Genomic DNA, 116,086 nt, shown 5'->3' with positions numbered 1-116,086 from the left:
CTGGTATGCTAAAAGTGGGAGTTTGATGAGGCTTGTCTCCTTTAGAAAGTGAGTCATTAAGCAGCTCAGAAGTACCATAAAAGCTCACCTTTAGAGAACACTTATTGTAATAAAAGGAGGAAATGGTATGTTCTGTAGCTGAAAATGGACTGTGTGGTTTTGTTAATGTGGCTGGCCTCGAAGATTGCTGCTTTTTCTGCTTTTGAGAAGAGGCTGTGGTGCATTTAAAATGTATTTTGGAATAATAGCTAGAAATAATTTAGGGAGCTCTCTGGTGAGCTAAGCCCAAGGCAAGATAGTAAATCTAATTGGATTAATCTAGGTAATGGTTTGTGTTATCCACAATTTACTGGAAGCTCCTGTCTTCAAACCATTCTAGTGTTCAGTACAGAACGTGCTTCTTAATGGTGATGCCTAGTAGTCATTCCTGCAGTTAAGCCTTTAACAGAGATGCTTCATAAGCACATGCTCTTCAAGCTCAGAACTGCTTAGTCCTCCAACAAGATGGAAAATGTGGTAAGCTCTGCATCTGCTGTATATGGCTTGGTGCATGTGCAAATAACCTTCATTAATTCCATGGCTGGTGATGTCTGTGTGGCTGAGTGTACATACACAATCACATCATTAAGATACACATTCAGACATGACGGTAAGAACAAGTTAAACCTTTTGGCAGGCATTGGGATAGCCATCAGTGTCTGGGGAATATGATGAGATGATGGCTGCCTAGAGGCTTTAGGAGAAAAATGTAGATGCTTTTATGGTCACAACTGTTGGACGTGTAACTAAATGTACAGCAAGGCTTATTCTGAGTCTTGTTAAAAAAAGTGTAAGAGTAAGGATAACAGTGATAGTTTTATTCCTAGTCTATATTCCTGGCAAATCAAAGTAGAAGTTTTAGAAGTACTGAAGAAAGTCAATTACTTAACTTCCTGAACATTTGGAACATCCAAAGAAAATCAGAAGCCTGAATCGCTTAATGCTTGTTTGGATATGCTGCCCATGATATCAGATTATGCTAGATCATGGCATCTTGTAGCCAGACTCTGTCGGAAGAAAAGAATAGTCTGTAGTGTTCCTTTATGGTTTATTAGCAATGGTTTCTGATAGTGTGTTTTAAAAAATGTCCATTGTATAACAGAAAATCACTTATGCTGAAATCAGATTTTTTTAAGAAGTTAAAATTTCAAAGTGCTTTCATCTGCTATGAGAAAATTCTCACAAAGGATTTAGAAAAGTGCTGGCACTTTCCTTCTGTATTGGACCTTGATGTTTACTGCTTTCTCATGCTGAAAAGGTTTAATTATCAAATACAAACCACTACTCAACTGATTCCACACCATCACTTTGAACTTGCGGGGGAACAGAATAACAGCAAAACAAAGAACAAACCCAGGCTCTTGAGTAAGCAGTCATCTGTTCTCAGGTTTTTTATCGTGCTTTTTGTCTGACAATTAGAGAATGAGTTTCATGGAATGTAATCGATTCCACTTAAAAGCTCAGATCTTGACCATTCCTATAAAGGGAATTTAAGCATAGTGTTTTATTGTTCTGGATTAATTGTGCTACTTTTATCCCAGATAATAATCTGAAAAAGATGTATATGTAGTTTGTATTTCTAGGTCAGGAGCACATAAAGTTATTAAAATATTCTCTTGTCAATTGATAACTATACATGTCTTTCAGCCATTTTTCTTAAAAGTAGGCTAATATCTACTTAAGAAAACTAATTACTATCATTATGAAAAAAAAAAAAAAAATCAGCGTGATGAGACTCTACAGTGGCCCTTCGTTTGTCCTGTAAAGTAAGGTCTGGATCCTCGTTCTTCCAGGTACATTGGAGCAGCTGGCAGTGTCTGTTATTAGAGCACTGGGGGAAGGGGTCCTGTGTGCTGGGGATACTTAACTGTAGGTATGTTAGACGTGCAAAATGTTTCTCTACAGATGCACGCAATATGTGTCCATAGACAGATTTCATTGTGCTTCTACAATCTGTTTTCTGACAACCTCATGATACTGTCAGATTTTGTCTTCTGGAGTAATTGTTGGGAGATGGCAACATTTCTGTTCTTACTTTATCTTGACCTTTTCTCACAAAAGGATTTTTTTCATGTGCAATTTTTATATATAAAGTTACAAATTGGAGGCAATTAAATTTGATTTTTTTTAAACTGCTTTCAAATACCTTCTTCCATCTCCCAAGGAAGTAGTAAAAGAGAGAAAGATCACAGAGGAATAGTAATAAATATATCTATGTAGTTATTCTAAATCAGTAGGATATTAGTCCATAAAGCAGACTAAATCCTTTGAAGAGGAAAATAAATGTTTTGTGTTCTTACCTTAATCACACAATTGGAATACTAATGCAGAGCCAAGAATAGGTAATGCTTCTGGTTTAATTTATCTGTCTGGTGGCAAAAAAATAGAATGGCTTTTTGCAGTTTTTTAATGGAGTTTGTAGCAGTTAACACAGATTTATTTTTTCTCTTTCTAAAATTTAGCTAGAAGGCAGGTGATGCTTTGGTCTTTTAAAACTGTAGTGTTGACCATGAGATAGCATTTGTTAACAAAGCTGTTACTAAATCTGCTGTTTGGTATTACTAAAATTCATCAAGTACAGGATGCAGTTCTTGAGTAAAATGTTAAATTCTAAAGCAAATTCTGTTTAGACCAGTTTGCAGAATTTCCCTGTGATCTGTAAGCTTGTATATACTGAAGTGCGAAAACTGTATTTATTCTACTATCATTGCCTTTTAGAAGGAAATGGATATTAAGGAGTAGTTATACTTAAGATGACAAGGCTTTCACTTACGATTTTTTTTTTTGTATTTTGCGCATTGCTTTATGAAACCAGGTGAGTTGGTATTTTTTTTTCTAGCTGCTGCAGAACAATGTATTAATTTCCAAACCTGGTTATCTTTATAGTAAGTGAATAATACTTGTGTCACTGGTTTCAGATTCTGTGTGGTAGTGGACTTGGTTTTGGTGGTCCGTTCTGTTCTGGTCATGTGGGAAGATGGAAGTTTACATGAAAACCCCAGCCAGTAGAGTTCAGTAGCCTTCTCACAAAGGCATGTAACTTCTTTCCCTCTGAATAGGGATGTATTCCAATCCTCCTCTTTTGATACAGTTTTTAACATCTGACAGGAATGTAGAAGCTGCTAGTACAAGTGGGGAAAATTATCTTGGCATACTTCTGCAAAGCTGCCAAGGATGTGTTTCCTTATCTAAAGAATTTTCTGTTTCTAAAAGAAAAAAAAAGTTCTAGCAAAGCTGGGCTTAAGTGAAGCTCTAGCTAGCAGTGTAACTTGGGCGCTGTTCAACAAGTTCAACCTTGATAATTTTCAATATAGCTGACATAATTCAGATCTTGCTGTCTTTCTCTACTGGTCTCGGGGGAACCGTCTCCTCCCAAGTTTGCTTCTGTGCTCATGTCCTGGTCTGCTGAGTTTGACGGCTGATCCCCAAAGAGGATTAGAGTCGTTATTAGAGTTTGGCCGGCGTCGCGGTGTTACTCTTCGCACGGCTGAGGTATTCGAAGACCGTGATTAACTTTGATGTTGTTGAATCCAGGTTGTGGAACCGCCCGAGGCCGCGGTCCTCCGAGGATGAAGCGGGCAGCTGGGGACGAGGTGAGGCCTGACGCTTGCTGCCGCTGCTTGCTCCGTCTCCTGCCGCCCGTCAGGGCCCCGCAGCGCTCTGCCCGACCCCACGGGATGCGTGCACGCTTGGCTCCCGCCACGGAGGCCGAGGCCGCGGGGGGCACCCACCGGCGGGAGGCCCTGCTGGGCGAAGTCAGTACACTTTGTTTTGAAATGATGTCACGGGCCTCGGTGCGTGACGCCAGGCCCGTGCCGGTGAGGTAACCCTGCCTCCAGCCAATCGGGGCGGGGAAGGCTGGGACGGTGACGTGAACGACCCTAGCAACAGGCCCCCTCGGAGCCGCCCAATTAGAAAATAGCTGGGGGCGGCGAGGAGCCAATGGGAGTCGGCGACGGAGGAAGGCGGCAGGAAGGCCGGTCTCCGTCAGCCTCCCTCCGCTAAGATGGCGGCGGAGCTTGCGATGGTGGCAATAGGGGCTTTGTCTCCTTTCAGCGCCTGAGCCCGGTTCCGGCCCGGCCGGCCGCACCGAGCAGCGGCGGCGGAGACATGACCGCAGAGCCCGTGAGGTACGGCCCGGAGCCCGCCCCTGCCGGGCGGCGGGGGGACCGGCGGCGGCTGCTGGCGGGCGGCCTCCGCGGCTGCACGGCCCGGCCCGGCCCGCGGCCCCGCGGCGGGGGTGGGGCGGGGACGGGGACGGGCCCGGGGCGGCGGCGGGCGCCGGCGGAGGTCGGCCAGGAGGCGGGATGGCGGCGAGAGGGCCGGCCGGCCGGCTGGCTGGGGAGCGCCGGGGGAGGGGACGGCGGCGGAGGCGGCCGAGCGCAGCCGGGCGGCGGGCGCTCGGTTCGGTTCGGCTCGGCTCGGCTCGCCGCGGGCCGGCGCTTGGCGGGCGGCGGCGCCTGTCTTCCCCGGTCACGGCGGGCCCGGGCCCCGGGAGGGCTGGGTTGGGTTGGGCCGTCCCGTCCCGTCCCGTCCCGTCCCGGCGGGAAGGCCTGGAGGGGCGGGGCCGGCATCGCCCCCCGCCATCGCCCGCCGTGCCCCCGCCGCTGGCTGCCGCGGGATGTGCCCTCCGCTTGTCCGCCCCCGCCCCACGTGTTTGTGCCGTAGTAAAGTCCTTCGTCTCCCGCTGATCCCCCCGCGGAGGATCTGTTTTCATGCTGGTTTACAAACATCTCCCTCTACCCTTGAAGAGCTGACTCCTACCGCCTGAATGGTTACGAGCGGCTCCTGGTTTTGCTGCGTAAAGTAAGCGGGCTGACGAAAACCCGAGTAAAGTCAGTGTTAAGAAAGGCGCCATGTTAAACTACTAATAAATAGGTGGCTTTGTGTGCTTTCAGTTTACCCGTGCTCAAGGGCTCCAACCAACGCAGTCCCATCACCCACAAATACTCCAAACGCCTAAGGCACTGTATAAAGTATTGTCACTTGACCCTCACGAATGTTGTGCCTGTCTTCAAAATCAGTGTTAAACAAGCATCGCGCTATCTTAAGTACTGAGCCCTGAATAAAGTTTTTTCTGGGGTCATATTTGTGTATCTTCACCGCCCAGTTTTAAGACTTATTTTGAGTAGTTCGTAACTGGGATGGCAGTTTTCCTCCTGCTGTGCATTGCTTGATTTCAAAGCCTTAACGTTTCTGAGTAAGTAATGCATGTGTAATCTACTCCTAACAAAAAGAGATTTTTTTAAAAGATTATCATAATTATTGATGTAGATCACATGCTGGCTGTAAGTCATGAGCATTGCACATATATGTTGGTGCATGACTTTCAAACAGTTAGCAGTCTCTTCTGCATGTGTTTTCCTTATTTTGTAAGATGGGGCTTGTCCATCTCTTACCCTCTTCTCCCCTCAGTGTTCTTAAAGTACTTTGACACCTTAAACCACTTCTGTGTCAGATCGATTATTTCATATGTAGACTGAAATACTAATTAAGGGGCTTTCTCCTTTCTCTTTCCCAATCCCTGAAAATCAAGAGTAGAGTTTGATTTTTGTATAGCAAAAGGACCTGTGTTACTAATATTTATTGACTGTTTTATGGTCGTAATTACTATTACATATTCTGAAAAATGCTCTTCCATTTGGACAGCTTTGCTTGTTATTTTACTGTGACTGTTGTATTTTGTTCCCTGTTCTCCCATATTCTGCTTTGTCTTTTTTTGAACCACTTGTTCCTAGTCTACGTTATGAAGGTTTTGTACTTAATCCCTTCCATATTCTTTTGTCGTTAGTGCAACAATTAGTGTTACTATTAAGGGGCTGCTTGAATTTGTGTTTCAGTGGAAGAGGATACAGAAGCTCACACGTTTTCCATGCAGTTTTTCAGATTACCTACAGACAGAAGGGTGAATTGGATTATTTCAGATTATTTGTAATCTTGAAGATCAAAAAGTATGTACAAAACAGATTTGAGATTGCATGTAGTCTTTGGGTTGGATCTGTCCCACATAAGCAGGCCCTGTGACAAACTACTTCTAAGTAGATGGACATAGTATTTTTTTTTATTTTTTTTTTTTGGTGCTCCAAACTTTTCTTCTGTGCATGAAGTCAGTTCTCATTCAGGCTAAATGTTTTTTATAATTCTTACACCATATAGAGCTCGTCTTGAACAGTGTTTTTATTTTACAAGAAGAGTTCCATGCCAGGAACTAGGCGTGACGTTGTAGGGTATCTTGGTTTCAGGGTTATAAACTAATGAACACATTGCATGGGCTTTTTCTTACTTTCTGTCAATTCAAGTTCTACTTAAAATTGGAGTTGGAGAGAATGAGAGGGAAAAGAAACACTCCCCCCCCCCCCCCCCCCCCATTTATCTCTCTTTCTCGTTCCCATTTCCTACAAGTCCTGTTGGCCTGTCAGCTGCCTGCATTTCTGTCACCCTGCACAGTCACCCTACACGTTCATTTCATCTTCTGCTATCTGCAGTTTTGCTCATGTAAGACGTGTATAGAAATACAGCTAGGAGGTTGTTGTTAGAATTCTTTGAAAGGTATGCAAACAATAGAATTTTGATGGAAGATCTTTTTCCCAGCACTTCTGGAAGATAGACTTACGGTGTTTAAAAGGAAAATAATCAATACTAGTCTTCCAGCTATAAAGTTTTAAACTTTTTTTTTGTAGGCAATACTTTTTTGTTTTAATATTAAGCACCTAGAAGTCTCCCATGTCAAGGGTGACAAGTTTGGAATGCTGAAAAAAAATGGTGAAAACTGGATTAACTTGCTAAGAAACTTTTTTTAAAAAAATGCTACCTCTGTAAATGGTTATAAAGATTTCTCTACAACTTGTGTCCAAAAAATTGTTTTTGTTTTTGTTTTTTTTTTTAAGTAGAGGAATCTTTGTCATAGTGACCTAACCTGTTCCTACCAATCAGTTTGTGCATTGTACAAATAAGCACAGCAGTAGAAAAAGAAGACAAGTTTTGAATCTTACCCACTTGAACCATCCAGTATTCAGTGTAGTGATACTAGATTTTTTTACGTTGGCAAAATAAACTTTGGGTTTTTTATGATGAAGAATTTTCAACTTTGAGTATGATACTTTGGTAGCTTAGTCTTAACATTTTTGTTAAATTTTCTGCATTTTTTTAGTCACTTGAATTTCTTTGTTCTGAGGGATATTACAGGGTTGTTTAAGGCATGTTATTTAATGCCACAGTAATCTAATTGGAAATAAGTCAATAGCAAGCTTCCATATTCTCTGAAGGTACAGTGTAAGTTAGCCATCTTTCATACAATCATGTAGAATGGGCATAAGCAGATTCTTTGACTCTTCCCCCAAGAAGAGCAAAACTTTAGGCTGGCTGTTGTCTTCTGTACCAGGTATGCCTCAGAGCCAATGTGTTTGCACTACTTAAATGCAATTCTCTAAGAGAGGAACTTACTGCAGTGACTTCATTATTTCTGGTTTAGTACAATATCGTCTCTGTTAGGGTTTTGTAAATGTTGTGTCATGGTGTCTATAGGGCTTAACTGAAGGTATCTTCATCTATGAAATAATTTGATGTGACAAAGGGGTGTATAATACGTATTCTGTAGTAGGGTGGCCTTAACATTGTGGAAACTTGAAATTCCCAGTTCCGCTATAGATGAACACTTGTACCCTCTGCTTGAAGGGAGGAAGAGCTAGTGCTTTCTATGTGGATATGCCTCACCAAAAGAAAAATATAAAAAATAATACTAAAATGTGCTGTGTTCACCATAAAAACAAATGCCTGCAGTCTATGACAAAGTATGGCTTTAGATTGGATCACTAGATGTGTCTTTAATAAACAGGAAAGCCTAAGGATACTGCTGAACCTCATGAAATCACATTTTGTATCACTGGAGCTCAGCTTGTGCCTGCAGGTGATTTGGAAACACGAATCACTTCACGGATAGGTCAGTGGCAAGTTGTTCCAGTGGTGAGTCAGGAGGAGAAGGAAGAAATTGTAGAAATTAAGTGGCAAATATAATGGAGGTTTTATATTGACTATAAAAGATGGTAGGTAAAGTGCCCTGATTCACTACAGGAAGAGTATAAAGCTTTCATAATTTGCTGTAACATCTAGCCACCAGGCAGTTGTCATTCAAGATGGATGATGGATTGATGGTTTTTTGTTTTGTTTTGGTTTTTTTAGAAGAAGAGTGAAACCTTGAAAAAATCAAGAACTTGGTTCACAGGTTGTTGACCAGTGTCAACTTCAGTGCTGCTTAGGCAGTTTATTTGCAAGTCTGAAGGCTGCACACAGTTTTAGAAATTTCTATCTTAGTAGGTCCAACTGTAGGTCTTAATAGGTTCAATTGTGGAAGCCTTGTTGGGCAAATACATCTATTACGTAAAGCAAAACCAAAAAAATTAGGCAATAAATTCAGGACTGACAGTGGGGCAAACTGAGATGACTTTTATCGTGTAAAATAAGAAAATACGCTTCAGATGGGCTTACAACCCTTAAAACCTGTAGCAAACCTCACTGGGAATATCTGGGAGACTTGAAGGGACACACTTTAATTGTTAGAGTTTGTAATGATGTCTTGTTGAGAATCTGTGGTAAACTCCAGGAAGCAGAGGGCTGATGAAGCAAAAGAGAAGGCAGTTTTAAAGTTAGAGGGGCAAGATGCTGTTGGATGTGCAGTTCTTTCCCTTTAAACACAGCATGTTTAAGCTTTTAAATATAACTTTCTATTTCTTACATTATATATACTAGTTTGAGCTTCCTTTCCTGAATTAACATAGTAAGGTATTCAGTTTGCCATGATTTGTCTCTCATAAAGGTGAAAATGCTGTATTTAGATTTTCAAGTGGTTGACTTCAGTCAGTCTTTTTCAGCTTGCAGATTATTTCGCCATCGAAGTTATAGACTTCTGCATGGCATTCAAGCCAACCTAACAATGAGTTTGTTTGTCTTAGCTGGTTTTTTCCCTTTCTTTTTTTTTTTTTTTAAATTTTTTTTATTTTTTAGCTCCCATTAAAGAAACAGGTTAAAAAACAAATAATTTTTCACTTTTTAGTGAAGCATGGTAACTCTCAGCCAATCCTGATACAGTTGTTTGGATACCATCTCAACAAAAAGAAATTGTGTAATCTTCCTTGAACAGAAAAAAGGGTCTCTTAGTGACTTTGAACCATTGCTTTCTCATTCCCCTTGTGTGTCTGGAGAAAAATAATTCTGTTTACTTGTCTGAACCTGTTAGGCTGTACTTAAGGTCCAAAGTTACTTCATCCACATCATTGAGTGTCTTCAACTGTACTAGGTATCACTTGATTAAGCCCTTGTGGATTTAAAGTCAGTTCTAAACAAAGTAAAAGAGTAAAGCTGTGTTAATGAAGTCTTAAGCGTAGACTGTCCAAGTTTGATGAAATGCTAGATGCCTGCATCTCTTCAGTCAGAGCTTCGGTATTCAGGTATTTTCCGGCTGTATCTGATTTAGTAAGTTTAATGTGGTACAATTCCATCTAAACACAGAACTCTTTTTATGGTGAGAGTGGTCAAACGCTGGAACAGGTCACCCAGAGAGGTGGTGGAGCGTCCATCTGTGGAGGTACTTAGAATCTGACTGGAGATTTTTCTGGGTGACCTCCTGTAGCTGTCTCTGCTTGTGTTGGGGGGTTGGACTAAGTGTTCTCCAGAGGTCCCTTCCAACCTAAATGATTCTGTGATTCTTCGCATCATTTACCTGACCAACTCTAATTTTGCTGCTGCATGATAGTTCAAGCTCACATAGCATATTGCTGCCTCTGAAGTTAAGTTCCTTCCTCCCCAGCTCGTTCTGTCATCATCTCTGCTTGCGGGAACATGCATATCAATGAGTGGTGAGCTGGATTAGGGAGATTGCCTAGATTCAGTGGAAGAAATGGCTACTTCTGATATGGATGAGCTTCTGTGCATTGGTCACAACAAATACTTGAACTGAAGCGGAGGAGAAAGGAGAGAACTGAGAGTGTGAGTGGCATCAGGTGTGTGTGTCAGGGCATGAGGGTTTGTGTCCTTTGGCAGTAGAGCTGGTTCATGCCAACCTAAACAGATTGTGTGAATCTTGATTGTAAAGCCTCACTTGTTTTGGTGTAGTTGGTATATCAGTATAAATAAGTTACAAAATAATAATCTGATTTAGGCTATACAATATCATGTCGCTTTGCCCTTGGGAAACCATTGCTGAGTTAAAAAAACAACCTCTCAGACAGAAATGCTTTGTTTCCCCACCCTTTATAAAACCATATTCTTTACTTGTTCAACTGATACAATGGTAGGCTGATTTTATTTTCTGGTTATGGGTTTTTTTTTTTCTGAGAGAAATAGGCTTCTTAGGATATTGCAGGTGTATTCACTCCTTTTTTTGGTTAGGGATGAGAAAATAAACAACTTCTATTGTAGGTTTTATCATCTTTCACTCTTTCCAACAGTCTTAAGCTATTTCTTTCATTTGTGTTCAGCCACAATATTGATACGTTTCATATGAAATGACTGTGTAGGCTCTGCCCTTGTAACTTAAATATTTGAATAGGAGTAAGTCTAACACTTTTCCGTCTCATCAGGAAAAACTTTTATGAAGATTTGCAGGTGACAGAATATTGGCCTGATTATAGCAAGGCTTAGGTAGTAGGAAAGGCAATTATACCTTGTGGGGATGGGGGGGGGGTGCTTAGTACCAGTTTTGAAATTGTTTGTTTAATTAAATTACATCAATTTCAGCTTTATTTACTATAAAACTAATTTTAAAAGATGGTCATGTTTGTAACACATTAGATGTAGAAATGCTTTGGAAAAATATGTTCTGATCTCCTTCAGAACTTTGGGTGCATCCATACGAGCATCTGAATTAGGAAGTGCATTTTTGAAAAAAGTCTCCAGATTGTCCTTGCTTATTCAGTTTTGTTGATAATGCAGGGGGTGCTTAGAATGCACAAACTGGATTCCTTCTGGGTGGAACTAAGCTGAAAGATGTGCTCCAGCATTCTTGGTGTGTTCCAACTGCTAGTGCTTGTTCAGTCTGCAGAGGCAGAAAAAACTACACCTAGTTTGAATTACTTAAATGTATGAAGCATGGGTATTGGGTCTTCAGCACCAAACCTTCCAGTGTTTTAATGTAGACATAGTCAGTTCTTTCCCTTCTTCCCACTGTCTTAATTAAAATATTTAGCCTTTGCTGTGTGTTGTCAGATTTCTGTCATTCACATAGGGATACAGTCTGAAGCAGAGGATGGCAGTCTACAGACTGGCAGTTTAAAAGCACATCTGGTTTTGTTTTTCTTTAATTTTTTTTTCTAAGGATTGTTTAATTTTGTCTGCTTAATACTTGTTGCTCTGCAGTATTTCATTTTGACTTCAAAAGTGAAAAATGACTGGGACTTAACTTGAAGCAACTGTAAAGATGAATTTTAAAAACTTGTGCCCTTGAACTATTTTAAAAGTTTAAACATGGAAAAGTTTTAGACAAGTGTTGAACTCAAGGAAGGTGAGTACTTAAGATAGGAAAAATTTTGCAAAAGTGTATTTGTCAGCAATGAGATAGATGAAAGGCTGGAAAGCACTCCTGTTCCACTGACTTTCAGGAGCCACTGAAATTCAGATGAGGGGCACTTATTTAGACTAAAAGTTGGTAGGATCCTGTGGAAGAATGAGAAATTCATTTATCTAAAGAAAATAAAGTTTTAAAACTTCTTCCAGACGTTGACAATAACTGGGACATTCCCCACCTACATTTTTGAAGTGTCTGAAGAAAATACGTAGAAGCTGAGTGCAATAACAAGGGTTTTCCAGTGCAGTTTCACAGTGTAATCCAATGTGACCTGGGTTTGCTTCTGAAATGGGTAGTCCTGCTCTTTCCCCTGCCCTGGCTATGAATTTTCAGCACCTTACCTGCCATCAGAGAGGATGATCCCATGAATGTATGGCAAGGTGGATCCAAGCGAAAACTGTCTCTTAATATTTTTATTTGTCTGAAGGTGATTTGACTCACTTTGCAGAAGTGTGATCATTAGCTAACACAGGGGATGAAGTAAGGTGGTGGATTGACTGTGGCTGGATGCCAGGTGCCCACCAAAGCTGCTCTATCATTCCCCCTCCTCAGCTGGACAGGGGAGAGAAAATATACCAAAGGGCTCCTGGCTTGAGATACAGACAGGGAGAGATCACTCACCAATTACTGTCACAGGCAAAACAGACTTGACTTGGGGAAAATCAGTACCAATCAAATCAGAGTAGGATAATGAGAAATAAAACCCAATCTTAAAAACACCTTCACCCCACCCCTTCCTTCTTGCCAGGCTCAACTCCACTCCCAATTTTTCTCCCTCCTCCCTGCCAGCGGCACAGGGGGATGGAGAATGAGGGTTGTGGTCAGTTCATCACACCTTGTCTCCGCCGTTCCTTCCTCCTCACACTCTTCCCCTGCTCCAGCGTGGGGTCCCTCCCACAGGAGACAGTCCTCAATGAACTTCTCCAACGTGGGTCCTTCCCATGGGCCTCTGTTCTTCACAAACTGCTCCAGCATGGGTCCCTTCCCCGGGCTGCAGTCCTTCAGGCACAGACTGCTCCAGCGTGAGTCCCCCACGGGGTCACAAGTCCTGCCAGCAAACCCGCTCCAGCGTGGGCTCCTCTCTCCACGGATCCACAGGTCCTGCCAGGAGCCTGCTCCAGCGTGGGCTTCCCACGGGGTCATAGCCTCCCTCGGGCATCCACGGGCTGCAGGGGAATCTCCGCTCCAGTGCCTGGAGCGCCTCCTCCCCTCCTTCTGCACTGACCTGGGGGTCTGCAGAGTTGTTTCTCTTGCATATTCTCACTTGCCCAGCTGCTGTTTTGCAGCTGTTTTTTTTCTCCTCCTTAAATACGTTATCCCAGAGGCACTACCACGGTCGCTGATGGGCTCAGCCTTGGCCAGCAGTGGGTCCGTCTTGGAGCCGGCTGGCGTTGGCTCTGTCGGACATGGGGGAATTCTCACAGAAGCCACCCCTGTAGCGACCCTGCTACCAAAACCTTGCCATGCAAACCCAATACAGGTAAGCACATACAGTTGTGACAGTAGTCAACACCCAGGTTGAATTAAGTATGCTGTGTCTAGGTTAGGGCACTACCTGTCCCTTCATTTTCTCCTTATATATTCTATTCATTTGTAGAGTCATTTAGCCTAGTAAGTGGCTTGCCTAATGCGTACTTTTCTTATAGCAGTCAGGGCCAGGCGTTTACCGTTTATGATTACGGCACTTGCTCTGAATTTAGGTAAGAAATGGTATTCTTAAAAGAGAGTTTCCCAAGGTCACAAATCAGGTTCATGGCCAAACCAGTAATAGTAGGACACCTTTCCTTTCATTCCTGTTTTAATTAGGCTAAGCTGTTGAAATAGCTCTAGACTGATTGTGAAGCCATTTGCTTAGAACATGCAACCCTAAAAACACTAGTAAATAGTGTAGGGACTGTTGCTATATGGTAGAGGGAGGCTGCTTGCTTCGCTTAGTGCTTCTGAGGTGGTTCTAAATTTTTAGGCTATGTTTTTTTAAAAAATACACATTTTATAGGTTGTGATCAATTTAATAGTGGATGGGTCTATTAATATATTACAAAGAACAAGGATTTTGCAGTAGAAGCTTTAAAAAAGATTATAGATAATATATTCTCAACTATAAATACATGACATAAAATCACTTCTGTACAAAACCAGGTAAAGCATTGCCCTAAATTAAAATTTCTGTGTAGTGAAGTATAGTAAGTGTAACACCTTTACTTACATTTGACCTGGTATTCCTTAATACAGGGTTATGGTACAAAATGCTGAATAATCAAGAGGAAAACCAAGCTGAGAAGACTTTTTAGTATTTGTAGGGTTTTTTAAATTTTTTGGTTCTTGTTTGTCAACATGAACATTTTGCTCTGAAAACGATGATTTTGGGCTAGTTAGGGTAACAGTTAATAAATGGTAGTAGATAATGTCCCAAGTGCTAGTCACAAAGACACATGCATACTATTCTGAATTTGTTTTGTATTGAGAACAATGATATTATAACTCATTTATAGTTCCCATTTTCTTTTCTAAAATGCTGTTACCAAACCAAGTTATTTATAAACTAAATGAGCAGAATTCCACATGCGGGGTTTTGGGGTGGGTTGTTTTTTGGTTTGTTTTTTTTTTTTACTACCAAAAATGTACTTTTTTGTGGCCTTTCTGAATGTGCATTAGTTCTTCAGCCCATCTGGAATGGATATAAAATCTTTTTATGTACTTATACTATCAAATAATTCTGAACAACTCTTTAATTTTTTTCAAGTTAATGTGAATAAATTGTCATTAAATCTCCTTTCTAAAGTAGAGCATGCAATCTGTTAAAACCAAAGTGTACCATTATCATCTTCTGTAGTGTTTTCAAAGTATGCCCTCCATCCATGACAAAAAGGGAGACCCAAGTTTAGGGACTGGCAGTAATGTAGCAGCATGAGTCCAGGAATTAGAGGGAAAGACTTTTAGACAGATTGAGAGAAAAATTTTATGATACACTTGAGAATAAAACAGGTTTTGTTACACTCTTTCAAAGTTGCTCAAGTGATTGACGGTATGTAGTCTCAAAAGAAAGTGTCTTTTACTCATGCAGAAAATCTTTCCATTACAAAGTGCTATTTTGTTTTATTTTGAGTACTTCAGAAGATTTAAAGGAATTACAGATTTTTTTTTTAAATGGATGTTTCATGCTGTTTTATGTGTGGTTATTTTCACTGGTTTAAATAGTCATTTGTACTAATGTGATGATACCCTTTCACTCACTGCTTAAGAGAGTGCTCACCTGCATGTCCTTAAAACAAGTGATTTTTTTAAATTTTTTTTTAGCAATAACAGTTAAATTGAAAGTCAGAAGTTAATAATTTGATGTGTTCAGAGAAATAGTAGTGATGGTAAAGGTGAGTGGATTGAGCTTCTGATAAACATTCAGAAGTTCCTGCAACCTGTAAAACAGGGACAGAAAGCTTACTTCTTGCTGTCAGAAGACCATTTTGAAAGTAAGGGGGAGATGAAAAGGATGGAAGGCTGTATCCTCTAACTGGGTTAGGTTTTGAAGGGGGTAGTGTAGTTCAGCAGTTTGAAAACTGGTATCCAGTAGCAGATAAGGTATGATGACTCAGACATATCAGCTGGCAGATTTTGGAGGACTGATAGTGTCCTGGAGGGAAGCGGTGACAAACAGCTGAGAGTGGAAACTTCTGATACAGGGGGGGCTGAAAGGGTGACTGCCCTTGGTCTCAGTCAGTGTGCTTGCAGCTAGAAAAAGGCACTTGTCTCGGGAAATTGTAGAAGCTTTGGGAGGAGAAAATGGGAAATAACAACATAAAAGGAGAGGGAATAACATGTAGATTATGAAGTGGTATAGCTTTTTAACAAAAGCATAGGATAACGGTGTTGCCTTTTTATTGTAATGAGTACATATATGTAAGACTAACAGTTCCTGGTGTCTAAAACTGCCTAGTGAAAATTCCCAGGGTAATGTTTTTATAAATTAATTATGAATACTCATACAAAGAGATCAAGAAATGATCTGATCTTACATGGTTGTTTTTTGACAGAATTAATACAGGATATACAGTATATATGTACATGGCTGATTGAATAAAAGCTTTGCATAAGCACGTAGATCCGCATATTCAATGGACCTGTTTGTTTCTAAGGTTGTAAGTGAAATTTTGCTATTATTTCTGGTGTTTTATATCCCTAAAGGTTACACTTTTGGTACTAAAATAAAGATTTTATTAATTTTACCTGTTCAGCTTCTGACAAAATAGAATCTTAACTTCATTTTTTGCTACCTTCATGTCATAGCAGCATTACCACCCAGACTTTCTTGAATTTTTGTCAGTAATTTTAAGCAGTAAAACCAGTTTAAAATAGGCTTTTTATTATTACTGTTAAAAGAATCCTTAGTGCTTTTTGTCAATAAGGCTGCACCTGTTGTTTTACTCAGAGTTTAACAAAATTGTGGTTTTTTATTTAGTTTGATATTCTCTTGCAGAAACAAATGTTTAAATAATAACTGAGTTTCTTTTGTAGGTGTGTATTAATTGCGATTAAACATAATTTCTTTCAAGCTTGCTTAATTAGTGAGATACATAGGTAACTTCAAGTTTTACTTGTATTTTAACAGTGAAAGCAAGTTGAATACATTGGTGCAGAAGCTTCATGACTTCTTGGCTCACTCATCGGAAGAATCTGAGGACGCAAACTCTCCTCCAGCATTATCTAAAAACAAAACCATAGGTAAAAAGACATTTTATGTTGTTTTTTTTTCAATGTATATGTGATTCTAAAGTCAAATAACTTTGTATTTTTATTTCACTGTATTGCACTTCACTGGGGCAGTTTTGCAAAGTCCTAATGTGATTTAAGTGGTGATATCTTAATAAATATACAACAGACCTTGGATACAATATTTCTTTCAGTTCTGAATCTTTTCTAAATGTGAAAAGAAGCTAATCCTACTGGCAGATTATCTTCTATGAAACATGAGATGGCAAACGTGTATTTGCTGTGCTAGGGGTTCCTTGTTCAGTTTTCCTGAATGTGTAAGTGCAGTATCTTGTTTTTTCTGCTGAAGTAAAGTTTTTGCAGTCCTTCTAATTGTGGAAGAAGTTCTGGAGATTATGTTTCCGTAATTATTTGAAAAAGATTTCTACATGTAATCTGGAAACATTTGGAAACAAAATAATACTTCTGAAAAACCTTGAGTCCTATGCTAGGTCAAATTTGGTATTAGAAATTTTTACTTACAAGTTAAAAATAGGTAACGAATTTGAAACACTTTGTTTTGATTACAGTCATAAAAAGTGAAATTACTTCATAACAGTACTGAATAAAATTTGTTTGCAAATTTAACTAGGTTTCCTGGTTTGACTGGGACTGGGTACCGGTGCAAAACCTTTCAATCTATTGTTTAATGAGCTAAAAGTTGTGCTGAAGTGATAAGAGTACAGGAGAACAAGAATGTGTTGGCTGTGTTATGGAGTTTATTTTCAAACTCCTGTTGTCCTAAGTAATAAACTTATGGGGGTTTTCTGATGTTTAGTTACTATCTTTCAATGTTTTGTCTTGAGATAGAGTCTGCTGCCATGTGGTGCTAACCTCCTTGTGTCAGCATCAAACTGAACCGTTAGCATAGGAAAAAGAAATTATTCATGTGATACTTCAGCAGAATAGTAAACTAAACTGTGATGTTGATGCATTCAAATTGAATTTTTGCTGAGGAGCATACTGGGAAAAAGAAATCTTTTCCCTTTATCTTGTGTAGTTAGAAGTAGAATTTGGGTCCTTGCCTTAAAATACAGATTTACTTCAAAAGAGAGGTACACTTAAATAATTAACAGCAGACATGTTTCAGTGTTGTTTTTGAGATCTCAGATTTTATTTCTAAAAAAGAACATACTAAAGTTGATAAGTCAAGGATTAAATACTTAAATATTAGGAAATGCCAGAACTAACTGCAAATTTACTTCCCCTCCCAACTTTCTGTGTATAATACTAGTGTCTCTAGCAACTATGTTTTGGTTTTGTGTGTGTGTTTTTGTTTTGGTTTGGTTTTTTTGGTTTTTTGTAATCCACAGGATGATAAGTCAGTGTACAAGTGATAGACATGATGGGGGCTAAATCATGTTTATATAGTAATGGAACTCATTTTGTTCCAGCATTTGGAGGATATGTGAACTACTAGGTAGAGCGTTGTGAGGAGGGAGGTGATGATGAAGATGGTTAAGTGTGGCTCGAGAGATGGAACATGTCCCTGCCATACACACAGGTCAATTAAAATACGAAGCGGTTGCTCGCTGAGCACTTCCATCTTGTGCACTGCTGTGGAGCTGAACTGTATCATAATGCTTATGTGCTAGAAATGATAAGTAAAGTGAAATTGCACCAGTAACTTTCATTCTGGCTATTCTTAATTTTTGAGTACTTGATCTTACCGCCTTAATAATGTTTCTTTATCCTCTCTGCATTCGAATTGGATGTCTCCCTCCTCTACATTGCGTGGGTGCCAGCAGGAGAATCACTGAGAGCGTAGGAGAGACTCAGTTCCTGCGCTTGTTTCCAGTGACCAGCCCCTGCCCTGGAGCAGCAGTCACAGGGGAAATCCTGCGCTCTCATAGCCCTGAAGTGGATGGAGCATGTGCAGTTGGGTCAGCACTAGGAGCTGTGTGGGGATGCAGCATGCTCGGTCATTCTATGGGGATGGCGCATGTACAGCCCAGTCACACGTAGAAACTGACAATGGAGCATGTTCAGTCGCTTTTGGGAGTAGCGCATGTGCAGTCTGGTTAGCAATCTGAATGCAGAATCTACAGAGATTGTAGCTGCCAGAATCAAGGAAACCTCTACTGAGCATGTGCAAACTGGTATTTTCTGTGGATTTAGCAAAATTGGTCAAGAGTAGAACATGGGCAGCATCTAGTCTCCAGAAGAAATGTCACTCTTCTTCCAAATTTCAGGTTCTTCCCTCAGAATAGGGGAATGCCTGTAATATTCCAGAGAAGAAATTTCAGGTACTTAAAAGGGCCAAAGACTTCGTCTGTTTCCACTTCTTATTCCCCCCTACCTTAACTTCACATGCAGAAATGGCTGGATAATTTTGGCTGAAATTTACCCAAACAATTCAGCCTAGGTCAAATACCCAGCATTAAATTTTCTAATCAAAGTGATCTAATTTTTTTTGAAGTGTAAAAGAAAATTGTTTAATTTACCCAAAACTGAAGTTTAAGGATATATAAGTTGCAGTGCTAGCAGTCTTATGTTAAAATCAGAAATGGTCATGATACGTATCCTGTAATTATACTACCACTTTACTTGCATGTTTCTCAGTAGTGCATCTATTAAAATACTGCTATTACTAAGCCTTTTGAGCAACTTCATACAAGTATCATTGAATCACTGAGCTTGAAACTCTCCTTTCCATTACCTGGACTGGTGGATGGAACAGATAGTAATAGGTTGCATGTCTTTAGGTTTTATATTCCACAGTTCCCAAAATCGAGAAATGGGAATCCTCTATCATATCCTGTGTCAAACAGGATTTTTGTCAGGGGTTCCATGATCCCAGATTTAATATTGTGGTTTTAATGTCAAGATGTGTAAGAAAAAATACTACTTAGAATAACTTCTTAGAGATTAAAAAAATGCACAAACTGTGTTATTTCTGCATATACAATTGCACTTTCATTTCTTCAATATTTCTTCATGAATGGGAAGGCAGTCTTTCAGCCTATCAGCAACTTAACTGAAAGTAATTTCTAAATTATTTCGGTGAAATTTATGCCATTCAGTGGACTGTGTTTTGTGCAACAGTTTGTCTCTGAAAGTCACACAGTCATCTTTATTCATGCTGGTGAAATGTAAACAGTGCTACGATGTACAATGTGAAGAACTTCCAATATTTCTTGCATTTCAGTGGCTTCCTTTAATTTCTCTCCATAGGTAAAAGTAGAGAACCTAAAAGTAGTCCAGCTTCAATGGAGAACAACAGAGAAGAGGTAGGAGTAAAAATGCCTTTGAATTTTAGTTGCATAACTACTGCAGACTGGCTAGTATAGGAAATGCTCAGTTGACTTTGTTGCTTTTACAATAAATATTTGAAGAATATTGTCAGAACCATGCAGTAAATGTCATCATATCTGCTGAATAGAAACATTAGCTGTAAAATAATATGAAATTAATTAGAAATTAAATTTTAAATTTTGAATGATACTTGCTTTGATTTAGGCATATGCAAGCAATCCTGTTTCTCCTGTCCCCCCTTCTTTATTTCTAAATTATTGAAATAATACAAATTTACTTGGACAACTTCATTGTCTCTCTGATGCACAATAATTCCTGGGAAAAATGTCTTTAACACAGTTTAGAGAGTTAGGTTTTACTTACCTGAGGTATGCAGTTGCATTTTTGTGAAGAAATGCAAGCTGTTGTTAATTGATTCAGATTGAGTATATTGCAAAGTGAGTTTTTCTTTTTAAAGAAATACTGTTAATATTCTTTTATCGTTATTCTTTTCTTTGGCTTTTGTGTAAACAGGCTCTTACTTATTTTCGGTTTAAAAGAATTGGTCTCTACCTTGTATTTACACTTGCACCCTGTTACTCAGGTAACAGTAGGTACTTAGTTGTCCTTTTAGGCAAATATGCTTCCTTTTTTTAAAAAAGGAAAAAAATGGTATACAGGGTCTTCATTAAACATAAGCAGATTTCTTCTATATGGTGTGTTATATACATTAAAGACATTTTTCATGTGATAGGTCTTACTAATACCTACTCTCCTGTTGGAAACATTCTGGTTGACAGTATGTTAATATGTAGCGAAAGCATAAGTGCCAGTGTCCTGCCTTAGTTTGCCTTTATTGCAGTAAATTCAGGTATTTATTTGATACTGCCCAAACCTAGTTATGATATGCATGCACAAACGTCTGAAAAACCAGTTTTCCTGTAAAGACAGCCAGCCCTTTCTGGCATAAGAGCCAGATAACAAGTGTCTGCATTCTGCTGGCAATTCTTGGGTGCTTATTAGTGATAGCTCCCTAGTGCCAGCCTTCAAGAACCCTCTGTATCTGTATGTCAGGAAGGAGGATGGTTTCTTCAAATAGTGTGAAAAACATTCATAAACCTGCATAAGCTACTGCAGCACTAAGTGCTGTGAGGAATCCCAGTGAATTGTAAAAAAGTGAAAATGCACAGCAGTGTGGAGGCAGGGGGGAATTGGGCCATTCTTCCATGTGCTAATCATGCAAGTTAACATTGCAGTGAAGATAACACAGAGCAGGAGGCCCCAGAACTGTTCGTGATTAAGACTGACAGTGATGATGAGCCATTCTCAGTCCTTTCTCCAGAAAGCTGAGAGAACTTCCAGCAGGTAGTGCAAGTTGAGAATTGCAAGGAGAGAATTTCCTCAATTTCATGAAGACTCAGTGCTTGAGATGTGTGCAGTGTTTCTCTCCGAGTGTCTCAACTTATAACAGTGCCCTCTCTTAATTTCTTTTAAGATGTATGCGTAGGGAGGTTAGTGAGCATTAGTGACTTAGGTTAGAGTTTGGTGACACTTATTCACTTATTTTTAAATCTGTTTTTAAAACAATAATGACTTCTTAGAGTCTTACTACTGATCTGAAACTCCATAGATTTAGTTTAACTGAACTGGCATGACTACTGAAATTGTGTGTCACTTTTTGTTAATGCTTTTCCTGCCCCTTTTTTTTGTTTTGTGGGTTTTTTTTTTGTTGTGTTTATTTTTTTTGTTTGGCGTTTTTTTTGGTGGGGTCTTTTTTTGTGGTTTTTTTGGGGGGTTTTGGGTTTTTTTGTAAGAGCACTGGTGACTTCTGAGATGTGTTCTAGTTAATGTAAGAAACTGGTTTTGTTGACAGGTCACTTGGTCACAAATGTGTTGACTTTTAAATTTTTTTTCTTGTTTTTAGGGCAGTAGTTCTTCAGAAAGAACCAAATCCTTAGGATCATCACGTTCAAAAAGGTTGGTTTGGAAAATAAAAATAAATAACTTTTTGGCATGTGAAACTATAGAAGAGTCCATGCAGTATGCCAGACGCTTTTAGTATACACCAGTACAAATCCATAAAGTTAGCAGAGTGCTGGTAAAACAAATGCCTCATGGTGCACTTAAAATTCAAACCATCTTTCAGGGTCAAAGGTTAAGATCATAAAGCTTGATTTTTATTAACAAAGACAACAAGATTATCCTGTATTTTCAGGACAAAAGTGTTTATACAATTGTTCCTTCACTCTTGCTACTTCTACATGCAGGATTCTTCCAAAAATGTAAATTGGGTCATATGGAAAAAAGGCTTTATGTACCTTACTGTTGGGAGATGGTGGAATCAAAACGTGCTATTAAGTTGTCCTGTGCAGAAACTGCTATTTGCTCTATCTCTGCTTAATCCTGTTTTGCTTTTTGATTTAAATAAGTATGGAGATAATTGCTTACCGACCAGTTTCAACCTACAGGAGACAAATTATTTGTGACCTATGTAACAGCAGACTTATTCTGGTAAAACTCCTCATCTTTTGCTCTCAGCTGATGCTCATTCAGGTTATGTCCTTCATGATTTTTTTTAAATCCTAGTATACTGAATAGATAGGTGAGCTCTTCTAAATGCACCATTTCAACAGCTGCCTTTTTTACTGCTCTTTAAAAGTGTGCATCTCTTTTCATGTTCCTTTTTATCCAGGTTTGTTTATTTTATCATGTCTGCTGGAATTAAATAATATTCTTCATTCTCCCTTTTCTGTTTGTCTTGATTCCATATTTGCAGGTGTGGTTTTATATTTGGCTTTAATTTCTCCATCTTCTGAATCCAATGTCCTGCTGAACTCTTTCATCTATATAATTTTTACAGTTTGGGTTTTTTGCTTCCTGTCTATCACTAGGGGTATTTTCACTCATACTTTCATCGTACTGTGCCTGATACTGACAAAAACAGTATCCTGCAGTAGTTCATGTATAACCTTCAGACTACTGAAAATTATGCTCAAGGTTTTTTTTCTTCTTTTTTCTCCCTGCCCTGACATAGTAAATTAATTCATTTTAGTGGATTCAGTTCTAAATTAATTTTGTGTGAAATTCTGGCAACTGGTCCTTTTATTCAACAGTCAGCTTTTTCATTTCTTTCTGCATTTCCTTTATTTCCTTGCAAGCATCTTTTCTGCCAAGCTGCTTTTTGTCATTTGCTAATATCTGTGTGTTCTCCTTGCGCTGCCTGTTAAACTTGGAATGATGTATAAAATTTCTGAGCAGACATTCACCTGTGTTTCATTTAGGCTTTTTTTCCTAGAAGTGTGACGTTCCTGCATACCTTCTTAAAAACACATCAAACCTTGATTTTACAAAAAAAAAAAAATACAGCAAGCCTGTGAAACAAAAATATTTTATGTCTTTCTATTTCACATAGGAGGGGAGAATTCCTGCTTCTAACAAGAAAATTAGCCTACAACTTATTTATTGTAATAACTCAGCATCCCACCTTGTAATGTCTTAAATGAATTTAAAAAGAACATAGGTTTCCCCAATTAGTACGGTGTTTTGCTTGCAAAGCGCCAGGCTTATCTGTATTGCAATATGTAATATTTGTCATGGTATGGGGTTTTTTTCTGTCTACGCAGGAAACCTACAGTTGTAACAAAATATGTTGGATCAGATGATGAACAAATCTTAGATGAAACTGTGAATGAAGATATTTCAAATGAAAACTCAGAAAATGATGTTGATATGCAAAGCTTGCCTAAAGGTAGTTCATATCTTTCTTTGTTTCTGAGTTCAGCAAATTAGCCAAGATTACGATGCAGCATAAATAATTAACTAGAATGCACATGTATTAGTAAAATGCCTGTCTTAGGTCGTGTTGGCTTTTATATATAAACATATATGCTTGTGCACAAACACACACACACACCCCCTGTGCATGCGCATTTAAAAGAGGAAGCCAAGCACCTTTAGTTTTGAACCCAGCATACTTTAATCTGCGTACACCAGGTTGTGCTGGTGGCTTAATTTCAAATGTCTACTGACATCTGTATAAAACCAACATGAAACGGGAAATAATTTATTTCTGTTTTTTTGTAGAAGTCTTAAACTCTGTCACTTTCAAGTCTTATTTATTTTATTGTTCTGTCTTTGAGGTTATTAACAATTAGATCAACAAAAGCAAAACTAAATCTGGGGGGGAAAAGTCATTATTGGATCTATTTTTAAGCACCCTTTTAAAACAGTTAATACTATAAGCCTACATCCCGGTCTTCTTAACTATAGTGTGAGTTTGATTAATCTCTGCCATTTGTTACCAATGAAAGTTACAGGAAAAATTGGAGGGACCACTACTGTTTACGGCATGAGTAGCAGTATTTAAAGCAGTCACTTTTAAAAAAATACTTTTTCAGAATGTTAGATTATTTCCAGTGTCCTCAGAACAAAAGTTTTAAAACTGAGCTTTTGAGTAGGAAAGATAGTTTTTCATTGTCTAAGTAAAAAGGTGAATTTCTGAATTTTGTTAAACATAAACCAGGTTTTATTCTACTGCCTTCTCATTACTTCATGCTGAAATAAATTGAAATGAGGGAAACTGGTTAGAAGGGGGAAAAGAGAGAGAAGAGAGTAGTTACTTTAAGGCTTTTGACAGATTTAAGTGACCTAACCAAAGTCCTTTATTTGTCGCATTGCACTGCAAATTCCTGTTTACACACACCTAGCAGTATGACAGTCCTGTTCTGCACGTACCACATCAGGGCACAGAGAGCAGAATTTACTCCTCATAGCCCATTCAGTCTTTGGCTTTTGTCCTACAACTGCAAAATGGACATAGTTTGAAGTGTGTGATGGAGTGGTTTTTGGTTTTGTTTTTTTTTCTGTGAACATCTGTGCATTCAAAACTTCATTGAGTTTTAGTCAACAGATTGCACTTATTTTTTAAGGTACTGTGTTGGCTTTTATTTAAACAGGACTTTTGCACTTCATTTGGATGTGTAATGGTTTCCAATTTCTACATAAAATTATTCTAGGTACAGTGGTTGTACAGCCTGAGCCAGTGCTGAATGAAGACAAAGATGATTTTAAAGGGCCTGAATTTAGAAGCAGAAATACCGTTAAAATGAAACCTGAAGCTCCCAAAAAGCGTGGAGGTAAATACAATTTAAAACATTTATTAAAACGGGTTTAAATTGTTGCTTATGACCACATTTGGTACATCTGAAAATTGTTCATATTTCTAATAAATTATCCTAAAAATACCTCCACTCTTCTGGCTTTTTGTATATTAAGGATTCTAGCTGGCTGAAATTAGCCTCCATTGCTGCCCCTGCAATGCAGCAGTGAAAGCTAAGATTAGTTCTCATTAAACTTCCTATTTCAGTAGATAGGATGCATCATTAGGTATTCCATATGGACCCTTCTTTGTATTCAGAACAGTTGCTTGGTTGCGATCAGGTGTTACAGGTATTCCTTTTTTTAAGGAATTATATTGGAACACCATTGATATAGGAACAATCACTGACTCACCAGGAAAGCAACAGAATTTGAGCAGGGGTGTGTATAGACATACTATCAATCAGTGAGCTAACAAGAAACCTAAAACCTCTAACAATTCAAAGACTTTCTTGTTTTGTTTTTAAATTGTGTGAAGTTCCCTACCAGTGGGCCCTTCTAAGGATTATCTTTGAAAAGCTGCTGTGCCAGCTGGCTTTCCATAGCCATTGCTAAAACTGGGGAGAAGTTAGGTAGATTACAGTGATAACAAATTAATCTCTCTCATTTTTTTTCCAAAAAGTAAAGGAGAGGGAGGATTATGTATAAAGTAACCAATAAGAAGGCAGGTATTTCCTTAATACTACTAGCAATATCTTAGTTCACACACCTACAGCAGTACCCCAGATATTCAGACGAACAGCTCTTGTACACACTATTCGTTCTTTCCATTGTATCATTTGAGATACTTGCTCTCTTTTAAAGTCTTATTATAATTTAATAAGTGCTATTTCTCCGTCTGTGGCTGAAGAGGAGTATAATGTGACTGTGTGGAGATGTGCTTGTGCATACATATGGGTTCATGCATGATTTTAATCGCATTTTGAGCATTGATGTTTTCTCTAAATTATTAATCTTTGAAAGTCAGTTCCATTCTATTCATGCAAGATGTCCTATTCAGCATATAAGAATGTTTTTTCCATTTGTGTTTATAACAATTTTACAAGAGGCCCAATAGAAATCTTAAGGGGCACAGTGTTAAAAAGATAGGACTCTTCTGCTTGAGCTTTGTGACCTCTGTCTGCACCCCCAGGACAATTCATACTACCTGCCCTTCCAGCTTTTTTTCTCCATCCGTAGAGAATTTGCAGGCCTTCCTTTGTGTATCTGGACTTGTTACTTATGTACTGGTGCCTGACATAAGATAGTAGTTTTGGAAGGGACATCAAGAGTTTATTTAAGCCATACCTTTATCCAGGGCAAGCTCGGCTATATTTGTGTCACTACTGATAATCTTTGACTTGATTTTAAAGCTATCCAGTACATGTGTTAAGCTCTTATCAACTTTCAGGGAAATAGAATTAGGTACTGCCTGCTCCTGTGTTGTCCCCATTTCCAGACCAGGAAAGGTAGCCAGGTGAGAGACATGACTGCAGCCTACCTCAAGAGCTGCTGGATTAGGAATGTATCAAAACAGTTTTATTTTGTGACATGCACAAAAGAGGTAGTGCAGATCCATTTATTCTGTACCTTCATGCAGCAAGTCTAGTTACATGAAATGGCACTTACCTTTCTCTTGCTGCTAGAATGAGGTGCCTAGCCTGTGCACATACAAAGTTATGTATTACTGGTTTAAGCAGGTAAGCGTGTAGTTCCAACTACTTGAGATCCTGAATTCTACGCACAGTGCAAGTAAATAAATAGTAACAGTAAAATAAAAAATGCCCATCCATCTTGTTCTTTGGGGAGTGCATCTTTGCATTTGTATTATATATCCTGTTTATATTAGAAATATTAGTAGTAATAGAACTCTTGTCTTTCTAGCATCCAAATGCTCTTATCCAAGACTGTAAGGGGCATTGTGTCAGTCCATATTTTCAAGTTTTGTGTCTGCAGAATGGTTATGGGTGTATTTTTGCTAATAAATTCATAAGGAATGTTTTTTAAGCAAGTATTCTCTCAGTATTAATGAATTAGTATAATTTCTTTGGATCATCATCATTTGTAGTAGTAACATGGTTTACAAAGCTTTGCCTCATAAACTGTCCTCTTTTTTTTTTTTTTTTTTTTTTTTTTTTTTTCCCTGGTGCCAACTTGCAGATTTTGGGAAAGATGCAGTAGTCCTTCCCCTTAAAGTTGTAGAGAAGGGGGAAGTGGCTTGGGACTTGACAGTGAATAGCTTGTTCTCCCGCACTTGGCTGTTACCCGTTGTGATTCTTAACACCCATTTAAGGACTGTGATGTTTGACAAAGCCTGGGTAGGCTTCTATGCTGCTTGGTATAATAGAATGTGGTATTCTTTTCCAGGTAGTACGGTATGATGGATGTGTTTATTTGAGGTTTACCAGCAGCATTTGAAACAGGCGTTTGAGCTGGTTTTGAGGTCGTAATAGGTGCTTTGCAAGTCCACAAGCTCTGCAATACATGCAATTGTGCGTGCATTGAAGTTGAAACCAAGAAATCTTGTATTCAGGATTTCAGACCTGCTATTTTCACTGAATTGTAAGGGTGTATTAGTTGTTCTTACTGGCCTGTAAGCTATGTGAGACTGTGCTTCAATAGCAATTTGGTAGTAGCTTGTATTGTGTCTTGAGAATGTTCATTTAAGTTTCTTAACATTATGGTGTTGGTGTTTGGTTCTAATTCTGTGGAAGTGATTAAAAAAAAAAGTATACTCAGACTGTAACCATTAAGTTAACCATTTGAGTTAATTTCCTTATACTACTTACTGAACACGACAGCAAAGGACAAGTCACAGTTAAGTGATCCCATATCAAACTTCTATCTGCTTGATTCCAAATCAAGTCTTTGCAAGTGTATGAACTGAGTATATGAGCTTTCAGAAATTATTTTCCTTTTTCTTGAAAGCATCACTGCTGTTGAAAACCAAACAGTCTCATACTATTAATTAGTTGGTTTAACAGCCTGGCATGTAGCAAGCCTCCCAACCCCAAGTTTACCACCTTTAAAAGTGAATTGGGGGATTGATGTTAAAGAAGCGCTTTCTTGACCAAATGTAGATACAGCAGCAGGGTGGTACACAAACTGTGGGAGCAGTCAGCAAGATGGGGAGAACGTATGTATTATAGCAAAATTGTAGTTTAAAAAAAAACCAAAACCATCATCAAGAAGGGAACAAAAAGTGAGAAAAGATTTTTCAGGCACTATTATAAGGATTTCATGTGTCTTCTGTAATGGTTTCCCGTATTTTTCTTTGAGAAACTAAAACTGTATGTGAAAGGAATACCATAATACAAACATGCATTAAAATGGTATTTTATGAACAAAGATTAAATAAGGAAGCTTGTACAGGATATCAGGACTGCTTTGAAAGAGTTTCAGTGATGACTCTTATTTAGGTGTGTTCTCATGAGGTGACCAGTTAATGCAAACTAAATTTCTCAAAGGAAATAAACTGTATCTTGGCCCCAAGTAGAGTATAGAAATTAGAGGAAAATTCTTTCAGTCTTTAAATGGCGAGGGGTTAGAGAAGGATTTCTCTAATGCTGGGTGGTAAAGAAATAGAGGCATATGAAAAACCTAACAGGCCAAAATATTGTGAGGAAATGAAATAGGTATATACAGATTTCTTAAAATATAAAAATGAAAACAACGTGTGGTTTATAATCCTCTCTGTAGAAGAAGGACTACATGGAATTGTAAGCTGTACAGCTTGTGGGCAACAGGTGAACCATTTTCAAAAGGATTCAATCTATAGACATCCTACACTGAAAGTTCTTATTTGTAAGGTATGTGGTAAACAGTTCTACAGTTTGTACTGTTTGGGTTTTTTTTTTTTTGTTTGAAATGTCACATTAGTTGATTTGGGTGGGATTTTTGTGGGAGTAGTTCTTGTTTGTTAGCCAGTAAACTTTTCAGTTGCTAACTGTTACAGTTAAGGAAACTAAAAGCAGAAAACAAAACCACAAATACAGCTTACAAATTTATATTCCTCTTTTTCTTATACCCCAGTAAAACTAATTGTGGTTTCTTTGTAATTTGTTTTTATAGTTTTAAGGCTATAATTGTAGTGAATTTTTTATGTTGAATGATCTGTCTGAAATTTTTGCCTGCTCATAATGTATTATAAGAGTAGATTCAAGTCCGGATCTCCTGGTAAAGCATTGTATGTAGAACAACGTCAGAATGAGAAGCAGAAAAGTAGCTTCAAAGCCATCTTGGTTTTATTTGTGTACAGCTCGTGGACTGTTCTAATTTATGACAGCCTCTGCCATAAATGATGGTCCAGTCCGTAACCCAAAACTGGCATCTGGGTCTTCAGCTACATGGTTTCATGGTGGCTTCAGTTAGGCCCTAAGTTGCCTGCAATGGGAAGAGGTGGGGAACAGGGGAGGAAGGAAACATCCCTTACCTCCTGTTGTGGAGACATCTCTTAATTTTCAAAGAGATACCTCTCTTGCATGATCTCTATAGTTGTAGAGATTCTGTATTTATAAAGGTATCCCTAAAGATAGGTACAGATCTGTGTTACAATGCACTTTTAACATTCCACTTCTCTTCCCTCCTTCTGCTTCTCCCCCAATTCCCAATTAATATTACACATTCAGCTGACATACTATCTCAGGCATGTCCATCTAGTCTAATGTTCTGGCTCATTTATTCTATTCATTCTGGCTGGTATCTTTTAGCAAATATGCTTTAGAAAAATCAGCTTACAAGATGACTGTTTTCAATTTTGATTGGAGTCCTAACTCTTGTTCCTAGACTTGAAAATCCTTAACACGTAGCTGTACGTAACTTGCATGCATCACAAGAACATCTGGTTCATTTTTGAAACTTGTTTAGGGTGTTGGGTTCAATAGCAGCTCTTGACAGTGAGCTCTGCTAGATAATTATATCACGTGTTGTTTCCCATAAATTTTCTGTATCTTTACTTAATTGAACATGGCCTTATGTTAATTTGAGAGAGAGGAATGGAAGTCCCTGATCTGCATACTCCATGTATTCCATTACTTTCCATACCTAGTTCTTCCCTTATTTTTCTCTTGCTTAGGTAAACAGTCCCAGACTTGAGAAGCTGTTTCCTTTGACTATAAATGTTCTGTCAAGTGTCTAAACATCAGCTTTTACTGGTTGTTTTTTTGTTGTTGGTTGGTTGGTCGTTTAGTTTAATTGAAAAGTTGTATAGCTCTGTTCCAGATAAAGGGGCATCATCACTTTAAATTCAGGTGCTGAAGCCTCTTCTGGATTTTGGATTCACTGGATAAAAGGACAGAATTTGGCTAACAGCTTGTATTAATCCCTGTTCAAAGTACAGCTTCAAGTCTGGGAGAACCTTCTTTACTAGCAACTGGAAAAAAACCCCACACACTTTCAAAATTTGGTTTAAAGAATTCAGCAACTGAAGCCACTGCTACTATGAGCTGAATTGTGTGTAATTTTTTTCCTTACTATTACCAATTTTTCAATGAAAATGCTTAGTTTGTACCTGGAAATTGAAGCCTTGGATGTTAACATCAGGATAAACACTGAAGACCTTTCTATTTAAAGCCTTGTGGGATCAATTGCTAACATAAGGAGCATACAGCTGAAAATAGTAATTTATGTAGGATTAATTGTGTCAGAGAAGATGTGGTGTTGATTTACCTGGGAAATAGATGTAAAAAACTTGGAGTTTTGAAGAGAAACATTTAGTTGATGTTCTAAAATATACAAATACATGGCCATCAAACAAAAGCTTATTTAATTTTCAAGTAAACCTTGAGCCATCTAAAGAAGTCATGGTTTGGGACCTGTTGTATCTATGGAAGGTATTTCTTAGATTAACACAAATGTAAAAGGGTTAGAATGCTGAAGACCTTGCAGCTGCTGCTTTGAATGGCTTGCTTCTAATACATGCTGAAATCATATGAATTACTGAAGTCCGGTTGAGATTTAATAAAAAATTCCTTGTCCTATCTCTTTCTTTACAGACTTGTTACAAGTATTACATGAGCGATGACATTAGCCGTGATTCAGATGGAATGGATGAACAGTGTAGGTAAGTGTACGAAAACTGAAATAACACCCACAGCTCTTATGTTTTGGTTTGGTTCTTTTTTTTTCCTTGCAATAATGAAATTACTGACAGATAAAGACCAGTACATAAGAGCTTAATCAACAGTTGTTTCTCAGCAAGAAATGCTCAACTCCAAGGTTTTTGTAAATATTTGATTGTTATTTTAATAATTAACAGGAAAACATTTTATAAAGAAATCCAATAGCAAACACTTGTAAAACATCACATTTTTAACTAAATAGAATGCCACCTTACAAAGACTTTGAAGGCGGGGATAGAATCTGACATTCTAAACCTTGTGAACCACAGAAACTTACCTTTCCAGAAATATCTCCCACTTTTGAAATACTAAAGTACTTCTCTGTCCTTATGTCATATATCTAAATACGTAATCCAGTCAAAATTGTGTGGTCTGTGATGCCTTTGAACTTACTTGTCAGCCACTTTTCAGGTCTTCATCAAAGAACATGCAATCTAGACATAGATCAAAAAACTTTTTTTTTTTTTTTTTTCCATACATGCCTGCAGTAATAATATACCATTTAAGGCTAGAAAGACTTAGACTAATTTGTTTTGCTGTAAAATAAAAGAAATCACCTTTTTTTTTTTTTTTTTTTAAATTCTCAGAAGGAACATGGAAAATAAAATGTAATTATTTTTTTCACTTATTTAAAATTGGTGCTGAAATTATGTTTGGATATTACTGACCATTTCAGCTTTGTGAACTGTTAATCTAATATATTAATTTTCTGACTTTCCAATTTGCAACTGCGTGCTTTTCAGTCATGCTTTTAATAATGTTTTCAGTTAATGGATATCTGTCTATCACCTGAAATTTAAAAATGCAGATTCTTTATCAAATAGTGAAAAATATGCAAAATTTTCAAATTTGTCACCTTGTTGATATGGAGGTAAAACTCTTATATTTCTTATGTCTCTTTTCAGGTGGTGTGCTGAAGGTGGAAATTTGATTTGCTGTGACTTCTGCCATAATGCCTTCTGTAAAAAGTGCATTTTGCGCAACCTGGGTCGAAAGGAGCTATCGACTATACTGGATGAAAATAACCAGTGGCACTGCTATATTTGCCATCCAGAGCCTTTGTTGGACTTGGTCACTGCATGTGACAGTGTCTTTGAAAATTTAGAACAATTACTGCAACAAAACAAAAAAAAGATCAGAGTTGAAAGTGAAAAAAGTAAAATATATGACCATACAGTCAAGTTTTCTCCAAAGAGAAATAATTCAAGTTGTAATGGTGAAGAAAAAAAACTAGATGATTCATATTCAGGTTCACTAACGTATTCTTATAAAGCACTAATGGTGCCAAAAGACTTGCTTAAGAAAACAAAAAAGCTGGTTGAAACTACAGCAAATCTGAATTCTAGCTTTGTAAGCTTTTTGAAAAATGCTGCAGAAAACGTAGAAATAAGCCCAACTGTGCAACTTTGTCAGCTAAAAGCTTTTAAATCTGTGTTGAGTGACATGAAAAAAGCTCATCTGGCACTAGAAGAAGGTCTGAACCTGGAGATTCAAGCTTTGAATGTTAAAATCAAAGATAAAAATACCAAAGAGAAAAAAACTGATGTTAGATCAGAAAAAAATGAGGTGAAAAAAGATGAAGGAAAGGAACATGTGGCATTAAAAGAGGATGGCACTGTAAAGACACAGAAAAAAGTTGTGTCAGAACAGCCTGACAGCGAGCCCATGGATCAAAGTGTTCCAACAATGGAACAAACAGATAACAAGCGTACTTCTGGTGAAGATAAAAGGTCTGGCAGAAATGAAGAACCTCAGTATGAACCTAATAGTACAGAGGCTTTAGACATGGATATAGTGTCCATTCCCTCATCTGTTCCTGAAGATATTTTTGAGACTCTAGAATCTGCTATGGAGATTCAGATTACATCAGATGAGCAAGACAATGGAAATACAGGAACAGATCATGAGACTCTAAATTCAAATACAAAATTGAACACTCCTATGAAAGATACCAAAGGTGGTACTAAGTTAAAATCATCGGCTAAAGGAACAAAAGAATTGATTGTAAAATTGACCCCTGTTTCCCTTTCAGAGTCTACAGTTAAAGCTGAAGATCAAGACAGCAATCTAGAAAAGGGAAGTAAGGATGTTGATGTAATACCTAGAGCAGAAAACTGTGATTCTGTAAAACAAAATCATAATGCTGGCAGTGAACCTTCCACGGAGAACGAAACTGTCTCACTTGTAGAGGAATCTGATCTCAGGAGATCACCGCGTGTGAAGACCACACCTCTGAGGCGCCAAACAGACATCAGTCCTTTAACATCAAATTCAGAAGAAGATAGCAATGACACGTGTAATGAAAAAAGTAAGAGAAAATCATCAAAACAACCAAGGAGGAAGAAGGATAAAAGAAATTCTTCTGACAGTACGGTTGATGGTCCTAGCCCTAATAAACTTTCTAAATCAAAAAAGCCATATGTATTAGATCATAGCTCAGATTCTGATGAGATGCCAGCTGTTCTTAAAGAAGTAGCTATGATGAGTCACAGTTCTTCAGATATTGATAGCAATAGCGAAGCACCAACAAATGATCAGAAGACTTCAAATTTTCTAAAGGATCAATCAGTAAAGGATGAAAATGGAAAACGAAAAAGAAAAAGTTCCACTTCTGGTTCAGATTTAGATGCTAAAAGAGGCAAATCAGCTAAAAATTCTGCTGCTGCTAAAAAGAAACGACAAAACTATTCAGATTCTTCAAACTATGATTCTGAGTTAGAAAAAGAAATAAAAATTTTGAGTAAAATTGAGTCTGCAAAAAAAGCCAAGAAAAAATACTCACAAAAAGAAGATAGTTATGATTCCTCTGAAGAAGAGCAGAGGAAAAAAGTAAGTAGTAAGAGAAAGGTAAATTTGGAGAAACAGAGAGAGAAATCTTCTGAAGATGATGATGCTGAAAAGTCTTCCCCGGAGAAGGAGATTAATCATTCTTCTGAAGATAAAAAAATCACTAAGGGGTCAGCTGCTAAGGAAAAGATAAACAGAGACTTAAAAGAAAAAACTGCAAAGGGAAAGCACGATGAGTCTTCTGACGTTGAGAAGTCTTTACTGGAGAAAGAGGAGAGCTGTCCTAAAGGTGTAAAGCTAAGTGAAGTTAAGAGCAAAGATTTGAAAAAGAAAAAGGCACAGGAAGATTCTTCTTCGGAGAGTACTGAGAAATCTGCAAAGAAAGAGCATAATTTTGATTCTTCAAAAGACAGATTCAAGAATAAAAAAGGACCAGAAAGCAAAGTGAAGAAAACTGAAAAACTGAAAAAGAAAAATTACAAGAAAGAGCAAGATGATTCCTCTTCTGATGTTGAAAAGCCATCTCCAGGGAAAGGCAGTTGCAATTCTTCTGAAAATGACAAAACTAAAAATGAACCAGTGTTTAAGGAAAAGAAAAGGAGGAATTTGAGAGAGAGAGTACCTAAAAGAGTACGGATTGATTTATCCTCTGATGCTGAGAAGTCTCCCCTAAAAGAGGAGAGTTCTTCAGAAGATGCTGTGCGGCGTAAAAAGCAAACTGAAACTAAAGAGAAGAAAAAAATAAGTCACAAAAAGAAAATTTCCAAGAAAGAACAGAATGACTCATTGTCCTCTTCTGATGAGGAATCTTATGAAGAAAGTAAGAAAAAGATTAGAAGAGGGTCAATGAAAGAAAGTAAAAAGAGTAACTTAAAAAAGAAAGTGTCAAAAAAGAAGGTGGTTGTCACTTCATCTTCCTCATCTGATAAGGAAGAAAATGATGAACAGAATTCAACAGGTGATGGAAGCAGCGATGAGCAGAAAATTATGCCAGTGACTGAAAACTTAATGCTGTCTGCTGGTACAGGATTTTGTCAGTCATCAGGTGTGCAAAAGATGTTCATCTACACGTATTATTAATATAGAGGAAATTCGTAAAATTTGGGTAACATTTAATAATCCGGAAGTGAAGATATTCATAAATAGGTAATTGTACGTTTAAAGATTTGCAACCAGTTAGGTTTTCTGATACTGATTTGGAAGCACCCATTCCAATTTGTGCAGCTTGTCACTCGTGGAAGAAAGGATGTCACTGTAAATGGAGAAGCTTGAGAAGCTATAGTCCGTAATGCCAGCAGGTATTTCTTTGCAGCACAGCTTTCAAAAGCTTGTTCTTCTCTTTCGCTGCCCAGGTGCTATTTAGCAGAAACTGGTTTTAAGCACTAAGTGTCTAGTGAACTCAAATTTGTGTGCCCATGGTTACGCACTAGAGATGACTCTGAAGACTTGCAGCATTGCAGTATACGTTTTTAAAATCAAACAGGTGATCTTTGCAAATCACAAGACATGTAGCCTTAGAGCAGCTGGTGTCAGTTAACAGAAATCTGTCATTGCTTACTGTTTTCATAGCAGGTTTAATAGTAATAATTCTTTTTCTTGCCAAGGTAGAACTACTTAATTAGTGTCTTATATCTTTAGGAAATTAGAAAGAAATTCAGAACTGCTGAACTTGAACACTTGGTTTTAAAGAACTTAAAAAGGAAGGGTAATTTTCACATCACATGGACAATACACATGTTTTTAATACATGAATTTTCAGATAGAAAAAGTAAAACGTATTTACTGTTTTAATTACCATGACAGGTAAATTGTTTCCTATTTGTTTGCTTCTGATGATGTTTCATAGAACTTTCTATACGTTACTGTGTTTGAGCCAACATTTACAGTACTTTGTGAAGCTGGAACTAAACAAAAATTGAATAAAACAGCAATATGTTCATGAAGATAGCAGAAGGGACATAGTTGCATTTTGGCTTTCCTGAAAAGCCCTTGTAGGCAGACCCCAAATGCAAAATGAGGTGGTTGTTGTTTGTAGTTTCTTAAAACAACAAAACAAAAAAAACCAACCAAACAGACAAACAAAAAACCCCACCCACCCCCAAACAAAACACCCAGATTTTAAATGAAACATAAAGTTCTTCCTTTCTCCCACCAACTTGATGCTGACCCACATCCCTAAGTTTTCCTGCAGTTTAGTTTCTGGAGGGTTGTTAACCTTAACCTGCAGATGCAAAGGTTGCTTTTTACAGGTGCTATGCTGCTTTGGATTTAAAGCACTGTAAGAAAGCAAAGTTTGATTAATGGTGTTTTGTGTCGTTGTAGAGTAACAGTTGGAAATTAAGTTTCTTATTCTGCATATTATACAGCCCTGTAATGTTTGTTTTTCAAGGTCCTCTGATGAAGTAAGTTTAGTTGTGTCTCTGTGCACATAATACTGGGACTTTTAGGGCTTTTCCTTGATGGCTGCCAAAACAATGTTTTCTCCAGTGATGCCACTACTGGGAGAGATTGCAAATAATAAATGGTTTGCATAGTAATGAACTAGCATCTGGCATGTGGTAGCTGCCACGGCTGTTAAAACGCTCCCCATAGATAGACAATTGATGGTACTCGGTGACAGTGACCCATAGGCAACAGTTCTCAGCATCGCTGGACCATCAAAGAAAAATATTTCAAGAATAAAATTGCTCACATACAGTATATGTTCATAGACTTGGTATTGAAATGGCCCAGGAGGAAAAACTTGGTCATAATGTATCAGAAGGTATCTGAGGCAGTGAGAGTGATTTGTTTTATTTGCAAGTCACAAGTGGAAAGATCAGAGAACTATTGGATGGGAAAGACAAATCTAACAGTGTACAAATTGGAAAAATGAGACAGTGATGTGGGATGATTCATGGTAGAGTTAGACTGAGTGAGACGTGGGTCGGTTTAGCCTGGAGAGAGGATGCTAAAAATGGGGAGTCTTAATTGCTGTGTTCTAATCACCTAATGGGTAGTTATAGAGAATGCTGAGCCTGATGCATGACAAAAGGATGAGAGGCTGTGGGTACAAGTTTTGGCAAAGAAAACTGATTAGCTACTAGGAAAAAATTCTTTACATTCAGGATGGTCAAAGCCTGAAACTGGTTGCCCTGTCAAATTTTGGAATCCCTGTCCTTGGAAATACTCAAAACTTGACTGGACAAGGCCCCGAGAAAACTGACCTCACTGGAGTTAGCTCTGCTTTGAGGATGCAGTTTCAGTAGATTATGTGCAGAGGTCTCTTCCAACCTTATTGTGTGATTCTGTGAGAATCTGCCTGTGTTATATTAAGGAGGCAAACTTGCCCTTTCTCTTCAGTTTGCTTTTGGCTTAATAGGTGAATAAATGAAGGAGTGTTTTCTGTGTCTGACCAAGCTACGTAAGTTGGTGGTTGAATGAGACTTAGAATCTGGTTTAAGCAACAGGATACTTCTATTTATCTAAGCCCAAGAGTGAGGGACTTTCTGTGATCAGCTCTTACACAGTCCTGTCGAACATCTGGCTAGTGGTAATTCCAGGACAAGTGGACATTAAAACAACTTGGAGCAGGCCTCTCGCAGTCTAGTTTTAGTCCACTCCCCACAGGTGGAAAATAAACAGTAGAACTTATGAATGAGGGGGATCTCAGTTCATTAGGGTTTTGAGGTCTCTTTTCCTAAGCTTAATTTTACTAACTAGCAGATTTGACTTACTTATATGCAAGTCAGAAGAACGAGAGAAAAGAAAGGGGAAAGGCCTGGGAGTGTGCTAGAAATAATCTGAATTCCTCTAGTTCAGCCAGGAGAGTGCATAGGAGCTTAAAGGCAGGTATCATACTGTGCTATTCTTTCTCTATTGCATGTCCCATGCTGTTGGTTTTGATGTGCTTTCCATGAGACTGTATCCATGTAGTGCAGCTGAGTCTGATATTTGCATTAAGGATAGCAGGTGTAATTTTCAAAACTTAAGTCTTCACACATACATGACAAATGCATGCATTGTATTTGATACTCCGAAGGCAAAAATAGTCAAGGATTATTGTTTGCGAGTACTTAATGGCAGCAGGGTAGCTCATAAGTTTGGTAAGTGATTCTGTAACGTATTTGGGCCTTCTTTTCAATTTACACAAATTCAGTAGTGGAGCTTCTGAAATGGAGCTAATAACTTCTTGGGAAACTTAATTTTTGAATCCTAAGTGAAGTATTCAGTCTGTGTATGTTTTGGTGTAAAACAACTAATTTCGCAGTATGTATTAACGAAAAAAATGCAAGTTGTGTGTAGTAGCAAGTATAATGCAGATGAAAGTACTGCTTGAAAAACTAGATACTTTTATTAATAAAAATATTTATTTTTATATGTTAAGATAGGTAACTGGCTTTTTTGTTTGCTGGTAGAAAAGTGGTGGTGTTATGAAGCTATTTGTATATGGAGATTCTTGACGGAGACAGTAGTTCATGTGCTGTGTTGTTCATTGCTGTTTATTGCTGATTTTATATGTATTAAGTGTTCATGTTTTCTGGTTTTTTGTTTCCCCTTCCTCCCCCAGGAGATGAGGGTGAGACTAAATCAAGGGCTGTTCCAATGGAGGAGGAGGAAGATGATGATGATGACGATCCTGAGAATAGGTATGATACCATCCGTAAGGACTTAAAAAAGATTATAACACACCCTAGGCGTGGGCGCAAACCGGCGCAACGGAAGAGCAAGCAGGTTGTAAAAACCACGACTGCCTGCCTTGTAAAGACTCACTCACGGGCTTCCCGCAAGTTTGAACAAGGGGCCAGAAAACAGAGGCCAAAATCCAGAAATGCAAAGAAAGTACTTAGAAGTGTTAGCTAACACACCTTGCATAGGGTGTGTTATAAATGCACTGCAGCACTGTCCATTTTATGTTCCCATTGAAATTGTGAGGTTTGTGAGAAGTATTTCATTCAGGCAGGTAAAAACCTACTTCTTCTGATAAATGTGACTTTGAGCTAGCTATATGAATAGAGGGTAAAAATTTGCATCTGTGCAATATGCAGTGCTAAAATATTTTCAGATATGTTACATAATTTGCTTTTTTAATTGAAACACCGTTTCTCAATAAAGAGAAAACACAAATGTGGAGAAAAGAGTATTACATATTTTCAGTTGTTAATTAAACTGAGTTTTAATCCACTAAAGAATACCTGAAGTGACTAATGTGATAGTTAAGGCCCTGATTCTACAAGCACTGTGCATAGGCTCAACTGGTATCAAAGAGACTAATTATACATACACGTTTTAAGTCTTTGCATAGATATTTTCAGAATTGTGGCTTATATGTATTGCTTCAGTTTCAAGTTCAATAAAAATGAATCTATGTAAGATATAGTTAGTTAAGACATGTCATATTTTACCAGTACCATTGTAGGTATCAAAATTAGCCTGGCTAGAAAATGTAAAAGCTTTGTTTCCTAATAAGTGAATGCAACATGAAGTATTGCTCAATTATGAGCCACAGTTCCTTTTTGGAAGTTATTATAGTTAGACTAAAGAGTTGTTCAACAAATTTTTATACAGTATTTCAGAAACTGATTTTTTTTTTTTGCTATATAGCATGTATGGGACCAGCTTCATAGCTTTGCACAGTTGCTGATGGAGTCTTTTTCTGCTTCTGAGCCTTACTATTTTAGGATATGGTATCTTTTGTTTCACAGAGTTGTATGTTTTGATCTGTGGCTGAAGTAAATTTTTAAAACACTGTTTTATATCCTTTACGGACCTCAGTTTGGCATCAAAATGTTGCTGCTGATGTAGTTCTTGATTGTTTTCAGTCATCAAATTTAATCAGATAATTCAGCTTCTAAAGAAAGATGCTCCTTAGGGACTTGACAGCACAGGGTCATAAGCAGAACATGTAAACATTGGTAATAGAAGATTTTTTTAAGTGATGCTTTAATTCCAGTCCTGTTCTGATTATTTTTTTTCCTTCTTTTTTCTTTTTTTGTTTGTTTCTTAAGTGTTTCTGGTTGATAACTAAGCCAGTACACTTTTGTCAAAGTTCAGTGTTTACCATACAAATGTTACTGAGAGATCTTAATTACTAGTTTAAGAGCTATATTCGGAAATGAGTTAACCCAATTGGTAACAAACAAATCAGTAATATGAATTTGGGGTTTAAAAATCAGTTTCTGTACTTTGTTTTTAAGCTGAATCTTTGTTGAAGTTTTTACTTAGGGAATATTTTGAATATATATTGATGAGATGGGGAGGTATTTTGTCAATAAACAGTTTTGTCAACCTTCAGACATGTTAACTGGTAACTGCAGTCTAATTTTACATTCATCACGCATTGTACTTGGCACCAAGATCAGATATATAAAATGTAAAAAGGTGGAACAAATTTCAAGAATTTAAAAGCTTGTTCTTCTGTTTACTCAACACAAAGTGTTTAAATAGTTTACCTACTATTCAGATAAGTTGCCTATTTTCTTCCAGGCCAAAGAGGGTATGTAGTACCTACCAGGTATTTGTAGTGTGGGAACTCTGATGTTTGCAAGTCTCTAGTTTAGATGTTCTGTTATTTGCATACCTTTGGATGTGCATGACATGAATATTAATAGTCTTGAAATCATCTTTGCCAAAATGCAATATCCAAGTGGGTCATAATATGACATACAGTGCTGTATGCTTTCATCTTATGTTGTGTAATTATCTATTACTGGTCCTTCTGATCTTTTAAATGGTACTGTTTAATATGTTTGCAGTAGTTTTGTTTATTAAGAAGTTAATAGTGTATTTCATGCAGAATGCCTTTAAGTATTTGATGGTTGCAATAAATTTTTGTAAAACGTTTTTCTTGTCCAAGCATTTAATTTAATAAAACTCTGATAGCTTGAAAATCGGACTGTTTCAACAAAGACAGTACAGTATTTAGAACAAGGTGTTTGGCAGTTTTCACTTTTTTTTTTTAGATATGTATGACATTTCATTCAAATATTCATTTGAATTCACTTAAAATATATTTTAAATGGTTCTAAATTTCTTAGTAATATACAAAAGGCCCATTTAATTCAGTAGTGCTCTAGCTGAAAGAATGGTGGCTTTTATTAGCCACCTTAAAATCTCCTCCCCATTCCCCCAATCCTCCCCCACCCCCAGCTTGTTTTCGGCAACCTTATTTCTATATATAGTTAGTAGGTATTTATGAACACTACGTGTGAGTTGATACAATCTAATTGGTAATAATATGTCATGATAATTAACTAATGTTTAAAATTATGACTTTTTAAGAAGAAGAATTATTTGTACAGTGGTAGCATTGTCTCACCAAGATTTTTCACAATCTATAAATGGGTCCGTCATATTGGCACTCTGAAATTCACGAACAAGAATGGTGCAAATTATCATTTGGAGTTAAGTCCACATCACGAGAGGCTGCACCTACTAATCCAATTTTGCTGAAATGTCTGAAGGATAATTTAAAGTAGTCCTATACTGTGACTAAGCAACTCCTGGGTAACTTCCAGTTTGCCTATCTCGTTTTAAAAATGTTTTCTTTTAGCATAAGTTAAAAAATACATAGTAACCAATTCATTATTTATAAATCTATATTGTTGGTGTCGTTCTTCCAAAGGCGGAATATATTTAAATCCTGGTTTATATAAAATGATACATACATACTGTTATTTTATTCTGTAGTTGGTTTTATGTCTTGGTTGAGATTACAGTCCCATTCTGTAAGGCACTATATAAATATGTGTTGGGAAAATGTCCTTTATACAAATCTCATGATATGTTCAGGTAAGATGGAGTGGGGCTAGGCAATGTGGCATGCTCAAGGTCACAGCAGATCAGTGGCAGAAATGAATGAAATGCAGGGGGGATTGTTTGGGGTTTTTTTATTTATTTTTTATTTTTATTGCTACCTGAAGTCTTGTGCTGGAGGTCATGCAGCTTTTCGTGCTTCTCAATTACATTTGTTTATAGTGTTCAACTGTTAAATCTGGTTGGCCAAGAACATCTTTTGTGTCCTTGACTCGTAAATATTGCGGTATCTTTTGATTTTCATGAGTTTCTCTGGAAGAATGTGAGCGGGGGGAGTTTTCATGCTATCATAGCTTGTTTTTCTTGGTACTTGCAGTTTGATATTAATGCAAATATTAAAATGTTAAAGCTAGCATATTAAGTTTCTTAGCTTAGAAACCTAGTCACTTTAAATGGGTTTGTGTCTTAAAATAGAAGTGTGATATATTATCCTGAGCCACATATAATTTAATTTAAAACCAGTTTCAAGAGTCCAGTACTCAATTTATTCTAATTCATATAAGCCATTTGTTACATCAGTTGCTTGTCAGGTGCATTTACAAGACTTAATCTGTTTGGTTCTAATATTGCTTACACTTTTAATTCCTATCAGATATGTAGTTACATTAAAAATAGGAATCTTTAAATTCTGAGCATCTCAGCAATGTCTTAACACCATACCAGTAGAACACATTGAAGAGAATGTAGCTTTTTTCACTAAGCAAACAGTTCCATCTCAGTTGGATTCAAAGTGGTTGAATCTTTATTCTAGCTAAAAAATATCTCTAATTTTCTATCTCAGAGTATAAAAGCAGTAACTTACTGATCAATATTATTATAACTAATTAGAAACTAATAAGTTTGCCCAATCTGATTGGTGGTTATGATGATGATTAGTAGGAAAATAACAGCATCTTCTGTTTATGGACAGTAGATTTTGTGCATGGTATTTTTAGGTGAATGCCACATTTGTTCCCCATCTCCCCAAAATATATTTCATAAAAGAACAAATAAAAATGTATGTATTCTTTCGTTAAGAATGAAAGTTAACCTTTGTTTACAAATATATAAGTAAATTTTTAAAGGTGACTTGTATGAAAGGTAAGTATTGTTATCCATGTACAATTTGTGTTAATTTTGCTAATGCAGTTGAGGACAATCCAAAATAAGTGAAAGGCAGTATTACTAGGCAGTACTTTCAGGACCGAATTTTAAAATTTTGCAGTTCTTTTTAGTGTTTCTACTTCTTTTTCTCTTCTGAAGCAGAACTTTGCTGATAATATTGTAAATTTTTTAAATAAGAAAAGTAGCCAAACTGCTGCTGTCTTTATTTCCTGGAGTAGAATTCAAGGTTAATAATTCATGTTAAAAGCTTTTAAAGAGAAGCCAACCTGTGATATTCCAATCAGTTGGATTTTGAAGAAAAAGTTCTGACCATTAAGAGATGGAAGAAATATAGTCTTAATTTCTTATATAAGGAGCTATTAATTTCTGTTGCTGTTACACATGATGTGGTGGGTTTTAAAACAACAAACAAACAAACAAAACCAACAAAAAAACCTAAGCCCCTTTTCCAAATCCTCTGGAAGGACCTAATCTAGAAATCATTTGGAAGAGGATGTTACTTATCTATGGACTTTTAGTAAGTTTTCATTGGGTTCACACTGTGATCTATTGATATATATGGAATTAAAGCTTACCAAGAGTACTGCATTTTAAAGTTTTAATCAGCTATTTCTTTGCAAGCTATTTCTCAAGGCGGGGTGGAGGGGGTGTTTTGGATGCTGAGGGATAGTCTGTGACTCACTGAGCAATCTTAGATGTTTACTAAACCATTTTATTTCCGCCTTTTAATAATAATTGAATATACATTAGCATTAGAATCTTTTTGGAAAATATACTACCACTCAAAAAATAGAAAATACTGTATGAAATGTTAGGAAAGTTGCCTTGGGAAGATTCCCTTTGAAAAGTTCCTTTGTTTTAGGGACACGTTACATGCTGAAAAATGAAATACAGATTCTTTAAAACCTATTTTATAGTGCTACATAAAAGTAACAATTTAATTTTCTAATCTATTAGAAGCTGTACTTAAGAGATCACTGTTCCTTTGCCATTTCCAAGTGAAGCCTAGATTGTTGGTTGAGTTTCATGGTTTTTGACCTATTGTTTTGACTGGTATAAAAGCTTTCCCATTCTGAACTGTGTGCATACAGTATACATTAATTCTCCTGAAAAGCAAGACAGACCAGATTTGACGTAGCAAAAAGGTCTTTCATTTAAAATTGATGGATGGAATGAAAACCACAGTATTTCTGATATTTGTATGGGGAAGGCCTGGTTTCATTCTTTCAGGATTTTTTTTCCCCTGGAAGTACGAGTTCTCAGATAAGTCCACTATTCCTCTGCTTTTGACATACCATTTTATATTTGCCTTGGAGAGATTCACGTAAGATTTTTTTTTTTTTTTATGTTGCAACAGCATGTAAAGAAATAATTTTTCCATAGTAACTTCTTGTATGTTAGCTGAAAACATTGTGCTGAATTGAAACTGTGAGAAGCTGAGCAAACAGCTTGTGGAACAGGAAATAAGATCATAATTTTTCTTTGAATTTCAGGTCCTGTAGTGTTTGATAAAACTTTTTTGTGTGTATGTGTATATATACATATATTTTTTTTGCTATAGTTGCTATAAGGCAAGTGCTCGTAGTGATATGTGGGATTCAGTGTGGGGTTTTTTTTCCTGAGGCACTTGATATCAGTTTGTCTTGAGACATCATGAGTTACTTCAATTACTACAGCATCTCTTTTGCAGTAGGGTGGGCTCAGGCAATTAGAATGGTAATGTAGCTGAAGGCAGACTATGTAGAGGCAGGGTAATAAATTCTTTTTTTTTTTTTTTTTTTTTAACCTGTGAGTTAATGCATATTGCAGTAATCTTCTCCCTGATTAAAACATGCATTCAGTGATACACTTTTTTAAAAACTGTGTTTATATATACACTAGTCAAGTAGATTCAGTGCCTCAGGAAATAAATCTCATTGATTTAAATCAAGTAAGCATGATAACCATTAGGGGGGGAATAATTTGAGTATTAGAATTTGGTCTGCAGCATCTTCACATTCTTGTTACAGTTCGAATTCATATAGGTACCTATCCCAGAAGTGACAAGAGTCTGTCCAAATAGACCATGAATAAAATGAAATGTTTAAGTTGGTACATTTTATAGCTATCTCCAGTCTTGCTGTAAAGCATGAGACTTCTTTAAAAAGCATTATATGGATTTGCTTTCTAAAAGCAAGTTAACATGTTACATCTAACATATTTTTGCTGATATATACTCTGCTACCACAGTGACTTTTCATCATGTGTCTTTTTTTTTTGTTCAGCTTTCAACCCTTTTTTTTGAAGTTCTGAATGGTATAGGATTACACTTATCATTCATAGATTTACTTGAACAATGGAATAAATAGTTTTTTCTGTTTTACTTCAAAGAATTGCCAAGAAAATGCTTTTAGAAGAAATCAAAGCCAATCTTTCCTCTGATGAGGATGCATCTTCAGATGATGAATCGGATGAAGGAAAAAAGAAAACTGGAAAGCAAAATGAAAACACAGGAGATGATGGTGAGCACCAAAAAGCATCTGGAAAAAAGAGGTGCTGTAGCACCTGTCATAATTTCAAAGGTCACTTGGGAAAATTATGATTATTGAAGTTTCTTCAGTTTTCAGTAAAAAAATGTCATTGATAGGTAGTTGCCAAATAGATGCTGATATACATGATCATGAGGATTATCATCTCTTTTACTCTTCTGTGAGTGTATTTTTTTGTTAATAATAGTCTGATTTTTGTAACCAGTTCAGAAGTCCTAAGGATTTGTGAGGAATAATCTATCCAGAACTGTAAGACATGCAAATACATGTGAGAGATTTGACTAACATATACAGTCATTGGAACAGACGTGCCAAGTGTTCAGGCAGCGTAAAATACTTAAAATTTAAGGGAACAATGGTATGTTGTTGCCCATACTTTCCTGAAAAGCACAGAATTTAGCCTAAATTAATTTAGATTTTAATTCTTGCCAAATTTAAGTAAGAAAAAAATGACCACTGTGCATGTTGTACTGACTTATCTCTGACAGAAGAAAATGATAAGGAGGATAATTCTGAATCGGATTCAGAAGAAGAAGAATCAAAGAAGCCTAGATACAGACACAGACTGCTGAGGCACAAGCTGACAGTGAGTGATGGAGAATCTGGTGAAGAAAAAAAGGTGAAACCAAAAGACAAAAAAGAAGGGAAGCGCAGAAATAGAAGGAAAGGTACGTAATCAAAATATTTTTTTGTCACAAAAAGTACTTGCTTCTATAAAGGAAGTCCAAAGCATGTCAGAATGGAGATCTGAAATTCTGTAATTTTAAAATCTCTGTATAAACTTCCTTGTGTATTAAATCTAGAATTTTCTTATCTGCGTTTGGTAAATAGTGTTATTTAAAATGTTGAATACAAATGCAGCTCTCTCCACTTATGTGTCCTCTGAATTGGATTAATCTTGTTGACTCTTAGAATATTAATCTTAAATAACAGAGGCAAGCCCAGTATGTCTAATTTGTGAAAATCAGTCTTGTCCTTTATGTAATTTCTGTCTTTAACTTGGACTGTTAGTAGGCCCTGTGCATCAGAAATTTCTCCATCCTAGTATTTAAATGTTGCAAACTTTAGTTGAACACCAGATGGCACTGTGAAATGATGCTTGACTTTGATTTTTCATTGTTGCATGCAAGAACAAAGAATCTGTCAGCCCCTTGCACTTAATCATTTTGAGCAGAGGAGGGGAGCGGTAGTAAAGATAAATGCTTACTGCCACGTTGGTCGCTGTAGATGTTGGTAGTGTTTTGTGGCCAGTGGGAGTAAGGGTCCACAGTGCTTTCCTGTTCTTAGTTTTGCACTAATGCTAGCCATCTTTTGCGGTGTTTCACAGACTAAAAGATGCAGTGCATTTGTTTATTGTTTTCTTTCATGAAAACTCTCATTTTTATCTGAGTGTATATTCATGCTTTTCCTCCCTTATGGAATTGCAACTCTACCAAAAATATTTCTTTCAAGAAAAGTAATTGTAAATTACAGTGGCAATGTGCAAATAAGATTCAGCCAGACTAATTCTCAGGATTCTGTCGTGTAAGTCTTTTAAGTTCACTAGTCTCAAGTAGAACGCTATACTTTATTTCAGCTCACCGGTTCTTAGCCCTATGGGCTAAATACTACGTTTCCCCATGTATGTAAAACAATCTTTGTTTTAAGCCTTGTTCTTCATAAAACAGTTAAGCTTTCCACTGTGTTCAAGGTCAAACTGAAATTATAAAGGTGCTAAATGGCATGCTGGTCTTACTTACCTATAAATGCCAGTGATGGCTCCTAAAAGTAGTTATGGAAGTATTACCTAATGCTGCTAGTTTAGGTGTATTTTTAATTGTCTTTTGAGTCAGTTTTAAACTGGCATTACCTGAAGAAACTTCAAGCCATAAATACAGTAATATAATTGCATATGTTGTTAGTAGATAAGGGTTGTTTGCATGAATTGTGAAGTATGATTATAAAACTACATCTGAAACATTTGAAACAAAAGCTTCTGTTTAACTAAAAATCATCTTCTGTTTTCTGAAGTTCTGTACTGTTTCCCATTGTGTTCTCTCCTCCTCACCCACTGTCTTTGAAATGTGATGCTTCCTAATATAATGCTTTCTGTCATTTGCTTGTAAACTACACTTAGGTATATTCATACATAAAGACCTCAAGTCTTGTTGGCATAATATGGTACCTGTTAGGACTCAGCTAGTGCTTACCTGTTAAGCTTTTCTACTCTGTACTCCTTATATTCCTGTTGCTTCTTACTAGTATGTTTAATGTGTCCCATACTGTCTGAAATGAATTTTTACAGTGCTTGTTGATCTTAAACAGTTTGTTGTATAATTAGAAGATATGTAATGGTGCTAACTTTGCAATAATATTCAACTTGAAATCATACTTTATTTTTAAAGTCAGCAGCGATGATTCAAATGACTCCGAGTTTCATGAATCTGCAGTTAGTGAAGAAGTCAGTGAATCTGAAGATGACCAACGACCAAGAACAAGGTATAAATAAAACTTAACTATGCTTATCCCGTGTTTGGTTTTTGGTTTTTAATAGTGCAGTTTAGGCAGTGAGACGGTAAAAGTTAATGACTTTGGACCAGTCCTTAACAACCTTTGATGATACTTGTGTATAATTTGATATCTGCGAATTAACTTCGTAGCAAATGTGAGAATTTTGAATTTTTATCACAGTGTGTGGTACGCAGCAATTGGATGAGCCAGTATGAAAGAAAGATTAACAAAAAATGAGCATTTTTATGCCAAATATGTCAATGTCAATTGAGGAATGGTGGATTGCAGTAGAAAACTAATACTTAACAATTCTGAGATTCTTCAGAGTTGTCTGGAATAGACTGTTGCTATGTGTGTCCAGTGAGTTGAGGGAAAGGAAGGAATTTGGAAGTAAACCCCTGATTGCACAGAAGGAGTATATATGCTGTTAATCAGCAATGTAGTTCATGTACTTTTTTTATCATTGTTTTTCAGTGAGGCAATTAATTATTACTGTTAAGCAGTAATACTGCCTTTTTTTTTTCCTAGATCTGCCAAGAAAGCTGAGGCAGAAGAAAACCAGCGGAGTTACAAACAGAAAAAGAAACGAAGACGAATAAAGGTTCAAGAGGATTCTTCGAGTGAAAACAACAATAAGGTACTATATTGTGTTTTGAATTAATAAATGGGAAAAGGAGTTCCTGTCTCTTCTGCCAACTGCTCAGGGACTTGGGTATCTCAAACAGCTTTGTACAAAGTACGGTACAAAATTATAGCTTTTCTCAGTGTTAGTTCAGTGCTAAAATTTGTAAAACCACCACCACCATTAACCGCCACCCTCCTTCCAATCATTTGATACATTACACAGATAATCATTCTCTTAGTCTATGGACCACCCCTATAAAATGTCTTTAAAATGTCCACAAAATGCCCATTGAGTTAATTTAGTCCATGACTAACAGACTCCTGCTATAGTAATTCTTACAACATGCAACTCAAATCATGGGTTACAACAATTTAAAGGTAGATCCATTACAGTCTCCACCCCAGTCCTTTTGGGCCAGATTATAGAGTTTAACATTGCAATGAACTCCCCTTGCCCCTGCTCTGGCTTGGACTTATCCACAGACTGCAGTCCCTTAGGGTTCTACCTGCTCCAAGTGGAGCCTTATCTATGTGCCACAGTCTCTTCAGGGGTATACCTGCTGCGGCACAGGCTTATCCACAGCCACAGATGCTTCGAGGTGTACCTTCTCCAGCATGGACTTATGCTTGGGTCACAATCCCTTCAAAGGTATACCTGCTGTGGCAGAGACATAACTACGGCCACAGACACTTCGAGATGTACCTGCTGTGGCATGGGCTTATCCAGGGCTGCCGATGCTTCGGGGTGTCCTGCTCCCGTGTGGGCTCATCCACAGGTCACAGTGTCTTCGACTCGAGTTCACACTGGAGTTCCATCCTGTCCAGTACAGCAGCACAGAAACAGCAGTGATACCCTGGCCATCTGCCAGCCCAGGCGTATCGGCATTGCTGTTATCAAAATGTTCCCAGGCACAGCAGAGTAAGATGATAAGAACTACAGCAACCAGCAAAAGCAAAAAGGATCCACTAATGAGCACTAGACTCTAATATATGGTGAGGCAAGCACAGGAGCCTGTCAGTTAATAGCTAAACAGCAATAACAGCTATAAATTCAATCTAGCAAATTCCAATCAAATCGGTCGTTATTTTGAACTCTTCGAGCCCCACGTTGGGTGCCAAGAAGGACTGTCATAGTTTAACCCTAGCCAGCAACTAAGCACCGCACAGCCGCTCACTCACTTTCCCTGCTGGTGGGATGGGGGAGAGAATCAGAAGAGTAAAAGTGAGAAAACTCGTGGGTTGAGATAAAGACAGTTTAACAGGTAAGGCAAAAGCCGCATGCACAGCCGCAAAGCAAAGCAAACCAAGGAATTCATTCCCTACTTCCCATCGGCAGGCAGGTGTTCAGCCATCTCCCCAAAAGCAGGGCTCCATCACACCTCACGGTTACGTGGGAAGACAAAACGCTATCACTCCGAATGTCCCGTTTCCTCCTCCTTCCCTCAGCTTTATATGCTGAGCATCGCATCGTATGGTCTGGAATATCCCTTTGATCAGTTGGGGTCAGCTGTCCTGGCTGTGTCCCCTCCCAGCTCCTTGTGCACCCCCAGTCTCCTTGCTGGTGGAACAGGGTGATAAGCAGAAAAGGGCTTGACTCTGTGTAAGCACTGCTCAGCAATAACTACAACATCTCTGCATTATCAACACTGTTTTCAGCACAAATCCAAAACATAGGCCCATACCAGGTACTGTGAAGAAAATTATCTCTATCCCAGCCAAAATCTGCACAGTCATGTTGGCTAATTTGTTTTCTAAAAAAAAGTATCTTTTTCCTTACGAGCTAAACTCCACCTGAGTATATAAAAGTTTTTGGGAGCTTATCTAAAAATAAAGGATTTGATGGTCTGTGCCATAATTTTCCTGCTAATACTTGATTTATTTAATTTGTAATAGAGTAATTCTGAGGATGAGGACAATGATGATTCAAAATCTCCTGGAAAAGGCAGGAAGAAAATAAGGAAAATTATTAAAGATGATAAGCTTAGAACGGAAACACAAAATGCACTTAAAGAAGAAGAAGAAAGAAGAAAACGTATAGCAGAAAGAGAACGGGAGAGAGAGAAATTGAGAGAGGTATGTTCTGTTTTCTCTGCAGAATGCTAGGAAGTTGAGTAGTTGATGATATTTAAGATGACATAGTTCTACCTCAATTTAATTTGATAAGTAATTTTAAAAGTACTTACGTAGCTTTGTAAGCCACAAGTTTTATTTGTAGTTTCCTGTTAGTTAACACTGATAAGTTTTATTTAAGACTCCTGAGATCTTTAGAAAGCTGTTTCAGTTGCCTACTGCTTTACTTTCCACGGGGAAAAGCACTCTCCCAAAGTAAGTTGTGATGCATAGGAAAGAATTTAAGGTTTCTCTTACTTCCAATTTTGCTAAAGCTAGTGTCTGTCAAATGCTTGCTATTATTCACATGTGGAGTATTCCTGTGATGCCCTGTTTCTGCTTATAGGTGATAGAGATAGAAGATGCTTCGCCTCTGAAATGTCCCATTACAACTAAGCTGGTTTTAGATGAAGATGAAGAAACCAAAGAACCGTTAGTTCAGGTTCACAGGAATATAGTTACCAGACTGAAACCACACCAAGTGGATGGTAAGGAAAGAGAGTCTTAAATTTCACTTTTTTTTTTTCTTTTTTTCCCCCCCTCCACTGGGGCACAGCACCTTATGCAGCCTGAAATAGAATAATAAGAAAAATTCCTTGGCAGGCAAATGCCAGAATGCCAGATTTAATGCTTTATTTTTGGAACATCTGAACAAAAGTAAATGAGATCAGCAATACATAAGTTAGTTTTACAAGCAAAGAACCTTAGAAATGTAAAGTTGGAAGGGTCCTCAAAATTATCTAATTCTCCACACAGAGGCTGAATCAAATATATGTTTACCCATTCGATTGAGGAATTAGTATATTCACTTTTTACAGTTTTCGGTGAAGATTTAAAAACCTTGCAGTATTTTCCTGTTTTTCTCAACAGAATTTTTTTTTTCTGATACCTGTCGTGACTGCAAATCAAGCCATCTTCTTTCCTATTCTGTTTCTAGTGAAGAAGGAGAAAAGGAGAATAACCAATCATAATTTTCTTCACAGCTCATTCTGTTACTTTAAATTTTCCTCAAAGTTCACAATCTACAACCTTTCCATTTTAGTAAGAAACTTCTGGACTTGCTTCAACTCTTAATGGGAGGTGCCCTGAACCAGGCACAGCAGTCAAGTTGAAGCCTCATCTGTGCTGAGTATAGCATGGTAGAATACAACTCCCCAGTAAATATTGCAAAGAACAAAAAAAATCACCCAGCAGACCCTCATGTTGTTAATGTGTTCTGTTATGTATCATATATTTCCTTTGCTCTCTCAGCTGTCACAGTTCTTACTTGATTTTTTTCCCTCTTCAGGCATAGAACTTCACATCTGATCTGTCTTGGCAGAATTTCTTCTAGTTGGTTTCAGATAATTTTGCTAATTTACCAAGATCATTTTAGTCTTTTCATGAATTCCTTGCCACTTTTTGTTCTGTCTCCTCTTTTCTTCCTATCCCCAAGATTGCAGTCATCTGCAGTCTGCACAGTAATATTTTCTAACCCAGTTGCCACATCTTCAGTGAAAACTGTGAATATAATTAAGTTCAAGACAAAGATCATACCACGTACAACCCATTGGAGAGAAATGAATCACTAATTATCCTGAGCACTGCTTTTCTAAGAGTTATAATGATCTTACAGTGATCACACCTATCTTTTATCAGGTGAACTTTAATAAAATGAATGTTTAATAAGAAAATTTTAAATAATTTTCTTCAGGTGTTCAGTTCATGTGGGATTGCTGTTGTGAATCTGTAAAAAAAACAAAGACATCTCCTGGTTCTGGATGCATTCTTGCTCACTGTATGGGTCTGGGGAAAACGTTACAGGTAAGAAACAAAAGTCATCTTGTTTTCTGGTCTGTAGCTTGCTCCCAAAAGCTGATCCAGCAAAAGTCCATTTTAATGTCTTTCAGAACATAGTAAAACTTACTGTTTCCTAGGCAGTGACTCGATGAGGGTTGCTGGAGGAAAACATTTTGTAAAGAGGTCTTGAGAAAGAAGTTGTGTTTCATAGTGTACAGCCGTGAAAATTCTGATACACGCTTGTGCTTTCTCTGCTTTTAAAATGCCTAAATTTAAATTAGGTAATCATTGATACTCATGTGAAAAGGTCATAGCTAATTGTAAATGATATGTAGCTCCCTTGCAACTCAGAACAAGAAAATACAGCCAGTAGCAGACATGCTTCAGGAACCTATGTTTCTAAGACAGTTTAATAATCTTAAGCAGGTTTTGTTTTTTACTGTCTTCCTCGTTCATATGTTGCTCCTTAAGCTGTTTATTTTCCTCAATGGTTTATCAATTTATTTGTTGCACTGATAAAGTAGAGGTTTATCAAGGGTTTGGTTTTTGTTTTGTTTTTTTTATGCCAGACTTCTAGTGTCTAAAGTCAGACACTTTGTGTTTTAGTATAAACAATATTTTGCTACAGTTTAGACTCTTCCAGGTTGAGGGACAAGGGACATTTGTTTTCTATTTCAGTAATTGACTGTAAGTACATTCATATTTTTGGGCTGTTGTGCATCACAAATGGTTAAGACCAGAAACTTTCATTGCCTTGGCAGTTAACTATAGGACATACTTTCAACCCCTTTTTCACTTCTTTATTTCTTTTCTTTGGCTTCACAATTCTTTGCTTCCTGAGATCTTCAGGTTCAAGCCTTCGTTGTCACTTCAGCGCATGTTCCTTCTCCTTTACACTGCTGAAGACTGCTTTGTAAAAATCTTTAAAACAGAATATTGTAGCATTTCTTAAAAAAAGATTTCATGTTTCTTGGTTTGATACAAGTGGCTCTTCTGCCATGTTAAAAGTTGCATAGTGAACGACTTAACATTTCTATTAGTCTCTAAAACCTGAAGCTCAATTGCCATTTTAAAATGTTTCTTCTGAAACTGATCATCCAAGCAGTTGCTTTAAAGCAGTGCTCATAGCTCTTTTTCTTGGGCCTCTTCTAATCATTGCAGGCCTCAAGAGAAGCTTATGCCCTTGACCTTCAAAAGAGGTGAGAAGATCAAAAACAATTTTCTTGAATTCCCTGCCTCTCAGTATTCGTGCTAGAACCTTTTCAGGGTAGTCAGGAGTGTTGAATTTCTTTCGTGTTCACTTGTTTCCAAGTATCTATCTGTCTTTATAAATTTTGGTTTTGCATATAGCCAGATGTAGCATTACCACAAATGCTACGAGCAAAGAACTGGGGTGAGTTGCCCATCTTGTGGCTCTGCTGCCTGCTCTTTTCCCAAGAATTCCTTTAGCAGAAGTCATTTGACAGAAGAACCTTTCCCTCTGATTCTGGGAAGGAGAAAGGGAAATTCTTGAGAACTCTTTAAGAAGAAAGGAGGATAACAACCTTATCTGTGCTTGAAAAGGCCCTCAGAAAAGCAGAGCCGCTTTGGTCTCCCTGTCGTTGGCCTTCGTTGATGCTATGTTTCCTCATGTCTGGAGGAGGGAGATACTCCTGTATCTTTATCAGGACAACTGGCTAGTGAAATGAATTACTGTGAACCTTTTTGATCTCTGACTCGAGCTGAATCATTAGAAATCAACTTGCAGCTTCTGCAGACATCAGAATTTACTAGAACTGATTTCAACTCGGGATCAGTCAGGGCCTTGCTGTGCCGAGTCACTTGACAGGAGATCTGCCTAGTGCTCTGGTGAGTTAGTGACTGGGAAGTCTAGATCACGTTAGCAGCCAGCATTTGTGCAACACTTCGTTCTCAATTCTTTCTTCACATGCTCCAAATATGGATGCACTTTACTCATTCCCTGGAGTGCAGTCTCTGTAGCGTGGTGATGATGGTTCTCAAAGAGGTTATTTTCTTCCTACAGTGAGGATGGGATCCTCAAAGCGTCTGTGAGGAAATGCCATTTCACCATCCTCTCCCATCTTGGTCAGTTGTGGTAGAAGCTTCCCCATTGGATTGGGAAGCCCTATCACTTGACCTGAAGGCTCGAGATCTGTTCATTCGTAGAGAGGTCAGTATATCAACACAGTGAAATTCCAACCTGTATGAAAGATGTCTCAACGTTTTTGTGCCGTAGCTAGATGCATAGTCTGCAAGTGACACCAGTCAGCTTTTATGACCTTGTTAGTCACTTAGCAAAGAGAATGCTGTAAGATCCTGTTGACAAGCAGTTAGTCTTTGACACCTGTGTGTTTGGAATGAGGTCTCTCCGTAGTTTTTACTCTCTGTGGTGCTCACATCTGCTTTGCCATAGTCAGCACACCTGGACGCTGCTAGATAGCAGACTTGGCTTGGCTTGAAGTCTTCCGTTATTATTTTTAGGGACTTGAAATACGCTCCAAGAGAAAATCTGCAGAGACGTTGTAGCAGGAGGTATCTGTTACTCTTTGCTAGCATTAGCTGTGCCTTACTGGGTCAGATGGCTTCCTTATTCTTGTGTCTTCCCTCTAAACCATTGCTACCCAGCGTTCTTCAAAAAGTGAAGTTACATGAGAAATACCTAATCCTGCCCTCCTCTGACCTAATTCAGACAAATTTTATTTAGGACTTTCTGATCCTGAAAATCTTCCTTCCTGACCTGCGAATTGCAGGATACAGTCATGGAGAGCTTAGGCTGATATAACATCTTCAGATTCTTTAGATCCCCTAGATTCCTCTGCAAACAACAGGCTCAAGGGACTCAAGGGAAGCTTGTTTTTTGTGGTTTTCTGATTTTGGGGATTTTCATGGGTTTACGGGGGGGTTTTGAGTAACACAGAGCTGTGGATGATCAGAGGGACCGCGGTCATTCACTGTATGTACTGTTCACGTAAAACAAGCTGCAATCTTGGTTGTTTGCAGTCCACAGTATGTGGACAGTACATTTTTAAGAACTTCAGCTGCAGCGTATATAGCTTTGCTTTGCTTATGGAAGTTGGGGTGACAGGCACAATATTTTGATGATCTACAGTCCTATAGAAGAGGACTTCCATACATGCTTTGAAAATCACCTTTGAAGAGAACATTTTTACATGCTTAGTTCTAGCTTAGGTGTTACGGTACTTCAGGAGTTAATTGTACCTTTTACTGAAAATTTGCAATGTTTTGCAGAACTGTTGCGGTTTAACTAGCAATGCAGTCTAGGTGACTTTGTATACTTACACTTTATACACTATATACTTTGGTGAAATACTTTGCAGCAGAAGGTATTTTTGTATGTGATCCAGATGTGTTTGTGACATTGGTTTTGGCTGTAACTTCTTGATAATCAAAGAAAGCCACAGTTACAAATATGTATCAAGTATTTTTACCACCAGTGTTTGTAGCTTAGGTAGTTGTTTTTTTCCGTATGTGGTCATTTGCCAGTCCTTCTATTGTAATCTGTAATGCCATTTGTTGTTTAGCTCTTACAAGAGCTAAATCAGCGATAAGTTTTAGCAGACTTTGCAAACTGCAGAGAAGAATGTCATTAAAGTATCAGGGAAATAAGGCAATTAGGGACTCGCTGGCTGTCTAGGACATAGGACTTTTGTGATTAGTCTTCATGGGTAGTTTTTGCATGAACGTGAGATGCTTTTGTCTTGTTCACAAAACCACTAGTAATTCCTTTTGTATTGCAGTATCTGAAAGCAGTGTGTTGCCCAGTGTTGCAAGCATAGTTATGCACTTTGAAATTACTTTAAACAGTGTATTAAATCAGAGTTGCCAGATACCAGGATTTGATCTGGAAAGAACTTTCCGGATGTTGCAGTTACATGGATTAGAGGGCAGTCTTCGCCATTAAAAGTCTGGTGTGAGAGCTGGAGCTGCCATGGGATCACTAATTCTTCTGCTCCTGGGTTTTTACAGGTTACTTCTAGTCCTGTGTTTATTTGCTCCTGCTCAAAAGCAGGCAGCCCAGCAGAGAAACACTGAGTGACACCAAAAGATTTAAGTTTTTTTTCCCAGGCCTCAAGGAGGTGTTACCATCTGCAACATATAGCCAGTCTGGCTACAGGGTGAATACTTGGAAAGCATTTCAATAACCTGCTTTAGAGCTCTTTTGAGAGAATTTGCCAATATGTTGAAGAAATGTGGAAAACCTTGATTTAAGACTGAAGTTCACTTTCAAGAAACTTGATACCTTTATGAAGTCCAAAGAGGTGAACTTGCTTAAAGTTTGGGGCGAGTATTGGGAGAAAGCTTAAAAATGACCCAACAGAAATTTTTAGTTTATGAAAATGATTGGTGAAATGTAAAGGGAGAGTTCCTTATGTATGAAATTGTTCAGCTATCTGGCGCAATTCAAAACTGCCTGTATCTCAGAATATGAAGGATGTATGCAGCCATGTAACACAGAGTAGTAAGTGTATGACTTCAAAATACATGTGTATCAATTTTTAAGCAGGGAGTTGTTTAACAAACAGAAAAAGAATGTTTGAGCAAGACTGTTGTTGGTAAGTTCTAGATGTGAACATATATTTGTATGTTTCTTTCCTAGTGTTTAATGCTCAGTGTTTTATTTGGCATTTTGTCTGTTTTTCCCTCTTGCAGGTAGTAAGTTTTCTTCACACAGTCTTGCTGTGTGACAAGCTGGATTTTCGGACAGCTCTGGTAGTGTGTCCACTGAACACTGCCTTGAACTGGCTGAATGAGTTTGAAAAATGGCAAGAAGGTTTAGAAGATGACGAGAAACTAGAGGTATAAGGCTTAAAAAGAGTTCTTAAAACTGAAATAACGGTTTACATAGCTGGGAAGCTCCACCACTCAAAATGTAGGCTAAGGAGTGCACTTTAAGTATGTGAAAAATCTACTCACATTAATAAGTTTTAGGTATTTAAAAGTTATGCTCATGCTTCAGTATTTTAAGAGAAATTCAAGCATATTTTTCCCCCTTTGAAAGGTCTGTGAACTAGCAACTGTGAAACGTCCTCAAGAGAGAAGCTATATGCTCCAGCGTTGGCAAGATGAAGGAGGTGTGATGATAATAGGCTATGAGATGTATCGTAATCTTGCACAAGGCAGGAATGTGAAGAGTAGAAAACTTAAAGAAATATTTAATAAAGCTTTAGTTGATCCAGGTAAGTGAAAATTAATACAAGTATGCATTATATATATTGTACTTCCGGGTTTACGTATATAAGCTAAGTAGTCTTGCAAACAGAAATCTGTTGGGCAAATAATTTTAAATAATAAAGTTAGTAAGACTTACCAGATTTTCTTGGTTGGGTTTTGCTGAGTTACAGAAATGGTTGTTCAGAAGCTACCCCATCTGCTTTTGTAAATAGACTTTTCTACAGCAGTCTTTTCTATTAGATCAAATACAGAAATGACTGCCAGAATATATGCTGGAAACTTTTCCTAATAGGTACCTTGTTTGCTAGCATTGCTTTCTTTGCAAGGTAATTTGAAGTGACTCTGTTGAGAACCTAAGGTTATTTTAATCTGCTGATTTGTTACAACCACGGGCTGCTTTATCCTTGATAGAAATCTACTGTTACGGGAGCAACTACAGAGGAAAATTAGTTGAGAATGTACCATAGAAGTGTGAACAAACAAATGTTAATTAAGTGCTAATTAAATGATTGCAGATAAAGCACATGATTCATTTTTTCAGTGAAAGAAATGAATGTCTGATTTAAGCTCAGCTGAACTGAGCAAACTTATGTGAGCACTTGAAAATATTCCAAGTTGGTATAAGCAATTTATCAGGTGGTCGCCAAAAAGAACTAAACATTTTAGGATTAGCAAGTTTCACCAAAATAGCAAAATTTTCCTACAAGTTCTGAACTAGCAACTGATATCTGAAAACAACTTATGGTTATGCAGGTTGCAGTATACCTTAAAACCCGTTTTTAAAAGGTACCTTTGCCGTAACTTTGATATTTCTCTTTAAATAGAGAATGCTTATATGGTAGGTAGGGTAAATGGTTTCTTTGTTTCTGGAGGTAGGTTTTCTTGGGTTTTAATTAATCTGGCCGGACTTTAGGTTCCTTGACAGTGTGGCTGATTTTCTTTTCTTTTCTTTTTTTTTTTTTTCTTTCCTTATTGATGAAATACAGCATTGGTCTGGTTTATAATTGTATTTGTTGAGCTTGATTTTGTGAAGTTTCAAATAATAGTAGGGCTGTGAATTTTGTTATAACAGACAAAGGGATTCTTCTAATGCGAAAAATAACTTTGTGATTATCGGTATTGGCCAATTGGAATTGGCATCTCCAGCTCTGCAGAAAGCCTGTTTGAGCAGCTAAAACATTAATTAATTTTCTGCCAGTTCAACTCACTAAATCACGTAATTGCTGTGGAGTCAGGGAAGCTCCAGTACAGTAGCTGATGAACTCTTTTTGTGACCATGTTGAATCCCCATGCGTTATTTAAGCAATGAAGGAAATGCACTTCTTGCTGGTGGGTTTTCTGACTCCTATTAATGCTGCAGTTACTAAAAACAAAACAAAGGGGGGTGGGGAGGCAACCCTGTGCTGTCAGTCTTACTCTGTATCTGATTTGCTCAGGATATTGCATTTGTTGAGAATGTTGCCAGGAAAGTCAAAGCTAGAGAAGAGAAGGTGTGAACTGCTGTCTTGAAGTAGTGACAGGACAGTAGCCTGGCAAACAGTAGCTTTGTGTTCAGTGGATCTTGTTCTGGTGCAGTGCTGAAATGAAATGTTATACACTCTTACAGTGATTGATGTTTGTGGGTTTTTTTCCTTATGGAAAGTGTAAAGGAGGCTAAACATAGGGGTTGTTACCATGTGTCTTTATAGTAATATTGTCCCTTCCTTCATGGATTTGTATTTACGTAACTTCAAAAATAATGGACTGTGGAGTGAGGTGGCATGTTGGGCATGCAGTTTTGTGGAGGAGACAGTGTCTTGTGTAACCTTCCCTGTCCCATCTCTTGTGAATCTCTTGGTTTTTACATCCTGCTTACAGGTGTGGTTCTGTTCTACTTCTAAACCTCTTCAGACAGCTTAGGACAACCTGACAGAGTAGTGTTTGTGATTAGGTTATTGATTTCTGTAGATTTAATCAAGTTCAGAAACTGCAACACATTGAGCCTTGTAGGTTTTGAATAATTTTGTATGAACATGGAACTTCCTGTTTTACTCTCTTCTTGGATGAGTTGGGACTGTTAGGAAAACTAACCTTGAAATAACTTTATAATTATTTTTACATTGCTTCAAATCTTTATCTATTTTAACTAATTACAAAAAGACAGAAGTGTTCATATGTTGTCATCCATTAGTTTTTGGAGACATTTGAATTGGCTAAATTGATGAGAAGTGTCTTGCAACAATCATTATTTGTTGCTATCTTTGTGAATTACAGCATTGGTAATATAGCAGGCTGCCAGTAAAAGAGTTATGAAGCTATGTGCTGGCTTACTGCTGTGACTGTAAATAGGAAAGCCTTTGCCTCTGGGAGCATTTTTAATTTAAAAAGTTGCAAATTCGGTATTTGAGCGATAATTTAATGATATGTGTCTGGTTAAAATGAATACCGCTAGGGTAGACATATTCTATAGTAGAAGCCTGTATTGCACTGTATACTACAGAAGAGCGGACTGGAGAGGGAAGGTTTAGCCAAAGTTTATGGGTGGAGAAGTGATTTCATTAATTAACTAGCTCTGCTATGTGAAATAATAGCAGGATTATATACGCATGCAGAGCAACAAATGGTTTCCCATAATGCTTTGTGCAACTGATGAAATGCTGTTGGGTTTATTGATAGCTGTTGTGCTTTGCTTGCAGCATTTCAATAACTTTGTCTTTTTTTACTTGTTGCTACTAATAAAAATTCCATTACTGTTTAACTTGGAAACTGCTCTTTAATTGGCAGTTGTGTAAAGCAGACTTATGTTCTCGTAGACTTCAGAGGAAGAGGAGAACTGTGTGTATATCTATATATCTATCACTGAGTATGTTTTACATCTATCAATATATTAATGTGCAAGTACAGTAAGAAGGATAAGATGAAGACTATGATCTTTGAGGAAAGATGGAAGGAGCAAGGCTTTTTAGCCTAGAAAAAAGACAACTAAACTGACAAGAGCTGTTTACTGAAAGGACCATTACCAGTTGGTTTTTACATCAGTTGGAAAAAGGAAAAGGCAGAATTTATTCTGATTTGCAGCGGAGATAATTTAAATAAGGTATTATTGCACAGTGTTTTAGCAAGAGGGAGAGGTCATGGAGTTTCCTACTTCTTTCAGGGAGGATATGTACCTTTCTCATAACTCTTTTCTCTGATAAAGAAAATGGACTACCTGACCCCTTGAGGTCTCTTTAAGTTTTACATTCTTTTATATTATTTTGAGAAATGTTCTGTCCATAATGAATTGCATTCCTGTTTTTTAAGAAGAAGGAAAAAACCCACAAATATATGAAAATCCCTGCCACTGAATTGTAGCCAGGATGTTAGTTCAATATACCAATGGTACATGCCTGCCAAACAAACCATGAATAATTTTACTAAGACAGTTTTTTTCATATTTTTACTATCATTCACTTACTCTACACAACAGTTTTTGAGGTGGGTTTTTTTGGTTTTGTTTTTTAACTAACCACTTCATGTTAATCAATCAGTCTTTACTGAAACTGATTTCTGGGGTATTTGCACAATTTTGATTGCTGTCTATCATTAAGACTTAATTATCCTTCTTCTCTAATCTACTTTGATTCTGATTGTGAACATAATGTAGTAGACCAAATCTATTTCTGAGAATGATACTTTAATGTGCAAGCTGTCACATCTGGTGGGGAGATATTGCAAATCCTTGCAAATGCTTCAGTTCTAGAAGATGGCTCCAAACCATCTCAGTAGTACTGTACACTGCATGAACAGCTGCTTGCAAGATCCTTACTCTTCAGGAAGTACTAGAATGAGGACTAGAGAAAGGATCTGTCACTATTAAGAGGTGTTTGCCTAAAATTAAAGTAAGGCTTTGTGTGTAGCCACTCAGTGTTTTGCATGCTGTCAAAACTGGGGAAAGTACAAAAGTTGTGAAATAATATGGGGAAATGTTCCTGTGGCAGGTGTTAAAGTTCAGAAATAAGTAGGCTTAGACAAGTCTTAAGTGTGTTGGGAATTCATATGTGGATTTTCATAATTGTCTTCTAGACTTAGTTAAAAAGACTTTTTTTTTTCTGCTTGGAAAAAGTATCTTGATTCCTTTTCTGTTAGCATTTAAGATTCAAATCACTTTTTGACACTTAAAATGGCATGATTAAGATGACTGGCACTGGCATTAAATCATGCAAGTGGTCAAAGGTGCGACTGATTCTCTGTTATTGATCACTGTTGTAGAGTTAATTTTCTTCTTTACAAGGCAGTTTAAAGTTAGTCTGAGGAAAACTGTTCTTGGTAAATGTTATAAAAGATTAGATTGTCCATGCTGATAAATACTCCTTTGGCACCTAAAATATCAGCCTTTTTAGAGCTGCATAGATGAAGCCAGCTGATGGCTTTGTATAGCATTTTTCAAAGGTGCATAAACTTGACTTCAGCTGACTTCATGGCTGATAGTACTGGAATTGATGTAAGGCTTAGATTTGGTAAAACATTCATTCTAAGTTACTGGTTGGATTCTAGAATATCTGTTACTTCTCCTTTCAAGGAAGGAGCTTCCAGAAATTGCCCCAAATCTGAAAACCATTAGGGTGTGTAAGTCTGTTTTACCAAGTTTGGTATTATTAATCTTAAACCCCAAATTTTAACACTTAATAATTTTATTGGAGTTCCTTTACATACCGTGCAGATGTATTGTGGTGTGGTTTTGACATTCCCTGTGCAACTTGCCTAAGATAGCAGTCTAGAATCCTTGGGTTTGTCTTCTGGAAGAAGGCAGAGGACATTTCTGTGGTGACTTGCAGCTACAAGGTGGCAATTCACTTGTCTGTAATTCAAATCAGATTTGCTTGTGCCTTATCTTAGATAAGACTTTTGATGGCACTGTTTGCCCCTATTGATACTGACCTGTTGCCTTAATGAAAAATTACTGGTTACCTGATTTTTGGTTTTCTTTAGAATTGACTGAGCACCAGTAGATGGCAACCTAAGTTGGATTTAAGCAACAGTTTTATGAAGTTTTGACAGGGTGAATGTAGATGTACACACACTAGCTGCATGGATAGATAATTTTTACAGGAATATACTGCAAAGCTGTATTTAATCCTTCCATGAAGACTTCACAAGCAACAGCCTGTAGTTTACCAGAATGGCTACTGTAAATGCTTGTGCAAAGTCTGAGTGAGAACCTTAATGGTGCCAAAAAAACCCCACCACAAAACACACACAAAAAAGTTAAAAAAACCAACTGTAATAACATTAGTAGAACAAATTTTGGATTCTTTAGGCGGCCAGTTTCTTTGTGGTTATAAAAGTTGGAAGAGTTCTAATATTATTTCTTTCTAGGCCCCGACTTTGTGGTTTGTGATGAAGGGCACATACTAAAAAACGAAGCATCTGCTGTTTCTAAGGCAATGAATTCTATTCGGTCTAGAAGAAGAATAATTCTCACAGGAACACCACTGCAAAATAATCTTATAGAATGTGAGTAGTTCTCTGGTTTAAGAAGTGTTTATTTCCTTGAATATACTTTTGCCTTTCAGCAATGTATAGATAGATTTAGTTTGATTAGAAGAAAAGAATTGGATACAGTGAAGCTGTTTGCTAGGTTTCTATATCTAAAAAAACCCCTAACAATCTGGTTTTGCATTTTGCATTTAACTCATTGTCTCAAGAAGTGGCTCCATGATGGTTTAAGCCAAATTAAAATGAAATGTGTTGGGAATGTGGCATGTCCTCCATCCTTTCCCTTGCCTTACATACATCTGATTCCTCAAGGAGTCTGTATGAGGAGTGTCAGAAAATTAACAATGCAGAAGTGAATAACTTTCTGACAGTTTAGTGCCTTGATCTGGCTAACCAGAGGATCAGATGAGTCTCAGCATGTCAAAAGAGGAAGGGAGAGAATGTTTAGAGGAGAAATGGGTGGACCGGGTCTTGTAGCCGCATCAATTTGAATTGTTTTAAACCATTGTAGAGCAGTGTTCTTAGTGAACTTACTAAACAGTGTTATATGTTACTGTCCTGGGAATTGCATTCTAAACTAGCTTGTAACATTTTCTTCTGTTTGTTAATATGCTGTCATGTTTTTTCATATTGATTAATATGCTTTTGAATCTATTTAAAAATCTTTACAAATACGATGTTGTTACACGATGGCTTTGGTGTACAGCAGCTTTCAAACTTTGTGTAACAAACACGATGAGGTAGCTTTAAATCTGACATTAAATTTAGAAATTACCTCTGTGCCTAGAGTATGTGTCAATTTAAGATGCCCTTTCTGGAAAATATTGGGGTGGTTTGTTCTTAGTTTTAGATACAACACATTTATTTTCTGTTAGAATTAATCCCGATACTTTACTGCCCATTTTCAACAACTCAAGTCTGATCTTTTTGTCCTAGATCACTGCATGGTTAACTTTATTAAGGAGAATTTGCTCGGATCGATTAAGGAATTCCGAAATCGATTTATAAATCCAATTCAGAATGGTCAGTGTGCAGACTCTACTCTGGTAGATGTCAGAGTAATGAAGAAGCGTGCACATATTCTCTATGAGATGTTAGCTGGATGTGTTCAGGTAAGAACAGTTTTACTATAACTAATTACTTGACTTAGCTGCAGGGAGAGGGAGGAGTTACTTCATCTCATTCTGATAAAAGCATTCAAAGGCCTGTAAAGTTGCTATTTGAGAGTTCCATTGAATCCAGCTATTACTTTTGACTTAAATATTTTCACTATTTACTATATCTCTGCATTATTTATTGTGACTAGAAAAACTTAGAAAAAAATTCGTAGCTTTTATCCAAATGTCAGTGTATCCTAAGCAGGACCTATGCATATATTAGAGAATACAGCTGTTTTCCTGCTAGGACACTAGAGAATTATACGGTAGAGTAGGACATAAGCTGCTTTGAAATATTCTCTTTTAATTCAATATACACATTTAAAGAATACACATTTAAAGAATACACATTTTAAAACTCAACTGCCTTAAAAACTGCACAAAAAGTTGTTGATCCATAGTGTGTCATTTGGTTCTGAATTCCTACTTTTTCTGATTTGTGAGAATCAGAACAGTGGGGAAGAGGAGAGAAGGAAGATTAATCAGGTCCAAAAGGGTGAAGAACTTTATCTTAAAGACCTTAAATGAAAAAAAAACAAAACAAAACTGCCTAGATTTCCAGAATAAGGGCTGGATTCCTTGCTCTTTAGTTAACCTGCTGTGGTATTGCACCTCGTGTGCTATCAGCATGATGTTACTGCTCTTCTGCTTTATAAACCCAGGCCCTGGCAGCCTGATCAAAGGTGTGACACTCTGTAAGCACTAAGTGCCTCTTCCTGCCTGTAAGTTGTTGGTAATTGATTAAATAGTTCAAGTGGGCATGAGCTGGGTGAAAGGGTTATAGGGGAATGGTCCCACAAGCAGATACTTCTTTCTCCTTGAAAGGAAAAAAGAAAAAGGTTTATGGCAGTGTGTAAGGCTGGTAAAGGACCACCTATCATAAAATTACGATCGTGGAAATACGAATAGTAGTGAGAGGATAGCATATGTAACTCTACACATCTCTACAGCAGTACAGGAACACAAACTGAAAGAGAGAATGAGAAGAGGAACATAAATAGCAAGTAAATCTTACGTGCCTTCAGATGCTGGGCATCCCATGTTTGTGCAGCATCAGACGGAGCCCAGATGGATTTTTTTCTCAGCACGCTGCCCAGAGCAGATCCTGTCCGTAGAGAGCAGCTCTCCCTTTTGTTCATTCAAGCTACTATATAATTTCCTTTAGAAGAAAGCAACTCTGTTCCTAAAGGATGTTCTCACGAGAGCTTCTTGCTGCACTTCTAGATAACAGCAAGGCCATGCAGGTGGTGTAATCACCAGTACCAAGTGGGAGCTGCCTGCAGGCTCCTCTGTTGCAGTGAGCTGGCTGAGGTTATCTTGCAGGCAAGGAGTTTGTGCAGCACAGCACAGGCAGGTTAGCTCTGATGAAGGTCACTTCACTCCTAAATGTGCAGCGGTCTCTCGCTCAGGATCAATACACTGTTCGCCATTTGGATGAAGGGGTAGGTGGAGAGAAGTAGACTAGCGTATGAGTCAAAAGAAGGAAAAAAAAAAAAAGTAGATTTTGCATTGCCCCAAGCAAGTGTTCAGAAACTATGTACTCTAAAACAGAAAACAGTTAACCCGAGTGTGAGTGAGTTCATCTGTGATACAAACATTGATACTAGCTGCTTCACTTACCCACGCTTTCACAAAAAAAGGTTTTAGTATTTTAAAAAAACCCACAAAAGTAGTTACCAGAACAGCTACTGAAGTTGCAGTCAACTTTGCAAGGACTTGGAACAGGGACATGGGGCTAACGGGTCATATACTTTTGACTAGACAGCCACATTTACTAGGTAAGATGGGCTTCTGCAGACAGTGACTGTAATCGGATTGTACTTAGTTGGCTATTTTTTTCCCTTTGTGGTTGGAAAGCATCTGAATCATTGTAATTTATGCATGGTGCTTTGTCGTTTAAGATGCCAGAAGTTCTTAAGCTCTCGGTCGTCTTTTTCATGTTTATGTGACTGAAGTATTGTTTGTAAAATTACAGAGGAAAGATTACACAGCATTAACAAAGTTCCTCCCACCAAAATACGAGTATGTTCTAGAAGTTCGAATGACACCTATTCAGTGCAAACTCTACCAATACTACTTGGATCATTTGACAGGTATGTGCCTACAGTTCTCTCAGGTAACAAGATTGATGGTCATTTAATAAGGCACTTTTTGCCATAGTTGGTAGGTTGGGGGTTTTTTTGTATGTATTACTGGCTTTGCGGATGTATTTTTTTGCTTCCTGTAAGATTCACCTTAGCTCTGAAACTTGAATTATAGCAAAATATTTTTTTGAGGAATAATGCTTACATCTTTTTAACAGTGATTCACCTTCAGGTTTTGGTTCATCTCTCTTTTCTTCCTTTTTCTAAACATAAAATGTAGTTGAGTTAATGTCTTACTCTTCCAAGAAACAAGATATTGACTGTAAGACTGGATGAAGAGAAAGCAAAATTGAGATGTACTGGTGTAGGCATGTTGCCAAGCCTTGTAGTTGCCTTTTGTCGTTATGCTAGCTGAAGCTGTTATTTGTCAAATATTGGCTCTTTTGTGGAACTATCTCTTCCTTTGCTCTCAAAACCCACAAGTCTGGTTTTCACAATGACCGTGCTTTTCATCAGCTTTCAGTGGCGTCTTGACTGGTCTGTCTTGGGGACTTGCATCTTCCCAATAAAACGTAATTTTTTTAATAGAAAAGGTGTAGAAGGAAAAAAAAAAACCACAACCCCAAAATGTGTTACTGTGTGCTGCTGTGCTGTTCACTTCTATTAGAGATAAGCCACTGCAGCTTGTAATTTTAGTCTGTCAAGGTATTGGAATATCAACACTTGTAAATGATATACACGTATGTACCACATAGACTATTAGAATGGTAATTTCAAGAAACTCTTAGTGAGGTTTTCTGTATTGCCGTGCTTCATGCAGCCAGATTCCTCAGCAACAGTTTTTGGGTTCTGGAAAAATTCTCGTTTTTTTTAAAACACCATTTGTAATGATTAACTTAATAATCAGGGGTTGAATTCCATAGTCAAGAATATTTAAGGCACTGCTGATAGGATTTTGTCTAAAGCTTGAAGCGTGTATTCACTTTTAGCAGTGATTACAAGATGTACTATATCATCTGTTGTGCGAGTTCATTGTATTTTTTTTGCACTTGCTAAGCCACCTGTCTGAAAATGCCTATTTGTTGCTGATGGATTTTTTGTTTTTAAACTATATTTTTCTATTCTGGTTACTCTCCCAAGTTTAATTACAAGAGAGATTAATTGTATCTCAAATTAAGCTGTTTTATAGCAGTATGAAATTCACTGTGTTATCTTAATGACTTTAGATTCTGGATAGTGCAGTTTGTGATCTCCTAGATAAACTGCCAGCTAGACTTCATTTCCACGGTTCTGCTGTCTATTGCCTCTATTTGGTTAAGTTATAGAAGGAAAGAGTTTTGAAGGACCAGTGAAAGTAATTTCGCTTCTACAGATACCTCCAGTAATAACTGGATCCCTAAATGCCAACTGCCCGCTTTGCCCTTTTACCCTAAAGGAGTAAAAACGTTTGTGTTTTATTTTAAAAAAAACCACAAACCAAAACACCCCCCCCCCCCTTCTTACATTAATAGAACTTCAAAACAGTATATAAATAAGCCCAAACCTTTATGTGTAGTGCTGATTCCTGATTAGTTCTGTACTGCAGTCTGTTCTGTGTTGGCTGTTCTTCATATAAATGTTCTGAAAAGCAGGTTTTTTGTGTTCTCTTTATTTCTGCATCATGCTAAATGCCTTCCAAAGGCTAGTAGCTTAAAAATGATAAGCATTAGCTATTTACTTTACAGGCATGCATCTGAATGATTTAGGCTACATCTTTGAAGCTCTTCATAGGAACTTCTTAATCACAACAGTTACGGTAGTTTGGTAGGTTATCTTTGGCCTATTTCCAATACAGAGTGGGGCTGTTTTTGTAATTTCAGACTCTCCCAACACTGGCTTTGTTGGTCTGCCATGCTTTTGGATAGCAATGTAAATCTTTTGCAGATCATTGATTAGCATAAGAGCTAGTGCTGTATCTTTACAACTGTTTTTTTCTCTTAGTCTTTATGGAACTCATTACGTACAATGGCTTTCAATACTTCCTTTTTTAATAAAGCAGGCAGCAGATAAGAGGAAGTAGACTGTAGTCTAGTGTCTGCTAGGGGAAAGGTTTTCCTCTGGCAAAAAGCCTATTACAGTGAGCTTCAAATTTGCTACATTGTTGGAGCCATTAATTTATTAACAGGTTATATGTGTAACTAACTGTAAGAAAATGCACTGCCTATCAGGTAGTTTAATTCATCTGCCTAGACTTTAAGAGCTCAAGAAAATTATTTGAGTTTAGCTAAGTTTGCGTTTGTCAAAAGGAGTTGTACTGTTTCATGACTTACCAGCCCTTTGTGGGGTGCTTAAACTCCCTAAACTGGTAGAAAGCATTATCTGCTTTCTCTGTCTTCGTTTTGGGTTAGCATCCTGCCAGTTTGGTCAGCTCAGTCAGTGCCAGAGACAGTTTGAGAAAGAAGAGGGAAAACAAGAGAAGGGAAAGACAAATGGCCTCTTCTAGAGGAGAAGAAGCTGTCTAAGCTAACCATGGCTCAAGTCTTCAGAGCAAATCTCTGCTGGTTGCTGATACCCCCCATTAATTCTTGCACTACTTTTGTATTTCAAAAGAAGACAACGTGCTTTCTGATTTTCATTAAAGAAGGGCGTCTTGCTACTGAAGATAAATTATGGAAGGGGAATTGCTGCTTCTTGTCTGCAAATTTTTAAAATTATGTTTTTCTGTGCACTGTAACAGGCACAAACTAAAATAGCCATTTCAAATGCAATTTTACCAAGTTTTTCCTTCATTTAATGAAAGTGATACATGTTTTCTTTCACTTCTGTAATATAGAAAATTAAAAAGTCTATAGGACTTGTTAAGCTGAAACTTGTTAACAGCAAGTTCCTCTGTGATGTTAGCTCAGGTTTAGGGAAGTCAAATCTAAGAATTTCTGTTGTCCTTACAATTCCATTTCCCAAAGTCACAGGGGAGCACAAATGGGAAGATACTCGAAGCTGTTGTGTGATTAAAACATAGCAAGAACTTGCTTTGTTAAAATATTTATACTGTGTAGACGATTACTGGGATTGTCTTGTGCATTGAGCAAATGCACTGAACAAGCTTTGTGCCTTTTTTGCCGTAGACATTTGATGATTGTGATGCAATAAATACTATTTTCTTGCAGGTATACATGCCTTAAATTATGCATATAATAAATATGAAAAACAATCTGTGTCAAGAACCTGAAGTTAATGTGCTGCTTAATAAGAAATTGCAACTACAAAAAAAGAAATTTAATTCTCTGAACATTGTACGACTTAGCACTGATTAGTGCTTGGACAATGAAAAAATAGGCTAGGCTAGGCTTTTTTTAGAGTCTTTATTGTAACAAAATACTGCAGCATTACAAGTCATTAAATAAAGGTAACTCAAAATAGTAAGCCAAATTCATTGAAACCTAAATGCAAATTTTATTTTGTGTTTTCTACCTTGGACTGCTCTTACAAAACCTAAATAGACATGGCTGTCCTTTTAAGACAATTTGGATTCATTCCTATACTGGGGAGAAATGTGCTTTTTATGTAAAAATGTAATCATGTTTCTCATTATCAAGAAAAAGGGGAAAATCTAATTTTGACAACTTTAACTAGGAAAAAAAATGCCTGTGACTCAGTAATTTGACCTCTTTTACAAGAGACATTACAATATGATGTGCATCTGGAAAGAACACTCAGTACTGCACTAACGGATTGTTCAAAGGGGGAACAGTATGTGGCAAACTTACTTCAAGGTTTCATTCTAAATCCTGAACTTTATTGTCAGGTGTAGGTAGTGGCAATGAAGGTGGAAGAGGCAAAGCTGGAGCTAAACTATTCCAGGATTTCCAGATGTTGAGCAGAATCTGGACTCACCCTTGGTGTTTGCAGCTGGACTATATTAGCAAAGAAAATAAGGTAAATTAGATATATCAAAATACTCTCTACTGAGAAGTTTCCAAATAAGCTTTGCCAAATGCTAGGTAAAGTTTCGTCAAATTAATGGAAATCTTTGTTGCTGTGGGGTAATTTTGCTGCTGTTTTTGTCATGTTTTTGTTTCTGGGTATGTTGTCATCCTTAAAACATTTTGTAAGGCCAACCCTTTGTAGAACTTATCATTGTTTAAATGAAGAATAAGCAGATGGCTAAAGGTTTAATAAAAGCTTCTGGATGAGCATACTTAATAAAATTTCTGTTTTTTCTCTTTTGAGGGCTATTTTGATGAAGACAGTCTGGATGAGTTCATAGCTTCAGATTCCGATGAAACTTCAATGAGCTTAAGTTCTGATGATTATGCAAAGTAATTGAGCTTTTATTTGTTGATATTTGTTGGATTTATTTCCCTAATAGAACTTAAGTGATTTCAGTGAAAGTGAATGTTTATTTTTTATTTTACATATCTGTTAGAATAAGTTCTCTAGCAGTAGAATTTTTCAAAAATAATGTGGTGTACAATGTTACCTTTCTAGGAAAAAAAAATCCAAGGGGAAAAAAGTGAAGAAAGAGTGTAGCTCAAGTGGAAGTGGCAGTGATAATGATGTTGAAGTCATTAAAGTCTGGAATTCAAGATCTCGTGGAGGTGGAGAAGGAAATGCAGAAGAGCTTGTAAACAACCCTCCATCTGTTACAAAATCAGACGAAGGTGAGTATAATATACAAGTAAATATAATACAAGGTAGCTTCATGTTGCGAAAGGCCATTTGAGAGGGCTGTCAGGTATTCTGCTTTGTTGCAAAATGGCAAGTTCTGTAATTCCATGAGCTGCTTCTATGCTTACAGCTCCCGCTACGTCTAATAATATACTCGTCCTAGAGAAACAAGGGGCAATGTAGAACTCGGGGCATCTTGTGGCAGGGAAGCTGCACAGTTAATTTTTTCAATTCATAAGTACAAAACGATACAAAGTTAACAGAGGAACTGTGCTGCTTTTTATCTCTTTTTAAACGTATTGGTGAAAGATTAAGAAATGTGCATGTCATTCGTTGTTGCACCTGGAATTTGAAATGGATGTTGAGCAAGCAGCTATAATGCAGCAAGAATACGAGACCTTTTTAAAGATTGTTATTCAAATTACTTATATCTGTACATTTCATTTTTGGCTTTTCCTTTAATAATCTAGCTTTTCTCTTGCATCTAGTATCATAGAGCTAGTTTTCTGATTGTATAATGTATTATGTGTCTAATCACTTTCTCTAAATAAATAATTTTGGGGGACAGTTAAGGTGAGAATTTGGTTGTTTTTTTTTTTTTGGTCCCCATCCCAATGATGAACATATTGTAAATGTGTAAGGGGAAGAGTGTTAGAGTATGTGTGTAAAACACATACACATACAGATTAAATGTATTAAAGTAATTACTTGCATTACAGGTAGGATGAGTTTCTGTCTCTGGATCACTTAAATGTTTACCTCTCTCAGGCAACCTTGTTCAATTTAATGTAGGTACAGAATTTCTAAATAGACATTTGATGCTGCACCAGACGAGGTTTGCGGGCAGACTTTCAATCTCATTGCAGCTGTTGGGACCCCTTCTGCAAAGTTTAGGGGTGAAGATAGAAATAGATAGGTGGTGTGTGTAGGATTTTCCCACAGCACATCGAGATCTCTTATTTGTTCATTCTTCACTTGTTCATTCTTTGTTCTGGTATTGAAAAATAAGTTCTTTAAAAGCTTGTATGAAGGAAGGCTGAAATGTGAGTTCTGTCAAGATCAGTTCTATCTTGCACCTGAAATTTACTGGTGTGTCACAACTAATTTGCGGAAAATACAAATGTTTTGAATTCTTCATGAGATAGAACGCTTCTGCTATGTAAGTAAATATTTCAGTAGATCAGAGTTTTTATGTGATAACAGTTAGTGTTAGAAAACTAATCAATCAATTTTTATCACTAATGCAAAGGAGGTTAAATTGAAGATCATAGAAATGTCATAGAAGAAATTAAGTAACGTAAATCAAGATAATTCATGGTTCTTGTCTGCCTTTCTTGTTCTGATTATAAAGCTGAATACATACTTTCTCCTGGTTGAATTCAGAATAAACATAATGGGAGTGTTGTTAAAGGTTGGCACCGTCTGCATCTGACACTTCTGAGTGGGTGATACAGACACCAACAGACTTGTTTTGCTAGGTGCATAGTTATTTTGGTGTATTTTTACAATGACAAACTGAATTTTGTAATTCGTTCTAGTACTTCCATATTTTTAAGGGGTTAAGTCAAATTAACAAAATTAACTTATAAGATAGTAACATGTTAAAAATAGGATTGTTCCCATGTATGTATTTTACAGGTTTAGTTAGTGTAATGGTGTGTTAGCAGATGAGCAGACAAGAAACTTCCTTAAAGAACTTTGCAAAAAGGCAAAATATGATGGTGGAATTTGTTTGGGTTTTTCCCTCTATTGTAAATTAGTAAAAAGGTGGGATGTGGGGGGTTTTTTCCCCCTATATGCTAATGTTGTCTTCTAAATTAGCTTAGGAAAAAAAGTTCCTAAATCTGAGCCTAACAGAAGTAAGAGGAGATGGCTTACGGGTTTCATCTTAAACACCTCTACTATTGTACCGTTGGAAACTTTATTCCAGAGAGTTCATCTTGATAGATGAACTAGGTAACCCAAAAGACCACTCTCTTTCTTTTTCCAATCATTTCAGATGTTAGTTTGAGATTGAAATAATTTTCTTTATGGAAAGCTTCTTTTCAATGGCTGTAACATTTATGGATGAGTTTTCAAACATGCATACTTGTTGGAAACACAGCTGTTAAATACTGTTGGAGAAAAGATGGAGATAGTAGAACCATTTGTCCAAATATCCTGCAACACAAAAAGGGGATTTTTGACTCTTATTGATGACCTGTGCTATTGATAACTGCTAATGTGGTAGCTGCTAATAGTACAAACACTATTTTTAATTTGCCTGTTTAACTCTTTTCATACCAGTTAAACCTAATAATGAGGAAACAATTCTGTAGTTCAGACATTACAGAGCATTTAAACGGAGACCATGCCTCTATCTTTTAAATTTTTTTTTTTTAATTTTTTTTTTATAGGCAAAGCTACATCCTCTTCCAATCCTGGTAGCCCAGCACCAGATTGGTACAAAGATTTCGTCACTGATGCAGATGCTGAAGTGTTGGAACATTCTGGGAAAATGGTGCTTCTCTTTGAAATTCTTCGAATGGCAGAGGAGCTTGGAGACAAAGTGTAAGTCAGTTCTAGAAATACCTTTAATGACCTTATGAATGTGTTAGCCTGACAGTCGTCTTCATTCAGTCTTCATAATGCCGTAGCTCCGTTTTCTGAAGCAAATGTGCATGCTATATTCATTTTTATCAGTGAGTTTTTGCTTACATCCAGATACTCCACCAAAGTCTTTCTCTGTGTCTAGAAAGGCTGTTTGTTTCAAAGGTAGTATCAGAGTGAGGAGGGAAGACAAGTAAAGTGCTACAATAATTAAAATAACCTCAGAGGTCAATTTTGTGGTTCCCTGTTTCTGTTTTCAGCCTCGTGTTTAGCCAGTCCCTAATATCTCTGGATTTGATAGAAGATTTTCTGGAGCTGGCCAACAGGGAGAAAACTGACAAAGAGAAGCCTCCTATTTATAAAGGTGAGTGTCATCTTGAACAATTGCAAAGCTAATAACTCTTCTACAAGTCTCTCTTCAGTCCAAAGGGAATGGATTTGAAGTAATTGTTTTCATTAGAAGTATTGTATGCTCTGTACTATTCCTGATGTTGGCAGAATTATTGGTTTCCTCTGCAGGTGGTCTCTGCTATCCCATTATGGACTCTTGCTTCTGATTTCATTCTGTATCATCTGTGCTTAATATAGCCGAAGCAGATTAAATGTTCACCATCTGAAAGGAGAGAAGGCATTTTGTTAAATTCTGTACGACAGTGATTATATGCTGATACATGGCAAATTCTGATCCTTCCTACTAGGAGAGGGATAATGAAAGAAAATAGACTACTTTAAAACATCGTGTAGAACATGCAAAATGTGAATCTAGGCTTTGTATGTGCTGCAGTAGATTGTTTTATTTTCATAAGCAAAGTATTGAACTAATTATTATCCTAGTGATGCTCAAATGGCGAGGAATTTCTCACTAGCTAGCCATGTCCTCTGCATAGGATGTTTCTTCTGTTTACTCTGTGAGATCCTCCTAGAGCTCCTAATGATGCAGTTCATCTTTATGTGAAGTTTCAGTTCCCGGTACGCGTTGATTGAAGAATTCCTTTGAATCTCCCGTTCCTTTCAGATACCTTATTTCTAAGTGTAAACCTGTTGAACAGTTGCATAAGAGAAATGTGGCTTAGCAATACCAACACCGTAGTTAGATGAAGATCTCTGGTATCTCTCTCTCACAGATTTATTGTTTCTGGCTGTTGATTCCTTAGCTTCTGAACATTTGTCACCTTCAGATGTTAGGAGCTGTCTGTATTTTATGGAGTTTGTGCCTTTAGTCTGAGATAATGTTTTAAGGGGTGTGGGGTTTTTTTCATTTGTGGTAGTTCTTTTCGTAAGCAATTCGACTATGTATCATAGCAAGACTCACCATGTAGAGACCTTCCTGACATAACTCAACAGTCTGTTTCTTTTAATTGATTGTATTGAGCAGTGCTGTCTCCTAAAAATGCTATTTTCTTTAAAATTGGGTGGCACAGTGGGGTTCATTTTGTGTGCATATACCTTGATGGCCAAAGAAAATGGAAGGTTACTTGTGAATTGAGGGGAGAAGAAAATCTTCTATCAGCTGTAATTATGGGGTTTTCCCCCAACTGTCAAGAAGTAGCCATAACTCACAGGGTAATTAAACTCAAAAAGATTTTTCTGAATTTCAGTTCCAAAATGATTAGACCTTGACTTCTGAAATCTCCTTTTGAGCATTTACTTACGAATGCTATTTGCATGGGAGAGACTTACTTACACTAGTTGTGTAATATGAAACTACACAGATCCATTAGAAAAGTACAATTAGTACTACAATGCCTAAGGATTAGATGTAGTTACTTTTTAGAATTAACTTTGGGTCCAAGTTAAGGCATATGTCTGCAAATGTATATATACAACTAGAAATAGTGAAAAATAAGAGGAACTACACCAAAACAGCTCAGGTCTTTTCAAATACTTCAATTAAAATTTAACCTTGGAACATAATTTGATTATAAATACGTATCTGTGAATTCCAATCTGTATAAAACTGCTTTGTGGAGTTTCATTTAATATCAGTTGATCTTTTTGTAAAAAAATAAAAAAAATCTTAAGAAGAAATGAATAGTGATAGATGCTGGATACTTTTTGCAAGGTAAAATGACATTGACAACATTTCTTCTGGTTTTGAATCATTTTAGGCAAGATTGTTTTAGAGTTTGTAGAAGCTATTGCAGGCTTGTGGATGATCATTGTCACCACAAATGGAATTGCTATTATTTTCTGTCATGTTACGTATTTTGTTATGCAAGCTTCACTACATAATTTTCAAGGCATGGCTGTGGCAAGCACCTATATTCTCCAAAAACATTCTCTATCTCAAATAACCTATAGTCTTCTCCCGTTGTTTTATAATGTCAGAGAATAGTATATTTTATGTTTCATATTTGTTCTTTTACTATTTAGAGAGTTGCGTATATCCAGTATTATCAGTCTGGTTACTTACACAATCAGCTTTTTAATAATTTGACTTTTACATTTATAGGTGAAGGAAAATGGTTCAGAAACATTGATTACTATCGCCTAGATGGTTCAACTACAGCTCAGTCAAGAAAGAAATGGGCTGAAGAATTTAATGATGAAACTAATGTGAGGTGAGATCTCTTCTGTTACATATGCTTTAATTTTCCCCCTTCTCTTTCTTTTGTTCTCTATTTCTTTGTTACTTGTATTAGCTTAATGACATCTTAAGGCTAGAAAAATAAATACCACAATGTTGTCAGGTGCAGAACTTGCACAAAAAACACGCAACAGAATAGGTTTCTGGTTTCCTGAGATTACTTCCATTTGTACTGATCAATACTTGTTCAGTGTTTCCTTGCTGTTTCCTTCTTGTTTAGATTGTAAGCAACTTGTATCAGACACAGTCTTTTTATTACAATTACTTACAAGGATATAAGGACCTGGGAAGGTCAGAGCCCTGTGGGGTCTGGCCAGGAGATGGCAATCACTTGCCCAGTCAGAAGCATATAGCTCTCTTAGCTGCCTCCAGAATTGTCTCCTAGCCATCCTCTGTTCATACAAGATAGGACTTTCAAGTCTGATTTGGATAGGTAGGTAGATAGATAGATACAAACTGGTACAAGTTTAATGAAGCTAAGGAGCTTCACCTTCCTATATCTGTTTAAACAATAAAGTATGTAGTTATGTTACAGTCATTTATAATGTACAGAAAAAAAAGTTAACTGGAACAAAGTAAACTAATTCAGTGTTAATACTCTTAAATACTTTATTCTGTCAGGTATTTGTCAAGAGCTCATTTTAAGTTGAACCTGAGTGAGATGGGACTCAATAAAAGCAGATACATCAAAGAGACAGTGTCATTCTAGAGTTACCCTGAAAGTTTGCTAGCCAGGCAACAGTTTCCATAGCATGGGATATGCCTGTTTAAAATTATGGTTTAATTTGATATAACTAATTTTATTAGAGTTTGAAAATGCAAAACCAAAAATTTTTTCTTGCCCACCAGTTTTTGTTAACAGTTGGTTTACAGAAGGCCCTAAATTTCTGGGAGTGTATGTTTTGCTAAAAGTGGTGTCTTTGTAAAATCTGCATCTGTTTTATGCTTAATACAGTATTTTAATGAAGTTTTTGAGTTATTTCAGTGTATGAACAACTCCATAGTAACACAGCAACATGGGAACAACAGTTGTTTTCCAAAATACTAATATTTTGCAACTTTTCTCTGTTCCAGAGGCCGCTTGTTTATTATATCCACTAAAGCAGGTTCCCTCGGAATTAACCTCGTGGCTGCTAATAGAGTAATCATCTTTGATGCTTCTTGGAACCCATCGTATGACATCCAGAGTATTTTCAGGGTTTACCGCTTTGGGCAGAACAAACCTGTGTTTGTATACAGGTTCTTGGCTCAGGTAGGTTTCTGTCTTATATTTTTGTGATATTCTTGTCATGCAAAACTGTAACTATTCGGACTGTAACTGTTTGGACTGGTGTTGAAATCTGTAGTGGTCCATGCTCATCCAGTCATCTTCCAGCCCTAATCTGATAGCAGTATTTGAACACTGAAAAAGTTTTTGAAGGAAAGATTGGTAAAATAAGTAACAATTGAAATTATTTCCTGTTAAGCCCATCTCATCTGATGCTGTTAACACAAATTCTGGAATTCTAGCAGCAATTCACACATCCAGACTTGGAATAGTGTTCTCGGGTTTTTTAATTTGCACACCACTAAAAAGTCTTAATTGAATAATTCGACTGCATAGAGGATGATTTTTGTTAGGCAATCGGGTTGCTCAATGTAGCTGTATTTCACAGATCCCTGCACTGTGGACACCTGACTGTCTAACTGGAATGAAAACACAGTGGGCTAAGGAGTTTTTTATAAACAGGCATCCAGTCATGAGTTGAAAACTTGTATCTCACCCTACAGATATTAAAGATGTGAAAAAATTCTGATGGTCACCAATCTATGCTTTTTTAAAGTATATTGCTGTTATTTCTGTTAGGAAGTGTCTTGCTTCATCTTCTAGTTCTTCAGGTGTTACAGAGTAGACTGCAGACCTTTTCCCAGTAACAGTACTTAACTCTTGATTGAGTCACTATTTGCTTGCCAACTTAAATAGATGACTTTTTGTAACATGTTACTGTCAGACATGTTTTTTTTCTTCAGGCTCTGGTCTATTTTTGTAGTTTTCTATGTGCACTTTTGAACTGTTGATATCCTTTTTAAATTACGATGTTCAGAACAGGCTGTGCTGTTCTCATACTTCTCGTAGTCATCATCTTTTTTTTAAAAAAAAAAAGTAATTTTCCTTTTTTCATCAAAGATCTAATTTTTTCACACACAGCTGTGATGAATTAGACTTGACTGCTTCCCTTCCCCTCTCCTCTCCACCCCAGTGATATGGTATCCGTTTTCCTTTTTACAGGCTGCTCAAAGCAGCAAAATAAGGTATACACTGTGGAAATTGCCATTTTTTTGTCATAATCCTGCTTTGGGGAATTGAAGCAAAAATGGATCTCTTCAAAACACTACTGAAAAAATATGTTTCTTATTCTAGTCAATAGCTAGATTACGTCTGTCACGTACACAATTCACACTGCTTTGTGTTTGCTTCCAGGATGTTTGTTTTTCTTTTCTTTTTTTTTTTTTTTTTTCCCCTCAGCAGACAAAGTGTTTTTAGGTAGATTTGTAGATACAGGGTCAAAGAAATGAGGAAAGTAGAGCACTGTTATGTTGGTATTCTAGCTCTTTTATATTTGTTAGGTTTTTTTCTATATGACAAGAAGGTCCAGTATTTGTATGAAAGCGAATGTCTTCATTTTTTAGGGAACAATGGAAGATAAGATCTATGATCGTCAGGTAACAAAACAGTCATTGTCCTTCCGGGTTGTCGACCAACAGCAAGTTGAACGGCATTTTACTATGAATGAACTTACAGAGCTGTACACTTTTGAGCCAGATTTGCTGGATGATCCTAATTCAGAAAAGAAAAAGAAGAGAGATACACCAATGTTGCCAAAAGTAAGTTGATGCACATCACTAGGAATTACATGCTATAAAAATAACTTATATCTGTTTAAGGACATGGGGTATTTGGTCCTGGAAGAAGACTGCTGTGATTTCACTTTAGAGCAGTATTTTTCACTTCGAATGGAGGTGAATAGCAGGTAACACAATAAAACATGTAATTAATATAGCAGATGGTATAGTGAACTAGATAATGAGTTTCCCTTCAATGTAATGGGCAGTGTAAGAAAAAGATCTTAAGTTAAAAGACAAAAATTTAAAATCAGAACAAACAAAAATACTTTTTCACACAATTTGAGTGAATAGAGGTTTTACTGCAGGAAGCTGGAAGCCAAGAACCAAATTAACATCTAAGTGGGTGCTGGTGGTACCTAACATTACCTCAATTTGTGACAACATATCTGTGAGGTGATACTGTACTTCAAGGTCTGGGTTTTATCTACCTAGGTAAGACTTGGCAAGAGTCACATTAATCCATGCTCTCCTTTGCCAAGCCTTTTTGGGTTTTAATTCCCTGTTTAACTCTTCTTGTAGGGACCATTAATAGAGATATGGTAGAGATACGGAAAAAGTTGCATTTATTTGCTGTTTAAGTGAGGAAAACTGGGCAAGCTAAGAATTTCGTAAGCTATTTCTAATGTTGCTAGTACTAGCAGAGACCAGTGATGTTTTTGTAGACAATCATTTACACAACTTAGTGAGAATGCTGATCTGTACTCTGAGATAGTTTGAAGCAGTGATGCCAGACCTTTTTCCAACTTGGTGCTAAATGAACTTTTAAGATCATAATCGTTTGTTTTCACTGAGGCCTGCCTAAATCTATTAGTAACGGATGTGGCATGTCTAGTGGTGGTTCATTGTCACTGCTCTACATAGTAGTGGTTCATATCCTATGTGGTACTTAGGGAACTGAAACATTTGCTACCTGAATTGAAAAATAAAAAATATAACTTTTACAGTCAGGCAGAAGTAAACTTCAGGGGAAAGAATAACTGGTTCAGTTATTTTATTCTTTTTTTCCAAGTCAGTTTGTATTTAAGATTACGCTAAGGTTTTGTACTTCGTCTAATTTATATTCTTTGTGTATGTGGTCTGCTAATGACTAATTCATCATTAAGCTGTTGTGCAATTATCTTTGCTTCTTACCAGGTAAATAGCTAGTAAACAGTAACATGTAAATGTGTGACCTATAGTTAGTTAACTGGATAAATTTCTGAGTTACTACTGTGTTTATGTCATTATACAGTGTCTGGGTGAGGGGAGGGAGGTTTTCCACTTTGTAATTCTATTAATTTCCAAGGAAAAATGGTATGCTTTCCATTCTAGACTATCTGTAGACCACTATAATATAATAAATTGTGGTCAGGCATCACATTGGCATTCTTAATAGTTAAGCCATTCTCTGAAACAGTCTATTAGACCACCTACAGTGTCGGTGCAGCTGCTGGGGGGATTTAGGAAGTGTTAGCCGTGTAAGTGTTAGTCACTGTTACACATGCGTTTTAAAACCCTTGAAAACAAACTTTAATGACTGTATCTAAGCTCTTTTTATTACAATGTTTCTCACTGTAAGCAGTAAGTTGTAGGTGACTGAAAATTTTATTTTACCTTTTTACTATGTTGTACATTTTTTATTTTGGCAAATTCATTTTTTTTTTACCTCCTAAAACATCTTCCTTTAGGTTGTACTTAATGGTATTTATTTTATCTTTTTTACGTTCTTAGTTACTTTATGCCATATACATTTATGCTTCCACAAACTCATAGCTAATGCATCACCATTTGCTGCTGCTACTTATTTTTAAGAAAATAAAATTTGGTTGAAAACCTATGAAGCAACCGAGTATGTTTACTCAAAGCATTGATCAATCCAATGCAATAATTGTATTTTGAAAGTTACTTGTTTCTTTTTACAATAATAAATTAATTAATGAATGAAGTATAATGTAAAAGAGAGAGCTTAAAAAACCCAAACTTACTTTATCATTCAGTTTAAAATACTAAGTTCGGTATTAGTTCTCTTCAACCATCAGTATAAGGTTTGTGTAAGTTAAGTTGAATACAAACTTTTAACCAAGTCCCTGGCTGTAAATAGAGCAAATCTGTGTACTGGAATTCTCTTTGTTTTTTTCATGGTTTTAGCAAATAGTATTGAATGGAATTTCATCCTTTTAAAGATTTGCATTCTAGTATATACTACGTGCACATTTCTAATCTGTTTTTCATGTGTCGCTGGTATAGTTGTGGTGAAAACTTCTTCAAAATGTTAGAGGCGGGAAAAGTGTTTCTAGGAGTGTTAATAAAAATCAGTAGCTGTCATCATGTAAAGTATTGCTTGCAATTTGGGCTTTGGGCAGGGAGTCTGAGGGTAGGAGTGAAGTCTGTCCTGTCAGCCATCAGAGTGGTGAGTTATCGTGAATGAATCCTGGGTAGTTCAGCCAAGGAAAAATGCCAAGCGATTAGTTAGATTTAGGGCGACTTCTCTGCTGATTTGGCATTGACCTGCCTTGCCTGGCTGAGTAGAGCTTAGTGCCAAGGTAGAAAACTGTCACAAGGGTGTTTATATTGGAGAACTCTGTTTCATTTGGTACTTATGTTTACTATTTTGATGATCCCACTTTTTTCTAATTATTTTTAGCTGCATTTGTCTTCCCTGTGAAGCTCAGCTGATTGGGATATTTTATTTTCATTTTATCCACAATTAGGTTCTTGCTTTGCACATAAAACTGAGCTAGTCCAGTAGTTGCAGTGACTCCTTCCTTGATTCCTGTGATCTGTTTAATTGAATTGTGGCTCATGCCTTATTTATAATATCGTAAGTTTAACTTTTATGTTTTATTTCCTATTCTGACTTTTTTTGGTCTATCCAAACCTCTACAATACTATATAAACAATCAAAAGCAAGTATCGTCTGTAGGAGATGCTGCAGTGGATGTTACTCTCTAAATTGTGCAAGATTATTCATTCAGAAAGTTAACTATTCCTTATTTCAGTGTAATTTTGGCAGAGGTGCGTGATTTAGCTTTATAATTATAAAACCTCTTAAAAATTAAATGAATTTAACAACACACTTGGAGCATATTTTTTTTAAGTTGATTAAAAAGACTATTGATACGCTTATGAAAACCTTTTATTGTAACATCGCTTAATTACACAGCATTTGGAGATGAAAATTTTCTTTAAGATCATGTTGCATGATATTCCAATGCTCTGTTCATGGTAAGTGCAGCACACCCAACCTGATCTCTGCAGCTCTTAGCTGGAAACAAAGGCCACTAAAACTTTACCTGTATTACTCTTCCATCATTGAGCTGTCTGCCCCTTGCTTACAACGACTGGGCTGCTCCTTTATAATTACCAGCAAAGCAAAATAGGCATTTAGGCTAAAAGAAGGCTTTAGTTCTGTCTTTTACAAGTTTTGTGTATAATTGTCTCTCTTTGTCTTCAGGCCTCTTTTACATCTTCAAAGCATAATCTGTTGAACAATGTTATCGCTGTGTAATTTTACTGTTGTGCAGAGACAGTAAGGTAAGGGATTACCTTTGTAATCCTCAGCATTCGTGTGAAATGCCCAGTAAGAACGCATAAATATACTAAAAGTGTCAAGTGGAGATACAGCCGGGCTCTGAAAGAACAGATTCCTCAGAACATGGGATATTTGAAAGATGTTTGAAAATACGCTTTTTAGACTTGGCCCCTTCCAAGCATGCTTTTTAGAGGGAGTTCTGAATAGGAGTTCGGTGAAATGTTCTCCATCTTTTCTTCAACCATCTAAGCATGAATGCGGAAAAACCTGGAGGGATGATAGGTTTTCTGCTGGATGTCTGCTCAGTCAGACAACTTCTTGATTTCAGTGACACCCCACAGCACGAAGGCTCTTTAGGTACGCAGCCAGGAATCGCGTATGTTGAGGAAGAGTGATTCAGAGCTGAGCATTAGGGTTCTTGTAACTCCTAGTTTTAACACACTTTTCAACTTCTTTGATGTAAGGAAAAAATGTTTTTTAATTCTTTTGCTTCTAATGGGTTAGGAGAATTCATTCTATATTGTTTTAAAAGTCAGAAGTAAAGCCGTTATGTGAGTGAAGAAACAAATACTACTTGATTTTTAAAACGTATCCTTGAGAAATTTGTTCTTGCAATAATCCAAGTTTCAAAGACCAGTTTTCTTAGAAAGTGTTGTTAGGGGGGAGGGAGATGTTGAATGTTGCTATTTTATATAAAAAGCTACACAGCTAATGTGCAGTATGTAGCTTTCCTGGAAGCTTATCGAAGTTTCATGTCAACTTTTAATTTTAGCAGCAGTTTTTTTGCCCTTTGCAGTCTGAACAAGACCTTCAGGTTTTCGAGGAGTGCTGAGGAACCAGTGTGTACAATTCTCAGGGGGAAAATGCCTGTTGCACTATAACCGTAACTTCATAGTGCCATTTCTCTGCCTTTACCCCTCTGAAACAGCTTCTACGTCTTGAACAAATGTAAATACTTGGTTTTAACAGAATATTTTTATGAACGTTGTTCACATGAATTACTAAATTAGTCTTAACTTCCACTGCTTGATTTTATTCATCCGCTATCCCTGCAGAGTTGAAAAGGACTACTTTAGAAATTCAGTCCAAAGAAGGCATAACAGGTGTCTTAAGACTGAGTAATCACTCAGTCAAATTTGCTGTATTTAAGTATAGAAATAATTACTGTATATAGACCATGAGCTTCATGCAAATGTAGTGAGTCATTGTCTAACACAGACTAAAGGCATAAGCAGGTTTTGTTATTATTTCTGTAGAGTAGCAATTCAAAAGGAAAAGATGGTGTGAAGTGAGAAAATTCTGTTTAACGTATTATGATTGTATTTCGGGTGTTACATTTTACTTTGCTCTGAATTTAATAGTGGATCTGGAGTCTTTTTTTAAATCAAGATGAATTATGACTGGGCTATTGGTTTGGGTTTTTTTAAAGTAGGTTCTCACAGGCTCTTAACACTCAGCTCCCGAAGGATTGTATACTGGGGTAGACTTGGCTGATACGTAGCTAATGGGAAAAAGTTTTTTCACCACAAATACTGATAGCCGGACTCAGTGATAAGTGCAATACTTGTGGCTTACCTTGAGCAGTGCAGTATGTATTTCAGAGCAGTGTATATGAGGTGGGGGCTGGACAAAGACAAAATGGGGGACGCTGTGTGTCCCTCGGAGCTGGCACTGTTGTACCCTCTGTTCCTTGCTTATTCTTCGGAGATCAGAGTGTTCAGTGGATTAGAGTGGCAGTCACATTTTATGTGAAATGAAAACTTGGCTCAGTTGCGGTCGTGTAATGCAGATTGGAAAAGCAGATTAAAATAATAGTTCGGATTCAGTTGGATATAGTATGTCATTATTTTATACTACTACCTCAGGACATAGCCAGGGCATGTGTTTTACTGTAGTTCCATACTAGGGGACAATTTTCTGAATTTTGGAAGGCTGTTGATCTCAGAAGAATTTGCTGCTTATTTAAATTTATTTTTATTTTTAACCTTGGTATTAAATGCACAATTGGTTGAGAAAAACTTGTTTATGAATTACAGCATAACTCCCATTCCTTCATGGAGGATTTGCTTTCTAATACACTTATCTCTCTATAGCATTTAATTTATATCAGGATTTTAAAAAGACAAACCTTTTTTTAAAATTTAGAACCTTTTTTTGGTATCTCTTCATTTTTTCATTATCACCAGGATTTCATCTTAAAGCTTATAAACCAACTGATAATCATTGTTCTATCAACAAGCTAAACAAATTAAAAGTAATACTTATTCTGATGATTTTGTGTGTGTGTGTGTAAGGTGAATTTATTAATTTTTTCATTGTAAAATTAAACAAACTAAATGGCAGTACCTTCCATATCCCAGTTTTCAAGCTCCATCATTAAAGTTAATGCAGAATAAAGTTTAGACAAAGAAAAGCAAACACACAGTTGGATGTAATTTAAACCACATTTTGAAGACTGTGTTGGCTAAGTGAGTGTGGATTATATTCCAGTATTGTTTTCAGTAATAGTGTTACCATGGAAATTAATGCATATGCATGTCCACACACTGATGTACAGCTACGGTATGCTGAGAGTGCTTTAATTGTGTTAGCTTACTTTTGTAATATCTTCTTGACTTCTTCATTTACTTCCTCTATATGTTTTCATCATATCCTATTACTGCATCCTCTTTCTCTTTCTGCCTTCTCTCCCACCACCCCAAAAATAGCGTTATTTGTTCCTTGCGTCCGTTAGTCATGCAGATATTACATTGAATGTTTTGTTGCAGAGCTGGCGATGAAAGCATTGATTCCAGTTTAGGGAGACCAGATAGTAGAAGAATGAAACAAAAGACTAGCTTAAATAATTGGTTAACATAATTGAGTTTTAAACACACACAGAAACAAACAGCTTTCTGTTGTGACAACATTACTGGTCAGGACTTCCACATGCAGTTCCCAGTGTTGTTGCAAAAATCTGTTTGCTTGTGGGTACAAGCCATTTTTTCCAATCATTGTTCTATCTAGATTATAAAATGTTAGGGTGGGATAGTTTATATTCCTGTTTGTACATGTGCCTAGCAGAATAAGGGCATGATGTGGAGTGGGCCTGTAGGTATTCATATAATTCTACTGCAAAAAGTATATTCAGTGTATTCACTGTCATTGGTTTCAGGAGTGGTCCAAAAGTTCAATGAGATACTGGTTTTGTATTATGAATCTTAGAGTGAATGCCGACCTGTAGTGGAGCTTTCTTTTATGTATATGTTTATATATAAAAAACACAGATATATGTATACAAAATGTTAGTATGCCTGTGAACAAAACCTTCACAGTAGTTTGTCATTATAAAGGACGTTGTCAATATTTCAGTTAACCTTAAAAGCAATTAAGCATTAGGGGTTTTGTGGAACATAGAGGTCTAAATTGCAACCTGCTGATCAAATCCAGTTCATAACAGTGATTTGACCTTTCTTAGTCCAGACGGGTGGGGAACTATTTATCTCGACATGTATCTTAACAGTTTTAAGAAAGAGCCTTTTCTGTTGAATGCTGATGGACAGTTGATGGACCAAAGTACTACTTAGTGTTTTAAATCCAGTAGAGGTGCTCTTTATATATTGTAGATGCAGATTATTGGTAGGTCTTCTCAGGTATCCAGCCTAAGCAAAGGAAAAATCATTGAGCACATTCCATTCTTTTTAGGTTCTTAAACTGCATTTATTGTTGTGGAATCTGAGTGCATTCCTGTGGTTCATTAAGTGATTGGACTGTCGTCTCTGTAACAGATTGTTAATCCATTACGCTCCCTCTGAGGAAAATTGTACTATTAAATTATTTTTTAATTTTGTTTCGCTGTGAAGTGCTCTGAGCTGCTATTTGTGAAATTGGGTCAAAGCAGTAAGTTAGGCATGCATGAAGAGTACATATAGTAGAGCTACTGAGTGACTTCTCATTTTATCCTCTTCATTTGAACAGGATACAATTCTGGCAGAATTGCTTCAAATCAATAAAGAGTATATAGTTGGATATCACGAACATGATTCACTCCTGGACCATAAGGAGGAAGAGGAACTCACTGAAGAAGAAAGGAAGGCAGCATGGGCAGAATATGAAGCAGAAAAGAAGGTAAAGCTATCTAATCAGATTTACATATATGAAAATAACCTTTCCAGATATAAGTACCACTTGCCTTCTCAGTTTTTTGGGGGAAATTAATTTTGTTATAGGCCAAGAAATGGATATGTAAAGCAATTTTTGACATATGAAAAATGGAGATACCGTGTCTTGTTTGCTCTTTCAATGCTGGTCTTCTGTGTGTATTTTCTTTGTTACTGTCATTTAAAAGTTAGTCTTTCCTTTTACACACACATTTTTTTCTATTTCATAATAAAACTCAACTCATGTCCTGTGTGATACCTCTCTTTTGCCGTTTGAGGGAATTTCTAGCTGCATTAAAGGCATACAATTGATTCCAGAATTTTTTGCCACGATCCCACAAACATATAAGCACCTTCCAGAAAGGACCTAAGAGCTTGCTTTTTTTTTTTTTTTCCCCTATTATTCCCTGCATCTTGTTTGTTTGATATTTAAGTAGGTGGCAGAATGAAGAAAATTGTAAATTGGCTACAGGTTTGGGATTTTTTTACTGTAAAAGGAATATAATAATTTGGTGTAACTGGAGTCTAATAGCAGAAAATTCCTGGAAAGTCAAAGTTTGGTATTCAGATTTGATCAGTAATCTGAAAGTACAAAAAGTGGATGTATAAATTGCCACTGACCATCTTGCGTGAACAAATGACAAATGAAATGGAGTACTGGGAGAAGGTTTTGTGAGGGAGAAGAAATAGGAAGATGTAATGCAGTAAGCATGGAAGCTGCCGTATGAGAAATCCATATGGGAGATGAGCTTTATATTTGTGCTAATAAATTATACATTTAACTTCTTCAAAATTAGCTTACAGTCAGGTCAAACTCAACATTAAGTAGCAGGTTTGCAATATAAAGAATGCATCTGAAACAACTTAAGATACACTAATAAGCCTTGGTCTTTTTTTTTTCCTTAGTATACCAAATAATTATAATTAAGCTAAACTCCGGAATTACTCAAGGCTAGACCTTAGGTTCCTCTGTGATCAAAATGCCCTTCTGAATTGAGGTTCGGAAAGGATTTTCAGTTTGCTGAGATAGGTTAGCCTTCATGCGCAGTGTACAGTGCTTGTAGCCTTCTTTAAGGGCTGATTTGTCTGCGTATGGTATTTTGTAAGTTATTATGGAAGACCATGAATTATCAGAATTATTAAAATATAAGTGCATTTTGTGTTTTTAAGGGCTTGACTATGCGTTTCAACATGCCAACTGGGACCAATATGCTTCCCACAAATTTCAACTCTCAAACACCATATATTCCTTTCAATTTGGGTGCTCTGTCAGCAATGAGTAATCAACAGCTGGAGGTAAGTAGCAATCCAAGGAGTGTAACATGGCTATGTTGCTGCAAGCATGCATTTTTTTTCTGTCACAAATAATGAATAATGTAATTCTTAAATATCTTGATATTTATGTAATTGTATCGTATTTTTAATAGGGTTTTTGTGTGTGTGTCTGTGTGTAGCTACACTGAAGTCTGACTTGTATGGATATGAACCTATACCTGTGTAGTGTCTCAGGATTCTGGAAGATTAACTGCATTCTTTGCAGACATTAATTACCACATCTAGCTTTCTACCTTCATCTGTCTTCTGTCCAAGAAGGAATGGGAGACAGAGGAACGCATGCTCTGTTCCTCAGTTATCTCAGGTCTTGGTTTGCCATCGTAGCTGAAGTAGCTGAGGACGTTTCTTCCTAATAAGATGCCAGGCTGTAAAGTGCAGGAGTTGAAGCACAGTTGTCTTATGGTACCTACTAGTGTCTGGTGAGGCTCTAACAAAGTCTGCAAATCAGGGGGCCTGTGTTGAATACACCTGAAGAATAATACACAGTGTGCCAGTATTATGCTAAAATAGATAATTTAGCATAATAGATAACGCTTTGAGCACACAGAATGAGTTGAAACTGTAATGTCATTGAAGTCAGTATCGCAGAAAATTTGCCTGGGTAGAAATGTAGCACTCCTGGGATGATCTGAAAACCTTTGGGTACAAAACCATTTTTTTTATAAATATTGTCTGCTGTACAAATTGACAGATTTATACATGCTGTTCAACTACTCTATGCTGAAATTTAGTTGTGTGGAAGCTTAGGCTCACTGACTTGTGCAAATGGAGCGAAAAAAGGTGCACAAGGCAAAGATGAAGAAAACTTGTAAAAGGTTGGCAAAGAAATGTGTTCTTTGTATCTGTGCTTTATAATTGATTTTGTGGTGTTTTCTCAGGACCTTATTAATCAAGGAAGAGAGAAAGTTGTGGAAGCAACCAACAGTGTAACTGCAGCAAGAATTCAGCCCCTTGAAGACATCATTTCAACCATAGTGAGTGAAATGGATAACTGTAGGTTTAGATCAGGAGATGGGAAAACGTTAAACATTTATCAGGCAAAGAAATTACTATTGTATATGGTCATTCAGCTAATTAATTGCATTATTAATGAATATAATTTCCAGTTTGTGTTGACCTTTATCCCTGCAGCTTGCAGTAACCCTTAATAGTACCTAGATGACACAGAGCCTTGGAGAACTAGCAGCTTAGATCCATAATTATTTGCCATGCTCTGAAAATGCTGATTTTCTACAAATAAGAATAATAATTATACACAAATAAGATGTATTTCTTATATCTTGTCCTTATCTATCTGTCTTGGGCTGCCATATTTCTCACTTGCTCCCAATAATCTAGAGGTGTATTAAACCTTAATTAGCAGTTAGAAGAACTAATAACTCATAGTTCTGATTCTGGTGAAGTAAAATTTTGCATTTGCTGGAAATTGGGCTGTGTTTTAACTCTTGATGTAACTCTGAACGTAATGCAAGACCTCAGTCACCATTACGCTTCTGTTAAAATGACTGGTGCCAAGGTGGTTTTGGTTTTTTTCCTTTTCAGTGGAAAGAAAATGTAACACTCACAGAGAGCCAAGTACAGGCCCTGGCACTAAGCAGACAGGCAAGCCAGGAGCTTGATGTCAAGCGCCGAGAAGCCATCTATAACGATGTCCTGACTAAACAACAAATGGTAAAATATCTAGTATTTATTTGATTGACTGTCCGTGTTTGAACTGGGATGTTGAGTATGGACTTCGCATGTGTGTGTTCATAAACTAGAAGTGTATCTTCAGGAACATAAATAGGTACTTCCAGAACGTGTGTTTCAATGGGTCAAGTATTTGCTGGCATTGTGTGATGGTGTATGTGACGTAACATCAGGAGATGGTGACTTCTGCAGTGTGTTGGATCGCATGGCTCAGCTTCATCGAAGGAGACTCCATGAGAAGTTCACTTACAAAAAAAATACTCGCCAGATTTTTCTGTTGAAGTAGTTTGCTTGAAGGTCATGAGGCTTAAAGAGAAATCTGATTCCCAGAGCTCAGAAAGCAACTTCCAAAACACACATCTTGGAAAGTATCGGTAGTGGTTTTTTGGCTTAGAATTATTTTGCAGAACCTCAAAGTTGCCCAGATTATGTCAAAGAGAAGAGTTTTCTCTTAGGCAAACAAACTTTTAGCATCAGTCCGCGTGCAGGACTTTCAAAGGGAAGATAAATAGTACCTGACAAATAATGTTGTAACTTATACCTGGGAATAATTTCACAGTATAGTGCATGTTGCTGTAGCAACTTACCTAAATGCTGCATGCGATACAATAGGCAAGTCATTAAGAGAACTTAGCCCTAAATGGTGTTACTAAATGGTTTCTACAGTAATCAGCTTGTGAATACCATCACATTAGTGATGGTGATAACAATGGTGCTTTTTTCCTTCAGCCACGCTATCCCTAACAAATTGATTTTAACTCTGAACTTGATACTTGCAGCATTGAGACGGGTCATGCACTTACAACAGCTCTACTTTCCCTTCACAGTTAATCAGTTGCGTTCAGAGGATACTTATGAACAGAAGACTACAGCAGCAGTACAATCAGCAGCAACAGCAGCAGATGTCTTACCAGCAAGCAGCAATGAGTCATCTCATGATGCCAAAGCCTCCAAATTTAATCATGAATCCTTCCAACTACCAACAGATAGATATGAGAGGAATGTATCAGTCAGTGTCTGGTGGTATGCAGCCACCACCATTACAACGAGCACCACCCCCAATGAGAGGCAAAAATCCAGGGCCTTCCCAAGGGAAATCAATGTGATTTTGCACTAAAAGCCTAAAGGATTGTTAAAATCAGAGAAAGAACTTTTATTTTTTTAGGAATCAATGGCTTAACAGAACTCAACTGTAAAAAAATAATTAAAAAAAAAAAAAATAGTTCGGTTGGTCCCCTTAAATGCCATGTTCCATATTAGTGTTTCAGCTTTGTTTAAATAGGACATAATGTTCTCCCTGTTGTCAGTGATGTTGCCTAGAATCTTCTTACATATGTTGAGTACAGGAGATAACAAGTTGTTTTCAGTGAAAACAAGTCCTCCCATAACAGTAGCATCTCCGCAGGTTTCCTGTCTAAACTCCTATGCTTGCTTTTAGTAGCTGCGAAGCTGTCATCAAATTTGAGAAGCTTAGGAAGGACTGCAGGTCTGTATGTTTCAGTATACCATATGTGAATTGTAAACAGCTGAGTTCTTGATTAGAGTTGATTCCTCAAATTATGGAATACTTTTCTGCTTACCCATTTCTTTATATTAGTGGGAATATTATAACAGAAATAGTCTAGTTTCCTTTTGACCGAGGTCTGGACTCATACTATCTCATCTATGCTGAATGAAACAGAAACTGAAAATACTCTTTGAAACAGAATTGAGTGCAATATTCTTAAATACTACTGCTCTGAAACTTTTGAGTCATGCAGTTATATAGAAACTGTGTATACAGCCTTAAATAGTGACTTGGGGAAGGTGATTGTTCTTCCCTAGTCTTCTGCCATTTTTTATTTTCAGTTTTATGTGATGGAATAACAAGTGGTGATCTTAGAGGTGGAGATGTTTTTCCTTCACAGGCTAATTTACTCTATGCGGAGTCCAATACAAAGTACATTTCTGTTAACTCCTTAATGCTGGTGCTACTGTCTTTTCCCATTGCCGGCAATGGGAGACGGGCCAAGAAAATTGAATTCCTGGTATTTGGGGGGTTAAAATAGTGATGGTGGCCAGGGGCAAACCCTGTTACATAAACAACTTCAAAATGGCAGAACCATTGCTGATTTAAAATCGATACAAAGAAAGTGCTGTAGCAACTTCCAGAGCTGCCAGAACAGTGAAATAACTTTTCCTCTATTAGGTAAGAGTTTTCGTTATGCACTCCTCCCCGTTCCCTTTCATTTGTGTGAAAACATGATTTAGTACACAAAGAGCTTGATTTTTTTTTTTTTTTTTTTTTTTTTCATTTTGGTTTGTTGGGTTTTTTTGTTTTGTTTTTTTTTTTAATGTAGACCAGAGACAAATTTCTGGTTTATTATATATCATTAGCACTCTCTTTACCCACACTTTTTGTGTTTGTGAAGATCTAATTAAATACAAATAGGGCTTTTCTTTGAATATAGTTTGGTTGATTCTTCCCCCCCACCAAAAGAAGTTTATAATCTGGGGGTAAAAGTAAGTGACGGGAACATTTGAGGCAATGGTGTATCGACTACAGAGAACTCTGGAGAACTGAGCGGATGGAGGCGTTTGCTCCAGATATTGCTGGACTCTTCTGACTTGCTGACATGAACTAAAATGATTTTGGTTTCTGGAAAGCTTCTTGCAGGAGTTTGAGTTCTTGCCCTGAATGGACAAGTGGGTTTTGCATCTAAATATGCAAATCTTACGCGATACTTCATTTTGTGATTGAAACTTGGTTTGTGATCTGAACAGAGCTTGTGATCTGTTGCAAAACCCGCTGACAAGTTGCTGTCTTGGACTCTTTTATTACAAGATACCACAAAAGAACCTCAGTATGTTCTAGTGCTTTGCCAGCTCTACAATTAAATTTAATTTGGGGGGAGGGGAGCAAAAAGAGACATACTCAGAATAGAAGAAACAAAACGTGAGACTTTGAGACAAACATTTGAAGGCAAATGTACTCTCAGCAACTCTCACCGATACTCCTACGTGTCGTGAATAAGAGAAGTACTTTCTACCAAACCTGGGAATGTTCAGTGGAGTTTTACAGTAACTCAAAGACTTAAATGTGGAAGTTTTAGGCAACATTTAAAGGCACATTTTTTTTCATTCTGGACAAAAGTATGGATAACAGAAGACTAATGCATAAGAAGAAATCCGAGATAAGCATTGAGATAAAACTTGGACCACTTTGCATACATGTTTCTCACTTGACATTTTAGCTGCATAACAATGTGCTTTGAGTATAACATCAAGCTTTAACAAATATTTAAAGACAGAACATACATCAATAAGATAATAAAAGGCTCATTTTTATATTTGTTTTAGATGTTTTAACTAGATGAAATGGCTTAAGATGACGAATAAAAATGTTGCTTGTAATACAGTTTTGCCTGCTAAATTCTCCACATTTTGTAACCTGTTTATTCCTTTGGATGTAAAGCGTTTTTGCTTAGTATTGTGATATTGTATATGTTTTGTCCCAGTTGTATAGTAATGTTTCAGTCCATCAACCAGCTTTGGCTGCTGAAATCATACAGCTGTGAAGACTTGCCTTTGTTTCTATTAGATGGCTTTTCAGTTCTGTATTAAATAATCTTAAGTACTATAGAAAAGGTGTCCCCTCTTCCTATAAGGCTGTTTTGTAATATATATAAGGACTGGAAATGTGTTTTTAAAAAGAAGAAGCATTCAAGTATGACGATATACTATCTGTGTTTTCACCATTCAAAGTGCTGTTTAGTAGTTGAAACTTAAACTATTTAATATCTCATTTAATAAAGTGACCAAAATACATCAACGTGCCTTGTGCTACATTAACAATACAGCGTTAACTCTGCAGGGATACAGGCCGAGAACGTGTCTTTTGAGAACGGCGCTGCGCTGTGAGTTTAAGCTCTCTTACTTTTTTTACACGGGGGTACCTGTTACTGGATGTAGCCATTAATTTCATTTAGGGAAAATAGTTGTGGTCCAGGTTTTCAAATGATAAGAAATAATAGTAGCTTTTGCAGCCAGTCTGTCTGTTAAAAATGAAGAGTGAGTTATCGCTCAGCGATGATCATTTGTTACGAGCGAGGTGAAGTTCTACTTGGTCAAATTAGAATAAGCTGCTTGTACGTTTTAAGCTCATAATTGTGCTTCTCCCCTTTCTTAGTTATTAAATCCCACCTGGCAGGCAAAAAAACCCCTTTCCTACGCAAAAAAAAAAAAAGGCATGATGGTTGTGTTTTAATCTGCCCCTATGCTCATTCTCTGTATTTGAAGCTTTTTTTTTTTTATGGTTCCTGGACAGTGCTGCAGCCACGTTACTGCCCTGGCTGGGTCTGCTGGGGGAGGTACAGCTGGGCTTGCCGCAGCTGAGAAAGGGCAGATGCTGTGGAAATCGTGTCTGGTGTGAAAATAATCAAATTGTGTTGTAAGGGGCAGTGTGGGGAACGCGTTTTTAAATATCCCTGTAACTTTTAAATTCGTTAAAAACTGAGAGGGGGCAGCGGGAGGCTCGTGCATGTGGTGGAGGCTGGATATTGGCTGTCTGTGTCGGGCTGGGGAGCGTCCTGGGACGAGTCCCCTGGACAAAACGGGCCTGCAGGGTGCTCTGATGCTTAACAGCGACGTTTTGGTGTGTCGGGTGTTAAATGCTTACCCTGTGGGATTTCTTGTCCTTACCTTAAAAGCAGAACCACTCTGAGGAGGGTAAATAAGAGTAAATTCATCAGTTCAAGCAAAAGGAGTTTTGGAGTTGGATACATTTTCAACATTTGTGGAAAGACAAGTGTCCGACAGCTGGAGATGTGTGGAAAAACGCACGTTAAGCGTGCAGCGCCCGAACTTCCCTTCCCAGACGTGCTCAGGTGCCGAAAGAACCCGGCGCGCCCCCTCTGCGCTGCAGAACGTACCCGGAGCTGCGTCCCAGCCTCGAGCACCAGCGGGACTTCACCCCGGCGGCTCTTCGGGAGAGCTGTGCTGCCGTGAAAGGTCGAGAGCGAGCTGCGGCCTCGGAGGTGGTTTGGGTCTGGGAGGCGTGCGTAAACCTTCCGCCGGCCGTCACGGGCTGGGCGCTCCGCGGCGAAGGCTCTGGAGAAGCTCCGGGTCCGCCGTGTGTGCGCAGGATGAGTCCTTCGTCCTTCTGTGCGGGACCGCGGGCCGCCCCCACGCAGCAGGCACGTAGAAAGCCATTTTTTCCACCCGGTTGCAGCTCCTGTATCGGCTGTGCCCGGTGGTGAGGTGGCACGGCGGGGTGTGTGACCGAAGGAGGGTGTTGGGAAAGGGGCTGAGGTCTGAAATGGGGATGCTGCTCTGGGGGGGGAAGGTGAGCGCAGGGGGAGGTGGGGGTCACCCCTTGGGTCTGCGCTCGGCCACTTTCGGGGTCTGATCTCAAACGCCACCTCGGCTTCGTGTTTAGCAGCTGGTGCACGCGAAAACTATTTGAGATGCTGAATGCGGAACGGTAATGGATACCTGGGGCGTTAACCAAAGCCTAATCCAGTGGCGACGGCTACTTTTATAATTTGATTGCACAAAGCGTTTCTCATTTCTGTGGATTCTTGCTGATGCCCGTTAGCAGCAGCGCAGGTGGACACACGTGCTTGCTGTGTGGTGATCTGCCATGCTCGGTCACGGGCATCTTGGTGCTAAATTCTTTCTGGTACAGTGAGGGAAGAGCCTGAGACTCCTCGGTGGAGTTGGCTTTGCAGGTCTCTTACTCAAACCCAGCCAGTGCAGGTATGAGACTACATGCTCAGTACTTTCCATCATGAGAGTTTAACACCTCTGAAGCAGTTACTTGCTTGGGGAAGAAAAAAAAAATAAAAAAATCAAGTTTTATGCTGCCTCTTGCATGACTTAGTCCTCTTGGTTTAAGTTCCTCTCTACAATCCCACCTCGCGCTGCCGTCTTGGCTGCTGGCGGTGTGTGGATCACAGGCCCTGGCGCTGGGTTTTGCTGTTTGTTCTCCCCTCCTGACTGCAGGTGTGTTTTGTCTTTACCTTAAAAGCAGGATCAGGGTCTGCATTTGTACAGCTTCAGCCACAGAAAGTGCTTTTCCCGCGGTGCTGCCTGTTGCGTTCCCTGCTCTGACCCAGGAGCTGAGCTCTGTGCCTGTGTTCCTCACCGTATCTCCATCGTCGATGGCTGCCTGGGGTGCCTATAGCACCTGGAGAAGCAGCACATCGCACCTACATTGCATGTTTGCCCGTGAATCACTTTCAGCACAGGTCCCTGCTATGTTGTCAGCCCTCCAAGTCGTTTTCCAGCGAGGCCTTGGTGCTGTTTTGCTCTCCAAAGAGCCAAGAAATCTTTTACTCTGATCTGCTGGTTAATAAACGATACTGAGATACCTGGTAACCCAAATTGTACCCTCGGTGTATCGTATGTCCTGTGGCTTAGGGGGAGCACTCAGTAACCTCACTTTATTTCCTCGTAGCACCTTTGTCATTATAAAGCTTTCTGGATTGAGCTCAAGCCGGACTTGGCCCTGCAGACCGCTCCCCCCCACCACTGGGATGGTTGGTGTTTCAGCTAACCCCCCCCAAGCACGAGTTGACTCCAACTGTTGGGTTGTGGAAGAGGACATCACCCTTTGGATGAGGTACCCGGGGTCATCTTCTACCACCAGCGCTATCCCAAGGGCTGCGGATGTCTTTGTCTCACCATCAACAAGAATTTCAGCCCTTCTCCTTCAGGGGTGCTCCGTCCCCGGGTACCCTTTTGGGAATGTCTCAGCCACGCTCCCACAGCTGCGACGCATCTCTCTGGATGTCCTGCCAGGTGGGCAGCACCTAACCAGAAGAAGGGCACCTTCCCTGCCTTTTGGCGCTGAGTTTCTGGTCTCCTTCTGCAGTTTCGGACTCTCCATCGCGTTCTCAAGTCTCTGGGGCCTCCGCTCCTTCCCTCCCACAGAGAAAGGAGCACTGAGCCCCACGTCCCACCCAGGAGAGCTCCCTGTGGGCAGCAGGGTGTCCGCGGGGACGTCCCTGAGGCCACGTGTGCATTGCCACTTGTAGGTCTGTCTCCTTGGTCCCCTCCGGGACCGTCCCCGTGCCTCGGCTCACACGCCAAAGCTGAGGAGATGGGCGTTTTTGCTGGGTTTGCGCTGTGCTGTGCCTGGCACCATGTTGGCCTCACGCAGAGGGTTCTCCTCTGTTTCTGCACCCCTTTAGCGAGACTCAAGAACTTGCCCATCTCTGCCGCCAACCTCCCCCCTCCTGCTTTGCAGAGCTGTTCCTGGGATAACACTTCCCTTAGAACATGCACACCCTTCTCAAGTGGAAGGAGAATGGTTGAGAGCGATGCCTTTTGTCCTGTTTACTGTAGCGTTTTCAGACCTGTGGCTTTTTGTATGTAAAACAGTACTGGGTGGTGAAGGGCACAGCAGGGTTTCTGTGGGACCGCAGCCACCCCCTGCACCAGCCGCCTTTGCCTTCCCTTTGGGAGCAGTTTTTCACCTGGCTGTTGTAACTTTGAAGCGCATGGAAACTATATGAGCCGAGATCCCAAACACAGGTTGACATTTCCTTTTGCTAATTTAGGAGAGGGTCTCACAGGTTGAAGCGTCGCAAATGTATTTTCCTCTAAAACTTTCCTAGCAGGAGCAGGGGAGCCCCTGGGACCCATCCGCAACCGCCGGAGCAGATGCACCTTGGCCAAGGCACCGTACGCTGTCCCGGCTTCGGAGTCTGTCTGCCAGCCCTGTAAAAGCCTCCGAGCTGAAGAAGCAGTCGGCGTCTCCCGTCGGCTTTTGCCGGGCAGAGCGGCAGCTGGTGGGGTAACGGCTGGACGCAGGGACGGGATGGAGAGGTGAACGTGTCCACGTGAAAACACCCACTGCGCATCGCTGACTGCTCCCCCTGCCACTCAAAACGCAGCCAAAGTCTGCGGTTGTTAATTCTGCTGTTATTAAGCTCCCAGGTCAGTCAGATTCCTCATATCTTTAAGTATTTTGTTGAACCAGAACCAAATCTGGTAAATTCCTGCTGAAAGCAACCATTTGGGTGGGATTTAGCAATGCTGAATTCCCCCTTTAAAGAATGTCCCACATGGGAGATGGCACCAACCTTTACTGTAGGGGTCGGCGTTCGGAAGATCTCGCGTTGTCACGGAAAGTTAGAGGGTTAGTTGCAGCCTTGTGATGTACCTGTAACCCCACCTCCCCTTGTTAGTATAAAAGGAATTAACTGCGCAATAAAAGGCGGAAGTTGGCGCTCACACTGTGTGTGTTATCTGTCTCTTTCCCTGGTCCGGGCCGACCAGTGATCTAAGCGTGGCACCTTGATATGTAGCGAATGCTACACTTTACCAAGGGGTTTCCAGAAAATTCTTTATGGATTTTGTTGTTTGCAGGTATCGGTTTTTTGAACCCAGATCCCAAAAAGGTGTTTTACACCATCCCTCGCACCTGCGTGTCCCTTCACAGCTCTGCTGATGCGGCTCTTCAATTTGGGTATCAGACAAACGAGTCCATCCCACTGCCAAACCAGCTCCCTTTCGAGTTGGTAAAAGATGTACTTGGCATTGCTGAGGTCAGGTTTTGACCTTCATTTTGAAGAAGAGGAGCAGGATCTTAACCACTAATCTTCAAGCGCAACGCAAAGCCCTGGCTAGAGGAGAGGGAGGCAGGATCACTCTGGGGGGCAGAGCGAAGCTTGAGGTCTGAGGGATTTCCCTTCGCGCAGGGGAAGGTCAAAAGTACAATTGCACTTCGGGACCCTTTTCCTGAGCGATCATGCTCCTGACATGGCGGCTGAGGATGAGATGCTTCAGCAGTGACTCAGAAGAAGAAGGTAAATAAATACTTTTTACTTCAAACGTGGGATTAAATTCCTTCATGTCTGGATCATTCAAGGTAAAGCTCCTGTAATCTCCTCATTGCGATCCACAACCTGTCATCTGGTGGCTGCTGGACCCGGGAGCGGTTGGGGCACCAAGGGGACGTGGTAGGGACGCAGGAGGTGGCAGAGAGGGCGAGAGACGGCCGGGAGCAGAGCTGGGCACTGGGGCTGCTGCTTCGTTAGTGGCGCAGCTCGTGAAGAAGCTGGTGTGGATCATCACTAAGTGAGTGGACTCACCCTGGGAATTCATGGCCTGAAGCTGAAGGAGCTGAGATTTTACCTCGATTGCTTTGCAAGGAGGAGGCTGAGAAACAATACTGTGAAAAATGTACTTGTGATAAGGAAAACCCCAACTCAAAGCCACTACATCTGTATTTGTACGTATTTTTGCACGCTCCGGAGAACCATGTTTCATACCAACCTCTCCTCTGTGCTGCAAAGTGCCTGTAGCAACTACAGTCTCCTGCTCCCACCATGTGCTAAAAACCCTCTCTGCTGATCATGAAGGACAAAAAATAAACTGGGATAATTTCTGGAAGCTTCCCCTGCAATTTTTGCAACATCCCAAGCCGGCAGCAAGGGCAGACGTGTGGCACAAGCATCACTGAGGGCCTGTGCCGGCTGCTGGGGTGAGCTGCAGAGCAAAGCCTCCACCGTGAGCGTCCCCAGCCCGGCCAGCCTGACCCGAGAAGGACTGTGGCTCTCTGGCACAGCGCCGGCAGCGGGTGGAAATGTGGGGCTGGCTCCGGGCTGCCGAAACGCTGGCAGGTTTGGCTGAGCCCAGCGGGAGGCAGGAGCTGCCCCAAGGCAGAGGAGAAGTGATGAGACTGAGGGACCAGGCAGCTTCTGCAGAGGGAAATGCCACCCAGCCATGAACGTCCAAGCACTGCCTGCAGGGATGAACTTCGTTCATGGTAATTGCTTAAGAACGAGGGGGTTTTTTAAATTGCTTTTGTTGCTTTCTACTTTTTCTTCACTGATTTTCCATGATGCTTCAGGTAAGTCTCGTGTGAGATGTGGTCTTACTGCAGGAATGATGGGTCCATCCAAACACTCAGCAGATGCTCCAAATGCTTCTCCGCTTGATTTTCGACAGGACAATTAATCCACAGTGGCTGCGTCACATGCTGAAGTGTCTCAGCTGCTGACGACTCACGCCGAGAGCTGCACCGGCGCTCGCAGGGCCGCAGAGGCGAGGGAGAGCCCAAGGACGCGGACTGTGCCTGCGAGGTTCTTCCCTCCGCAGCGACGGCGACGCACGTTCTGGGGCAATCCCGTCCCACGGCTGCGAAAGCGGAGCCGTGCCTGGTACTCGGCGTGGCCCGAGGACCTATTTTACCCATAGCAGAGTAAAGGGAAGGGCTGGATTTGCAGTTCTTGGAAATTACAGTTCGTTAGACACCTGGCCAGTCATTTCAGTAGGGTCAGGCTTCCGAGGTCTGTTCCAGGTATAATTTGATGTCATCTTTGTACAAGAGTTTGGGGAGTTAGGTCATGTATCTTTACCATATGAAGCCTTTTCAGAGGTGCTCTTAATATTCATGCAGATGGGGAAATACTGGGTTAATTCTTAAAGAGTGCCAAAAAAAAGGGCTAGCAAGAAATCTACAATATAAAGACAATTTTATTGCCGATAAGCTCTTAAAACTCATTTTTTTTCCTGTTTCAGTAGGACCTTATTCTTCCTGATGAAAATCCGGTCATAGCATCTCTCATTAAAAATAAAATTATTTTGAAATAAATAAATATATAAAATAAATATAATATACATTTTATAAATAGTTTTGTCCTTATGCACAGTATCCATGCTTACATCTGAATAATGTTCCTCACCCCATTCCCACCCCAACAGCAGGAAAAACCCCACGCATCAGGACCAGTCCATGTAGCATCATCCATGTAGCAAACTCCCGGGCTGCTTAAGCACGGTACCATTCGAAAGGCTTTTTCTTAGCAGGTAACCATCCCGAGCTTAGCAGCAGCATCTGCAGCAGTTCCGTGGTCTTTTGTTTTCTTTCCTTCTCTTCGTTTTTAGTTTTGGTTTTTTCCCCCCCTGGTGATCAGGTTTGCTCACCTGCTTGTTCCTTTAAGCAACCATAACATTGAATATTCGACCTCTCTTGTAGCAACCGGGTAAAGAAAGTGAATGAAAACGAAAGATTATATGTAGGGTTCCCTCCCTTTCCCTACCCCCACCCCCATAAATAACCCAGGTTCGATATACACTTGAAACAAGGAGGAACAGCAGTGTCTGAATTCAATGTAAGTGCTTTCCTACATCATCTATGCTTACAGGAATGATGGAATGACTATTAATATAGTGCTCTGGGAAAAAGCTTGGGAGCCCTAGTATGTACACTGACGGGGCAGCTGCAGGAAACATCACCTGTAGTGGAAGAGGTCTCTGTACATCGCAGGTATTTTGGCAGGGTCCACAGGCCTGGGTAAAAAATGAGTGAATTTCTGATGTCTCTTAGTCCTGTACCCCTCTCGGGGGGAGCCGTCCTTGTTCAGAGCCACGTAGTAATGCCTCTCCGAGTCGGGATGCTTGTAGAGGGTCGAGGCGTACGTGTTGTACCAATTCTCTTCAAACTGCTCTCGGAAAACGCACTCCCGTGTGAGCTTCTTCTGCGTTGGGGCAGAGGCAGGAGGGGAAAAAAAAGACATTTGTGTCAAAAATTTAACAAAAAAAAAAAAAAAAAAAGTCTTTTCCTCCTTCCTTCACTTTATTTTCCTAGAATTTTCCCAGCTACCTTCTCCTAGCTCCCCTGAGGACGGGGACTGCGCCGCTGGGGACGTTTCCCCTGGGTGAGAGCTGGAAATGGCACAAGCCGTTCAAGCCAGGACCCAAAGACCTCTGAAGTTGGAGGAGTAAGGAGACAAAAAGAGGAGGAAAAGGTGGGTGTGCATTTTGCAAAGATGCCCCGTAAAAAAAAAAATAGAACGGGGCCATAGCAAAACTCTAAATCTGGCAGCCAGGTCTCCGTGATCAGGGTGTGAGTTTGGAGCTTTCCGGGGTGGCCGTGCCACCAGGCAGGACCGTGTCCTGTGCAGAGGGCTGCCCACCCACGACCACGTCTCCCCCCATCCACAGGTACCGCAGACACCCCAAAAACGCTCTCTTAGGCGAGAGGCAACCCGGGGAGAAGAAGCGGGCAGCGCATCTGAAGGGTTTAAACAAGAGCGAGCACCGCTTTGAAAGTTCAAGGCACATAAGAGTATACAGTGCAACGCGAATGAAAGCATTCCTCAGGCCTTTCATCTTCTGAAGCGCCAGATAGCTGTGATGTGAGGCCATAACAAGACCCGGGGAGGTCTGGACGGGGAGCAGCGCTCCAGGGATGTCTAACCCCGGGAAGATTTACGGCGGCGATAGGTGATGTGATGAGCGTGTGCCAGCCCACGGCCAGCGCATCCTGCGACGGGCCAGGGGGGGACGGATGGCACCGGTGTCACCGTGGCTGCGACCAGCCTTTCCCTCCAACCCTTACAGCTGGGGGCTGTCGGCAGCGGCTGTTCGATGATGGTTTTTTGGTTCGTGCCTGTTGCTCCTTCCCTCTCCCTCCCGTCTCCCCCGTGACAGCTAGCGGGACGTGCCCAGCCGCAGCGAGGAGCGGGGATGTCCCCCTGCCCCACGAGGACGTGGGTGGCTTTGCCAGCGCCATCGTGCTGCGTCGCAGAGGGACCCGCCGTCCCGTCCCATTCCACGGCGAGCGGGATTGCCGGGGGGGACACGTGGGAGTCCTTTCAGATGAAAGGCAGCCTGCAAATGTAGGATGCTATAGTATTACAAACGCTGTACCTACACTGCAAACTATTCGGGTAGGGAATGTGTCTTATCTGTGGCACACAGAGTGCTAAGTAGATGTTATTGCCTGCAGTAGATGTTTTGTAATACGATCCAGGAGCTCACCTGCGCTCAGAACCTGTTTTGAATGTTTTGCTGCTAATTAAATAAACCCTGAGGTGAGTTGTGAGCCCTCCAAAAGCCTATGCCACAGCCCTTGCCACCTGAGACCTGGGGAACCAGGGGTTTCTCTTCCCAGATCCGTCAATAAATACAGACTTTTTTTTTTTTTCTTCCCGTAGGATGCCACCTACTCACAGAATATGTTGGAAACTGCTGACCAGCTGAACTCGTGCGCTGCTGCTTTGCCCCAGTTTACCTGCTCTTCACTGGGCTGTTTGGAGATACAGCATTTGTGTAAAATGTTTGGAGAGTCTGGGGTGACTCTGCAAGGTGCAATTTATTTCTTTCCAAGCCCTGGGATGTCCCCACTGAGCCTGATGCCGTGTGCAAGGTGCTGCCTGCGACTTTCGCTGCTCTAAGTATTAGTTGTGTTTCTGGAATGGATGGAAAGCTTAACAGAAACGTTGGCACAAGCTTAACAGGGACAGGCAGAAAAGCTGTCGGTCCTGAGGGGACTCCATGTGTCGCTGTGGGGATGGCTGGCTCTGGCTATATAAACACACAAATCAGGCAAGATTGGCACAGAGGGAAATAGTAAACTTGCTGAAAATTTAAAAATAGTGCTGTACTGTCATCTCCTAAAATACCATTGTAATGCTAATGCTGTTGTTAGGCGCTCTTTTATGGACCTTTAATTAAGAATACTGTAGTGGCTTTCGATTTCGAAAAGCCGTCATTGTACAACCCATGTATCCCAGGTTTAAAACTCCAGAGTTATTTGGGGACCTGGCTCGTGACTTCTGCACAGTTTGGATCAACGGTTCGCGTCCCTGCAGTGTCCGGTCGGTGTATTGTCTGGTGTACAAGATGCAATGACAGAGAGAAAACTTCCATGATTACGTCTTCGGGTCAATTCTGTTTCCAGATGAAGTGTTGTAAAATGTTATCCTATTTTTGCTTCTGTGTCGTAACATGAACACAGGCCCTAGAATTTAATTAACCCATCATGAAACTGTTGACTCATAATCAGAGCTGCAGCGTTTGAAAGCACAGAAGGGAATATACAGGCTTGTGTCATCCTCTTCAGCAGGCACAAGTAAAAGCTGCGACTCCAGGAGCTGCTGAGCAGCCTCAGGGTTTGACAGAGAGGTGCTCCTGCACGGGTGTAGGCTCCAGCCCTGCTTTCTGAAGTGCGCTTTAAGATTTTTTGTGTTTTATGGAATCCTGGTAATTTTACTTTTTATCTATCTTGCACATTTGTAATTTAACTGCTGTCTCTGCATTTAACTTTTGTTTAGGGTAGATGTTACTACAGAAATGATGTGGAAAAAGAACAGTTATCAGTGCATGCTCATATTTGATTTTCTCATATAAACATCAGTAACTGCATCTTAAATAGTGAAAGGCTCTGTGGCAGTCTCAGATGGGAAGGGCAGAAGAAAAGATGATGGAAACTCATGGTTTACTGTTACTGTTTGCTAAGCAAAGGTTTTCTGAAGGCTTCTCTATATGCAGAGTATACGAGTTTAAATTTCTACACTATGAGAGTGATCTGATTTGGTTAGAGAAGTATGTGCCTTCTGCTTTGATTTAAAACTGGTTTATTTTATTTCATTTTAAATTTACTGTGATCCATCCTTAAAAATCAGTATCCTCACATAGGGCAGTGCTGTGATCTAGAAAGAGGCATTTAAAAAAATCACACACAGGTGATGGGTTGAATTAAAGGCAGTGGGGCATCTGAAGAAAAAGCACCAACAAAGTGCAGCAGCTACAGATAAGGAAACTTGAAAATGGTTTTCTAGAATGCAATTAATTTTTCAAAAGGGAAGTGATTCTTCTAGCTAACTAGAAATTACTGTTTTATATTGAGTTAAATAATTAGGAATTGAGTTTAATTTACCTGTAGGAAGCACCTCTGCCCAGTTATTAAGGCCTGACATTTTGACTGCAAGTCTTAACACTTAATTAAATAGAAAGAAGCAGAGGAGAGCTCAGCTCTCTTCAGGTTGATGGAGACTTTACTTGTGATGCCAAAGCTCTTCACAGCACCCTTTCCCCACAGCCCCTGCCAAGCTTTGCAGAAGCGTTTGCTCTGTGTGCAGGTGTTTCATCCAGAAAAACCCTGACATATGCTCTCTTTTTGGGGCTGGCTCATCAGAAAAGCAGCAAGGTGGACCTGAGCTGGTCCCCGCTGCGGCAGTGCAACCCACGAGCCACAGCTCTAAGGGCATGGCCCAAACCAAGGGAGCAAACAAGAAACTCACAAGCTGCCACTAGAAACCTGAGCCTGGACTGGAAACGGGGTATCTTCTGCTTTCTCTGTCCTACAGCAGCAAAGGATGAAGCAGAATCTGCTATAGGCATTGTTAAGAAGAGTTCATAGGAATTCAGGAGTTTGCGTGCAGCGAAAAACTAACGAGTTTACACTTGGGTTTTGGCAAAATGTGGAAAATTTTAGTCTGTAAAGGGCACTTCTAGAAAATTATAAGCAACCCCCCTAAACTCCTAAAAGGAGTTGTAGAGAATGTTATAATAAAACAACACTCAGACCACAACTTCAGCTTCCGTTAGTTAAAGAGCTATAATATAAATGTAAAATCTGCAGATAGGTGCAGATCCTGATCACGTGGAGAATAAAATTGATGTTTTACTCAGGCAATGAAAACACACCAGCAGCCCCTGGTTTTATGCTAAATTTCCCTTCTGCCTTTAGCTGACAGCTGCCACACCGTTTCTGAAAGGCAAAAGCTCGATAGGCCCCCCCAGCTCCCCAGGCACTGCCCCAAGCAGTGTCCAGGGGCTGGGCACCACCATGGGCTCTCACCGCACGGGTGCATCCTCCCTCCGCAACCCTATTTCATACATATCATTTATGTTATAACAACAGTGGCATCACAGGTAGTAGAATGGAGGTACGTGGCAGCTTGAGGACTTCGGCAGCCTGTGACAGACACAGCTCGTGACACCGACGAGGTCCTGCAGCCTGTATTGCTGCATATGTTATACAGTGTTGTAATCAGCACAAAACCTTAAACTTACCGACCCATACAGCTCGCCTCTCTCATTCATGCCGAGGTAGAGTCCTGAGTCCACCCCACGGATGCTCACCAGCCCCACTGCCAGGCTAATAAACTCCAAAATCCCTAGAACAGAAAAGAAATCCAAATCACACAGAGAATAAAACCAACACCAGGCTCCAGTGACAAGCACAAACCAGCCTTTCCCAACCTTTGCAGAGCTTCCTACAGACCCCATTTTCCTCATTTATAATGACACAGTTCTTAAATCTGTAGTCCCATATGCGTGCAATCTTCTGATTTCCACTCTAGGCTTCTCCCCGGCATTGCAAATTTGACTTGCCCAAGAGGAATTACCTTTGCTAATGAGAAAAGGTTTGCTAGGTTTTCTTGGTTTGGTTTTTGGTTTTGTTTCGTTTTTTTTTTTCTAATTATCATCAAGAAGACAGTTGTAGAAACTTGTGCCTGGCCCACTAGAAATTTCAGAAGGCTGTTACCATGCTGGGTTTTATTCGTCACCAAAAGGAGAGTGATTTTTGTCACCGTGGGGCTTCTGGTTTGAGATGATAGTCCCACATGTTTTAAAGTGATGAGTTCAATAAAAATAAGTGAAAAGCACTAGAAGAGATGTCTGTGAGGGCCATCTTCATCCTGGCACTCCAGTGGGGTACTTGCCACCCCCAAATATATATACAAGCTGCAGGGATAAAATCCAACTTCAAATATACGCAGGTATATATGCCATCCCCAGCCCTGCAAGAGCAACCGTTCTACCCGTGGGCTTCAGCCTACGACGATGGTGTCAGATACTTTAAATAACGAGGGGCAGGCTCATTTCCTCTGGCAAAGAAATTAGCGGGGTCTGCTGCGCTGCCTGCTGCACCCTCGCTGCCGAAAAGGGGGATGGCAGCTGTTTTGATGGAGGAAAGACCTGTAATAGGAGAACCCTTGGTGAAGCACTTAAAAACAAACAGCCGCCAAGCAGGTGCGTTTTTAACTGGTCTGAACAATGCCAACATCACAAGTGGTGGAGACCTTCAAACTTCACAGGAAAACCTCCTGAAGGCATTAGTGGGACTGTGTTAAGACTCTGGATATAACACGCTCCCTAGCTAGAGTCTTCACCTGTGTCCAGTGCTGAATTAATTAGCTGGGAGGTAGCAGCAGAGGAAGGAAGAGGGTTTTCACCATCCCATCTAACGACTGGACAAGACGTCTCCATTGACAGGAGGACAAAGTTGCTCTAACCTTTAGCGTGGCTCCACGTCTCTTAATATAGCTCCCAAAATGTCCAGTCCTGAGCAATTGCTGCTCTGATCAGGTTACCTCCCAGAGCTCCTCTTAAAAGTATGCCTTGAGTCTAAAATCACCGCGTGACGAGCGGCCACCTGAGCCAGCTGACTTCAGCGGCAGTCGCAGCTCCCGGTCATCCCTCAGCTTGGGGTATATGTTTTCTGCTCGGTCGGGCGCGGATGCGATAACTCTCAGACAGTAACTGCATCGCTGCCTAAATATAGGACAGACCAGATGGCGATGGACACCTCTGTCCCCCTTCGCTCAACGCAGACTCATCAGTCAGATGCTGGTGGCTATAACTGGGTGCAAGCATTAGTCTTCCTACCTTCTATCAGACTTTTTGTCTTCCTTTTGCTCTGCCTGCTCTGGGGCTTGTGCATCAAATCCAGCCCTCCCTGCAGCCAGCGGGTGCTGGGGGCAAGGGGAGATGAAATATGGACTTGGGAGCAGCAATTCCTTGGGACAGACAGGGAAGCAAATGACAGAAAACATGCTTTATGGACCAGTGCAGATATTTTCCAGGCTGAAATATGCCCAGCTACGCACCCCAGCCTGCAGACACATATTGCTTTCAGAGACACCAGGAGCAGGCAGCACAGGCAGGAAAGGCAGCCTTCCCAAGCCAGGCAGGCAAACCAGGACCCTGGTAGTTATTGTGGTTTCTTATCTGAAAAGCAGCACAAACGGGAAGGGAAGAGGCGCAGGATGAGGTGTGCTCTTCTGCCTCCGCTACCCACCGGTTCTGACACGTGGAGGGAGTTACTGAACTGCTGTGTGCTTCTGTTTTCCCATCTGCAGGACAGAAACGATGACAGCCGCTGTTTGAAAAGGAGGGAGTGAAGGAAGATTGACAACAACCGGAGAGAGTGTAAAAAGTAATACAGGGGGAAAGGAATACAGGGATACCCAGAAACAGGGGAGACTTTCCCAGGCTGGAGACAAGTAGACATTCAAGTGAAAAATAGTTGGTAACTGGTCAGCAGTAGATCAGCCTTCCTATAGGTACAAACACAGTCCTCAGCACCAGCATTTTTATTTATTTCTCTTCTGTCACCCCTGGGAAGCAGGAAAACGCTGCTGGTCCCATTTAGAAACCGAGGGATGTCTGAGGCAGGGAAACTGAGAGGTTTTCTTAAGTATACCCACAAACGCACTCTGCATGTGGCACATGAACCCAGGTCTCCAAAGACCTGGTAAGGAGCAACCCAGCAGCAGCGTTAGCATCTTTCCTCTCTGAGCAGGTGGGTGAGACATTCATCTGGTGCAGCTTGGGTAAATACTTGCTGGTTTTCTTCAAGGTATGCCCATGACAATCTCTTCCGACAATGTCCCGTGCAATATTCCCCTTTTCTGATCTTTGAGTGGCACTTAGAGATGTGCACGGAAGACGACTATGTTGAAACAGCATTAAGAATGTAACTTAAACCCACAAAAGTCAGGAGACAGAGTGAAGGCTGAAAAAATGTGGGCGGATATCCATCCTGTCCTTAACTCACTCCAATTGCTAGACAAAATTGCAGCTTCGTACATATGATCTCCAGCAGCACAGGGAGTGGCCACTGGGGCCAGCTCAAGAATTTTCCTTCCAATTGTAGCGGTGTGCTTTTGTGGTAGAGCATGGGGTTTTGTTGTTTTTTTTTTCTTTCCCTTTCCTTTCTCTTTTTTCTTTCCCCCAGGACTCGCCTCTTTATTCTTGCTTTGATTATTCATTCTGTTTGTTCCTTGAGCCTTTCTAGATAATATTTGGAGAGATTTGATTAAGACTCCGACTGGATTCATTTACCACCAAAGCACTGAATAATCTCCCGAGCTTTGCCATGGCAGGACCCACACGCTCTCGCCTTACTATAAACCATCCCTCAAAGAACAATTCAGCTCCTTGCACCTGTCTCTTCTTACATGACTATATTCAGGAGCAGGGGTACAGAAACATCAGATGTTGTATTAATGGCTACAAACCTAAAGCTTCGGCTAAAAACCTCAACAACTGTTCAGCAACAGGTGCACTATGGTCTGAATATCAAAATCTACAGCAAAACTTTCTCTGGAGGTTTGTTTCATCAGCTTCTCTAGGAGACTGTGTTACAGATCCATTAGCAGGTTTGTACCCAAGAAGAACTTCATTTGCTGCCTTTATTAGTCTGCAGTACAAACTCAAGGCATTTTTCTCTCCTCGCAGTTAAGAGTAGCGCCGTTGGTGTCACTTGTTTAATGCTGCTGTAAAACAGATATGAGGTGGAATAGGAGCAATTCCTCCTGGCAGGGATTTTCCTGGCGAATTTATCTGGGTTTCATCCTGAGAAGGATTCTCATAGGGGTGCTAATGTCAGTCCAAACCCCCTCCAGATTTTGACCATCCTTTATTTCTTTGTACAGGAAGGTTCTTAGCAGATACAGTGAGAACAGATACATCTTTGAAAATGCTTTATTCTTTCTGGGTTGACTTAGGTGGAGCTGCCAGTTCAGAGAGCAACTTTGGGCACTCTTCTAGTGTGAGAATGAGCTTTCTTCCAACGATCCTGGAGGGCTTCACCAAATTTTGTGTTAAGTGTCCTCTAGGAAAAATAAGGTGCGCCCCATTGTTCTTGCATGAATCTGTATTTTTACAAGTAAAAAATATCACGTTCCAGAAGACAGATGTGATTTAGGAACGCTCCAGTCCTCAACAGATGAAAGGGAATAGTTAACTGTGATTGCTCAGGCAGTGTGGGTAGACGATGCTGCTACCTCCCCTGCATCCTACGGTCACATCCCCTGAATGCCGTGGTACAAAAGAATCCCTCCCTTTAACCCTCGCCATTAGGACCTTGGTACTTTGTTCAGCATCACCAGGGCTTTGGCTCTTTATTTTTCTCTCTGGAAGACTCAGACGTCTTGCACATCTGGTAGCTTTTGGGATGGCTGCGCATGGGAGGGTGCAGATACTGTCCATCTTTTCCTGAAGCCCTTCCAATATTAAGAGATAGGGATGCAAAGTCCAGTTCTACCCTACATCCCATCTGCAGCTGGATCTGTGCCTCTGCTGCAGTGTCGCAGCCATCCACTGAGCACATTAATTATCTGCTCATGACATCAGGGAGCACCTTCCAGCCATGTGGGCTTGATCCACCAAACCACCATACTGGATTTCTAAGTATTTCCCCAGATGCCCCTAGATTTAAGGCAGCTTTAAACTGCTACCCTGAAACCCTCGTCTAGCTCTGTATGTAGTTCCCCAGAATTGCTCAGGCTGCCTATTTCTGTAATAAGTTACTGCTTTCTGACTGCTGCATGCAAAATTTAGGAATGCATTGATACATGACATCCTAATACAAACCATACCAGTAACATTGGAATTTAAATATTCATGGCTACTGAATGCAGATGGTGAATACTGTGTGCCAATACGTTATTGCTTTGAGTCTCTGCTGAAGCGAGGTTTAGTCCAACTTTATCTGAACTCGAGGATTCCAGTCTAATCCTTTGGGGCTTTGTCTTGCAATTACAACAAATAACTATTTATTTTACACTGCCTCTGGGAAAACCCCGAAGCAGAGAACTATAATATTTTATATCTGAAGTCTGGTCTAGTTTACGTAGCTGGATGCTGACTGCTAAAACACTTAGGGAATGCCAATGTTTCAATTTATTGAATGCACTGTGTGACTTATGCTTAAGCGTGCAAAATTCATGCAAAGTTTTAGCCCGTTTAACACATTTTTCCGAAGTTTGTTTGGAAATACACTTATTTTACTCAGTCTTTATTAAAGAACAGAACTGAGACAAATGCTGCCATTTGAAACTGGCTGTTTACTTGTATAAAGATAAGTAAAAAGATCTGATAGAAACACTACGTGGCAGATTGAACTAAAACCAAACAGATGCGATGGGTTTGCTTTCAGTTTCTTTCAACGTGGAAAGCCATCACGTATTGCAGCATGAGAGGTTCAAAGATGTGCATCTTTCGGGAGGTAATTAAAGAACGCTTGCCCCACGAGCCTATTAGTACCTGACTCTGACCCGCGGGTTATGACTTTCTTGTTGATTTAGGCAGGGACATGCTATGCACACACCTGGTGTTTATGGAAAGTGCGGTACGGAGATAAGCTTCCCCAAGTGTTCCAAAAACCTGCCTTACACTGCTAACAATAGCAGCAGCAGCAGCGTTCCTGAAGTATCAGAAAGGACTGGTTGCAAACAAGCAAAGGCAAAAAAAAGAATTCCTTTCACTGAGGAGTTAAATCACTTGGAAAACTATAAAAAGTCTTGCGAGCACTTCTTGCAACCTGTTGACAACATAGCTGAGATCACTGGCATGGGACTTGTTGATAGCTTACACAGACACCTGCACTAGATGCTGAAGTAGCGGGAATTTTTCTTAGCTGTGCTCAAACTTACTGTACTTCTTCGCCTGTGGCTTGGGATGCATTTTTTGAAGATTACATATAGTCTCATTAGAGATCCCTGCTCTTGTGCGACACTGATACAGGCGCTGCAGACTTCCAGCTGTATCCCAGGCGGCAAGGTAAATCCACGGTGCTCTGCCTATTGTTCCATCTTCTCCTTTCTTCCTGAGGTCCCCTAAGCGGTTTTCCCCCTTCAGCTTCCCCTTTCCATTCCCACAACCTCCCCAAACCGAGCTTCTGACACCCATCCAGCCAACCGATCCCTGCCCGCTTCGAGGAGACGCTCTTGTAATGAAATTCATGCAAGTAAAAGAAATCAGCTCACAAGTATCCGCGGAGGCCAAAAAAAAGGAGGAAAAAAAACCAGAAAAGAACAAACCTACCAAAAAAGCTAGGAATTTCTTTTTCCAGCGTGCTCTCTCCTTTCTTTTGCCTCCCTCACCGCACTAACTTCAGAGGCACAACTAGAGCTGGTCACCCACACGCACACCCACTTTTTTATATATATTTTTTTTTAATTGACTTTTTTTTCGCCCCCCCCCCCCCCCCCCCCCGCCAAGGCACGTTTTTGTGCACCTGCAGAGGGGCTGCGCGCAGGGAGAGTAGGAAATTGGAAATAAAAACTCCCGCATTGCTGGGGAGTGAGCGCATTTATTTAGAAGCCTAATCATATCCGTCCCGGGATGATTGATATGAGCGGGGTAATGCGTTCTGGGCGCGGGGCACCTGCTCCCGGGGCCGGCCGGGCACCCGCGGCCCCGGTGCCCCCCCCGACCCCTCTCCCCAGCGCCCCTTACCGAAGCGGCTGTGGTCCTGCCGGGTGCCCTGCACCGTGCCGTTGGGGAAGATCTCCAGGTGGAAGCCGGTGCGGCAGTAGAGCTGCCGCCGCCGCAGGATGCCCTTGAGGTGAGCGAAGTCGGTGGGGGAACCCCGCTGCAACCGCCCCTCGATCTGCCCCAGGCGCTCGTTGAGGAAGCCGGGCGAGTCGGCGAGGGGCAGCCCGCCGCCCAACGCGGGGGGGAAGCCGTGCAGGTCGGGGTCCAGGGCGCCCAGGAAGCCGCCCACCTCGGCCATGGGGGCCGCGGCCCGCGGGCGGGCCCGGCGCGGAGGAGCGGAGCGGCCCCTCGGAGCGCGGCCGCCCCTCAGAGCGCGGCGGCCCCTCAGAGCGCGGGCTGCGGCCGCCCGGCCCCGCGCTGCCGGCCCCGGCCCGGCCCCGCGCTCCCCGCGCCTCCCATAGCTGGATGTGTCCCGCCGTCGGATGCAAACTGCACTTTATATACGTACACACTCCCCTTACATTGACATATTGGATATTTAAATGCAAGCCACACCTCACTGGCATCCCCTTTGGCTATTGCTTTCTTTTTTTTTTTTTTTTTTCCCCCTTCTTCTCTGATCCGTTTGGCTTTTTTTTTTTTTCCTTTCAAAAAAAAAAAAAAAAAAAGCCAGCTTCACTCCCTCTTTTATTATGAAAAAAATGGCAGGAAAAAGCTACACATCGCAGTGAGGCATAACAGCTCTTGGCAGGTCCCCGCGAAGCCGCCGATGAAATCATGGAGCCCCCGCACGCACCCGGGGATGCAGCCCGGCTCTGCCGGCCCTCGCCGCTCCCGCCCCGGCTCCCCCGCACCGCCGGCAGCCTCCGGCCCCTCTCCCGTCCCTCCTCAGCCGCGTCGTGTCGTGTGTGTCCCCCCTCAGACCCGGCACGGAGGCGGCGGGCCGGGCCGGGTCTGTCAGGGCCGGCCCGGGTCTGTCACGGCCGCCGGGTCTGTCAGGACCGGGCCGGGTCTGTCACGGCCGGGCCGGGTCTGTCACGGCCGCCTCAGCCCCGGCCGTGCTCCCACCTGCCCCCCCGCCAAACGGACACGGTGGAGGAAAAAAATAACCCGTGAGGAGAGGGCTCGAGAGGCGTTTTTCAGCTGAACGTGTGAAAACTGAAAGCGATCTTTTTGAAAAGCAATCCCGCGGGCTTTACGGCCGGGTTTACAGGCGGCGGGAGGTGAGAGGAGGGCGAGCGGCGGCTGCCCGGCCCCGCCGCGGGCTCCCTTCTCCACCTTCCTTCCCCATGTTGGAAACAGGTGTTTCCGCCCTCTCCCCCACCGGCCCCGCCGACACCGTATCTGTAACGGCAGCTGCCGGCCGCGCTGCAGACAGACGGAGTCGGGCTCGGGGAGACGCGGGGCGGGGGGGAACGACACAAACACCGACAGGCCCGGCAGGGAGGGAAGGGAAGAAGGGAAGGGAGGGCGGGAAGGGCTCCCGCCGCCGCCGCCGCCGCCGCCGCCCCCTGCGCCACGGCCGCCGCCGCCGCCCTGCCCGCCAGGCGGCGCTGCTGCTCGCGCCACGGCCGCCGCGCCCGCTCCTGCCCCTGCCCCGCCGGGCCGAGGCGGCCGCCGCTTCGTCGCGTCCCGCCGACGGGGAGCTGAGGAGGCTCCGGTAGGCTGGGGAGTCGGGCTGGGCTTTCATGTCTCTGAAGTAAAGTGTCGCTCATCTCCTCCTCCTCCGTGCCCCCGCCAGGGGCCAACGGAGAGGCCCCGGGCCGCAGTGGCTTCTCCAGCGGGGCGTCAGCCTCCAGAGCTGAGGTATTGGTCGTGTCCCCCCCTCAGCGGGTGTCTCCCTCACGGTGTATCCCCTCGGTGGGGTCTCTCCCCCAGTGGATATCCCTTCAGTGGGTCTCTCCCCTCAGCGGATCCCCCCCACAATGGGTATCCCCTCAGCAGATATTTCCCCTCAGTGGGTCTGTCCCCTCAGCAGGTCTCATCTCCCCTCAGCGGGTCTCATCTCCCCTCAGCGGGTCTCATCTCCCCTCAGCGGGTCTCTTCCCTCAGCAGGTCTCCCCTCAGCAAGTCTACCCCATGGTGGGTATCTGCTCAGCAGATCTCTCCCCTCAGAGAGTCTCTCCCCCATAGTGGATACCCCTTCAGCGGGTCTCTCCCCTCAGGAGGTCTCACCCCACAACAAGGTGCTTCTCCCCACATCCACCTCAGAGGGAGGGTTAGAAGGGCCGTGGCATGCAGCCTCCATTCCCCATAGGCCCAGGCAGTGCTCTGTTGCGAAGATACGAAGGAAACTGATATTACGACGTGGAACACCCACACATGTCTGCAGTGGGTGAGGAATCTGGTTTTTAAATGGGGGCCAGGGGTGTTTTTTCGTGTCAGAGCTGTGGCTGTAAAAGGGGTGTATTTGATGCAGAACTTGACACGTGAAGCCTAAACCCATGCTTTTTATAGAAATATAGTCTGCTCCAGAGGTAGTAAAGTCTACAGAAGTGTGTTGGCCATTTGTTTATCACGTGTGGTTACATGGAGATACCACAGAGTTCAAGCATCCCCCTGCAATGATGCTGTAGTTTCTATATGAAGACTCGGGTGTGATGAGGTAACTGAGGGAAATAAACTGTGCCTTGGTGAAAATGGCAGAGATCCAAGATGCGGGGGGGACAGACACAACGATGGGACACCCCAAACCCAGAATTACTGTTAAGGACATAATCCTGTAAATGCTGTGAATTTAATGCATAAAGTTCATATCATGTGAATGATCCCACTACAATCAAATATACTCTTCTGTAAAGCCTGGTTTCGCTGAAGTAAGAGTGAGTTTTGCCTGTGGATTCGTAGCGGTCACCTTATTTCTGAACATGTCAGAAGGTTGATCCCAGGGCTATTCAGAAGAGAGAGCAAAAAACAGTTTTCACATTGAAGGACTAACCAAACTCCACAGAGGTTTCTGCCACTGACTTCAATAGCCTCTGGATCTGTTACAATTTCCTTAAACCCAAATCCATACGAGCACTTAGAGGAACACTTAGGGTACTGAAAAAGGTAACAGAGTTCAATTACATTACAGTAAAATCCAAGATAAAGTAAAAAACACAAACCTGCGTGCTTAACTAATGTATAGCAAAAGCAGCGAAATCCCCCATCCAAGCTGACATTCCTCACTTAACTCTCATGATTATGGTCAGCTTTTGAAGTGTCCGCAATACATTTTATTGAGAAGTTGTACAGGCTGGTACAACATGTTCTATTTAGGCACAACAGGATGCGGAAAAGGTAGCTTTCTCTTCTCTTTTTTTTTGTCTTTAATTTCCTGGTTTATTTATGTTTTTACTAAGCTGAGGAAAAAGCAGAGAGATTTGTATCCTGTATTGTTTGAAGAAAAAAAGGCATGTATTTTAAATACTGAAAGCTAGATAACTCCTTCAAAAGAAGAAACAGGTTTAGAGTTTTTTTCCCCCATGTATTACAGAGAATACAGTTCCACACTCAGTAGTTTCTTAAAGGAGGACAGAAACTTGTATGCAATTTGTGTCACAGAACATAATGTGTTACAGAATTAATTTTCTGCTCTCCTTTGTTTCAGTTCATGCAGCACCCCCAGGTTTATTCTTTGATTAAAGCTTGTATTGTCTACCTTGGGAACTGTAATGGTTACTGCCAAACTGCTCTGCCTTTCAATTTACAGAAGAATTAGCAATGATATTTATACCCAGCTTGCTAAAATAGACCTTGCAGACCCCTTCCCATACACTGTAGAAGTGTATGTTCAGCAAGGTAGTAAAAATATTAATAGGATTTTTTTGCAGAATAATTACTATTCGTGGAGAGCAGCCACATTTGATACCTGACTATAAAATCAAAGGAAGAGCAGGACTGGGGTCAAAGCAGTAAATTAATTAGGAAAGAGTAAGATAAATAAATGCAATGAGCAGATCTAGATACTGCATATCCTCTGCCTGGGGCAATTCCATTGGGTAAAGAAAAGATCAAGACAGCTGAAAAAAATTTGAAGTAGCAATGGCCATGAATGAAAAATCAGACGTGAAGAATATGTGAGGATAAAGAAACAACAGAGCCTTGAGCTTTAATAAATAATACTTCTGCTTCCTTAGCCGCTTCCCACCTTGGGATCTCAAAACAATTTATGTACAGTAATGAATTAAGACTCACAACCAAGGTCACTGTGCATCTCCTTTTTCCCAGACAGTCTCTTTTTCCAGTAAGAGATGTTGTTCAAAGGATATTGATGGCTTTCTGTATTTGTTTGGAATTTTGGATGCATAGCAGCCCTGCTGGAGCAGTAGCTCTAACCAAGCTTCTGTATATCCAGAAACCAGACATGTCCACCCTGCATGTGCAGGGAGCCCTTCTGCCTTTTGTTGCATGGCGACCATCTGTGCCACACATGCAAGGAATGTCTGAGGTTTCCCGGCAGATAAATAGGGCAACCTCCTTTGTGAGGGGGTGAATAAACAAATTTTCTCAAGGGGAGCAGAGGATGGTTTATTGGTTTTTATCTTTGATTGTTTTTAC

General features: G+C 39.6%; 2 protein-coding genes across 5 annotated transcripts; one reads left to right on the top strand and one right to left on the bottom strand.

Moving 5' to 3' along the window:
- Window positions 1-3,981: 3,981 nt before the first annotated feature.
- ATRX (ATRX chromatin remodeler) lies at window positions 3,982-93,124 on the top strand. Of its 4 annotated transcripts, XM_075054245.1 has the most exons (35): window positions 3,982-4,169; window positions 16,200-16,312; window positions 19,514-19,569; window positions 21,498-21,550; window positions 23,197-23,321; window positions 24,589-24,708; window positions 28,409-28,518; window positions 30,703-30,770; window positions 31,734-34,660; window positions 38,165-38,243; window positions 44,884-45,014; window positions 45,530-45,709; window positions 47,426-47,519; window positions 48,060-48,168; window positions 50,049-50,228; window positions 50,611-50,752; window positions 51,958-52,067; window positions 56,715-56,861; window positions 57,064-57,241; window positions 62,574-62,711; window positions 63,630-63,805; window positions 65,826-65,943; window positions 69,719-69,849; window positions 70,144-70,232; window positions 70,402-70,574; window positions 72,978-73,131; window positions 73,431-73,534; window positions 75,623-75,731; window positions 76,832-77,009; window positions 78,428-78,622; window positions 86,112-86,261; window positions 87,464-87,589; window positions 88,507-88,602; window positions 89,171-89,299; window positions 90,145-93,124. In XM_075054245.1, the coding sequence occupies exons 1-35, from the start codon at window positions 4,150-4,152 to the stop codon at window positions 90,421-90,423; spliced, it is 7,287 nt and encodes a 2,428-aa protein (XP_074910346.1). In that variant the 5' UTR covers window positions 3,982-4,149; the 3' UTR covers window positions 90,424-93,124. The 4 variants fall into 4 exon arrangements, with proteins under 4 accessions (XP_074910346.1, XP_074910347.1, XP_074910348.1 ...); XM_075054246.1 differs by lacking the exon at window positions 24,589-24,708; XM_075054247.1 differs by lacking the exons at window positions 3,982-4,169; window positions 16,200-16,312 and adding an exon at window positions 18,254-18,585.
- Window positions 93,125-99,764: 6,640 nt separating this feature from the next.
- FGF16 (fibroblast growth factor 16) lies at window positions 99,765-111,999 on the bottom strand. Its single transcript, XM_075054252.1, has 3 exons — window positions 111,566-111,999; window positions 105,110-105,213; window positions 99,765-100,785 (listed from the first exon to the last, which is right to left on the bottom strand). The coding sequence occupies exons 1-3, from the start codon at window positions 111,840-111,842 to the stop codon at window positions 100,540-100,542; spliced, it is 627 nt and encodes a 208-aa protein (XP_074910353.1). The 5' UTR covers window positions 111,843-111,999; the 3' UTR covers window positions 99,765-100,539.
- Between the last annotated feature and the right edge of the window lie 4,087 nt (window positions 112,000-116,086).

This window comes from Buteo buteo, chromosome 22 (assembly GCF_964188355.1).
Source record: "Buteo buteo chromosome 22, bButBut1.hap1.1, whole genome shotgun sequence".
In the NCBI taxonomy this organism is placed as follows: domain Eukaryota; kingdom Metazoa; phylum Chordata; class Aves; order Accipitriformes; family Accipitridae; genus Buteo; species Buteo buteo.
Note: the sequence above shows the minus strand (reverse complement) of the source record. Positions and strands in the feature narration are given on the sequence as shown.

What these genes read in the sequence shown, in the direction of transcription:
- ATRX (XM_075054245.1), top strand. Translation starts at nt 4,150, where the DNA reads ATGACCGCAGAGCCCGTGAG. An exon ending in AGCTCCCAAAAAGCGTGGAG is followed by an intron (nt 24,709 to 28,408) that starts GTAAATACAATT and finishes TCCTCTCTGTAG; the next exon opens with AAGAAGGACTACATGGAATT. An exon ending in ATACACCAATGTTGCCAAAA is followed by an intron (nt 78,623 to 86,111) that starts GTAAGTTGATGC and finishes TCATTTGAACAG; the next exon opens with GATACAATTCTGGCAGAATT.
- FGF16 (XM_075054252.1), bottom strand. Translation starts at nt 111,842, where the DNA reads ATGGCCGAGGTGGGCGGCTTCCTGGGCGCCCTGGACCCCGACCTGCAC. An exon ending in GCAGGACCACAGCCGCTTCG is followed by an intron (nt 105,214 to 111,565) that starts GTAAGGGGCGCT and finishes TTTCTGTTCTAG; the next exon opens with GGATTTTGGAGTTTATTAGC. An exon ending in GAGGCGAGCTGTATGGGTCG is followed by an intron (nt 100,786 to 105,109) that starts GTAAGTTTAAGG and finishes GCCCCAACGCAG; the next exon opens with AAGAAGCTCACACGGGAGTG.